This window comes from Osmia lignaria, chromosome 5 (genome assembly GCF_051020975.1).
Source record: "Osmia lignaria lignaria isolate PbOS001 chromosome 5, iyOsmLign1, whole genome shotgun sequence".
Taxonomy (NCBI): Eukaryota; Metazoa; Arthropoda; class Insecta; order Hymenoptera; family Megachilidae; genus Osmia; species Osmia lignaria.
Window position 1 is genome coordinate 2,855,141 of NC_135036.1, and position 143,532 is coordinate 2,998,672.

The window sequence follows — 143,532 nt, forward strand, 5'->3', positions numbered from 1 at the left end:
AAACTGTTTTGGAAAATGAAACTGGTTTAATTTTGAAAGAAAAAGTCGAATGAATAACAAAATACAAGAAATGCCAACATTTGAGATCTGAATAAATTTGGAAACTCGTTAATATTGAAAATACCAATTCATGGAAGATGATAACAAGGGTAAAGATGCTTAGTATTAGTTAAAAAAATATTATAATATGGAAACGACCTAAGATCACAATTGAAACGTTTACGAGTAAATTCCGGTCGTGCAAACGTGATTACTATTTCGCTTCCCTTTTATTCAAAATTAGATTTACCGATAAATTGACGGTTCTCGCCCGCGAGGGTGCACCCCAGCATGAGGTACTCTCGTAACCCCCGAAAGGGCTGGACTAAGGTGCCCCTTTTTAAAATAAGACAAGGAAATGGAAAAACGAAATCGTAACACCCAAAATTAAATATAATCGGTCGATACCTCGTTTGATGGAACGATCTGATCTGAGATACTCTCGTAACTTTCGAAAGGGCTGGACCAGATCGCCCGTTTTGCCAGTTGAGAACGTCGTGTTCGAAAATGTAACGGAATCGACTTACCGATACGCTGTTCTATACAATACAAGATTTATAAATTCGCTTGCTAATATTTGCTGTTTGTTCGCTTGTTGATCTGGAACACCAAAGAACGGTAAGATTTTTGATCAGGCACTTGTCGCGGCGACGAATTATTCCGACGAGGACGTTGACGAGAGACAGACACAACGAAATACAAGAATCAAATAATTTATAAATACGCGGAATGAATTTAACACGAGAAATACGCGAGCAACGAATTAAAAACGGAAAGAAAAGATAGAAAATTAGGTAGAAGGAAAATTTAACGTGCGTGTCTATGAGTCCTTGTTAAGAATCGGATTATTTCAACTCGCACGGCACTCTGCCTCGCTACGCGGAGGTCTTTACCGCAGAGGAAAACTATCACGAAATTCCGAACAACTCTGTCTCTCGGACACACGGGCTCCCGATCACGTACTTACGATTGATCGATCAAGAGTGAAGAATTTTGCGCGAGATCGACGGTCGAAAGGGCCCGTCGCGCGATCGTCGTCCTTGGAGGGGACGGTTTGACGAATCGTAGTACGTTTTCGGCAGTGCCGCGTGCCCGATGATTGGCTAAGACGCGCGAACTAAACGAAGATCTTTCATCCCCTTTCCTCGATGTTCCTTCTCTTTTCTATTTCGTCGCCATGATCGTTTCAACGGTTTTAGAAACTACGCAGTATTTCCCTTCGAATTTATAATTATTGAATTTTTGATAAAATCGCAACTATTGATTAGATTGAATTGTAAAATGAAATATAAGATGAAATATGTAAGCCTTTAAGGATGAGGCCGTCATCCGTATGATTTTACTTTAACAAAGATCAAAATTATTCGTTTCGGTTTGCAACGAAGATTAATAATTATAGTAGTTAATTCAGCGGACGATGCACTCATGGTAATTGCAATGCCGTGGCAAATTATACATTTGTTATACAATCTATTTGCATATTTGTTCGGATGGATTCGGCATTCGCTTTCTAATGAATTTAAACAATTTTGATTTGGCAAACATTCCTTCGAGAACGTTCCTTTGTTCAAATTTGCCGTTGTCGCCAGGCAGTTCTTAGAATTTTCAATATGTTACATTGCGCGGCGAGCGCGAGGCGAGCGCACAACGTAAAAGAAGAAAGAAAATGAACGATAGAGAGATATTGAATTTGATTCTTCTTATTTCTGGGCGATGAGAAAGGTATCGCTGCCACCAGTTCTGACCGCGTATGACGCGGAGACGTCCTCTACGGTCAGAACAAATTAAAAGACGGAAACTTAGATAGTATTTATTTCCGTTGGATTCGTCAGTGTTCTGGGTCCCATACGGGTCCCTCCTTGAAACTCTGTGTTGGGGTGCGTGGATTTGAAATATAGAATGATACAGATAATGATACAGAATGGAAATCAAAAGAAATGTTAATACCGTTTAGTGTGCAAAAGAAGGTAAATTTAATTCAAAGTAACTATTGAAGCTAACACAAAACTGAATTCCAGATAACTATTGTTTGAATACTGAATAGATTCTGTTAAATACTGATAATTACCATTAAACGAATTCAAATTAGAACAATACTGATTTACAAGGGTGCGACGACAGCCGCGGATCGGCGTCGCGCATCGCGGGCCCCCACCGCGGCGGCATCCCCACTCCCGAGTAATTAGACTATAAGTAGGACCGATCGATGCGCGGATCGATGAGTTGCCTCGGGGCTTCGGCCCCGAGGGGACCTCCTCGGAGGTCCGGACCGGAGCACCAGAGCTCTCGACGCCATGGCTGACCTGGCGAAGAGATCTCTGGCCAACGGGCCGTAGCATTGCACTACGCTACGACCTGGCAGCTCCCCTAGATCCAGCGGCCGTAGGCGCCTAGCCTCGTCAGTCCCGTGGTTGACCCGGGGTGACCAAGCTAGTGCGCGTTCATAATCTCTGCTGGTGCTTCCGCGGGGATTCCGAACGCTAGCTTACTCGGCACCGCAATTTGCCTTTGGCAGCCGATTCCGTCCAGCTTTGTGGCGTTACCCAGGCTGGCCAGGATTGGTCGTCGACTCGTTCGCTGTTCGGTTCTACCTCGGCGTACGAGAAGACGAGCCGCGTGAGGCAAGCGGGCCGCAACTCCACCGCAGCGCGAAACACCGCAGCGCGATTGAATAAACACCGTCGGCCCAACCGGGCCAATCCTATCCCGACTCGACCTCTCTTGCGTTTGCGTATGGTTGCGTTTGTTTGCGTTCGCGCTCCGTTCAGCGCTTTCACTCCGCACTCCGACATCGCGCCGTTAGCTTGTAAGACCGCGTAGCAATGGCTACGACCTGCGCTAGAATTAAGGCCGCGTACTTTCTGTGACGGACCGGGTTCCGACCGTAGTTCATAAGTCCTGTACATTAGGCTTAAGCTTGGCTCCGCGCGTCTAACCACCAGACGACATTTCTGATTGTAGCTCCCGAGGCAGGAGAGCACCGCACGACCAGCCGGCGAGGGCAGCCGCCGTTAGATGCCCCCTCTTTATTTAATAAATATTTATTTTTCCTACTAACACCGACTCATTATTTACCGACCTGTTCCCATGCGAACCCTGGCACGGGGAAAACCGCCGCGGTGCGCAACGCCGTGCGCACCGAACCGACCGACCCCGTTACAAGGGTAAAGATGCTTAACCTATTGTTTAATATAAATGTGATTGAAATCGGAAAAGATATTTGACCTTTGGTTTACAATGAGACTTTCTAATATAATTATAAACGGATTTGAAAATGAATTTTTCAATGTAAGACGACTGCCTCAACCTAATATTATAGGAAAATAAGATTTAGGCGGTTTCTATCCGCAAGGTAACGACCTGAATGAAGAGGCGCTTACAACCCCCGGAAGGGCTTTACAGGTCGTCCCTGATAAAGTATCGTAGTCGAAACAATCGTCACACGCAAATTCGCGATGGTTCAAAATTCGGAATATTAATATAGCGAATAAATTATAATCGGTACCTGAATGTGGGAAACGAGACGATCTAAAATGAAGAGACTCTTACAACCCGTAGGCTTAATAGATCGCCCGTTTTGCCTTGTCGGAATTCAATTATAATGCCGTGCTCGACAAATTAGTACAGAACAGGCTTACCGTGAGAATGTAGAATGTAATAATACGATAATGTTATCGTTGAAAAATCGCTGTTGAATCTGGAACACCAAGAAAGATGAGAGGCTGGTGTCGCACTAACAGTTGTCGCGCACCCGGTTGCCGTTTATTGCAAATGAAAAATTAAATAAGACGTAATACAAGACAATTACAATTTCTGGAAAATAAAATAATAAACGCGAGTGAATTTAATACGAAAAATACGTGATCAAACGGATTAAAAGAAAGAGAAAAGATAGAATTTTAATAGTGTGAAATGAGTTTAACGTGCGCGTCTCTGAGTCTTTGCCGCGTATCCGGAATTTCACCCTCGCGACACTCTGCCTAATACGTAGGACTTGCCGCGCAGCTAAATTACACGAAGTACAATCGACAACTCTATCTCTAGACGCACGGGCTCCCGTCACGACTTACTCGATTGTTCGACGAAGAGTGATCAAAATCGATCGCGATCCTAGCCGGAAGGGCCCGTCGCGAGGACGATGTCCTTGCGTGGGGACATTTTGGCAAATCATAGCGCGTGACGACAGCGCCGCGTGCATCGCTATTGGTTGAAGGCGCGTGCTAGCTAAATTCCTCTAGATCATGCTTTCTCTCTCTCTTGGTGTTCCATCCCTGTCTAACTTCGGTGTTTCTACGCTTTTCGATAATTTCGTATATTAGCTAACAACGATGCAAATATCTATTAACAGTTTAAATCAGTCCTACTGAGCAATAAATATGCAGTTAATTATGAATAATCGTTGGATTTTATGAATGAATAACGGTTGGCGATCACGAAGTTCTTTCTTTAACAATTGGCTTGACCATAATCATTCGTTCGTAGATGTTGGTTCGCAACACGAATTGCGCTGGTACGCACGTTGTAAAGCATTCGATGTTCAATTGCAATTTTCAATATCTTCTAGTCTTTACTTATTAAGTCGAATATTCGTTATTACATTTGTAACGTAGTTGGTTCGAGAACGTTCTCGCTATTCGAAAATTACCGTTAGGTTTTCGGTTTCAAGCAAATTCTCGGAATTCGATACAAAGACTTTTATTGCCACGTTCGACCCTTCGCCTCTAAACAGTCCTCGAACGCTTGCTAACGTTTGCTTGCGAGGGTTCTCATTCCTTGCTCTTTCGTTCACACAAATATTCAATACGCTAGTTCATCTCGCGTTTTCATTCCAGCATTCAGCTCATGCACACAATCGGATTAAGGACCGACTGGCGCCCACGCGTGAAAAAGAGGAGAGTATCGGTTATAATTTCAGAGATAAATTGATCTTTACGCTTTTGCGCAGTTAGCCTGAGGAGACCCCTATAATGCGAAGCACTGGCTAACCGCGCAGCGAACGCTGTTTACGATACCTCTCCTCGGTCGAACCGAGTTTTTCTATCTCGCATTTCTGTTACTATGCAGTTGAGCACGACGATAGTTTCAAGGAGGGGTATTAACTGAAGAAAAGAATTGAGAAATATGAAGAGAATGAAAGGATAGAAAAGACAAAAGTAGAATAATTAAAAACTCAAACTCTCCCCTGTGCATTTCCCACATGAAGAAATCTCTTACAACCCGAAGGCTTGATGGGAAAGGACAGAGTCAAGGAGGAAATTAAAGAAAGATGAAGTAGTAATTCGTCCTCCTCACGTCCCTTACATGAGGAGACTCCTACAACCCGAAGGCTTGACGTGACAAATACAATAGTGTTTATTGCTTCGAACGACCCTTGATTTTCGAACGGCGCACAGTGGGGCAGGAGTCTCAAAAACCTGGCATAAATTATGTAGCTCCTTTTTTCGGTGAATTAATGTGTGATTGGTCAATGAGAATATAAAACAACTCGAAAGAATCCAAAAACGATCGAAGCGTAACCTTTTTTTAATAACATAATTGTTTATTACAATATTATTACATATAGTTGTAGTTAGGATTATAGTTGTAATTGTAGTCGTAGTTGTATTTGTAATTATAGTTAAAATATATAATTATTGTTCGTCTGAAGAAATTTCAGATGAGCTAGTTTCAGAAGAACATATAGTACTTAGCTGATATGCTGGAGTCTGTGCAGATTCTAACATGTTTAGAGCATCTGCAGGAAATGATTTTAATTTTTTTGGTGGTAGCTGTCGCAGATTGGAAATTATAGGATCCGAAGATATTAATAAAAAGTGGAAAATGTCTTCGTTGGTATTATATCGAGACGATTTCCGCAAAAGTTTATTGCGAAATAATTTAAAATCTTTGTTTCTGGCCTCTTGGGCCTCTTCGCTGAGTTGCCCAATTGGCAGTAAAGCATGGGTTATAATTTCCGCACCGTGAATTAATATTTTGTGAACGGTCGGAGGTATAGAATACCAGGGATATAATTTTACGAAAGCTTCTGCTGTGGCTTTCGTATAATTTGTAAATTTATTAATGTTTATCTTATATCCGCTAGAAATAACTTTCATTATAATACTAATTCTACGTATAATGTCACTATCAACGCCAGTAATATTTGCAGACACTTCATGATTTTCAAAAAACCTTCTTGCGGTATTACCGTCATTCGTTGTACCGAATCCGGGTTTAGGTTTATCAACGATCAAACCCAATTTAGTTTTGAATTGTTGTTGTATATAATTCTTCGTCGCTGCTACAATATTTTTATGCTCCTCACCTCGGGCTTGCCATTTTTTTATAGGTAATTTATATGCAAGATGCAGCAGGCACTCAAAGCACCTAATCCATGCGTGCAGCACAGAGAGACCAAACTCAAGATTAGTTGTGTTCACTGTAGCACTATAAACTAGTTTAAGGTTACTAAAGTTTTTTGATGTAAGTCCACATAAATAACACTTTTGGGTTGATGTTGTTTCTGTTAACGCGTTGCATACCTTTCCGTCAATCATTGTTAGCAGAAGCTTATGTTTAACTACAACATTCATTCCATCCAAATTACATGTTGAAGGCTGCAACTCGTCTATCTGTTTCTGGATGTTGACCTTTTCAGCTACTATAGTAGAATTTGTTTCGGTTATAAACTGGAATCGAATGGGCCAACAAAAACGGGTCGATGATGTCCGGGGATTTTGCCAAATAATAATATTATCATCCGTTGCAACGGATTCACTGCAACACACTTAGATTGGCACTAATGATGTCATAAACACAATTGAATCGGAAGATTCTTCGTCGTCAAATTTTTGTTTATATTCGCTATTTCCAGATGAGCCATCAAAGCCCTATTTGCTTATCATAATAAGATTTTTAAGTTGTTCCAAGTTTAGATTTTTTAAAATATCGATTTGGAGAGACAACAATCTTGAAACGGTATGGTTGAGCAGAGCTTGCAGTTTTACTTCCGCAGACGAAGACGAAACACTAATGCAATTGCTGTCTGGGTAACACATTTTTTTTGCATTCTGTACAATTTTGTACGAGGGAAATCGTAATTTGTCTTTCGATCTTATAATGTTATATTGATGACGAGTGAGTTTACTGTAAAATATCATTGCTAACGCTTCTTCTGCTGACATCGTTTGTACTGTATTATTTTCAAACTTTTTCGTCGCTCTTTTGTATTCTTTTGCACGAGAAGGTGAGGAAGATGTTAATTCCTTCACTAATTTTGACGTCTCTGTTTGTCCCTGTAATCGCAAACTCATTTGTGTTGCCCATGCCAACTCGTCAACACTTCGCGTAGTCCTCAAATCCTCTGTTTTAAAACGCTTTGTTCGCTCCGAACAATCACGGAACAACAATTGGTGACGACCAACCCCTGCTTTTGATGTTGCGGAACTAAAGTTTTTGAATGTTACAACACCATTCAACCAACTTCTATTTGCTTTTAAAAATTTATTTTCAATTCGGTAAGAATCAGTCCATTTGTTCCTAAATGTGGATATGAAGCGAGACCACGATTTTTTTAAAGAAGCTTCCTTATTGTGTGGACACATTGTGCGATTTACAATTTCTCGATACACGTTTTCCAGTTTTCCATTAAATGAACTTTTTTCAGAAGACTTAAACATATTAAACAGATCCATCCTGGTTATTGTAATACAATTATTTGAACGCGAATCTGTAAAATAGAAAAGCTATACAAAAATAATATCTCACAAATGTGCGACAGCGTGCACCTTTTATTTTATATTATTAAAGTCAAATAGGTGTTTGAAGTTAAAAAAAGATAGTTCCTTCAGGAAACACTTAAAACACTTAAAGAAATTTTGCTGCATCTAAATATGTATTCTTGTACTTACCTTCTGATGTACTAGCCATATTAATTTGCTCTTAAAAAATACAACAGTAAAATAATAACTTATATTCTGATCAAAGTGTATGAAACCAGATTGTGTTTTCGTAACTGAATAATTAAACAAAACAGTTGAACTAAACTCACGTGTTTTATTTCTTCCTGTTGCTATAAATACGAGCACTCATTATTAAAAATAAATAAATAATACGAAGCATTTTTAGAATATACAAGCGTAGAGGAAGAAATAGTAACAAAAATATTTTACTCACAGCTAGAATTGTGTGTAAACCCATTACGCGGTGGCATGTACTACAAGAAAAATGTAATCGCTTAAAAAATGCAAAAAAGTTGCAATCTTTTTTTTCGGATTATATAAGCCAGATAAATTTCCAAAGTTTAAAAAAAAAAGTTTTGTTTGGACGCGCTGGGAACCTAACTAAAAGCTTAGGAATATATATACATTTTGCTGTTTTTTTCAAAACAACAGAAAATTCCACTGTATTTACATATTACAATATTTTCTAAATGTTATAATGTGTAATCTTTTATTTAAGATTAAGACGAACAACCCATATTAATTTGGATTTTAAATACTGTTACGTATTCAAAAGAATTACGCTTATAGGAAGACTTCTTTTTCTCTTTATTACTAATCTGACTAGCAATGCACAATTTTAAACTTAAATAATATCGACATCGACTTTCGAATGTCTTTATTTGCTTTCGATTCTATAAAAATAGGTTATCAACTATAATTTAATGTCTGAAAATCGCGAATTTTCAAATATTCATATTTTCAATTTTTGCCAGGTTTTCAGGGCTTCGGCCCCACTGTGCGGCCACAGTAGGACAAAACGGCTTTTGGCGATCAAAATTCTGTAACTTCGGTTCCATTGGAAATATTTTAATGAAATTTTGGGAAGCTTTTGCCTACATTATGTTACTTAAGTTGTATCAATATAAATCGTATTGAACTACAGGGTGTCAAGATATTCACGTATAAAGTGTAACGCGTTCAATATCCATCACTTGTTAGACATATTTTATGTCTTTTAACAAAAATTTGACTCAAAACTGTTAATAACTATAATAAAAACGGATTTAATAATTAAAAAATGACAAGACATGTGTTATTATAATATATTTATTTATATTTATTATGATTTATACCAAATCATTCGTGAAAATAGTTTCGACAATTATGAAAATTTATTATGGCATATTGCAAAGCGGAAATAAAGTTTTGGATGACGAATATACACGTCGAATGCAGTTAACTGGATAATAATCGTATCTGGTACTGCTTTTCCATCATCGTGCGCTGCGGCCAAGATGGGTGTAATTTATTTCAATCGCCATTTTTTTGAGCAGTGGCAGGGTGGGGTAGCCGTTTTTTTCTGATTCTGATAGAGGAAGGTTCACTCTTCACTACAGTAATAATCAAACCCCGCACAAGTGCACACATTTTTTTAAAATCAAACGCAAAGTTGAGATTTTAGTTAAATGTACTTCGTTTCAATCAGATCCTATTATTTAAAAAGTTGCTAACATTTTAACTTATTTTATGCGCTGAATAGAATCTATACTAATCTAGTAAACTTTGTAATTTATTTGAATTTTATCTTTCCGAGTAAAATTCATTAGTATCGTACATTGAAGTTACGGATAATATCATCAGCGTTTCGTTTTGACAAATTTCTACTGACTTTGAGTGCGAACCACGGCAAAACGGAAGCAAATATGAAGAAACAGATTACACTACGTTAAACTACAGTTCATTCTCTATCGATGTATGTAAATAGTTTTTCAATTTTCGAATTCCCGAAAATCGACTTTTGATGGCCGAAAGCCGTTTTGTCCCGCTGTGCGACGGTCAAACGTTTGCGACGTTCGCTTTCATAAGGGTTCTCATTCCTTACTTTCGTTGTTTAAATACATATTCATTCGTCCATTCTTTCACGCTATCATTCCGATCAGGTGATAATGATCCTTGTTGGACCAGCTGACGCTTTGTGCAAAAGAGAGAGAAAGAGTGTTCCAACAAAGAAGTTATTACAGTTTTCCCGTTTCTACGCAGTTAGCAGGGGAATTCCCGAAATGCGAAGCACTGGCTAACCGCGTAGCGCTGGTGTTATGCTACGGCTCTATCTCTCTCGAGATAAACCCAAGTTTTTGTGCGATGTTACAAACTGTATTGTGTTACTATGGTTGGCGACGATAGTTTCAAGGAGAGTCACGCAAACTATTGTAAAAAAGGAAATAGAAACAACCTTTCCTCGTGTACCTCGCATGAGATACTCTCGTAACCCCAAAGGGCTTGACAAGGTACACGAGTCCAGGGTAGAGCAGATAAAGAAGAGAAAGAGATAGAAGAATCCAAAAATAGAGAAGAATTACATATCGCATTATGTGAACTACCATTAATCGAGATACTGTATACTACCTGTATACTGGTTTTTGGTCGACGTGATATGTGTATAGAAACAGTAGAGACAGGCGATTGCATTCTGACCCATACCGCCAGAGTAGACGGTAGAATACACGTAGGCGTACGTAGAATTCAATGTAGTAGTAACAATACTTTTTCACGAATATCTCAGAAATTAAAGCTTTCAGTTGATTATGCATAATAAAAAAGTTCTTCAGCATCAAGCCCCCGACAACATATTAAAGGGTCATTGAAATCAACCTTTGTTGAGATTAGAAACTTCTCGTTTTTTTGCAATAAAAATCGTTCGGAATGAAAAAATGCAAAATGTTTTTTTAACCGGACCAATCGAAAGACATACTCTACAAGATGCAAAAGGTTTCGTTCCGATTGGTCCATCCATCTCGGAGTAATCGGCGAACAAAGCCAGGAAAAAAAAAAAATAAAAAAAAATATACTGATCGAATTGAATATCCTCCTCCTTTTCGAAGTCAGATAAAAAAGTGAAAACTACGATTTCGTTGATTTTTCACTTGCGAAAGACGTCAAAAAGGTAAAACAGACCACAAATTTAGTTCCTCGTTTTCTCTGTAGCGCGCAGTTCGTTCGTTTTCTGCGCTCGACCGCGCGCTCATTCGCAGCTCGTATATGTGAAGAGGCGATGAACTCCGGCGCTTGAATTTCTTTTCCACGCGACGTTCTATCGATAATGAAACTACGATAACGATTTTCAACCCATGTGTCACGAGACGTACTATCATTATTTTTTGTTGCTATTATTATTCTTTTTTTTGCTGAAACAAATACTCCTTCCCGATTTCGATGATTTTTGGATATATTATAAAAATCGATATTTTGAACAACTTTTTCTTATACATATAAGGAGCGGTCTCGCTTAGTTTCCGAGATATTCGCAAAAAGCTGCCTGTAGTTGTTAATCTGTGACAGCATACATATGCATCAGATTGGTTGCCACTTTTCTGTTTAGAAACGAGGGTCGAGCGACAGTAAAGGTTTCGTTCACATATACCAGACTCCAAGGTATGTCTATTCAAACTCAATTACAAGTGAATGTTATTGATGTAATCAGTTAGGTTAGGGTATATATTTAAATTCGGCTGCCGTAAAGCGGCTGGCAACATTTTTCTGAAATAATAATAAATTAATTATAAAAAGAAGTATAAAAAGAAATTGTAAGAAATGAAAAAAAGCCATTAAAAATGCGGATTATATATATTATTGAAATAATTTGTTATTATTTCGCGTAATAAATTATTTCAATAATATATATAATCCGCATTTTTAATGGCTTTTGTTCATTTCTTACAATTTCTTTTTATACTTCTTTTTATAATTAATTTATTATTATTTCAGAAAAACGTTGCCGGCCGCTTTACGGCAGCCGAATTCAAATATATAGTCTTACTTAACCGATCACATCAATAATATTCACTTCTAATTGAATTTGAATACACATTTCTCGAAGTCTCGTATATGCAGTTATGAACGGAGCCTTTACATCCCCGACCCTCGTTTCTAAACAGAAGACAAATGGCCAGCGGATGGCTACCAACACTTATGCATGTGCTGTCGCAGGCGCACATCTATAGGCAGAATTCAATGTGTTATATCGAAAGTTTTTCGTAAATATCTCGGAAACTAAGTGAGATCGTCGCTTATATGTACAGGAAAAAATTGTTCAAAATGTTGGTTGCTATAACATATCCAAAAATCATCAAAGTCAGCGAGGAGGTAGTTGTTCTGCAGTTTGACCGAAGTTACGAATAGCGAATGAAAATAAAAATATCTTGCATTCAAATCATTATATAATTTTTTATCTGAAAGCATGTATTTCATATACAGTAAAAGCTGATAGATGCAAGAGGGATTGGGACCTAAACAATGCTTATAATCAGCCGAGGTGTCGATTCGATGTTTACATGTGGCTCCACCCGAACGTGAATGTAGAAAGGGACAGACAGTGGAGGAGAGAGAGGTCCAAGAAATCAAAGCGAGGAGCCGAAACGTATCGGGGTGACTAATACTAATTCAGCGATAAAACTTTTTTATTTTTGACTTTTTTTCAATGAAACTTTTATTAACGCATTCATGAGATTTTTCTGATTAAAATGATACCAAACACGATATATTTTGAATGGGGCGAGGTTATGGGGCGCTGTGAAAAATCCAGGCGGGCCGCAGTCAAAACTTAGCGAAAAGAGACAATCCCAACATTCAGAAAGAAAGAAGGACAGCATGACTGTAGTGCGTCTCACTCAGCGTTCGGGCGATGTTGCCTTTTTCGCTTGCCTTCGCAGCACAGTTCGAGTGACGTAATCAAGCTAACGCTTGATTCTGACTACGATTCCAAATCGGCAGCCTTTCTACTTAGACGCCACCTTATAACTACTAGCTTATAAGTTATAACTTTGTCACGTGACTTGCTCTGTATTATCCAAATAATGGCGGAACTCGTCTGTGAGAATGCAATCGCGATTTTTCGCTTTTCGTCCTTATATGAAAATATTTGAGGCTGGGTGAGGGCTCATTCGAAAGAGAAAGGTTCAGTGCATCGCGCTCTGGTCATCGTTTGTGTCACAAAACTCTTTTAGTGACCTAAAAATACCTTGGATTCTGCGGATGTGTTTTCTCGATTTTTCCTCTACTTTGAACACTCATATTATTAGATATTAACAAAATCTCGTTCAATTATAACCAGAGCGCACTGCATTGAACCTTCCTCTTTCGAATAAGCCCTCACCCAGCCTCAAATATTCTCATATAAGGACGAAAAGCGAAAAATCCCGGACCCCTTTTTAGGCCCATTTTTGCCGGTAATGTCACCTCGCTGCATTACCCGAGTCTACCCCCTTAATGCTGTAACGAAAATTAGTTTCGGGCAGAAAATGCAGGCGGCGCTGGTGTCGATACAAACACGTATAAATGATATCGGTGAGGTACACACACACAAGCACATGGTCCTTATATACGTGTGCATGGTCTTACTTATTCAAAACTTTGAAAAGTAAAAATAAAGGGAAGGAAAAAATTACAACAATATATGTGCAGTAATGGAAATATATTACATTTTTACTAAAATATAATAAACTAGCTGTGTTACCCGGCGCTGCCCGGGTGGTATTTTGTCTGTGAGTGTATGAGAAAAAAAGATGAATGCTGAATGCGGGAAGCAGCACCAACAGCGTCACCATCCATCCCCACCGCAGAGGTACGAAGGTATTCCCACTACTATGTGAGCACAGTAGCGGTGGGGATTAGCAGTTATGCTGAACTGTTCTGCGCTACGATTTACACAAACGAAATAAACAATATTTTATACGTTTCCCGATGCAACAGCGTAATAAAACTGAGCCTATGTCCTTCGCAAGGTTATAAGGAACACATAAAAGAAAATCGGATCAAAATCGAAGCAGTAGATTTGGAGATTACCCCGAACAAAGAAAATGCTTACAGCTTTATATATTAGTATAGATATATGTGTAGGTTTATACATATAATAAATATATATATACGTAAAAGTACATTAAAATGAACAGTAAGTAGAAAACAAAAGAGCCAACGCTCAACGCAAAAACCGCTCGATGATCCTCAAGCCAACGTTCCCTTCAACTGCCGATTTTTCCATCCCTCTCTCTCCAACGTTCGCTTTTCTCCTTGACCTCTCCTCGTCTTCGCCCCGCCTTCCCGCCTAAACACTTCAGCGTTCTGCGACATAGCGGCACGTGGCCTACTTTATCTAAATCTAAATACTTTTAGACCTCCCACATTCGGCCATCCTGCAGGTCTTCGGACCCCGAAGACAATCCCAAATATGGCTTCATATAATCCGTTACCGTGGACGTAATTCTGGGCCCTTCTCCGTCACCAATTCGCACCACTTCATATCTATCATTTCTTTTCACTTTTACCATTTTATACGGTCCAAGGAACTTCGGCTTGATTTTTAAACCCGTACCAAACTGCGTTCTTTGAATTACTACTAGATCACCTTCCTTATACTTAATCGCTTCCTTACATTTTTTATCATAATTGCGACGATTTTCCGCTTGAATCTTAACAATATTTTCTTTGGCTACACGCCGCAAACTATCGCAATTCTCGTTGAATATTTCTATTGCCTCTTGCTCAACTAACGACAGAATTCGCACATCTTCTTTCTGTCTCATTTTCACACCAAAAAGTACTTCAAAAAGCGTCATCCCTACTGCACGCTGAAAACTACTATTTATACATTGTTGCAATCTGTCAACACGTTTATACCACTGATTTGGCTTTTCTAACGAAAGTTTTGTTAGCACTGGAATAATTATACGGTTAATGCTCTCAACTTGACCGTTCGCACGTGGTACGCCGGTAGTGATCGTAAAATGGTCAATGGACTCCGACGCACAATAGTCCTTAAATTCCTTCGACGTAAAGGCCGCACCCTTGTCCGAAATAATGCGCTTGGGATTTCCGAAGGTCTTTTGTTGGGTAACTAATTTAGCCAATACCTCCGCTGCATTCGTTGTTTTTGTCGGGTATATCCATACAAATTTCGCAAACGCATCTATAATTACCAAAATATACTTATACCCTTTACCCGTCGCTACCATCGGTCCTTGATGATCTATGTGATACGTACATAGCGGCGTATCACCCTTCGCTATAGGCGAGAGCATGCCTTCTTTTTCCCCTTTCTTTCTCTCCGCTAAAATACATGGAACACAACAACTTATCACTCTTTCCACTCGCTCGCTTAAATTAGGTATATAAAATTCCTCCTTAATATGTTCTACGACTTTTTTGACGCCGAAATGACCATTCTCGTGTACCTTTCGTATGATATCCACAGACATACTTGTTGGTAGTACGATAACATTTTTATGTCCGCAACGCTTGAATAACAAATTATTTTCTACCGAATAATCTTCATATGGTTCACTTTCTAATACCTGTTTAATTGCCCTAATGCGTTCGTCTTCGTCTTGTCTTTTTCGAATAACCTCGTGTAACTTGTCCTCAATTATAAAAACTGGATATCTACTGAGAGCATCAACATGTTTTAAACGTTCACCTGATTGGTGTTCCATTTTATAATTGAATTCTTCCAGAGTCAGTGCCCATCTGGCGACTCTAGGGCAAAGATCTTTTTTGTATAACGTCTTTTGAACCGCCTCGCAATCAGTAATTATTTTAAAATCTAATCCTAACAAATAAACACGAAATTTTTGCACCGCTCTTACTACCGCTAATAATTCTAATTCGTACGAGCTATACTTCTTTTCCGCATCGGTAGTTTTCCTACTCATATAGTGAATGGGGTGAAACATCTTATCCTCACTATTCTTTTGTAACTGTAAGCCACTTCCTTTTTGAAGGTACCTGTAGCCGTTATTGCGTCGAAGGCGAGTCCGGACCGGCCGTTGACAGTGTTTTGTTATTAACGCTTTTTCGAGAAAGCACGGGAACGCGTCGAGGCAGTTCGGCTATGCCTCTCGTTGCGAACGAACACGTAAAACCGCAGCATCATTCAATTTTCAAATAAAACTATTCTCAAGCTATTTCGACCATCCTTACATAACAAAACCGCCCCATAACCATTACAACTGGCATCTGTATATAATTCTGTAATAGCCTGTGGCTGAAAAATGCGCAATACTGGTTCACCGGTCAATGCAGCTTTTAATGTGCTAAAGGCCCGTCTCTAGTCTTCACCGAATTGAAATTTAACCCCGTCCTTCAACAGATCTAATGACGGATACGCTATCCTAGCATAGTCCCTTATAAACTTCCGGAAATATCCCGTAAGACCTAAAAAGCTCTGTACATCTTTCTTTTTCGTGGGCTCTGGGAACGCTTGTACCGCTTTAACTTTACTTGGCGACGGACCAACTTGACCGTCCCTAATCACATGTCCCAAAAATTCTACCTGAGGTTGAAGAAGTCTACATTTTTTCCAGTTTATACACAAACCGTTTTTTCCCGCGACCCCCAATGTGATCTTTAATTTTTCATACGCGTCTTCTTCGTCAGTACCCGGTACAATTACATCACCAACATAAATTCTGACTATCTTGCGTTTAACTAATTCTTCAAACACCTCATTAATAAATCGTATGAAGGTAGTAGGACTAATACAGAGACCAAACGGTGTTTTGAGGAATTCATACTGTCCGTCGGTTGTTACGAATGAGGTATACTTCCGACTGTCCTTGGCGACCGGTACATGAAAAAATCCGTTTTTCAAATCGAGTTGAGAAAAAATTCGCGCCCCCGTCAAAGCATCGATACAATCTTCTATTAGAGGCATGGGAGTACACTCTTTAACTATTCTCTTATTTAATTCGCGATAATCGATACATACCCGATACGACCCGTCTTTCTTCGGTACTATAATAACAGGACTCGCGTATTCGCTTCTACTTTTAGTTATTATACCGTCTTTAAGCCATTCTTGAATTTGCGCATCTAATATTTCTTTTTCTTTCCAGGCTAAACGTCTAGGTCGAAGTCGAACGGGGTTCTCATCGATAACCGTAATTCGTGTTTCAATCGCTGTTTTAAATTCTTTAGCCGGTTCATACCTTTGTATAAGATTTTGTACCTTAACTTTATACTGTCCGCTAGCAATGTCTACTTCATTCTGATCAATACAGTTAATACTTGCTAAATCATTCGTTTGTACTTCTTCCGGCCGATTCTTCTCTGCATCGATGGTGTGTTCGACGTTTCCGGCTCCACTGCTCGTGCTTTCGTTCTTCGATATCACTTTTTTTATTACCACTTCACCTTGATTTATATACACTTTTACATCTTTCAAAAAGTCTTGTCCCAATATTATTTCGGCGGACATTGCTTCGTTAGCCACCACAAACATTTCTACATCAAAACAATTATTATCAACGCGCATTTCCGTTGTGAACTTTCCGACGGGTACTGTACGCGCATTTCCGAAACCGGTAAAAACTCGGGAGATCGACTGTAGAAACTGTCGACTGCACTTTGCAATGCGTATCCTCTCGAACTAAACTTACATCACTTCCTGTATCTACTAGAGCATAGCAGGTTAAGCCATTTATATTAACAGCACTTAATTTGTCTTTTACGCTTTTTACACAACTGACACTGTCCTCTTTGGGCTTCGACTTTACCCGCGTTCGGCAGTCTTTTGCCAGATGTCCGAATTCGTCACACGCGAAACAATTGGGTCCCTTTGCTTTATTAACACAGTTTTTCACATCGTGTTCTACTGACCCACAGGAGAAACAATGCATTTTCTTTTCTGACTTAGGGTCCCGAACTGGTCGCTGTCGAGTCTTCTTGTCCTCCCCGTCATATTCTTTTTTCTCCCACAATCTTTTACCCTCAGCTTCTTTTTCTTTTCTCCTGTCGTACAATTCCAGCCTTCTTCTCAAATCATGGAGTGAACAAGCCTCGTATAACTTTTGTTTGCTTCCCTATCCTGGATCCCATTTATAATATGCTCTATTATCGCATCATTTTCTATGTCTCCTTGACTTGCGATTTCTTGCATGGCAGCTACATACTGTCGTGCACTTTCATTCGGACGCCTTTTCCGTTTCCGCAATTGTTCATGGACCAATGCACTGTTTGTTTCTGTCTTAAACTCACGCAACAACTTCTTTTTGAGAATCCTCCACGACACAATTCCCTTCTCATATGTGATGAATTGTTTCGCCGATCCTTGCAACATTCTTTTCCCATATAACAACTTTTGAAGATCGTTCCAGTCGAGCAAAGTGCTTAACTCTTCGAAATCAGTAATCCATTTTTAATTGGCAATTTGTCGTCTCCAGTAAAATACGGAATGCTATTATCAACGTCTTTGATTGTAAATCTGATGACTTCCTTGTTTGCGCGTCTCTTTGATCTACGGTGCCTATGGCCACTTTCTGATTCACATTCACTTTCGATATCTTCATCTGATTCGCTATTCTCTGATTCCTCTTCTTCTTCATCCTCCTCTTCTTCTTCGTCTTCTATGTTTTTAACTTCTTTCAATCTTTGTCTCAACTCAGCTTTATTCCCTATGCTATCCAACTGTAATTCATGCAGTTTTTCTTTCAGTTCTTTAACCTTCATCGCGTCAATCATCTTTTCGGTTAAATTATGTTTCTCACTCGTTGTTTTCCTCTGCTTTGTCTTTATCTTCACTTTCTTTGTCTTGCTGGTGGTTGCTCTCCCATTATCCACGATAGTTTGATCTAAACTACCACCATCACTCTGCTCGTCCACACCACTTTCTTCTGTGTTGGCTGCCTGCTTCATTTCACTGCGCTTCATTTCACTGCGCTTCATTTCACTGCGACTCATCTTAGCGCTTCAACTTTAAACAACTTAATTATTGTTCACGATTGATTATAACAACTGTATTGGCTAGCGGTCAACTTACACACTGCCCAACTTCAAATCACTCGCGCACTGACAACTTTATCTGTGCTTTGTCTTCCGTCGTACCATTACAAGTCCACTTTCACGTCACTGTCCAATCGAAGATTGTTCCTTTGACTAATCCTTGAGATCCCGGACGAGCCCCCAAATTGTAGGATTTATTAGTAACGTAAAAGTACATTAAAATGAACAGTAAGTAGAAAACAAAAGAGCCAACGCTCATCGCAAAAACCGCTCAATGATCCGCAGGCCAACGTTCCCTTCAACTGCCGATTTTTCCATCCCTCTCCCTCCAAACGTTCGCTTTTCTCCTCGACCTCTCCACGCCTTCGCCCCGCCTTCCCGCCTAAACACTTCAGCGTTCTGCGACGCAGCGGCACGTGGCCCGCTTTATCTAAATCTAAATACTTTTAGACCTGCTACATATATATATCGATAATAATATACAATCGAAAATCACGTTCTCCACTCGCCTGGCGTAGTGTTCCGTTAAATTTCGCCGCGGCGTATTTTCCGCGGTTGGGAATCTGTAGGAAAATGAGCGAGGTGCCGGATCGCGTTTACCGAGGCGCCGGAGTCTTGGAAAAGCGGAAGCAATGAACTCCACAGCAACGTGTTGCGTAGTTTTAGCAAAAACTCGTTGTATTTAATAAATTAACAAGTAGCCTTAGGAATAACAAGTTTATATTTCAATCCTCTATTCACTGAATTAATCCGCGTTATTGCGGTTCGCCGAAGCACTTGGTTCGTGCGAAGCGCCAGAAAAAGAACAAAGGAGAGATTTGCGGATCTAAATTCTCCGAAAAGCGTTCGCGAGATAAGAGTGAGACAAGAGTGAGCCCCGTCGCAGAGCGACGACAGGCTCGCACCTCTCCCTCTCTCTCCCGGCGTCCTCGCCCCACACCGCTGGCCAACGGCGTGAGAGAGATGGGCGCCGATGAGAGAGGGATGGCAATACGACAGAAGTCAGTCGCGTTAGACATTGAGGAAACAGTTCGCTCGAACACGTAGTCAGGTTTAACTATAAGAACAAAATTATACAATATTATACATACGCTTCATGCGAGAAGTATTATTATGTGTACTTAAGTTGGATCATCCCTGGCCCAATGGTGGAGGAGTCCATCCTTCTCCGGAGGCGGTCCCTCTCCCTGGCTTCGGTCCACCCTCAGGCGAGTGGAAGATGGTGGTGCTCCGCCAAGACTCGAGAACGATTCCATGCACACGTGCTAAGAGAAAGCGTGGGATCCAGAGAGAACGAAAGATAAAAAGGTCTCGCGCTAGCGAGCCAAGGCAACCCTTAAGAAAATTTACGACGCTCTGTAAATAAGCAGGATGTCGAAGAGACTTCGACAGTTTCAAGAACCAACATGATTTTCGTTAAGAGTAACGAATTAGATACGGCCCGCAATAAATTAGTTTCTTCGGCCGGTATTCACAGTCGCAACTTATTTCTAAGCTGGGCTTAAGCACATGCTTAAGACATCGGCTAGATTCACAGTCGCCGAATAAGTAACGTCTTAAGCATTAGCTTAAGCATTTGCTTAGAAAAGTAAATGTTTATCGGTGTAGATACTCAGTCGATGCTCTTATGAATTCATAGTCGAATAAGTCCGCCTTATTTGTAAAAAACGAGTTCTTATTTGGCTTCATTGAGGTTATGTTTTTAAGTCGATGATATTGGGGACTTCAGTACGCGTTTGAAGGTGTTATTGTGCAGTGATGGGACGGGAGGGAGTAGGTTAGAGTACACGAATACGGTAAAAGAGATTAAAATTACCGATCCCTCCTGCGATGCAGCTGTTAATTTGTTTGCGGTATTATGCTACTGCAAGTTTTCAAGTAAGTCGTATAAATATATCACTACTCCTAAAAGAAGTAGAAAAAAATAAAGATTATCTATATATGTACTGTAATTGTAGCTTATTCTGGGAAACACAATGAATGTTTCTCAGCCCACAGTCTCCCGCATAGTATTTAGGGTGAGTTCACTAATAGGCAGTCTGATGACGGACTATATCAAGTTTCCCAGGGATTCGGACAATTCCACTCAAAATCGCAGGTTATTCAATCATCTGGGACAGGGAAACGGAGCTATTGGTTTACCAGGTGTGGATTTTATATCATTATAACTTTTTCTATATGCACATATACATACATACATACATATACAATGTAATTGATTTACCAGGTGTGGATGGCGCTATTGATTGCGCCCACATTAGATTAACAGCATCCAGATTCAACAACATGGAAGAAATGTACAGAAATAGAAAAGGATATTTTTCATTGAATGTTCAGGTATGTCATTAAGTTATTTATTTTACCCAATATTCATTGAAATTAACCATATTAATATTTTACTCGACTGATTGATGCACAAATTAACATTAAATTATTCGATCGACACAGGTACGGGGTTTGACAACGAAATTCTTATGTTCCACAACAACGGTAGTTGTTCTTCTTGTAGAAGGAGATGAAATTGAAAACCAAAATGAAGATGGAGAAGAATTATTAGGAAACGTGGAAAATGTTAATGGCATTGATGGATTTGCTACACGTGAAGCACTCATTGCTTGTACGTTTCATTGAGTAATTGTATCAAATGAAATGTAATAAGGGGTTTTTTATGCCTATCGAGCCAATAAATAATCATTATTCTTTCGGCTCAAAGTGGTTTAATTTATTGATTAAAATACCCTCATCCTCAGTCATATCACAACCTATACCTTGAACCAGTAATTTCAGTCGTAAGTTCAATTTTGTGTTATTTTGTGTTCGTATTTCAGAATGGAACTTTAAATATAAGAGATTTTTATAACGTATGTGATAACATTAATTAGAAAATTGTTCTTAATAAATTTGGCTTTTTTTATTAATAAATTTGACTCTGTCTATCGCTCGCTGAATTATTTGAATTCAATTCAAAAACCGCGTCACTAAGTAAGAAATAATGCTACATTTTTAAGAATCATTTTCATTGGTTGTTACAGTAGAAAATCGACGGAAATAGCCGAACGTTAAATAAGCATTGCTTAAGCATGGACTTCACTAAGCAAAGCTTCAGCATCGTTTCCTTAACTAAGTCGGTCTTATTCTCCGACTCTGAATACATAGCGACTTAAGCATTGCTTATTCGAATAAGACGATCTTAGTCAAGAACGTCTTAAGTCCTTGCTTAAGTTGCAACTCTGAATACGGCCCTTCGTTGTCAAACCCCTTGTAAGACATGGAAAACGGCGCTTCCAAACACCGAACGTTCTTTCTACTATCTGTCGGGTTCTGATCTGGATTTCATTGTACCTGTGTCGATCGAATAATTTAATGTTAATTTGTACATCAATCAGTTGAGTAAAATATTAATATGGTTAATTTCAATGAATATTGGGTAAAATAAATAACTTAATGACATACCTTAACATTCAATGAAAAATATCCTTTTCTATTTCTGTACATTTCTTCCATGTTGTTGAATCTGGATGCTGTTAATCTAATGTGGGTGCAATCAATAGCGCCATCCACACCTGGTAAATCAATTACATTGTATATGTATGTATGTATGTATGTATATGTGCATATAGAAAAAGTTATAATGATATAAAATCCACACCTGGTAAACCAATAGCTCCGTTTCCCTGTCCCAGATTATTGAATAACCTGCGATTTTGAGTGGAATTGTCCGGATCCCTGGGAAACTTGATATAGTCCGTCATCAGACTGCCTATTAGTGAACTCACCCTAAATACTATGCGGGAGACTGTGGGCTGAGAAACATTCATTGTGTTTCCCAGAATAAGCTACAATTACAGTACATATATAGATAATCTTTATTTTTTTCTACTTCTTTTAGGCGTAGTGATATATTTATATGACTTACTTGAAAACTTGCAGTAGCATAATACCGCAAACAAATTAACAGCTGCATCGCAGGAGGGATCGGTAATTTTAATCTCTTTTACCGTATTCGTGTACTCTAACCTACTCCCACCCGTCCCATTACTGCACAATAACACCTTCAAACGCGTGCTTAAGTCCTCAATATCATCGACTTAAAAACATAACCTCAATGATGCCAAATAAGAACTCGTTTTTTACAAATAAGGCGAACTTATTCGACTATGAATTCATAAGTGCTTAAGACTCTCTTAAGCATCGATTGTGAATCTACACTAATAAGCATTTACTTTTCTAAGCAAATGCTTAAGCATCAGGCTTATGTCGTTGCTTATTCGGCGACTGTGAATACCGGCCATACTCTTATGGCATCGTCGCCATATTACATTTCATTCATCGTCAATGCTTGTGATTACAAGCTTGTAGCTAAATTCACACGATATTGCACACATACATACAGGCTAGGTTCGCAACAAATCACAAACGATTTACAAATGAAATACACTAATTGTAAGAAAAATTAAAAATAATCATATTTTATTATTCCTTCCGGCTAGCTTCATGTAGGTGCTGTGAAGTAGGCTCAAGTAGGTTGTGATTGCGTATGGAATAGATTATGTTTCTTCACTCAAACGTGTTTGATTTGATACAGATTTTTTTATATAAGTAAATAAAGAAATGCTTGTTTTAAATGACACAAATGAGGAAATAAAAATGGTTGAAGTTAATGAATCTGAAAAGAAACGACTAAAATCATTGCAAGATATGAAACAAGCTTTTAGAACCAAAGAATTGATAGTGCAAAATGCATTAAAAGATTTGGTAAATATTTTATTAAAAACATGTTTATAGTTGTGTATTTTTTGTAATTTAAAGTACATTTATTTCTGTAGGATAAGAATTCGAATAAGAATAAAATAATATTTGATGAAGACATTAATGAAGAGGAACAAACTGAGACTAAAGGAAAAGTTAAAAAAAGGAAACGTGATTTGTTTGACAATGACGATAATGACGACAATAATGAGTTTATTTGGGATAATGACAAATTTAAAGTTAAAGCAAATAAATCAAGAATGGTAGGATTTTTATAAATAAGTTTCATAAATAATCAATGTATTAAGTCAATGTATTATTAATTCTAGTTTCCTGGGTGCAATTTTTCTGCAGGAACTGATGAACGGTTTAAACTTGACATGCGTTTTATGGAAGATGATCATGTTTCAGATGAAAATGCTATAACACAAAAAGATGATGAAACTGATTTAAAAAAGGAAAAGGAATTGCAGTTAGATATTCTAGAAAATATTCTTGGGGTACCATATACTTCAAAAAATAAAAGTGCAACTACAGAATCAAAAGTTGCAAAGTATATAATTAAACAAATAAATAAACGATCAATGATTTACATTAATCCACTTACATATGTTACTTTTTAATTTTTCAGGAAAGGAATGGTTAGATATGATCCTACAAAAGAGAATCATAAAGAATATGAAATCAACACAGGGAAAGTAAATATACCTAAAAAAGAAGTTCAAAAGAAACAGAAAGTCAAAAAGAACACTGAAGATACTATTGAAAATCCACCAGTAGAAGTATCAAAAGATATTTACTTCTCAGTATCAGAATCGTTAACAAAAAGCTTAAGAGAAGGAGGAGGATTTAATTTGTTAAATAAATATGGAAATAAACAAAACAATGAAAAAGGTTAATTTCTTTAATATAAAAAAAAGTATTTCACAATACTTATTGTTTTCTTTCTACACTTGCAGAAGACAATGATTATAATGCAACACCCATAGAACCATCGCAACCTCCAAAATTTCAGCTCGATTTTAAGTCAAAAAATCCATTCAAATATGATTCTACTGATGATGAACATGATAACAAGGAACTATATGGGAATAATGAACAACATATAAATGAGGAGTTTCAGGACACAAATAAATTCTTTTTCGATGCTAACGATACACGTTTTAGTGGTAAATATAAACAATTTAATTACGCTGATGAGGGGAACTACACAAGTGTTACACTCATTTATTAATGAAACTCTGTACCACCTTGTAGAGCTCCTCGAGTTTAACACACGTATACCCATTTTATGGGAGATGGCTAATTGGTTAATAGATATTAACAATTTAAAGTTAGTTACTTCGTACTTTTTGAAGTATAACAAACTCGTATGTACGTAGAAACGATGAGCCCTGTGGTTAATCACATGACTTGAAATCGAAAGGCCTACGGTTCAAATCCTTGAATCCGTTCCTAACTTTTTTTTAAAAGGATAGTTTGTTTTTTATTGAATATCTATTACAGCTGCGTTATAGTCATTACATTTATTAATAATCCATTACTTGCACTGCAATTCTTATAGAATTTAAATTATGTTTTCTATCCAGTAGGTACATTAACATTGTTACGGCATCGTAAATTTACACACGCTAATATTTATTCCATCTTCACGATTTTCTTCGCTTATGCATTCTAATGTACCACTAATTTGTACAAAATATGAATATAATTTCTGTCCTATTGCTTTGGATTCTCCTTTGATATCTTCTGTGATTTCTTCTGACGGTAGTATTAAATCTTCATCTTTTAGTAAACTTAGAGAAAAGGAAATTGCACTTGTCACCACTTCTTTTTTTACATTTTTATAATTTTGTGCCATACAATGGTTTGCGTTGATACAGCCATTATCGTTAGTAAACAAATCAATATCTACTTACATATGGATGTAGGCGGCCAAGGATAGAATACAGGACAGAAGATTATTTTATGTTCAGCAAATTTGTATACAACATGATTAAATAAGATCAAAACTGAAATTGTAAAAAATAATTGTCTGTAATGACAAACAAGGGCGTCTAAATTTACGATGCTGTAACGATGTTAATATATGTACTGAATAGAAAACATAATTTAAATTCTATAAAAATTGCAGCGTAAGTAATGGATTATTAATAAATGCAATGACTATAGCACAGCTGTAATTGATATTCAAAAAGGAACAAACTATCATTTTAAAAAAAAAGATAGGAACGGATTCAAGGATTTGAACCGTAGGCTTTTCGATTTCAAGTCACGTGATTAATCACAGGGCTCATCGTTTCTATGTGTGAGTTTGTTATACTTCAACATGTACGAAGTAACTAACTTTAAATTGTTAATATCTTTTAAATAATTAGCCGTCTCCCATAAAAAAGGGTATAGGTGTGTTCAACTCGAGAAGCTCTACAAGGTAGCAGAGTTTCATTAATAAGTGAGCGTAACACTTGGATAGTTCTCCTCGTGAGATAAGTATTTATGTATAAATATTAATCTACAGCAATATTTCAGAAGCTGTAAATTTTTTCTCCAAAGAATACGTGCCTGATGATACATTTAAAAATCTCAGATATGAATTGAAACAAATTATGCGTTCAAAAATTCGAAATAATATAAAAAGAGCTCAACCATTTGGACGTAAAAAAAGTATAAAAAGATTATCTAAAAAAGTTCATTGAACAATTTATTAAAAATGTAAACAAGAACATTGAGTTTATAAAGATCCCTTTACAAAAAAGAAATAAAATTTCTGTAAGAAAATATACATATATGTACATACCATACAAATTTGTTTAATACGCAATGAACATTTTTTTATTACTTCATTATTTACTACTATAGGTATTCAATGTTTAATAACCGTTACAACAGATTGCTGTCTTTTCCTTTATAAGTTCAACATTATTGTAGAATTGCTTTTAATTATTAAAAATATAATACGGCTGTTACTTGTTCGTTAAATGGTTAATTCTTAGAATAAACTCACAGATAGAAGGAAGCACGTTATACATATGTTCTCTCTTAAACTGTAGTAGTGGTTTGATCTATTGTTTTCAAGAATATAATTAATCTTTTCTAGCCACCCTGCGGCATGCTCTTTCAAGTAATTTTAGGAAATAATCATGTGGAAGTCCACGTGATATTTGTTGTATGTGCGTCATTAGTAGATTGTACGTTTCTTCTTCGTAGATAGCATAAGTATTTGGTAAACCTAATTCATCGTAAAGCTGTTTCACGTGATTCGATTTTTCTATATCAGACTGACCATAACAGTGCTACATAATTAATAAAAGTTATTAGTATTCTTATTTAACAAAAGAATTAAAAGATACTATAAAATATTATTAACAGTATATAGGTTTACCTCTAAAATTTTTCTTTGTTCTGGTGTAACACGTTGTAGCGCTACCACAACAAGCCATGAACATTTTCCCGCCTCTATATCTGAACCAGTTTTCCCAGTAGCTTTTGTGCTTCCATAACAATTCATATAATCATCTTGCACTTGGAAAAAGTGACCCATTTCTAGCAAAATTGTTTTTGCTTGCCTATACATTTCTGGATCTTTTATGCCAGCCTATCATAAATATTTTATATACATAAATATAGGATTACAAAAATTAAGATTTGAAAGCTCCCCTTGTAAAGTAATGTATATAATACATATACAATTAAATGAAATTATGTGATTAATTAAACTTACAAAACACATTGCAATTGTAGTTGGTAACACAAACGTGTAATAAGCTGTTTTATATTTTGCGATAGAATTATACCGATCCATTGTAAAGAGATCCAAATTTGATTTTTTTCCAAAATTTGTTGATAATAAATCAAGACATTGACCCATTGACGTTTTTAAAGTAGTCTAAAAATTTATCTTCTGTACCATAATACTGATTTATTTTAGACATTTTTTAGCGTGTACTCTTTACTACTTACATCTAAAAATAATTCCATAAGGCTCACATAACAATCTTTTGACCTGAAGTGTTTTCTAAGTAATTGATATATGCACATTTCCAACATTATACCATCATTTATAGCTGCTAATCCAGTATCATTGTTTAAGTACCAGCATGGTGCATTGCGCCTCATCGTTGATTGATCTTGAATATCATCAATCACCAATAAAAATGCTTGCAACTATATTAAAACATTATTCTATTACTATGTGGAAAATATTCACATTTTTAAGTTAACTGAATAAAAAAGTTAATACCAATTCTATACACCAGCCTAGAATTCGGGATAGACGAATATTTTCTTCTGTCAATTGATCATCAGAAGCAAACGATTTGAAGGCATACACAACTGATAATGCTCTGTTCTTTCTTCCTACAGGAACATTATACTGTAATACCTGAAAATTAAAAAAGATGCATTTTTTATTATTATTATATTTATAGTATTTAATATGCAGAAAAAGTCAGTCAGTCAGTTTTCCCACACTTATTTTTAAATAACTAATATACAGGATATATCAAAAACATATTCTATACATTTCAGTAATGCCCGGAAGCAAAACTGGAACCATAGTGCATCTTACACCCGAGCATCACTGTATATCATTTCAATCATCTGTATACATATATTTTAATTCTTAAGTTACAAAAGAATACCTTCGCCAACCATTTGGTAACATCTGGTATATCAAGATGACGACCAGCATCGGTAAGATCTCGTACAACATCCGGCCATATAGCCATTAATTCACGACTTTCATCTTTATTCGATAAAAATGTGGGTTCAGTCACCGAATACATCGTTCGTACATTGGCGCTGTTTGATCTAAAGAATAAAAATTGTAATGTTTATTAAATAATTAATGTGTACATATTACATCAGAAATTTTCAAGGGAGCTTTGGGTTTCCCCTACTATAGCCCCTTATAAGATATTCCACTGTTCTCACTTAAATGTAACACCCTGTATATGGTAGCAAGCGTGTTAAACTAATAATGTGAAATAGTAAATTAATAAATTAAATGATTATGACGTTATTAATAACTGTGATTAAAATGGTAATTTTCACGGTAACAGTCAACGTGTTAAATTTCTCCATTACAATACTTTTCAGATAAATATAACGAGACCGACACTATACGTACTTTGAATTCATTTTGAAGAAAAAAGAGATTCTTTGAACCGGTATGAATCTAATGCAGAATATGTTGTACAAGCTACCTTACATCCTCTATATATATTCACATACAAAAATATACAGGGTGTCTCTATTTACTTCCAAATAATTCAAAATAGTACATATGTATTGTACAAGTAGGTGTAATAGGGATTAGTAATGAATTTTTTATTTCAACATAAATGAAAAAAATATTGAATTTATTTCATAGTCTGTAGTTTATATATATTCAATCTCTTACATTTATTTTTCATACGAGATATTTATTTTATCGTATGATGATGATACCCTTTCCTGATTAAATACTTTCAAAATATCAGCTTACGCGGAAAGTTCTGGCATTTTTTGTGTTGATGAAAAATATAATATACATTTTGTTGTGCCTTTTCTGGACACAAATTTTTTCTTTTAAATTAACGAGGAAAACGATGATTCACAACAATCATTAGTGACCGATATGTCGTTATTCTTCAAATGTGACATAACTATTAATTTATTTTACAATAACTTTACGTCGATAACGGGAGCGGAGGGGATTCAATAATAATATTGAAAACTTGAATTCTGCGGAAATAAAAATACCTTCCACACATATTATTCGTATTATAGAAATTTTCCTAATTTTTTATTTGACTCACTGTGTATATTTTAAATATTAACATAACAATATACCAGGTCATATAGAGGTTGTATATCAAATACAGTGTTATATGCACTAAGTTTCAAAACTATTCATCTACCTTTTAAAATAAAATAACTTTTTAAAAACTGGACCAACTTTTGATACCCACTATATATTTTAACGAATATCAATTGTCAATCTATGTTACCTAAATAGATTATCTGGATAAGAGTCAACACAGTGGGCCATGGCGGGATTTTTTAAATCAATTGAGCGCAATATAAATATCGAAATAAATTCAACATGAGTTAGTTCCGTTTATCTAAAAAAACAGGTTTAGTTTACAGCATGTCATCATTTGAAGAAGATATAAAAGAAGCAGTAGAAGATGTATCAGAAGCAGTAGAAGCTTCGCAGGTACGTCATAAGCACGTTTGAATTGTTTTTAGAAATATTATAAATTAATGTGTAGGTATCTATAGATATTAGAAATTACAAACAAAAACTGTAAAATCGTAAAATATAAAATCATAGAATGAAGGCGATGAAATCGGATCGGAGATAAGCAAATCGGTTACAGTAATTTTAAAAGCGGTAACGCATCGTGGAACGCAAACTACAATACAATGCTATCCTGACCAAAGTAAAGAAACTTTCATCGACATGATTATTAATACAAAAATATAAGTAAATAGTATTGAACATAAATATCACGACAAAGGAAGAAAGAGTTTGGTATAAATTAAATTAGATTGTCCTTGTTGCAAGCCGAACACCTTTACAGCAAGCAGAATAAACAAATATAAAAAGCGAAAGTGAAATGATAACATATTTGCAATTTAACTTAAAAGGAAAATTTACATATTAATTGAACTGAAATTAACTGCATACAGTTGTCTTTGTTTCCAATTACATCACTCATCTGATTTGGTAATGAAATATTATCATTGTATGCATGTAGATTATCCCACCAAACTCTGTTATTTTTAAATAAGAATACAAAAAAAATGTGTAATTAAAGAACACCCTGTATATATTAAGTGCTTATATACACATATGTATATATATATATATATTTGTATATACATATATAAAATACATGAAATGAATAATGTGTGTTAGTTTTTGGTATTTAGCAATTTATATATATACATTATACATACGTATTCGCAGTATGTATTTAACACAAATTTTTTCACATTTAATATAATTTAAATTTTTACTTACCTTAAGTATTCCAAGCATGGTATGTTTGTTTTATAACGTAAGTGATGTATTTTAGATGCGGGTAGTAAAGTGTTGTTTCTAATATATACAGTGTCAACAAAATATTTCGGAACATTCCATTTGAACAATGGAATATATCTTTGCAGAGTGACAGACATTATTACCTTTAGAAAAATATAACAGAATAGTTCGTTCGTAACCTCTTTTTGCAAAATAATAATTAAACATAAACAAGTATCTGCGATTTAACAAGAATGTTCACAAATAATATGTATAAAAGCAAAATAAAGATATATATTTAAGATTAAAAAATGTAAATTTACATAGCGTTGAAAAATGAACGTCAGAACCTAAAATCGTTAACACGCGACATGATACTTATATGTATGCATACTAACGTAGTTCGGTGAAAACAAGGCATATTTGTATACATATATGTATGTATAAACGATAACGGGACATTGAATAAAATGTGTATGTACACATAATTATATTCTTATACACACATTCAACGCTTTGTATAAACTAGTTTATAAATGAATTCAAATTTAACATATTTATATATGTATGAATAGACAAATATACGACTACCACTATATTTACAACAAATTGTTACCTATTTTAATTATTTTGAAGTTAATTTCAAATTTCAAGTTAACTTCAAAATGATAATAGAACTTCTATTTTATGTATAATTAATAATGCTGCAAATATACATGACAGATTTAATATAAAAATATCATTTAAATATATTGTAATGATTGAATTTTGAACAAAATTTTTCTAATATTTACTACTATTCTATTAAGAAATAATTAAGAAGTTTATCATATCTTGGTGGAAGAAGGTATTATTTATTTGTGTAAGGATATTATTTATTCTATTTATTACATTCTATTACCTATTACATAATTATTTACAGAGAAAAGTATCATAAAAACTGTTTATCGCTTGAAAGGTACTTTATTAGAAGGTGCAGGTAATCTGTACTTCGCTAACTCCACTTCTGCTTCTCCAAAACTATCTATATGGTAACAAAAATATTCTGGATTTTTATATTCTTTATCTTTGGCAGCACCTGGTCCTACAGCTAGAAGGCAAGAATTTAAGAAATGATATACAATATCTATGGTTAATATATGGAAACAAATATTTTTGTCATTCTTTGATTTATGTTTTTTCTGTTATTTTCATATAGAATGTTATTAGATAGTTTAAAAACAAATATTGTTATGAGATGCACCATGTTGTATGCTACTCTATGTAAAAATTATAAATAAGCAACACATATGTATTAATAAATTGCACAAATATTTCATATCTTACGTTCATTTGGAACTTCAAGACATTTGTTGCTAAGTCCTGCAACATTTCGATTAATTTTCGATGGATTACTCGATTTTGATGGCTTTTTTGTACTCAGAAATCGCAATAATGTAAGGTTTCCTCTCTAAAATAATTAAATCTTTTATAAACAATAATGGTAATTATGAAAGAGTACATATAATATTTTAATTATTTAATAGCTTAAGATATGAATAATTTTAAACCATACCTGTATTAAAATTTCATTTGAAATGGAACGTAACATTTTGTTAATAATCAAGTTTTTTAAACAAACAATTCTTAATATTTATATAACCATATACACTTAACTAAGTATGTATTTATGTATTATGAGATCTGATTTATTAGTTCAAATTCACAGCAGTAATTGTTCACAGTTGTTGCGAACCTCGCCTGTATGATGGGTGTGTAACGTGAAACGTTATCACGTGAATATGTTTAGAGTGGTGTGGCGACACTGCCATGGGAATATTTATCGATGGTCTATTGTATCGATATGTCTTGAATGTTTGTTCTTCAAGGACCTTTTGTGACCTTTTGTATCTATGGTCATAAATTAAGAGCGAAATTCAAACATCATCTGTACGTACACTTATATAAATAGACAAAGATTAAATTGTGAACCCCTCGACGTGGGTGTTCGAGCTGAGAGAAGGCCGGAAGTCCAGAGAATGGAATAGTTTCACTTCGAAAATTCCTAAAAGACTAATTTATGATAGACCATAGCCAATTCGTTGTTTTCAACCAAGTCACGAACGATCCTTAAAAGCTACGAAGTCTTTTTCGATATCCTGTCTTTTCATGCACTCTAAGAGGGTCATAAATTTCCTCGAGAGTTGCTTTGGCAAGTACAAGGTCTTGTCGTTTCCTAATTTCTCTGCGTCCCACGCTTTCTCGTAGCACATGTGCGCTGCAACGTTCTAGCGTCTTGGCGGAGCGCCTCCATTTCCACGCGCCTGAGGGTGGACCATGGCCAGGAGAAGGGGCCCACACGAGACGGGGTGGACTCCTCCACCATTGGACGAGGGATGATCCTGAGGGAGGATTCAGGATCCATCAAGGAAGGGGAATCGATCGACGACGCGCGAAGATCTCCGCCAAGCGCAGAACTGGCAGAATGATTTTGTCGCTCACTTTACGAAGTCGTTCTCACGCTGCAATTTAAACGTATTATAAATTCAAAGTCACCAAGTCAGCTTAAATAAAACTTTAAAATATTAAAGCTCAGTAAAGGATAATAAATGTTTGTTATTTTCATTTCCGCGCTCCACGGATTGTCACACCTGCGCCTTAATTCCCCAAATATCCCTATCTTCCGCGAACGGACTCGCAACAGGTGCAATATCGTGTGAATTTAGCTGCAAGCTTGTGATCGCAAGTGTTGAATGAAATGTAATATGGTGACGATGCCATAAGAGTATGACTGCAGCATGTCTGCGTTATGTTATATCAATGCTCATAAATTAGGAGCCAAAATTCAAAAGAATAAACAAGCGGGTGCTCGTGCTGGGAGAGAGTTGGAAATCCGGAGAAATAAGACTGTCACACTTGAAATTTCTAAGAAACTAATTTATTGCGGGCCATATCTAATTCGTTACTCTTAACGAAAATCATGTTGGTTCTTGAAACTGTCGAAGTCTCTTCGACATCCTGCTTATTTACAGAGGGTCGTAAATTCTCACAAATTCTCTGGATCCCACGCTTTCTCCTAGCACGTGTGCACAGAATCGTTCTCTAGTCTTGGCGGAGCACCACCATTTCCACTCACTCAAGGGTGGACCGAAGCCAGGGAGAGGGATGGACAGAGATGGGCTCCTCCACCATTGGACCAGGGATGATCCTGAGGGAGGATTCAGGATCCAGCGAGGAGGGGATGACAGCCAACATTGATCGAAGATCTTCACCGCCAAGCTCAGAACGATTCAAAGTTTCAACCCGTCTTGTTACATTTCTTGAAAGGATAAAGTCTAAAAATAAAGAAATACAAACTTCATTTTTTTAACGCAAAGTGTTTGTTTTATTAAAGGCCGCGCCGCGAGCAGAGTGCTTCAGCGCTCCACGGGCACTTCACTCACGTCCCCAAAATCCCTATAATCTGGAACGGCGCACGCAATACAGTAGTTGTGTGTGGATTTAATGTTCTAGGAATTTTTGGGATATGCCGAATGTGAGTAAGGTGCCCGTGGAGCGCTGAAGCGCTCTGCTCGCGGCGCGACTTTTAATAAAGCAAACACCTCTGTGTAGGAAATAAAAATTATACGACTTTATTTCGTGGCTATAACTTTTACAAACAATGTATGCAAGCGGTTTGAAGCTTTGAATCGTTCTGAGCTTGGCGGTGAAGATCTTCGATCGATGTTGGTTGCCATCCCCTCCTCACTGGATCCTGAATCCTCCCTCAGGATCATCCCTGGCCCAATGGTGGAGGAGCCCATCCTTGTCCGGAGGCGGTCCCTCTCCCTGGCTTCGGTCCACCCTTAGGCAAGTGGAAGATGGTGGTGCTCCGCCAAGACTCGAGAACGATTCCATGCACACGTGCTAAGAGAAAGCGTGGGATCCAGAGAGAACGAAAGATAAAAAGGTCTCGCGCTAGCGAGCCAAGGCAACCCTTAAGAAAATTTACGACGCTCTGTAAATAAGCAGGATGTCGAAGAGACTTCGACAGTTTCAAGAATCAACATGATTTTCGTTAAGAGTAACGAATTAGATATGGCCCGCAATAAATTAGTTTCTTAGAAACTTCAAGTGTGACAGTCATATTTCTCCGGATTTCCAACTCTCTCCCAGCACGATCACCCGCGCTGAAAGGTTTACAGTGTCCTATCTTTTGTTTGTTTATTCCTTTGAATTTTGGCTCCTAATTTATGAGCATTGATATAACATAATGCAGACATGCTGCAACCATACTCTTATGGCATCGTCGCCATATTACATTTCATTCAATGCTTGTGATTACAAGCTTGCAGCTAAATTCACACGATATTGCACACATACATACAGGCGAGGTTCGCAACACAGTATACAGCTTTTACTTCTATCCCGCTAGAGGTGTTTACCTCACTTCTCTTAACTTTTAAATAAGATTGTATAGTATTTTTCACGAGAGAGTACTACTAGTATCGGATGAACGAATTTTGGTTTCGTCTGCGCATGTTGGCTCTGATTGGTTCTGCCACGCTCCGATACCAAGGCAACGCGCTAGCGCCGTACGGCTGTATGTCGTAAGCCATGCTGGACAGGGGGTATATCGGGTGATTAGAAATTTGTGAATTATTCACTACCTCTGTCCTATAATAAGTCGTTCCTATATCAGTACATTTTGTCCACCATGTATATGGCGGATGCAATGGGAAGTAAATCATTGGGAACTTTCGGAGCTCAGTCGAGCTACGCGAAACGCTCGTACTATCTTGTGAAAAATACAATGTATCTATTAACAATAGATTTTACACAAAACACGTGTATCTATATATAAATAAACAAAACAAAGCAAAATTATTTTTACATAAAGGACAATTATATAAGTTCACATGTGTTTACAAAATATATATTTTTACCGGCGATTAATATATCGTCAATATATTAAGGTTAACAATGTAATTAGACCATATAGTCATATTCCAGATGACAACAAAAATAAGTCATCAGAAATAATCAAATCGTTAAAATTTCCTGATTACCAATTAGTCTATGCTTTTCCACATATCGCCTTTCCTTGCCTTTTAAATGTAATGAAACGTAATCAAACTATCGTAGCTGGACTAAGTGTACCAGTGCTTATAGGGTTACAAGTAACAGGTTTAATACCAGGAGATGAATGTATAAAACTTATATGTGTTTGTAAGATTGGAATTTAATTTCTTTATACTAAATGTATTTGAGATTATCACTTACATAATTTATTACGTATTTCAGGTTTTATAATTACTGCTTGGTTTCACGTTGTTTGCCATGCATGCAACAACCTTATTGGTTCTGTATACTTAAAAGATAATCAAGAAGTTATAATATCATATGTAGATTATTGGGGTAAAAGAAGAGATTTAAAAACCAATGTTAATGATATTATACCTCCTACAGAAAGAACTACCTCACTTATGAAATATAGTCTCTATAAAAAATTAGGTATCCAGTCGTGTAAACAAGAGCTAAAAATAAATGTACCATATGGACGAATTATTGATGAAACGAGGTTTAAAAATATTTTTGGTGACAATGTATAATTCGTTTAATTGATTGATGTAAATCTATAAATAATAACTTCATTCTTAATTTCTTTATTCCAACCATCTGTAATGAGCATAAGCTCGATTTTCTTCGCATTGTTTGTGTAAATCTTGTTTCTTTTTCACAGTTCGACCCTAAAATGTAAACAGTTGTAAAAATATTGTAAAATATAATTCCATAATTTCTTTTAAGTCAAGTTAATTGTACTTCTAATCAACATTAATTCACTAAATACGACAAAAGATGTTATAGATATAAGAGAAGTAAAAATGTACATGTACCTCGTTATTAGCAGCACTAATAAGTTCTTTTGCTAAGGCATCAACAAGATGGGTTTGATTTGGCTTGTCCTTTGCAGTTTCAATCAGCCAATTCATTGATTTAAAGTGACCTTTCCTCTCAGATATTGGTACAGGAACCTATACAAAATATTATCTTAAATTATTATATTTAAGATTTATTGAGACACTTATATGAACATAAATAAAATGTTATTATACCTTATATGTAATACCACCTCTTGATATATTATGTAAGTCCAAAATGGGTGTACAGTTCTCTATGGCACGATGTAAAATAGTTTTTGGATCTAATACAATATTATCTTTTTCTTCAGGTGGTGCGTCATAGTACTTTTTCAGTTGTATTATTTTAATATTTTCAAAGGCAGTTTCTAATACTCTCCTGGCTACTGCTCTTTGACCTTTTCTCATAATATAATTTATAAATTTTCTGATACAGATGAATTATAAAGAATCAATTATACAAAATTATATTTTTTCTTTTATATAACTAAGGTATTTTATTATTTACCTAATTATCTCATCGTGAAATTCAGAACATGTATCAGAAGTTAAAGCTGGTCTGATAGGTGTGTGAGATAATTGCTTTCCTTCTGGAGTTTCAAATATCTCTTTTTGTTGATCCTTTTTATAAACTGGTGGTACATATGATGTTGGAAATAAACTATAAAACTGGATACTTATTTGATTTTGCCTTAAACAAACATACATTGTTTATAATTGTTGAAGCACAGTATAAAATATATTTATTAATAGTAATAACATAAGAGAGTGAACAACTTACTGAAAATTATTTAGAATTACCTTAAAGTTAGTAAATTGCAAGTTCTTCTGAGAATCATTTTTGCGTTTTCGTAAGTAAATTTTGACTTTATTATTTATTAACAGTTTAGCAAAATTGCATGAGTGCAGACATGTATCAGATAAAACTGACGATGAATATACTTTTGTTTTCGAGGGATCTTGAATTTGTTCCACAAGAACGAGCGCCGTCTGCTCTATCCTAGCACAGTATAGGAAAGAACAGTAGGCTCACTCCGTGTCGGCACCTTTGATCTTATGCCCAATAGATCGCCATATTGCTGGTTGTGCGCGGGTTCTAATTTGAAAAGCACTCGTTACAATCAAAATAGAATACCATAAAAAGACTGTTAAATATCTACATTTAATTAAAATACACATTTTATTGAAATCTCTGTACAATACATGCTGTCACTGCTTGCACTTTGGCACCCTTTGAAGGAACAATGGTATCCACCTCTTTCACTCATATTTTATATCTCTGTATAAAATTTACTGAATTTTATCGCAACGAGAATGTTTTAGAAGTAACAGAGGTTAAAATGCAAGAAACTGTTCGGAAGTTGAGTCTCAAGCAGTGATGCCAGAACCGTGGGACGTGGGACAAATTTTGAGACTCTCAAGTACCCAAGCGGCAAACACGCGGCTCGCGAGAGAGTCTTGCGGTGTTATATACGTGGGTGCTGAATGTGCGTGGAAAAGGGTTGAAACACAAAAACGAAACAGAAATGATTATTATACGTGAACACAAAACTTTATTATGAAAAATGTATGAACTCAAAATAAACGGTGATGAAAAGAATATACGAAGAACTCGGCGTAACGATGGTAGGCAGATCGACTAGTCGCGAAGTAGCGTAGACAAAGAGTGAGGAAAAATCGGAAAAAGCGGAAAAGCGCGCGTTCGTAGGGGGTGTGAACCGGTGCATACGTAAAAGCGCTAGAAAGTCGCACGCGGTACGAGTGTCTGCTTTTGTAGGGACCTACTTGTAGCGCGCAAGCGCGCGATCATGATTACCAACCTAGAAAAAAAGAGACTTGTAAGAAAGGCGTATTAGACCAAGCCACAGCCGACTCTAGTACTAGCCGTGCTGAAGTAAAAATGGCAACACCGCGGGAGTCTGGTCTGAATATATCAACACCTAGCCTACTCTATCTGCCTCCCGGACGGCTGAACTTTGATTCCAGGGACATAAAATTATTGCCCTTTTTTCTTGCTCTTTAGTAGTTTTTGACACGTAGAATCCATAAATGTAGGTCGTAACTTTAGGAAATTAGCGGTTCAAAAGTTATGAGTATGTAAAGTTTCACGTTTTTAGGGTATTTTACACGCTACTTTGACGCCATGTTGCTTCCATCTATTATTTGATTGGCCCGCATAGATGAGCATTCGGCGGCCATTTTGGCGGGATAAATCAAATGTTTCATTTGAATTTGTTTTCCACGATAATGATTTCGCCGACCGCCTGTGCGAGTATTTATGGCATCGATTTTGCCGCAAAAACAAAGTCGATATGATGGAATCATTAATGGAGGCAATTAAGAAACAATATATTTTTAAATAAGGTAAGCGGAAGTATTAGATTAGGTTAGGCTATATACTTAAATCCGACCGCCGTCAGGCGGTCGGCAACGCTTTCGTGAAATAATAATACTGTTGAAATGTAATAATTTCTTTTAAAGGGCCCTGTTTAAAATTTTTAGGTTGGTAGTATGATACATAGGAACTTTGAAAGCTCATCTATGCGGGCCAATCAAATAATAGATGGAAGCAACATGGCGTCAAAGTAGCGTGTAAAATACCCTAAAAACGCGAACTTTACATACTCATAACTTTTGAACCGCTAATTTCCTAAAGTTACGACCTACATTTATGGATTTTACGTGTCAAAAACTATTAAAGAGCAAAAAAAAAGGGCAATAATTTTATGTCCCTGGAATCAAAGTTTAACCTCCCGGACTCCCGGACTCTCAGCCAATCAACGTCGTCAGACTCCCGACTACTCTCTGGACTTCACATAACCTCTTTGGTTTCGTTCCAATAATTTCGCTTGTTTCAAGGTTTTTATTAACTTATATACACGTTCATCAATTCTTAAATGTTTCAATTTGACCCAAAGATGGTTTCATTTTGCTTCATACCTAAATTTTCTTGAAACCACTGTAAATATTTCAAATATCATGCTTCACAACACCAAACTACTTTGAGAGTACACAAAATATATATCACATTTATAACAATTTTATACTACCACATCACTTCTATTTGCCATAGTTGCAACGTTTATATATTGTTTATACATAATTAACACCAAATAGTGTATATTACTACAGCTTTTAATTAAAAAAGACGTTAATTACAATTCCGAGTACAGGACTCTGTTTTTGAAAATAGGACTCCCGATTGTCACGTGAGCGGTGTTGCCACGTTGTTCAGCATGGCTAGTACTAGAGTCGGCTGTGACCAAGCTTTAGTGTCGCAATAAAGGTATCAGTGTCAACGGCCTTAGCCACTTAGGCCACACCGGTACCCGTAAGATCACCGAAGTCAAGCTAAGTGGGCACGGTTTCGCCAAAAGATGGGTTACCGTGTGCTGTTGGCAACTAAATAAGCGGATAGTGAATATGAATAAAAAATGGATAAAGAGAAAAAGGTAGATGAATGGAGAAAAAAAGAAATGTAAAGAGTATAAAAAAGAAGTAAAAAGGAAAAAGGAGAATAATGGAAAAAACTATGGATGATTTGATATAATCGTACTAAAACTATGTACGCTGCGGATTTAGAGAAAGAATTTAAAAAGGCCGCTGATGTTCGTTGGGCAAGAGAGGAGGAAAAAAACCTCCTATAGAACGCCATCTTGGGCTCCGCCCAAGAAAAGTCAAGAAAAAAAAAAAAAAAGGTATCAGTTTAGACAAAGAAATAAACAGTGTGTTATAAAAGAAAGTTTCGATATTTTACGAAGCAACGAAAACCTTTTCCCGTCCGTTCGACCAGGTGGTAAAAGAAACCACCAACGTAGGCGTATCCTACATAATAAATTGGTGCCGAAACGCGGTTAGAAAAAAAGAACAATGCCGGCGGACGGAGAACAAAGAGACGCAAAAGACTTTCCTATAGAAATTCAGGCCAACGATTTTAGAAGTTCCAGATTGCCACAGTTTTGGAAAGAGGAACCAAAATTGTGGTTCTCAATGTTAGAAAAAGAATTTGCAGCTTATCGTGTCACAGCAGATGCGGTAAAAGCGGCCGCGGTAGTCCGAAATCTCGACTCCGCGACAATGAAAGTTGTAGCAGATATGTTAGATGCTACGCCATCAGGCGACTCTTATAACGAGTTAAAAGAAGCGTTGATCACTCGGCTAGCGGCGTCTGAGGAAACTCAACTAAGACAGTTGCTGACGGGTCTTGAATTATAAGACAAAAGGCCATCCGAACTCCTAAGGGAAATGGTTTTTTTGGCTGGCAAAAAGGTAACCAATAATGTTCTAAAGACCCTCTGGTTACAAAGGTTACCAAAAAGGACCCAAGAGGTACTAGCTATAGTGGAAGACGTCGAATTAGAAAAATTGGCAAAATTAGCTGATAAAACTATGGAACGCATTGGACAACCAGAAATAGCTATTGTATCGGAACCGGAGAGAATATCTAGAAGAGATCAACACGAACAGAAAGGCGAAATGGCAGAGTTGACTCAACGTTTGGCCAACCTTGAGGCATTGGTACGTGGCAATTTCCAATCTAAGAGAAAAGGTAAGTCACCACATTGGAGACGATATCGTTCTGGATCAAGAAGTCGAAATACTAACGGGAAATGCTATTTCCATAATAAATTTGGTGAAAATTCATGGAGATGCCAGAAACCATGTAACTGGACAGGCCCAGACCAAAGGAAAAAGGAAAACTAACTTCACCGTCTCTCTTTGAGGCGAGACAGGGCGGTGCAATTAAACAAACACGCCTCATGGTTTTTGATCATATAACAGGTACCAAATTTTTAATAGACACTGGAGCAGACGTGTCGGTAATACCTAAAAGATGTGGAGACAAAAGAAGCATAGATTCCGAATTCTGCTTGTATGCAGCAAATGGTTCAACAATTAATACCTATGGCGAAAGGACACTGACGCTAGACTTAGGTTTGCGCAGAGCATTTCCATGGAAGTTTATCGTGGCGAAAACGACCAAAGCCATATTGGGTGCAGATTTCCTGGGGCACTTCCATCTTCTAGTGGATATCAAGCACAAACGGTTAGTAGACGGTCAAACCTTATTACATTCAAAAGGAAAAATTACTGGTTCACAGCACATAACCATAACTACGGTGAGCAAAGATGGTTGTTACGGGGAATTATTTAAGGAGTTTACAAAGCTAACAAAAACATCCTACGAGACCAATGTGAAACACCAAGTACAACATTATATTGCAACACGAGGACCCCCAATTGCGGAGAGACCAAGACGTCTCACACCGGAGAAGCTGAAAGTAGCTAAGGTAGAATTCGATTTTTTATTAAAACAAGGAATCTGTCAGCCATCAAGGAGTGAATGGGCAAGCCCACTCCACATGGTGCGGAAAAAAACAGGTGAGTGGAGGCTATGCGGAGATTACCGCAGATTGAAGAGTAAAACACAGCCCGACAGATACCCCTTACCCCATATTCATGACATTACACAACAGTTAGAAGGTACAAAAATTTATACGGTACTGGATCTAACGCGTGCATATTATCACTTACCAATAGCGGCTGAAGATCGACACAAGATGGCTGTAATCACGCCTTTCGGTCTAATCGCGTTCCTTAAAATGCCATTTGGACTCAGTAATGCCGCACAGTCATTCCAAAGATTCATGGATACGGTTCTGAGAGACTTACCTTTCGCTCGTTGTTACATAGATGATATCCTGGTCGCATCAAGTTCAGAAGAAGAACATAAGCAACATTTACGCACTCTTTTCAAGAGATTGCAAGAGTATGGTTTGACGGTAAATATAAAAAAATGTACTTTCGCAAGAAAAAGCGTTAGGTTCCTAGGCTATGAAGTGAGCCAACATGGTGTTGCGCCGTTGACAGAACGGGTCAAAGCAATCTAAGAGTACTCAAAACCTAATACAATAAATGATTTAAGAAGATTCCTGGGAATAATTAATTTCTATAGAAGGTACATACCAAACGCTGCAGAAGGGCAAGCACCTCTACATGCCCAACTAACCGGAGCTAAAAAAAGGGATAAAAGACTTGTCAAATGGACAAAGGAAGCTGAACAAGCCTTCGAGGAGTGTAAAAAACAAATAGCTAAAGCCTCATTATTACATTACCCCAAGGATAATGCTAAATTAGCATTGACAACGGATGCTTCGGACGTGGCGATTGGAGCGGTTTTGGAACAGCTGGAAGATGGTCAATGGAAGCCATTAGGGTTCTTTTCAAGGAAGCTCGATAAAATGCAAAGTAAATACAGTGCGTATGACCGAGAGCTACTGGCCATTTACAAAAGCATTAAATTTTTTAAACACCTATTGGAAGGAAGAGACATTGTAATACGCACAGACCATAAGCCATTAACTACGGCATTCGAACAGAGATCAGACAAAGCTACAGCACGTCAACTTAGACATTTGGATTTCATAGGACAATTTTCTACCAACATTGTACATATATCTGTTCAAGATAATATTATTGCAGATGCACTTTCTCGAATAGAGCAAGTAGATATGTCGGTGTTAGTTTCCACAGAAGAGCTCATTGAGGAACAAGCAAAAGACGAAGAGTTACCACAAATATTGCAGAAAAGTATACCTCATTTAAATTTACACAAATTACAGGTGGAAGGAAATAATACTCAGTTGTATTGTGATGTAAAAAGCGATAATATACGCCCTTACGTACCTAAGAGTTTACGTAGAAAAATATTTAATTCAGTTCACAATCTGGCACATCCTAATAACAGATCTACTAAAAAATTAATAGCAAAAAGTTTTGTTTGGCCAAAGATGAACGCGGATATTAGAAACTGGTGCAGAGTATGTATTGCTTGTCAAAAAAGTAAAATACAAAGGCATAATAAAATAGTCCCTGAAAATATAGAAATTCCTAAGGGACGATTTGAGCATATACATGTGGATATCGTAGGGCCGCTACCTCAATCCAAGGGTTTCGCATATTGCCTGACGATGATTGACCGTTTTACTAGATGGCCAGAAGCGGTTCCCATTAAAGACATCACAGCGGATACAGTAGCATCGGCCTTCTACACGGCTTGGATTGCAAGGTATGGAGCACCTTTAACTGTTACTACTGATAGAGGTGCACAATTCGAGTCGCAGTTATTTGAATCATTGATGAAGCTTTTGGGATGTACGAGAATTCGTACCACAGCGTACCACCCAGCTTCTAACGGCATTATCGAACGGTGGCACCGTTCGCTTAAATCTGCAATAATGTGCAACGGAACAAAAGACTGGGTAGAAATTTTACCAACAGTATTATTAGGACTAAGGACGAGTTTCAAACAGGATATAAAGGCCTCAGCTGCGGAGATGTTGTACGGCGTTACGCTAAGACTGCCAGGAGAGTTCTTCCTAAGCGAAGAAGTAATCAACGACCCGCAACCTTTCATTGAAAAATTTAGAGAACACATTAGGAAAATACGTTCAGCGCCAACCGCACATCATAAATTGGTTAAACCATTCGTTCACAAGACTGTACATACATGTTCACACGTCTTCGTCAGGGTAGACGCGAGCAGGAGGTCCTTGGAAGCACCATACGAAGGACCTTACACTGTAATGGATAGGATTTCGGAACATGTATTTAAAATTGATTACAAAGGCGTACCAACAAATATATCCACAGAACGACTCAAACCAGCGTTCATTGAGGTCTCACAGGAAGAACTTGATACAAATAGACAAGTACAACTAAGGACGTACAAAGGACCAAAGACTGTTAGATTTAAGTTGTAAAATTTTTTTATATATTATTAGGATAAGTTTTTCTTAGTTAGTTTTATTAGTTTATTTACAATTTTATTTACAATTGTCCACAAATTTATGTTAGTAGAGTTAAATACTTGAAGGGGGGTAATGTAGGGACCTACTTATAGCGCGCAAGCGCGCGATCATGATTACCAACCTAGAAAAAAAAGAGACTTGTAAGAAAGGCGTATTAGACCAAGCTTTAGCGTCGCAATAAAGGTATCAGTTTAGACAAAGAAATAAACAGTGTGTTATAAAAGAAAGTTTCGATATTTTACGAAGCAACGAAAACCTTTTCCTGTCCGTTCGACCAGGTGGTAAAAGAAACCACAAACGTAGGCGTATCCTACACTTTCGTTCATGGTGCTGCCGCTTGCCGGACGGCAGAGCAGGCTCCATGGACTATGGCATCTCCGACGAGAATGCCACACATGCATACCTTGTATCACTGATTTTAACATACACAACTAAAGATATAGTGACGTCATGTTCCCGCGAAATTTGTCGCCGCGTTTTTCAATTGTTTCAAAATTTAAAGGGATTGAAGAAATATGGCGCACAGTGGGTGACAGAATTTCCAGGTTCGTGAATTCCATTATTATAATTATTGTAACGTCCCAGAGCAGCGGAATTCGTCCTTTTGAATTTCCCGGAGTTGTAAATCCCAGTTACACGAATGTGCCGTTGCTTGTGACGTTGACTCGCGGCAGGGGAGTCATTCATTCATTCATTCATTCATTTTCACTTTACCTGGGCTTAGCCCAAGATGGCGTTCTGTAGGGGAACGCCCCCTATATTGCCCAACGAAAAATTGAGTCCATTAAAAACTAACCTAACCAAAATTCCTGTCTAAATATATTTTGTGTTACAAAATTCCACACCTATTCATCCTTCCATACTGCGTAACGTATTAAATTAGCTATCACCCTTTAGAAACTGTTTCAGATTCCAATCACATTTCATTTCCAGATCTCCGATTCACTACAATGGCTTACCCATGACTACGCGCCAATTTTTTAAAATTCCACATTTTTAAATAATTTTCCTTAACTTGTCCAGGAATTTGGAAATTTTTCTGCAAACTGAGGGTATTCCCTTCATCACGATGCTATGAACATCCGAATTTATCGGGATCCCCTTCTCCCCCAAAAACCTTACTACTTCTAATTTCTCTTGATAGAACCTATCGCACTCCCATAAAACATGATCCAAGAATTCCTCCACGTTTCCACACAGGTAAACCTTGCTGTCAACTAGGTTCTTCCTAAAAAGGGATTCCCCCAGATTGAAATGGTTAGCTCTCAGCCTATTTATCCTAGTCAGAAGAACCCTCTCTGCCCCTTTGATTTTATTAAATCATGGTTTTCTATTCCCTGTGTTATTCTTCTCGCTTCTAAAATATTTTATACCCTTATATTCACCTATTCTACATGCTCTTTCCGTAAACCTTGTCCACGCCCCTTCCATAATATAGTTTCTCAAATCCCTTTCCAATATTTCGTACTGTTCAGTACGCCTTCGCGGTAGAGAGGATACCGTTGTGTAACGCGGATTCCACCACCGGAAGGTGCGTACTTCCTTACAATCTTTTACCTTTGCAAGGAGAATAATTTTACACTGAGACTTAAGCTAAGTCGTTAAAGCAGATATGTTTAATTCGAAGATGTTGTACAAATGTTTGTGTGTGTTTTGAGAACTAATACCTCAGAGGTATGTTAAAACTGAACTATCAAGCTACGTCGGAGCGTATCGATAAGACCGTGTAAGTTGACTGTAAGAAAGCTGACGAAGTGATTTGATCTAAGGATCAACAGTAAGTGAACTCAAGTCTCGGTGTCTTGTTCCAAGTTTTGTATTCTCCCTCTCCTGGGTCTTACGAACGGTCAGCAAGGAGCCGCAGGGAGGTAGTCGCTGGATATTTCCCATGTAAGCTAGCCGAAAACCCATTGGCTGCGGTGCACGTGGGAGTCTCAAGGTGCGTGTTTGCACAGAACCGGCGATATCTCCCAGGCAAGAGCGACTGATGGCTCAGGTATAGGCTGTGTGCCAGATGCGAGCAACTGTGGGCTCTGAAGGTCTTTGTGACCGGTGGTACCTGGGACAGAGCGCAAGACGGTTCGAACCCTGTCGGGGTTGGTAGAACTCACAAGACACATGCACAGCAGGGGGACCGTTTAAGACCCGGATGAGGAGTTAGAATTTAAGTAAAGTGAATGGCAAGACCTCGCAAAAGATTGTAAACTGCTCGTCGTGAGCGTGTGTAGACAATGCAAATGCCAAATAAACGCTCTGACTTTACTGGCCTTGTACTGTAGAAGGTCTGTATACATAGAAGGCAAAACGGACGATGTCTTACGGTGAGTTTATTGCTCTCGTTAGTTAAACCCGTAAGATTGTTAAAAGTATAAGACTGCTATTATAGATCCGCGAGCAGCATCCTATGCCGCGTAACACGTACTCATATTCTTCCTTCCCTCTTGTCGCTTCTCCTGTCTGTAAATCCGCCCTCTCATTTCCCTCTATCCCACCATGGCCTGAGATCCAGGCGAAGCTCACCCTACTTCTTCTGTAAGCCTCCCTATTTCCCTCATCCTCATTATTATCCCTCTCCACTTCAGAAATTTCAATTTCTTTTAAAATTTCGAAAATCCACGGGCTATCACCCACCCTATTTGCAAAATTGCTCATTTTTTCCAAAACGCTGGCCGAATCCGTAGCTATTAGCACTTTACAGTCCATTAACCGATTATTAGCAAACTTCATTGCCTGAAGAATTGCGAAAGCTTCGGCTAAGAAGACCGACGTGGCCTTGTAGAGTGCCCAGTTTCTATCCTCCCAGGTTCCCTCCCCCATCCTTACCGTCATGCCCGCTTCTACTACCTCCGCTCCTTGCTTCTTAGCCCCATCCGTGTAAATTTCTATGACTTGTTCGTTATCTTGCCAACCCCAAAGTTTCCCCTTAATTTCCATCATGAGTCCTCTATCATTTATTTCCGTTTTTTTTCTAATTTTACCCAAGTCCCATTCTATCTTAAGTTTCCCCTTATCCACTAAGTTTTCCAAATTTATCCATTCCTTCCTTTTATTATTACCCTTTTTCACCGTGTGGATTATTCCTTCCAGTCTATACCACGCTCCTATACAGGGTTCCATGTTTTCTGGCCTTTCTTCGTCCCGAACAATCAGAGACGTGGATATGCTATCCCATACCACACCTCGACCCATAATTCTGTGTTTAAGGAAGAACCTCTCCACCAGGGCTTCTACTCTCGTTTCCAGATCCATGATACCCGACTCTACATTCATCACATTTATCGGTGTCGTAATCCTATAACCCATAGCCATTCTTATTCCAGCATTATGCAGCCTTATTAGCTTTTCCATTCCCTTTTTATTATCCCAAAAGTAGGCTATAATTCCATATTCCAACACCGAACGTATCAAACCCTTGAAAAAAACTATCATGGTGTTTGGTTCGATTCCTTTTTTGATTCCTGCCAGATATCTCAGCAAATCTAGTCTTTTTTAAACTTTAGTACAGACGTAATCTACCTGTCTCCCAAAGCATAGGCTTTCATCTAAAATAACACCCAAAAACTTTACTTCATTGCAATTTTCTGTTCTATCTTCCCCAATCCTTATGTTGCAAGCCCTTATCCCTCTTAATCTATTTCTCGAGAAGTTAACCAACTGTATCTTTTCCACCGCCAAATCCAAGTCTAAATTCCTTAGGTTTCTTAATAGGATGAGAGAATTTACTTCTTCCTGGTTTATCTCACTCGTGATTCCTGACGTGTATATATTGTACAGCAGGGGGCTGAGGACCGACATTTGTGGAAGACCCCTTCTAATTTTCCCCTTAACATCCGCACCGTATCTTCTTCTGCAGATCGCCCTCTCTCTCTTAATAATAGGATTATTAATCAGCCAGTTTTCGATGTATTTTAGTAGGTTTCCCGGGCATTTTTCCCTTTTTAAAATCTCGATCAGCTTCTTATGATTGACGTTATCATAAGCAGATTTTACATCCACGAAAACCGCAAGAACCTCCTCTTTTCTTCCAAAGGCTGCGTTCACATCGGTCGTGAGCGTAATAATATTATCCATTGTTGACCTACCTCTCATAAATCCGCTCTGACGGGGGTCTACTATTTCTAACTCTTCAGACCACTCCTGAAGCCTTCTTTTGACCAATCTTTCCAACGTTTTTCCTAAACAGTCAATCATAGATATGGTCTGCTGATCTGATTCTGCTTCCTCTTCCAACTCCCTGTCTATTTCCTTTCTCCACGAAAATGGTCCAGGGAGGGCACTCAACGCCTCCCGTTCTTCACATTGTTTGTTTTTCTCTGCCTCCCTGGCCGCTGTCAACTCCTTCCTTCTGCTAAGTTTGGCTTTCGTTTTTTCCGGGATTGGCACATCCCAGTCCGGCCTGTGTCTCACATTCCATTCATCCGCTTCCTCTTCTTCCATCCTTGCTCGATACTTCATCTTCCTAAGAGCCGTTTCTAGTTCATTTTCGTAGCCTCTATCTAAGACCAAATTCAGGAGGTCTGTAAGAAATTCATCCTCCCTTCTCTGTTTCAATTGTTCTGTTAGGGCTCTATTTGCCCGTTGCTCCATTTTTCTAACTTTTTTGATTGCGGCTTCCTCAATTTCTCTATGTCCAAAAGTATATAGAGCTTCCCCATCCTCTTCCGGGTCTGATTCCGGTTGCAGGAGCGCATAGCGGTGCTCCCATTTCTCCTTTTCCATTTCTATCATCTTTTGTCTAACCAGGTTTTCCCTCGTTTTGACCGGATCCTCATTGACTAATTGAATCCGGGCCCTACCTCTTCCTTTTGGAGGGTTGACGTGGGCCCGCATACTTTCTATCGTCTTATCCCACCTTCTATTCTCGATTACTTCCGGGATGATCCTCTCTTTTGCCACCTTTATCAGTTCCAATTCTTCTTCTAACGGGACCTCTTTTTTCTCCCAAAATTCCCTGCTCCTAGACACCAGAGCTGGGAAGTCCCTGGACCCTCTATCCTTGTCCTCCGTCACATCATCAAAAACTCCTCTCTCACCAAGCTGCTTAAAACAATATCTCTAACTGTGGCGTATGCGAGGTTCCGGTGAGCCATCACCTTCTTAATCGCCTTCTCACGCTGATATTTCCAGTAATCTTTTGAGAGGCTGACGTGGTCGCCTCCGCAGTTTATGCACTTCGCTTTCTTATCACAGATCCCATGCCCATTTTCCAGGCATTTAAGACAGCGCCTGTATTTATTCTTGCACTGAGCCTGGTTGTTTTACCGCCTGGATGTAGGGGTATAATCTAACCCCAGCATGACCATAACCTATTTTAAGTTCAGTGGGTAGCTGGTCCCCTTTAATGATTACCAGGATGACCGCACCATCCACCCACTCCACTTTACCGTCTTTCACGGTTCTCCTTCTTAATCTTTCAAAAGCGCAGTCGCCTTGTCCCGGCATTAACGCTTGTTCCAATTCGGAGATAGATTCCTCCCAATCCGTGATTACACCTTTGCGTACTCGCTTCCTTTCTGGTAAGTAGGCATCGAAAGATGATTCCTCTGCCTCTGCCTTCTTCAACATATCATTTGCTGCTGCCATGTCTGAAACAGTCAGTTCCACTCTATTGAAACCGATCATTTTAAATCCTCTGAGGAAGTGTTCCCTGTTTGCCACTAATCTGTATATTTTTATTACATTGCGCCTTTTGGTTTTGCTGGTGGCTTCTTTATTAAGAAGAACCGTGACCATGTACTCACGGCTTATTAGCTCTTCCTTATAGTAATTTTTTTTTTCTCACCTCTGACGGGTCGTGTGTTTGCAGTCGGGTTTTCCAAATTTTTATTTAAACCGGGGTCAATTTCCAAAATTCTCTGATCTTCTACAGGTACCTCTGAATTTCATACTAAATCACGTTCTACTTCCGGGGCTTGCACTTTGTCCTGTACTTTGATTTTGCAAATAACTATTATTATCGTTATTTCCTTCGATTTCTTTATAGTTCCTCTTTTTACCTTTTGTTGAAAACTATTCACTATCTTCCTCACTTTTATTTCTGCTTCGTTTCCGTTTAGATTCCACCGTTATCCATTCAATGGCGTCCGTACTTTTCAAATGCGCATTATTTGAGCTTCTTTCTACCAACGGTTTTTCCACTACCTCCCCCGTATTGCCAACTTTCGGCTCAGTTTCACTCATACTCCGATTCCCTAGGTCTTGTGGCGGCTGCTGATTGGGCGAGGGCTCTCTCTCCTACCTTTTCTGCGCCACATTAACATCCTCTATGTTCCTGTGCGCCATCTAGCGTTCTTCTCTGTTTCTTCTACTTTTTTCAAAAAACTCCCTAGCTTCTCTATCAGATTCCAAGTATTCTAGATCCCATTCTCTATCACTTCCATTATTTCCACTTCACCTCCACCTGTGGATTTCCACAGCACCTCGCTCTCACTTTTGCTTCTACTCTCCCATTTCTCCTTTCACTGCTTTCTAATCCCCCCAAGCGGCATTTTAATACCGCTTGGGCGGTTAGATTTCTCCCCTCCCCCTGTTTCCAGGACCGGCGAGATTCACCTGCCGTGAGAAAAAGGGACCGCAGCCTCCCTGAGCTTGTTAAAAAACTACACCTCCACCCACTAACGTAGGTTTTGTACCACACTTCAGGAGAAAAAAACCAACTAGCCAGTAATCTAAGAACTCCCTCAATCTTCAACACTCCAAAACACGTCCGATCGCTTCAACCGCTATGGCGGAACTCCCGGCAGGGGAGTCGTAATTTGATGGGATGTAATGTGTAGGTAATTCGTCCAATGCGTTTTTAAATACCTTTTCAATAAGTATTTATTTGTACAAAATAAGTGTGTGCATTTAAGATGACCGAGTGTCGTTAGCTTAACAGAACGAAGTGTTTCTGATCGTGTTTTTTCAAGAAGTGTCTGTGGGGTGAAAATCGACTGTATTTGTATACTATGGGTTGTACCGAGAGTAGGGGTGGAAAATGCATTGGAGCTTGGAAGTATGGCTAGTGACCGTGACCATTCCTTGCTGGCCCACGTGGTGTACATCGGATCGGGGTGGTTGGGTTATAAACTAGCATCGGTACTTGGGAGCGAATAATTATTACTATTATTATTATTACTGTTGCTATTATTATTATGATTATTATTATTATTTAAAAAGATATTTTTTCAAATTTTTTCTAGGTTTTTAGAATTTTCAATAACTTCTGCTGATAAGATGCAGCAACAGGAGAAGAAAATAGAAATTAAGTAAGTACAGAATTTTTTAAAATTGTTACCGAAAGCATTAACTGTTTTGTAACGGGGTCGGTCGGTTCGGTGCGCACGGCGTTGCGCACCGCGGCGGTTTTCCCCGTGCCAGGGTTCGCAAGGGAATAGGTCGGTAAATAACGAGGCAGATACATTAGAAAAATATATATATGTTTATTAACGAAAACCACTGTAGACTATAGGGCGACGGCTGTCCTCGCCGGGCTGCCTAGGCGGCGGTATTCTCCTGCCTTGCGAGCTACAATCAGAATCAAACGCCTGGTGGTTAGACGCGTGGAGCCAGAGCTTAAAGCTAATGTACATGACTTACTAGCCAGGGTCGGAGCCCGGTCCGTCACAGAAAGTTACGCGGCTTAAATCTAGCCCAGTTCGTAGCCGTTGCTACGCGGTCTTACAATCTAACGGCGCGATGTCGGAGCGCGGAGTGAAAGCGCTGAGCGGAACGCAAACGCAAACGCAAACGCAAACGCAAACGCAAACGCAAACGCAAAGTCGGGAGAGGATTGGCCCGATTAGGCCGACGCGCGACGGTGATTTATTGAATCGCGCTGCGGTGGAGTTGCTGCCCGCTTGCCTCACGCGGCTCGTCTTCTCATACGCCGCGGTAGAACCGAACAGCGAACGAGACGACGACCAATCCTGGCCACCCTGGGTAGCGCCACGAAGCTGGATGGAATCGGCTGCCAAAGGCAGAATGCGGTGCCGGGTAGGCTAGCGTTCGGAATCCCTGTGGAAGCACCGGCAGAGATTATGAACGTGCACTAGCTTGATCACCCCGGGTCAACCACGGGACTGACGAGACTAGGCGCCTATGACCGCTGGACCTATGGGAGCTGCCAGGTCGTAGCATAGTGCAATGCTACGGCCCGTCGGCCAGAGATCTGTTCGCCAGGTCAGCCATGGCGTCGAGAGCTCTGGTGCTCCGGTCCGGACCTCCTAGGAGGTCCCCTCGGGGCTGAAGCCCCGAGGCAACTCATCGATCCGCGCATCGATCGGTCCTACTTATAGTCTAATCGCACGGGAGTGGGGATGCCGCCGCGGTGGGGGCCCGCGATGCGCTACGCATCTGATGACTCTCCCTTGGTGGTCTAGGTTGACCGTCCATCGCCGCCCGTTCCTGGTGAATCGGTGGCGTTTCACCTTGGTGTATAGTTGGACGGTGGTCCCGCCCGCCAGTGTATAGGAGATGGTGTCCCTCTGGTCCTCCTGATCCACCGTGCAGGCGGTGATCAGCGATGGCGTTGGCTGTGGCTTGCCCAGGCGGCGTCTGCAACGGCCTCCGCCGTTATTGGGGCCGGTTGTCTTGCTGCTGGTGCCGGGTTCCCCAACTGAGGTGTGGCCGTCAGTGCTGCGGCCTTTGCTAACCTCTTGGCCGGCGACTTCGGTGGCCGCTCGCCGGGTGTTAGCGGTGCTGGCGTCCGTTTTGCCGGTGTTCATTCGGCGCTGGGTGGCCGCCTGGCCGGCGTTTGTACGCGGCGTGGCCTGGTCGCCTTGCGGGCCGGTGCCTCGGTGGCCTGGGTTCGCGTCTGCGGCTGGACGTTGCCGCTCCTCGGGGTAGCGTCATGCGGATGAATTTTTTCCACTCCCGCGGTGTAAGCGTGAGAGGGTTGTCCCTTGCTCGTTCCCGGATGTCGAGGTGGCGTAATGCCGCGGCTATCTCCTGTTCGAGCTGTTCTGCAGCCATCTCGAGTCTGAGCCGGCTCCTGCTGCTGCCGGTCTTTTATAGCCGCTGGACCGCGTCCGGCGGAGAGGGGGCCGGTGACGTCGCGCCCCTGCGCGTTGGCGTTGCGCGGTGGCGTGTCGCCGTCGCTTGGCTGCGCGTTGGCTTTGTGCGGCTCCGTATCTCTTGTACCGGTCACCGGTTTGAGATCTCTCACGTGGACGTGGTCCACGCGTTTCCCGTGGTGATCTCTTAAATCGAAGATCACCGGCGAAACTCTTTTATGGACCCTAAAGGGTCCGTTGTAACGTTTTGAGAGTTTTGCGTTTCTAGCGTCGGTTTTGCTAGAAAGAATATGCGAACGTTTCCACACGCGTTCGCCGATTTTTGGCTGCCAGTTACGCCTCCGTTGGTTGTATTGGCGTTGCTGGCGTTGGAACTCTTGAGCGAGTCGTGCCCGGGCGAGTTCCTGGGCGTCTTGCAAGTTTTTAAGACGTGCTGGCCATGGGGTAGTCATCCTCCGCTGGTTTTCCTGCTGGAGGCTTCCTGGTGGTGTTAGCTCTCTTCCGGTGTTGAGATATGCCGGTGAATATCCGGAGTCGTGTCGTGCTGTGTTGTACGCAAAAGCGATTTCTGGGAGATGTTCGTCCCAAGCTTTTTGCGTTTTTCCCAGGTCCTAGCTGATCATCATTTTTATTACCCTGTTGGCTCGTTCAACCGGGTTGCACTGCGGCGCGTATGGTGGTGTGCGCCGATGCTTGATGCCGCTCTCGGTAAGAGTTTTTTCGAACTCTTTTCCGACGAACTGCTTGCCGTTGTCGGTTGTTACGACGGCTGGTCCTGTCGCTCGTCGAAGCGGTCGGAGTTCTATCCACTTCGTAAATCAGTCCTGGATCACCAGCAGTGTTGTATTTCCGGTTTTTGATCTCGGGAGAGGGCCGACGAGATCTGCCGAGACCATTTCCCACGGCTGCTGTATGTTTGTTGCGTACATGTTCCCTCGAGTGGCCTGCTGGTTTACTTTGTATTCCTGGCATCTTGTACAGTCCCTGACGTATTTTGTGGCTTCGCGTAGCATCCCTGGCCAGTAATATGCATGAGCCAGTCGTAATAGCGTTTTGGCCACGCCAAGGTGTCCGGCGGTTGGGATGTCGTGTGCTTCTTTCAGAACCCTTATTTTTTGGTCTTCTAGTATGCAGATCTTCCATTGCTGGTCCGGTTCGATTTCATTGAAGTCCAGCGTATGTAGGATGTTCCTGTACAGGTTCCCGTTCTCGATCCTGTACTCAGGGTGGTCTTCTGGATGGTTTTCGACCTCCTGGTACTTTCTGTTGTACCAGTTGCCCTGTAGTGGTGGCTGGACGCCACAGACTGGTTGTGGTCGCCGTGAAAGTGCATCGGCGACCGTGTTCTCCGGACCCCGTCTGTAGCGGATTTCGAAATCCCATTGGCCGAGTTCTAGTGCCCATCGTGCTAGCCGTCCTGACGGGCTGTCGATTTTCTCCAGCCATTTGAGAGATTGGTGGTCAGTGACCACGATGAAATGGTATCCCTCCAGGTAATGAGGCATCTTCCAGATGCCCCATTTTACCGCCAGGCACTCGAGTTCGGGGGACGAGTAATTTTTCTCGGCGTTGTTCAGCGTCCGGCTGGCGTAGGTGATAACTCGTTCGCCCTGGTCGTCTTCTTGCGTGAGCACGGCTCCCAGGCCTTCCGTGATCGCGTCGGTTTGCAGGACGAACGTTTTGCTCCAGTCCGGCATCGCCAGGACTGGTGAATCGGCGAGGCGCTTTTTTAGCTCGTCGAACGCCTGCTGTTGTTTCTCGCCCCAAGTCCAACGTGTCTGCCAGCAGGCTGTCAGCGGGGCCGCCTCTTTTGAGACGTCCGGTACAAAACGTCTGTACCAGGATAGGAGGCCCAGAAATCTTCTCAGGTCCTTGATGTCGGCTGGTGGTGGCAGTTCTGCCACGGCGGATACTTTTTCCGGGTCGGTTCGCAGGCCTTCGTTGTCCACGATGTGTCCAAGATATTTTAGACTGTTCCGTGCCATGTGGCACTTTTCCCAATTCGGGCGTAGTTTCGCCGTCCGTAATCGCCGGCAAACCTCGGTCAGGACCCGTAGATGTTCCTCGAACGTGGAAGTGACTATGACGATTTCGTCTAGGTAAGCGAAGGCGTGCGGTGCCATTTCTGGAGGAATCACTCGATCCAGGAGTCTCTGGAACGTTGACGGTGCCGAGTGCAGTCCAAATGGCATGACGACGAATTCCATCAGTCCTCGTCCTGGTACTGTGAAAGCGGTTAGTGGCCTGCTTTCTGGTGACAGCGGAACTTGCCAGTAACAGTTCTTCAGGTCGATTGTGGAGAGGTATCTTGCTCCACGCAATTTGTCTAATGTCGCATTGACGTGCGGCAGAGGATACGCGTGTTTACGCGTGACCTGGTTTAGTTTCCGGAAGTCCACGCAGAAACGGTATTTCCCATCCTTCTTCTTCACCATAACGATGGGTTGGGCTGGCTGGTCTGGTCTTCTTCTTCAGCTCGGTCTTCTAGCTGGTTCGTCCTAGCTGGTCTCTTCGTTCTGGTTTTCCGTTCTAGTTTCTCGTTCTTGATTCTCGCTCTGGATTCTCTTCGCTTTGGTTTATTCGCTTCGATTGCTCGGTAGCTTCTGATCAGGAGTCCGTTTGTTCGTTCCTTATATACTAGGTCTTAACTCTAGTGGCTCCACCGTCGCTACTTTTCGTTAATAAACATATATATATTTTTCTAATATATCTGCCTCGTTATTTACCGACCTGTTCCCTTGCGAACCCTGGCACGGGGAAAACCGCCGCGGTGCGCAACGCCATGCGCACCGAACCGACCATGCGCTTGTGTGTGTGTACTTCGTCGATATCATTTATATGTGTTTATATCGACACCAGCGCCGCCTGGATGTTCTGCGCGAAACTAATTTTCGTTACAGCATGAAATACGGGAGTTTGGAGGCCCTGGGCTAAAAAGCCCCTTCAAAGCGCAATTCTGGGGGGAAATACCCCCGGAAAAACTGTTAAGGTGATGCTAGCGTGGAGCCCGAACTTCGAATTCCGCGTCGGTAAAACAGTCAACGTTTCATCGAAAATTAGGCCGAACAGAAACTGATTTCAGCGCCACCTCAGTTATTACATCCAATTAAGGGGGTAGACACGTGTAATGCAGCGAGGTGACCTTGCCGGCAAAAATGGGCCTAAAAAAGGGTCCGGGATTTTTCGTTTTTCGTCCTGTATGAGAATATTTGAGGCTGGGTGAGAGCTCATTCGAAAGAGAAAGCTTCAATGCAGCGTGCTCTGGTCATGATTCAACGAGATTTTGTTAATATCTAATAATATGAGTGTCCAAAGTAAAGCAAAAATACGATAAAACACACCTGCAGAATCCAAGTATTTTTAGGTCACTAAAAGAGTTTTGTGACTCAAATGATGACCAGAGTGCGCTGCACTGAACCTTCCTCTTTCGAATGAGCTCTCACCCAGACTCAAATATTCTCATATAAGGACGAAAAACGAAAAATCGCGATTGCATTCTCACAGACGAGTTCCGCCATTATCTGGATAATACAGAGCAAGTCACGTGACAAATTTAGTTCAGCTAGTAGTTATAAGGTGGCGTCTAAGTAGAAAGGCTGCCGATTTGGAATCGTAGTCAGAATCAAGCGTTAGCTTGATTACGTCACTCGAACTGTGCTGCGAAGGCAAGCGAAAAAGGCAACATCGCCCGAATGCTGAGTGAGACGCACTGCAGTCATGCTGTCCTTCTCTCATTCTGAATGTTGAGATTGTCCCTTTACGCTAAGTGTTGACTGCCGCCCGCGTGGATTTTTCGCAGCGCCCCATAACAAACCTCGCCCCATTCAAACTATATCGTGTTTGGTGTCAGTTTAATCAGAAAAATCTCACAAATGCGTTAGTAAAAGTTTCATTTAGGAAAAGTTAAAAATAAAAAAGTTTTATCGTTCAATTAGTATTAGTCACACCGATATTACGGTCGGATCATATTACACGGTTTCCTTGTCGAGCGGCTCGATTCGCCCAGGGAGATCCTTCCAAGTGGAGGGGATAGCGATGTTGCACTTATCCAAGCATTCTTTCGTTGCATTTATCCAGGTTTTACTGTATTCAGCTTTTACTGTATAGACGCGAGGTCCCTCCATTTATTAGTTCTAATAGTACCATAGTACTTTTTTATGCAGAATGTTTCAAGGAGTTGACACAAGTAAAAAAAAAATGCAATTCCATTTAAATAAAAAATGCATCTGCATTTTTTTAGTGCATCGCTGCATTCACGAAAAAATGAAGTCATAGAAAAATAAACATTATTATACCATCCAACTTTTACATAAACAGCTTTTTCCTATGTCTTACCAAATTCAAGATATAATCCGTCCCAATTGCATGACGTATCCTGTATACTTTTATTAATTAAAAAGCATTTAAAGAAGTTAATAACTTTTTCTAAAAAAATTCTCAGATTGCACGTTCCTTCGGTTCTTCAGAGTAGGCATATATTTTTCAGCAGCGAGGGGGGTTGGACTTTACCAAAAGGTGGGACGCAAATCCGGATAGGTCATATGTCATTGGAAAGACCTTGACGAGAGGAGCACAATGGTGTGGGTGGGAGGTCATAAATATCAGACCCTGACCCGCTAGAGGTCAAAAACTAAAATTACGTTAATTTTGTTGTGCGAGAGGTTTTCGTCCAGATAGACCCACTCCTGACGCTGGATTGTGATAAAAACGCGAATGTTGATGTGTAACGTGCACACCTCCGCAGATACAGCGCCGTCATCGCCATATTTAGGTTAGGTTAGGGTTAGGGTTAGGTTAGGTTAAGTTAGGGTGTCTTTTTCGAAGATTTCTCCTCGTTAAATAAGAAAAAAGAAAAGTTAATGAATTTATATGTTTTGGGGCATTTTAGTTTTTTACCTCTAACGGGTCAAGGTCTCATATTTAAGACCTCCCACTCACACCATTGTGTTCCTTTCGTCAAGGGCTTTCCAATGACATATGACACATCAGGATTTGCGTCCCACCTTTTGGTAAAGATCAACTGCGAGGGGTGCTATGGTGCGCTATATAAAATCCACGCGTTCAGTCAGTCAGAATTTATCGGAGCGGGATAATTCTATCATTTGGGTTGAAAGAAGGATAGCACGATCACCGTACATCTCACTCTAAACACGCGCCAATGTTTCGCTTTCGTTCTTCAGGCGTATCGTCGCGATGCCTTTGGCGAGATAAACGTTTGAATGTGTTTGTAAAAATACTTGAGGCGCTGTTGCCTTCTTAGATCGTGTTGCGCGCACACTAGCTGAGAATTAAACCTTTCAAGTTCGTACCAGACCACGCAAGTGGCTCCACCAGGCCCAACGAAAAAACTGCTGTAATACCGCCGTTCCGAATCGGAGAGGTCACGTGCTGTGTCTACCACCTTAAGCGGCGAAATGAGCAAGGAAGAGTTGCGAGCGGCTCTTGCGGAAATAGAAAGGCAGAAGCAGCGGAGACAAGAAGAGCGCGAACAACACGAAACGAATGTGCGGGCCATGGAAGCGGAATTGCGAAGACAACAAGAGTGACGTCAACCGCCATCGCCCTCCGTGAATTCAGTTGAGTCGCAAGCCGAAATGTTAGCGAACGCTATTCAGACGCTTAGTACGGTCACCGACGAGATACTGTTAAAGACTGCCAACCCCTGTGATAAAGTTCGGCACTCCAAGTGGGCCCACTGGGCCTGGGGTACGATCGGTAAATAGGAATGATGGATAATGTAGAATAGTGATATTACCCATTGTACCGCCGAAAAAAACTGTTATACCACCAACGAGATGATTTAGCTTTGCCACAGTACAATAATTATCTCGTCGGTGCTACTTGGAAAACAATTATATTTTACCTTATAATTGGATTACATTCTTATTGTAATAATCGATACTACATAAATATATGAAAAATAAGAATATTTGGTACGTAACATTCTGAAAAAAATAGAAGAATTGAATAAAAAATAATTCGAAAATTACTGTTATATTTATAAAATAATGATTCTTAAACCAAAAATCTCATGTAACTGTTAACAGAGACTCGTTTCTTAGCAGACTGTTAACAGGTGGGCATTTTCACCTTTTTCACAGGTAGCGGAAGTTGGCATTTTTAACAGAGAATGACATACTAGTATTCCCTTATTCTGCCATGTGGTGAACAGAGTCGAACGTCCCAAACATTTAAAAGCTTACGTCCTTGCATACCCGCGCTGGCACTGGCGCACTCAAGGGGAGTTAAGGGGCTCTAGCATCCCTCAAAGAAAAAGGAAGGAGAACAACAAAAAATTTTCCAAAATCTGTTCCTAATTAAAGTAGTGTTACTGTTTATGTAACATATTAATAACACTGTTTTTTGTATTAAAAATATTTTTATTCGTTCAACTTAGCTCCCTCCAAGAATAAATCCTGAGTGCGTCATTGTCCGCACATACCCCATCATGGCCCATCATTGACTGTCCTTTCTCTTTCAAAGTTTTATGGCAAGACTTTATAACAGAAAACAGATCCCGAATATTCTGAAAGGTCGCAGACTGTGTCAAGCAATGGACAAATTTGTATATACTGTTACGTTGCGCCCGAGCGACGGCGCGCAACGTAAAAAGGAAAGAATATTAGTGGATTTATAGGTAGTTAAATTTCAATTAATTGGTTGGAATTCAACCCCTAATTCCTGCTTCCCTATTTTAGCGCGATGGTTGGTATCGCTGCCACCAGTCTCGAGCGTGTTAACGCTCTCGACAAATTAAAAGACGAAAGACAAAATTGATAAGATATTAAAAGGTTATAATTATTAGCCTTTCGTTGGGTTCGTTCAACGCTTGGTCCCGTACGGGACCCTCCTTGAATCTGAGTATGTTGGTAGGCGTGTCTTAACTGAAACGTGTGAGGTGTGTTCGAAATAAAGGAAACTGTTTAACTAAATGAAACTGGTTTAATCGTGAATGAAAATCAGATAATTGCCAAAATTATGAGTTCAATAATTTAGAAATTTGGTTAAATTGAAAATTACCAGTTCTGCAAAAATGTGAACAAATGTAAAGATGCTTAAGATTAGTTAACAAGGTATATATATATATATATGAATATAAAACACTCTGATATCACATTTGAAACCGACGAGTATATTACCGGGCGCGTAAAAATGATTATAACAATTTCGCTCTCCGAAGTTAACTATACGATTGGCGGTTTCCGCCTGCGGTACACCCCAGCCTGAGAAATTCTCGGAACTCCCGAAGGAGCTGGACTAAGGTGCCCTTCGGATGATGGAAAGAAACTGGAATTGCGAAATTGTAATAACCGAAAATAGTATTTAATATTGGATGATATGAATACCTCGTACGGTGGAACGATCTGACCTGAGGAATTCTCGTAACCCTGAAGGGCTGGACCAGATCGCCCGTTTTGCCAATTGAATAACGTCGTGATCGAAAAATGTAACTGAAACGACTTACCGTTAAGGTGTACAATAAAATACAAGGTAATTCGCTTGCTAGTTTTGGTGTAATCGCTCGATGATCTGGAACACCAAAGAAACGGTAAGATCGTCGATCACTGCACTTGTCGCGGCGAGAACGAATTGAAGCGGACGAGTACGTCGACGAGAGACAAACGAATAACGACTTACGATTAATTACGATTACAACGAATATAATTACGCGGTGTGAAGTTAATACGAGAAACTACGCGAGCAAACGATTTAAAATCGGAAAGAAAAGATAAAAATTTAGGTAGAAGGAAGATTTTTCGTGCGCGTCTATGAGTCCTTATTCAGAATACCGATTATTTTAACTCGCACGGCACTCTGCCTCGCTACGCGGAGGACTTTACCGCAGAGAAAATATCGCGAATTTCCGAATAACTCTGTCTCTCGGACACACGGGCTCCCGATCACGTACTTACGATTGATCGATCAAGAGTGACAAATTTCGTGCGCGATCGACGGCCGAAGGGCCCGTCGCGCGAACATCGTCCTTGGAGGGGACGGTTTGGCGAATCGTAGCCCGTTTTCGGAAGTGTCGCGTGCCCGGTGATTGGCTAAGACGCGCGAGCTAGACGAAGATCTTTCATCCCCTTTCTTTGGTGTTCCTTCCTTTTCTCATTCGTCGCCATGATAGTTTCAACGGTTTTCAGAAACTACGCAGTATTTCTCGTTATACATATAATTAATTAACGGCATTTATTCGAGATGTAACTATTAGTTTAATTGGTGTGCAATTTGAGATTTGATATTGAAATATAGATTAAAATTGAAATATCGGGTTTGATAGGAAACCGTCGTTCGTATATCGTGATTGAAATTATTCATCCCGATTTGCAATAAAACAGTATGATTTTATATGTTTAACAGCGGATGATGCGCTTACGGTGGTTGTAACGCCGTGGCGTATTATGCAATCTATCGCGCATTAAAACTATCGCCTCGATATATTCGGTATTTCGCATTTTATAAATTTTAAACAATTCTAGATCTGGCGAACGTTCCTTCGAGAACGTTCCTTTGTTCAAAATTTGCCGTTATCGCTAGGCAGTTCTTAGAATTCCGATACAATAGCGTTTATTGCTTCGAACGACCCTTGATTTTCGAACGGCGGTCGAACGTTCGCGACGTTCGCTTTCGTAAGGGTTCTCAATTCTTACTTTCATTGTTTAAATTTGTTTCATCCATCCTCTCTCTCATACTATTATTACAATCAGGTAGCGATGATCCTTGTTGGACCGGCCGACGCTTTGTGCAACAGAGTGAGAAAGAGGTTCCTAACAAAAGAGTTATTACGATTTTCCCGTTTCTACGCAGTTACCAAGGGAAATTCCCGAAATGCGAAGCACTGGCTAACTGCGTAGCGCTGGTGTTATTGCTACGGCTCTCTCTCTCTCTCTCACTCGAGCTAACCCGAGTTTTTGTGCGTATTAGCTTCTTATTACAATGGCTGGCGACGATAGTTTCAAGGAGGGTCACGTAAACTATTGAAAAGTAGAAAATAGGAACGACCTTTCCGCGTGTACCTCGCATGAGGAATTCTCGTAACCCTCGAAAGAGCTTGACGAGATACACGATTCCAGGGTAGAGCAGGTAAAGAAGAGAAAGCGATAGAGGAAGTCAAAAATAGAAAGGAATTAAACTCAAACTCTTCCCTGTACATCCCTGCATGAGAAATTCTCGTAACCTCGAAAGGCTTGACAAGAATGTACAAGGTCGAGGAGGAATGAAAAGGTTGGCGGAAAACCGAAACACCCGCCCATACGCCCCTCACATGAGAAAATCTCGTAACCCAAAAGGGCTTGATAAGGGACGCAAGGCGGATAAATTCCAAATTTTCCGCCGGGACGTAACAATACTATTGTGGTAATTTTAGATATTTATTTTTTCGTGGAATATAAATCTAACACTGAAAATACCGCCACTTAGTTACTTTTACAACTTTTGCTATCAATCGCACCGTGTGTTGCTCGACTCACAATCAAACATGGAATAAAGTTAAAAATAAAAAAGTTTTATCGTTCAATTACTATTAGTCATACCGATATTACGGTTCGCCTAGGAGGGTCCCCCCAAGTGGAGAGGATAGCGATGCTGCACTTATACAGCCAATCTTTTGTTGCACTTTTCCAGCTTTTACTTACTATTAAATAAAAGATTTTATTGAAATACATTTTTCTTCTTTTCGACACCTGTTACTTATATTATTATTATTATTATTGATTATATCCTACAGAACCTATGTAATATTTTTTAGTCACTTTTATTTCTAAATGATTTCTAAATGAAATTAGAAGAAAATAATCTTTTTTCTAATTTTTTTTTCAATTCATTATTTTTTCTAAATGAATATTCTTTTACTTTAAACACACATACCCTAAACTTAGAACTAGTGTTCGTCATTTATTAAAAAAATAATTTCCAATGAACTAAAGAGGGTTATTAAGTTACCTCCTTTAAAATATTTTACGTCTTAAAAAGTATCTCCGAAAGGTTTGTAAAACGAACTTAACTCGAATCACCGAAGAAATAATAATAGCATCGACCAGATAAAATATCATCTCATGTCTCATGATACAGTTCAGCACCGAACCTCGTCGTTGGTAAACTCACTGATTCTGGTTCTACAGGGAGATTCTCTCGGCGCGCAACACAATAGCCGTCCCGCACAATGGAACCATGAGGTTGTTGCGGGTAAAGAGTCCCAGGGGCCATATCGCCGGACCCAAGACTGCTCTGTGTGTGTTTATGGCTGAGACGAAGACAAGAAACGGAACAGCAGGGGTTCCATTGTGCGGCACGGCTATTGTGTAGCGCGCCGAGAGAATCTCCACTGATGCCATGCTGCAGGACTTAGTCAAGGTTGAAAAGATTTGTGATGGATGTCGGGAAAGATGGACGGATCGTCAGATGCGGTATTCTTCTTCGAGGATGGAGACGCAGGCGGAAAGAGGGACAGCCACGAGGACTCGAACGGGCCACCAGGAAGGCGTGTATTATAAAGCATCTGGAAGAGTCACCACTGCGGACACGCGCGAAAGTACGGTGAAATGTTACAATTGCGGAGGCGCAGGACACTTATCTCGTGACTGCAAATAGAATAGGCGAGCGATCACTTGTTTTATTTGTAAGCGACCGGGGCATCTTGCCTCTCGGTGTGCGAACAGTAACGTTAATGCGCAGGCAAAAGGGTATCACGCAAACCGTTTCCGATAGAGGAGAGAAATTTATACGGAAAATATGAGTCGGGTCAAGTAATGTAGCAGCGCTGATCGACATGGGTGCATCGGTCAGTACGATTAAGGCGACTCTTGTGCTGCGCGAGGGGTTCAAGGTGATCAAAGCGCGTTCGATACTAGAGGGCTTTGGAGGAAACACTGTAGAGTCACCGGGGACTATTGAAGAGACGATTACGGTGGACAATCTGAAACCACGTAGTTTGGCTATGCGGATTGTGCCGGATACAGCGCAACGCTACGATGTTATATTGGGTAGGTCGTTCACGGAAGCGCCGGACTTAACGTATACACGCGCCGGGGATGAGTTGATGTTCGCGGAGTTGGATCCCAAAATAATAAGTCAACAGGTAGGGGTGAGAGCGCACTTGCTAGAAAAGAAATCGTTGGAGCCGGGAGTGGTTAATTTCATCAACGTTGCATTTAACGCTGAGGGGTTAAAAATGCCCATTATGAACTTAGGGGAAAAATAGGAAACGGTCAAGGTCGGAGAATGGGTCGGAGAATCGATTGTGACAATAGAGAAGACGGAGACAATAGAACCCCGATTCGATGCAATTGAACCCGACGAGATTGTCGCGGACGAGGATGTGACTGCTGAGCGCAAGAAAGAATTAGTAAACCTTTTAAATAGTTATAGGGAATGCATCGCGAAAAATATTTGTGAAATCGGCAGAACCGAGCGAGTGACGATGGAAATAGAAACCGTTAAAGATGCGGTCGTGCAGACAAACCCGTACCGCCTAAATACGCGTGACCGTTGCGACCTCGATAAGCTAATAGAGGAATATAAGCGTGCATGTATTATAACAGAAACGAGCTCACCATATGCAAGCCCTGCCTTTGTAGTATGCAAAGAAAACGGTTCGGCAAGAATGGTGGTCGCCTATCGAAAATTAAATAGAATAATGAGGCCGGTGCATTATCTGATTCCAAATTTCGACGATTTTTTGGAACAGCTGAACGGAGCAAAACTCTTTGCAACGTTGGATCTCGCGTGCGGGTATCTACAAATACCGCTGTCCGAGGAGTCAAAAGAGAAGACCGTATTCATAACAGAAACCCAGACCGGGCAATTCGAGAGAACGATGTTTGTGTTGGCGAATGCTCCCAGGTATTTTGCGAAATTGATGGACAAGGTGTTGGGAATAGCGCGGAGATAGGGGATAGCATTTATATTTTTCGATGACATATGTGTGTACGCGAGCGAATGGGACGTGTTAATGAGAAATTTAGAGTACGTTTTAAAATTACTAAAGGACGCTAAGCTAATGTTCAATTTGTCAAAATGTAAATTCGGGTTAAAGCAAATAGATTATCTCGGTTATAAACTAGGAGAGGGAATAATTCAGCCATTGGATCGAAAGATTTGTGCGATAGGACAATTTCCGCGTCCAAAGAAGACGGGATTCTTCAGAAGATTCGTGGTCGGGTTTGCGAGATCCCTATCAAACTTATTAAAGGGAACAAATGAATTTGTGTGGGACGAAACTCTTGAAAAAGCGTTCCAAGAGGTCAAAGCGAAACTTGTCTCAAAATCAGTGCTGAAATTGTATAACCCGAAAGCGTCCCTGGTAGGAATAGGTGCTATTTTGCTACAAGCGGACAAGGAGGATGATGCGTTGCGTATGGTGTATGACATGCTATAAGTCGATGTACGAACGAGTGCGAGGCGAAATATCATTCAAGCCGTCTGGAACTAATAGCAATCGCATGGGCGTTGCAGCGTCTAAGACCTTTCTTGATCGGTATTACGTTTGTGGTCGTAACAGATTGTCAATGCTTAATCCATATGAATACCTGGAAGACTAAAAATGCTCAAATAGCCAGATGGATGAACGAATTATCCAAGTACGATTTTCATATCAAACACAAAAGTGGCGACAGCATGAAACACGTCGATGCCTTGTCTTGAGCTCCTGTAAGCGAAACGGCGAACGAACTACGAACTACAAACAAATACGGTGTTAAGTATAGAAACGCGCAAAGACGAAATATTAGTGTTTCAACGCTCAGATCCAGATATTTCTGAACTAGTAACAATCTTGCAAAAAAGAGACACGGAACGCGATGGGATAGAAAAGAAGAAAGTTCGAGAATATGTACTACGTGAGGGCTTATTATTTAAGAAAATTATTAAAAATGATCAGGAACGCGAGCTGTACCAGGTTCCAAAAGCAATGCGTAAATCTTTAGTAATTAGGTACCATGACTTATCGAGTCATTTTGGAATAGACAAAACCGTCAAACAAATAAAAGATTATTATTACTTTCCGAGACTGCGACGTTATGTTCGAACGCATGTAAAAAACTGCCTAGAATGCATTTTGGCGAAAAAGAGTGTCAGACCAGGTCAGGAAGAATTACATCCGATACCTCCGGGACGGAAACCTTTCGAAATAGTACATGTAGACCACGTAGGACCGTTTATAACAACGCCCCGCAACAACAAATATGTGCTAGGTTTAATAGACAACCTAACGAGATTTGTAAGAATTGTGCTGGTTAAGAATGTTTCAGCGCGTGTAACCGTGAAAAAGCTCGAAGAGTTTGTGAATAGATTCGGAGAGCCAGGTCGAGTCATAACAGACAGAGGTACAAGCTTCACAGCGAGTGCTTTTCAAGAATTTTGTCTAAAACATGGAATTAAGGATACACTAACGTCAAGTAGGCATCCGCAGGCTAACGGTTTAATTGAAAGACTAAATCAGACACTTCTGCCTGCGATGAGATTTGTGGTCGAGCAGGAAAAGCAGGATGACTAGGATCGTACGTTAAAGAAAATCGAGCGTAATATAAATTCGGCAGTGAGCGTTGCAACGGGCAGAACACCATTTGAGGCGTTATTGGGATATTTACCTAAATTTGAGGCAGGAAGTTTGAAACAAGTCACCGAACAGTGCGAGGGATATACTCCCCCGGCGGAAATTTCGCGGAATATTCGAGAACATATTGAAACTGAGCAGGCTCATTACAAGAAACGTTACGATCACAATAGGAATAAAAATGTTAAATATAAGTTAGGCGATATTGTGTTTATGAAAAGAAATCCGATACCGTCAGGCAGTCTACTAAGCTCCAACCGACATACACGGGTGCAATGGTAATAATTGAAATTGGTCCAAACAATACATATAGAATTAAAATATTAAATGAAAGCTCAGATAGAGGGTTTGAAACAACCGCCCATGTAAGTCAGTTAAAGATTTGGACGGGTCACAAACAAGAGTTCGATAGTGATCCAGACTCAACGAGCGAAAACGAGACCCGAAGCGATAATGACGATGAAAGTAAAGGCTCGTTCAGACATGGCTAGTAATTTAGTCGAGTGGGGAGTAGCTACTTACTACTAAACCGTTTAGCGCATAGAAAAGTGTCCGGACTAGTACAGTTGAGCTTTGGAAATCGAAAGCACAAGATATATCGCTTGACTAAAGAAATGCGTCCGGACAGGTCTGTTCGGAAGCCTAGGTAGCGGTAGGGCAAGCCTAGTTAGTGGTGGGAGAAGCCTACTCGACTAAACTGTAGTGTCCATACACTAAACTACTCGCCACTCGACTAAATTACTAGCCGTGTCTGAACCAGCCTTAATAGCGAGACGATAGAACGAATTGTACCCTTAGCCGAGACTAGCGCGAAAAGAAATAAAAAGGAAAAAGTTATAGAAAGTAAGACTGTCAGCAGCGAACGGCCAAAACGAGTGTCGCAAAGGCCAAAATATCTCCATGATTTTATAGAATAATATAAGAAACTTTAGTTAGTTCGTTTAACAGTTATAAGAGCGAGTTCGTTAATTTTGTTTACTAGTGTTAGATACCTCATAGAATAAGTAAATATTTTTACTTAAATATTTTTACTCTTCTCTTAAGGGGGTAAACACGGCACGTGACCTCTCCGATTCGGGACGTCGGTATTACAGCAGTTTTTTCGTTGGGCCTGGTGAAGCCACTTGCGTGGTCTGGTACGAACTTGAAAGGTTTAATTCTTAGCTAGCGTGCGCGCAACACGATCTAAGAAGACAACAGCGCCTCAAGTATTTTTACAAACACGTTCAAACGTTCATCTCGCTAGAGGCATCGCGACGATACGCCTGAAGAACGGAAGCGAGACATTGGCGCGTGGTTAGAGTGAGATGTAGGGTGATCATGCTATCCTTCTTTCAACCTAAATGATAGAATTGTCCCGCTCCGGTAAATTCTGACTGACCAAACACGTAGATTTTATATAGTGCACCGTAGCACCCCTCGCTGCTGAAAAATATATGCCTACTCTGAAGAACCGAAGGAACGTGCTATCTGAGAATAATTTTTAGAGAAAGTTATTAACTTCTTTAAATAAATGTTTTGTAATTAATAAAAGTATACAGGATACGTCATGCAATTGGGACGGGTTATATCTTGAATTTGGTAAGAGATAGGAAAAACCTGTTTATGTAAAAGTTCAATGATATGATAATGTCTATTTTTCTGTGATTTTATTTTCTTCGTGAATGCAACAATGCACTCTAAAAATGCAAATCCACTTTTTATTTAAATGGAATTGCATTATTTGTTACTTATGTCAACTCCTTGAAACATTCTGCATAAAAAGGTACTATGGTACTATTAGAACTAATAAATGGAGAGACCTCGCGTCTATGCAGTAAAAGCTGAATACATATATGCAACAGAGATTGGGAACCAGACGTTGCATACAGGATGTTCCGTAACGTATTTTCACCCTCTGAGATGGTGGTAGGTGGGGTGATTCTGAACAACTTTTTCCTTTGCGAAAAAGTGGTTTGAAGCTTCCTTTTTGAATTATTAAGCAAAAACACTGACCAATCCGAGCGCGTATAGCGCGCGGACTCAGGGACAGCAGCGTCGGCTACGAAAGCGGGGCTTGAGGTAGGTCGCGAACGAACGGCTCGGCACCCCGTTGGCTTAGTACAATAAAAAAATTGAACTGGTTGAACATTTTTAGTTGTTGTTTAAAATGAATACGGAATCTAATCTCTTGTCGCCTGTCATAATGTAAAAAAGGAAATTCTAAACATTCTAAACAACAAATAAAAATGTTTGAAATGGAATAATTAATAAAAACTTAAAAACAATTTAAATGAAACTTATCCATTCGTTCCTGTGATACGCCGTGTGCTGTGGTTAGTCTGTGATACGCCGTGTGCGTAAGGTATTAATTATTTTTCTTTCTTTTGTGCGTTTTTGCGTTTTTCCCTTGCGCGCTGCCATCATGCCCGATCAAGAGGATAAGTCTGACAATGCGATAAGCGAGTTGGCAGCTCAGTTAAGAGCAACTCAAAATCAATTGGTGAATTTGCAGAATCCGAATGCTATGTTGCAACACGTGGATTCTTATAGAGTTCCGAAAGTTCCGAGTTTCTTTCGAGCTGATCTCGCCTTGTGGTTTGCACAGGTGGAGGTTTCCTTGCGCAACGCGCGAATAACCGCGGAGGCTACGAAAGCCGATATCGTGTTGGCCGCGTTAGACGGGGAGGTTGTCGGTTGTGTTAAAGACATTATTTTGCGTGTACCACCGCCGGCTGACATTTATGACCGCATTAAAGCTCGTATCATTTCTACTTTTACTGAATCCGCTGAGAGCAAATTGCGCAAGTTACTTAAAGGTCAAGTTCTCACAGATGGAAAACCGTTGCTTATTTTAAGTCGTCTCAGAAATTTAAATGCCGGGCATTGCGACGATGCAATAATTAAATCTGTATTTTTGGATCAGCTTCCTCCCAATTATCGTGCAATTTTGGTCGCTACAGGCGCTGATAGTTTGGATCGGTTGGCGAATATTGCGGATAAGGTTGCCGACAACTTGGATCCAACGGGGACATGCGTCGCGGCGCTTACGGAAGATCCCCAGGCTTCCCGCAGCGCTGACCGAACAATTCAATGCTCTTAAAGGTCCATCGGGACCAAATAGATCGCCATCGAAGGAACGCGTTGTTGTAGCGAATAGGAACCGTTCTCGTAGTAGGGACAAATCCGGTCTATGTTTTGCGCACCGTAAATTCCCTCATAACCCCACGTCGTGTCGTGAATGGTGTTCCAAATACGCCGCGTGGAAATCAAAAAACTAGTCGGTCCTTCCTGTGTGGGGACGGACAGGGAGGGTGCAATTAGCGAGAAACGTCTCCATGTGCGTGATCGCATAACCGGGCAAATGTTTTTTGTAGATACCGGGGCAGACATTTCGCTGCTCCCGGCAAATCCAGAGATAAAGGGTGCTTCCTTCTAGTCTGAAGTTGTTTGCGGCGAACAATTCGGGTATAGACACTTTTGGCGAATCGTTTCGCGAGTTGAATCTGGGCTTGAGACGTCCAATCCGCTGGAACTTTTGTATCGCGGCTGTTCCATACGCGATCATCGGCGCCGACCTGCTGGGAGCTTACGGGTTGCCGGTTGACCTGCAAAAACGCAGGCTCATTGACTCGACGACAAATGTTTATTCCCCTGCAATTTGCAAGTCGATTGCCATTTCGTCAATCAGGTCTTATGACCCGAATTCGGTCTGCGTCAAGCTTCTCACGGAATTCCCGGAGATTACTGGTTCTTCTCGAGTATCCCTGCCGGAAAAACGGAGAGTTTTTCACCACATAGTCACAACGGGCCCTCCTGTGGCTGAGCGCCTGCGTCGTTTAGCCCCGGATAAACTTAGGGCTACCAAAGCTGAATTTAAGGTGTTAGTCCAGGCTGGCATTTGCCGCCCATCCAGCAGTCCTTGGGCCAGTCCAATTCACTTGGTTCCTAAAAAAGACGGATCTTGGAGGATTTGTGGCGATTATCGCAAATTAAGTGCGATTACAGTTCCTGATAAATACCCAACCCCTCATCTTCATGATTGTTCTGTCAATCTATATGGCAAAAAAGTTTTTTCGTCTCTAGATCTGCATAAAGCGTTTAACCAAATTCCAATGGCCCCTGAATTGACATTGAGAAAACCGCGGTTATCACGCCCTTTGGTCTCTTTGAATATCTATATATGACTTTTGGACTGCGTAATGCCAGTCAGTCGTTTCAACGATACATCCATCGCGCTTTGGGCGATCTGGATTTTGTATTTCTATATATTCACGACATTTTAGTCGCTTCTACTTCTCTTGACGAACATTTGGTTCATCTTCGAGTGGTTTTTCAGAGGTTGAGTGAGTTTCGCCTTCGCCTGAATGTAGATAAATGTGTCTTCGGTGTTCCTGAACTCGAATTTTTGGGTTACTTATTGTTAGTCAACGGTGATGGAATTCGTCCCACCGATCAAAACGTCGCTGCAATTATGCTGCAGTTCCCTAAACCACAGGATATTTCGCAGTTACGTCGTTTCCTCGGCATGGTGAATTTCTATCATCGGAGTATTCCTCACTCCGCTAGCTCTCAAGCTCCTTTGAATGCGTATCTCTGCGATTCTCGCAAAAATGTTAAACGCGACATTGTATGGACCCGACAGGCTGAGGAGGCGTTTGACAAGGTCAAATCTGATCTTGCCAATGCCGCTCTATTAGTTCATCCTCGTACTGGCGCGGAGGTTCGTTTAGTCTCGGACGCGTCTGATTTGTTACGCCCCTAGTTATAACCCATTTTCGTCTTTCGCCATTCCAAGGAGGTCTTGCTCTGGAATCCGCGAAACATCAGCGTTTTCTCGCTTAGCGACGCCCGCGATACGAAACCGGGGAACTCGCGGAATGCGATGGCGAAAACCCTTTGCTTGCAGGTTTTCGGAAGCAAGGAGCGTGACCTACTCCCCTTTTGGGAGTATAAGTTATCGGCGCAACGCAAGTACGCCAGTTCCATGATAGCGTATAGCAAAGACCGAAGTTCTGTCCGTTCGTGACCCGCAGTAAATCCGCGTGTAAGGCTACTCGAAACCAGGAAGATCATCGACGACGTGCTCGGCCGACGGTTCAACACGAGTGTATCGCCGTGGTCTGAAATAATAGACCCATAATTGGACCAAGTCCAGGAGTGCACCCGTGTACTGTGCAGGACCACCACCAACCGCTTGTATCTCCAAGGTCGAGTCGTAGCCACGCGTTGCGAGTCTAGTGTACCGTCCGAAACGCGAAGCAAGTGTAAAACGAGACCACTAGTGTGAATGACCAGCGAGTGATACGAGAACGAACGAGTGATGCGCAACACCTGAAGTCAGCGAAGGGTATGTAACTACAGAGACAGAATATATATATATTGAAGACCCATATATGTGTATCTACAATTACTGTACGCCCCATCCTGTATCCTATACTACCCGCGAGGAAGGTCAAGGTATGCTTTAGCGTTTTAATCGGCAGAACCCAAAGAACGTAGTAACAGTAAAATAACCACCCTTAAGGTGGGACGTAACAGATTTTTCCATGGGCGCTGTTCTTGAGCAGCTCTCTTCGTCAGGGAATTGGGAACCTCTTGCCTTCTTTTCCAAGAAGTTTACTCCCGCACAAACCAATTACAGTGCGTATGATCGCGAACTCACGGCGATCTATGAGGCAATCAAGTACTTTCGTCACTTTGTTGAAGGTCGCGATTTTGAGATAGTTACCGACCATAAGCCTCTTATTTATGCCTTCATGCAGAAAGCTGATAAAGCTTCTCCTAGGCAATTGCGTCAATTGTCATTCATTGCGCAATTCTCTACACGGATTAAACATGTTGCTGGTAACGACAACGTCGTGGCAGATTCTCTGTCTCGTATTGATTCCCTTCGCCTTCCGGTTGAGGTCGATCTTAATGAGCTTGCGAAGCAGCAGCAAGCCGATTCACAGCTTCAGTTGATTCGTAACTTTCCTGATCACCCGTTAAAGATTAAAGCGATTCAGTGGAGTTCCAACCACACTACGATCTTTTGTGAGATCACTGGTGAGGCCATTCGCCCGTATATTCCGGCAGGTCTCCGTGGAACCGTTTTTGGTATGTTTCATCGTCCAGCACATCCGAGTGCCAAAGTCACTGGTTTAAAAAGTAACGGCCAAGTTTGAATAATTTAGCCCTCCATGTAACTCTTCAAAAATTAAATAGCGTTCTTTTAACCTAATTTTCACAAAAGCTTTTTTCAGTATTGCAAGCGTTACTTCTAAGCTAACGAACTTGGCCGTATTTAGTTCGATCTCACAACTTTTTACGGCCATAAGAACTTGGCTCCTATTTACAGGATGTTTTTGTTGGGATTTCATCAATTTTTGTTGAATAAATATGATAGGAGAAAGCGAGATAGACATACTACGTCTAGCAGCGACGGTCGAGGCACGGCATTTCAAAGGAATGTCGCGACTGGAAAAAGTAAACATGTAGAAAAGAAAATTTTAATTTCAGTCATTTTCGTTTTACCTTTATAATTGTAGCATCAAAGGATAGCTGACATCCTTCTAATTAAAATGAGTCCAAACACGGTATAATTTCAACCATATTTACTACATAATATACTACCATTTATCTACATAATTCATTATGATTTACATTATGATTTACTCTATGTGATTCATGATGTGTTTCTTAGGTAACGTAAATATGATCCGATTTACGTCGTGTAAATTACGTCGTGTTTTCAGATGTCATCAATTTGATTTGTTAGAAAATTTGTTGTACTGGAGCCGCTATTATCTCATGAAAACTTTGACCCTTGCGCAGTCCTAAATCGTAAGAGATAAACGTGCGCAGTAAATTTTTACAAAGAAAGTTAATGAAGAAAACGTTGACATACCATTCTAAATGATGACATAATTAGTTTTTTTTAAAACTATTTTTTCATCTCCACTCCTGCGCAACAAATTTTCTAACATATCAAATTGATGACATAATTAGTTTTTTTTTTTTTTTAAACTATTTTTTCATCCTATTTTGGACATAAAACCCAAAAATTGAATCTCCCATCTTCCCTTCAATTTTTTTTGTTATATATGTTATGCTGCTATGTTCCATCCTACGTACCTATTTCGTAATGCTTTTTTCAATACAATCACTTTAAGGTGTAAAATTTCAAACTTTGATAATTATTCCTTTGAACGTACGTTATGGTGAACCTATGTACCAAATTTCAAGCTTCTAGCTCAATGGGAAATACCCAGAAGGTTTTGATGATGTATAAGTCAGTCAGTGACAAATTTAGCGATTTTTGAGGTCCTATATGTCGGAACCTACTAATGTTAGAAAATTAATTTTTTGTCAATCTTGAGACATGGTAGCACTTAACAAGTGTACGAAATTACACCGATCTATCTGCCTCCAGTGCCGAGTTATAAGCCTGTAAAAAACGGCTAAGTTGTTTCGTGTAAAAGGAGGTAGTGCAAGAACTTGACTGGTGCACTACCGTGCACCTAGAAACGTTTATAGAATTACAGTAAAAGCTGGATATATGCAATAAAAGTTTGGCTGGATACAGTAAAAGCTGGATATATGCAACAAAAGTTTGGCTGGATATATGCAATATCGCTATCCCCTCCACTTGGGGGGATCCCCCTAACCCGAACCGAGCCGCTCGGCGAGGAAACCGTGTAATATGATCCGACCGTAATATCGGTGTGACTAATACTAATTGAACGATAAAACTTTTTTATGTTTAACTTTTTCTTAATGAAACTTTTACTAACGCATTTGTAAGATTTTTCTGATTAAAATGATACCAAACACGATATAGTTTGAATTATATTCATTTATTTATTTATTTATTCTGAATATACTGCTGAACTATTGACTGCAAATTAGGTGCTTTATGATGTTAGGAACAGCCCGTGATTTCCATGAAACCGGACAGTTTTTTCCTATTGAAAATTAAAGTAATTTACAAGCTAACAGTAATAACAGAATGATAATAGAATAAATAAACAATAATAATAAAATAAACAATATAGAATTGACACCTCAGCTACATATGTATAAGGCAGGCCGTACACCAAAGATACATCAAACACGCAACATGCAACATGCAACACGTCGCATGTTGTGTACGAACGTAGAATAGGTATCGCGGCACGGTACAAACGATTTGTACGGACGCAGAATCGACACCAAGACTGGATATATGCAACGTTTAAATGCCCAGAATCGACACCGCGGCTGGATATATGCAACGTTTGAAACCCGAGCCGACACCGCAACCGGTTTTCATTTCCAATCCTCCTTTGCTTTTCGCCAACTTTTAACATCAATTTTAGCAAGTAATTATAATTCAAACTATATCGTGTTTGGTATCATTTTAATCCGAAAAATCTCACCACTGCGTTAGTAAAAGTTTCAGTAAAAAAAAGTCAAAAATAAAAAAGTTTTATAGTTGAATTAGTATTAGTCATACCGATACGTTTCGGCTCTTTCCTTTGATCATCAGACCTCTCTCTTTCCATCACTGGCTGTCCTTTTCTACGTTCACACTTGGCTGCTCGTCGCGTGTAACCCGAGATTAGACACCTCGACTGGATATATGCAACGTCTGGGTTCCAATGTTTGTTGCATATATCCAGCTTTTACTGTAGATGGCGTGCCCGCTCGCGTTAAGAGTAGGGAGACCGCGATAAGACTAACGATGAGAACTATTGATTTAATGAGTACCACAGATAATTTAAAAAATGTAGAACAAGTAATGAAATCTGTTTTGAGAATTAGTCAAAATAAATTCGGTTGTGAAGATGATATAAAATGGATATTAACGAAAATAGAATCTTTCAAATTCGATGAAACTATTATTGGTTATAAAATTGTCAAAAGAAAGAGCTTTTGTATTAAAAACAATTTATGCGAGACTCATTTATCTTGTCATGATGAAGACATTGACGTAGATTCGGATGGAATAAATTCAAATATACAAATTAATAATGAACTTTCAACTCATATAGAACAACTTGAAATGCAAACACGTATGGATAACAATTCAGATAATTATTTTAATTATGATGATACAAATCCTTACTTCTTTGTTGCAGCCTTAGATGATTTAAAACGACTGTTTAAAAAGTTTCCTTTGTGGATAAACGTTATGTTAAAGTACTGCGATTCTAAACATGACGTCGCAACTTCAGGACGATCAGAAAATTATTTTAGACTGGTTAAGGACACTGTTCTACATGATCGTCAACCATGTCGACCTGATAAATTTATTGTAGAACATATAAGATCTATAAGACCTAAAATCAAAGAGGCTAGAGCTGCTTATGATCAGTTGCAGATGACCAAAAAACAATTTAATACAAAAAAAAATATGCTCCAAAAGACCGGGTAAATATTGATTGTGGCATTTAACTGAAAATTGGAAAAATAAAGTAAAACCTGAGATTCCTATTGAATTAAATTTAAACGAGAGTGAAGTTGAATTACGTGACTCAGAAATAAGTGCACATGTTAATTTTCATGAAGATATTATTTTGTTAAATTCTCCAATATCTCAATCTACTCCGAAACATTCGAAAAATCATTCAAATAAATCAAGAAACTTAAATAATATTTCATATAAAAAAAGTGTAGATAATAGTTATTCTATTTTATTCGATTCAGATATCAATAAATTCCAATTAAAATGAGAGAAATTAGATGATAAACGAAAAAATACTAATGTAAATCCCGATATTCTATGCCAAAAGATCAAGCAAGGGTGTTATGTTACGCCTTTTTCGGAAGTACAATTTCCTCATGAAGATATAACAAACAAACAATCAAAAAAGAAATTGAAAAAATAGGAAATAATTTAAAATGGTAATCTTTTTCTTGTCTCTGTGTAAAAACACTCATTGATTGTCCATTTAATTGGATAACAAAAACTCTATCCGATGGCCTTTCTAAAACTTCATAGGAACCCTCATACGGAAGAGCTAGAGGTGACTTAACACAATTTTTACGTGAAAAGATATGAGAACAAATTTGTAAAATTGGAAACAAAAATATCTTCTTTTTGATATGATGAACAGTTTTTGGAGGCTTCAAAAATGTCATATGTTCTCTTTTTTGTAAAAAGATCTTTCGATTAACTGGTAGTTCGTCATCCAAAAAGATTTCTCCAGGTAATCTTAACACAGATCCATAAACCAACTTTGAAAGAGAAACTCCGATGTCTTCCTTGAAAGCTATTCTTAAACCTAATAAGACTATTGGTAGAATTTCAGTCCAATCTTCAGCTCCATGACAAGAAATTGCCGCTTTCAATGATCTATGCCAGCATTCAATCATTTCATTTAAAGTTGGATGATACGATTGAATCCAACTATTTTGGCTAAAGCTTTAAAAATTTTCCGATTCAAATTGACTTCCTCCATCAGTTGTAATAGTAACCGGTTCGCCAAATCTTGAGACCCAAGTCGAAAAGAAAGCAGTGGCAACTGTAGTGGCTGAAGTTTCTTTAATTGGAACAGCCTCAGGCCAACGTGTAAATCTGTCAATCATGGTTAAACAATAACGACACTCTTTACAAACTAGTAATGGGCCAACAATGTCTGCATGAACATGATGAAACCTCCCCTCAGAAACGGGTATACGTTTCGGAATGTTCTTAGTATGACGATGAATTTTACTTTTTTGACATGGAATGCAAGTGCGTACCCATTCAGCCGCTTCTTTTAACATTTTTGGCCAAATAAATGTTTGAAATAAAGATTTTTTTGTCGTTCTACTTGCAGGATGTGCTAAATAATGACCAACTTGGAAAACTTTCTTCCTTAAAATTTTAGAAACGATTTAATATGATTTAATATTTTCTTCGACAATATTACAAAATAATTTAGTATTTGAATCACCAATCCTCAATTTCTGAAGTTTAAGAGAAGAATTTTCATTTGATAGAATTTCAACCTATTGAGCTTCTGCCAAGTTTTCGGTAGTGCACACAAGTCACTAATGATCACAAGTTACAGTAGTTTCTATTCTTGAAAATGAATCTGCAACAATGTTTTCGTTTCCATGAACAAAAATAATTTTTGTTGAAAATTGACCAATAAAATCTAGATGTCGAAGTTAACGAGGTGGTGCTTTCGATAATTTCTGTTGAAAAGCAAACGGTTTATGGTCAGTTTGAATAGTTAAATATCGTCCTTCAATCATGTATCTGAAAAATTTTATCCCTGAATAAATTGCCAATAATTCCCGATCATATGTACTATAATTCTTTTGTGAATTGTTAAATTTTATTGAGAAAAATCCTAAAGGTTGCCAAACTCCATCGACCAATTGCTGAAGCATCCATGACGGAATCAGAAACTTCGGTTTTTAAAGTTAATGGAGCATTATCTAAGTGATGTGATAGTAATGTGATAGTCGCAGAAACTAATTATTTCTTTGTTTTTTCAAAAGCTTCGATTTGCTCCTTGGACCAATTAATAATTTTTTAATCTTTTTTCTTCGCACCAACTTATACAGTATGAGGAATAAATCTTCTATAAAAATTGATAATTTTAAGAAATCTTCTTAATTCAGTCCTGTCCTTTTAATAAAATAAAATTCTATTTCTTTAACAGTTTCACACGAACGTCTTTCTTTGAACCAATTCTGTTTCCAAGTGATTATGATAGGTTTTATTAATTATATGTATATTATTATATGTAAACGGGTTCGTCACGGGTTCGTCGCGGGTTCGTCGCGGATTCGTCGCGGGTTCGTCGCAGATTTTCGTCGCAGGGCACATCTACTCCCTATGCGTTGCCGTCCTCAACTGCTCGTCGATTATTTTTTGATCGGTCGCGTCGCGGGCCCCCCGCGACCTCCCTGCCATCAGCAGTAGGTTCCAGAATATTCTGGAATGCGTATCTCTTCTATTTCCTACATTATTTATAAAATGAAATTCTAATAAAATGAAAGAGCTAACAAAAGAAATATTTGTGTAAAACATTGAAATTTAAAAGAAGTTAATTAACAACGTCGATGAAATAAGAAGTATAAATATTATTTGAATTTTATCGGTAAAACAGAAATCTAATACAACAAGAAATGTAAATCCACCACAATAAATATTTAATTTTGTAATTGATATGCATTAGAACCGTTACATAAAACTTAATGAATGAAATTTATTTTATCTTATTGTATATGCAGATGTATTATTTATTCAAATTTCATTGAAGCCTCTGCTTGTTAGTTACCTTAATTAAAATAAAACACTTGGTGTATGAATGTCTACACGAGCGGCTGAATGACAACAGAAAATTAGGAGATATATGATAAAGGATCCAAACACACACGCTAAAGTGAAATTTGTATTTTTTGTTTTTATATATTTTGAAATTACGAATCGCTTAACATTGCGACAGAAGGACAACCAGTTTTCAGAACGGTAACGCCTGGCAGGCAATTCACTTTCGGTTTCGGTTTCACTGATGCAAGAAAGAGGGGACGGTAGAGAAGAAAAGAACGAAGGAGGACTGTATTAAAGAAAGGATAATTAAGCGGCCAACCATGATAAAATGTTAGTGTTTAAGTACAACGTAACATTTGTCTCTCTGTCAAATATTTTGTAACTGATTAATTTATGTTGTAGATAATTAGTTATCTTCAATACCTTTATGATTGAAATGATTAATGTTTGAAATATACAATATTAACTGTTCAGAAAAAATTAATTGTTTTTTAAATAAAAATAAAATAAAAATACAATGGAAAATATTTGTTCAATCAGCTTTCAAATTGTTTAAAAACAAAAGAGTTGACATTGACTCACAGTTACTCTCACGAACCATTTAAATGTCATAAAACGATGTACGATTAATGTGATTCAGTTACGTTTTCACTACAATTCTTTCCGTAATTACATTTCTCCTTTTACAATTCGGCACTCACCATTTCGAGCAATCAATCTTATAAGTAACGTACATCTTGGTGATATAAAAAACACATCACACCTTCTTGCCTTGCTTTTTCTTATTATAACAGCTTCATTTATTTGGTGAAACTTTTACTGCTTTCCATTTCACCTTAAAATAAATAAACTAAAAATTACATATGTTAAACCTGTAATGTTAATGTTAATGTTAATGTTAATGTTAATACTTTACCTAAAGCAATTTTGGTAATATTTACCGTCCACCGTCACAAGAAGTCCCATGAGAATAATGCATGATTGGTCGTACAGTACTTCAGCTCACACGTACTTTCGGTCGTGACATATGATTGGTCGAAGTGATCACATCTACTAATTAGCCTTGTATAAAACTAGGGGGTCTGTCGATGTGTGCGTAGTATCCCCTCTTGTCTCTGTGCCATTCCGCGTGACTTCTTGTGATCGGTAGACATCTCGGCAACTTATACGGTAACAATATTTTTAAAGCACTATAAGTTATATTTACATCGCCAAAAACGTCTCGGTAATGTATACATTTTACACAAATTAGATTCAATTTCATCTTAGGGATCATGTTAAGTTAGGTCACGGTTAAATCCGGTTGAAGACTTGGTAACCTTATCAGAAAGAATCCTAGAATTGGGTCAGTATCAATGAAATATCAATTCTCATTAAACCGTATGATGTATAACAATTCCTGTGATCATAATGTAAATATCAATATAATTTCATTGAGAAACTAATTGGAAACCATTTATATCCAACTGAAACAACCCAAGTACATTACTTCATTCGTCCAAATGAAGAAAAAATTTATTGTCGTTCTTAAAATGTACAGTATAAAAAAAGAAAGCTGTATATACCGGATTACCGGTCTATGGTTTCTCGCCTGCCACTTGCGCAACATTTTCATCTTGATCGAGAGCATGCTTAAAATTCGATCGTCACTCCCTCGATCAAGCTGACCTTGTTACACATAGACATTGGGCAAGCCTTAAAAACAACTACTTTAAAATTAAAATAAAAACCAAAAGTCTTTAATACACTATCGAGAGAATCTACAAGCATCATTCAAAGGATTGTGTAAATACCTGATTCTCGCGAATTGAGAGAGCCACAAATTCCGAAAATAAATGCTTTTCAATCTATATTTATGATTCAATTATCCTTGACCACTCTCATGGATGTACAGGGTGATGAAGAAGTTACGACGTGCGATAATGATCACTCGGTACGGTTAATTTGTTGTTACCATATTGCCAGTTACGTTTTTTGTAGTTAATTGTGAAATCCTTAATTGCCTCGTCACGCCTGAATTAAACTGCATTACTTAATAATGAGATTACGTATTTTTGAAACACGTATTACAGTATTTTTAGGTTATTTGCGGTAATACTGCGTTTATTTTTAATGAACTATAATTTACAACAATAAAAGCAGTCCTTTATTTAACCACAGGTATGTTGTTAGCTACAGTTACTTTTAACTTCATGTCTTTTATAATAGATTAGTACAGGAGAGTGATCTTCAGATTCAAAACAGAAATATGAATACGGAATTGATTTTTATAGATTCAAATCAGTCGTTCAATGTGTTTCATTTCGAAATTCTTCTGTACAAAAAATACAACACATGATTATTTTAAGATTGTCGAAGAAAAAATAACCGTCGTGTACAAAAAGTAGATCACCTTGATGGTAACATCGAATGGACAAATATAGCAAAAAATGGTCGTGCCATGTTTCATGTTTCTGATTTTAAAGGATCCTGTATTACCTTATTTTGTCCTTTAATTTTTAACTGAAATAAATGATAATTAGTACTTGGTTCATCATCTTGAAAATTAATATTTCAATTAATAGTAGAACTATCGACGTTTGATGTACATACATTTATTTTTAAGTTGAAAATAATGTAGAAAATTAAATAGATGAAGGATGAAACAATTAAATATACATATGTGTCACCGGCAATGTATGAAAAGCAGGCATTGTATAGAATGCCTAGACCACTGGTTCCCAACTGGTGGTTCGTGAACTCCCAGGAGTTCGCGAGATGTATAAAGGGGATTCGCGAAAATAATATTGTAATGATGGAATTTTAAATCGCTAACGTAAAATAATAATAAATTTACATACATATATTTACCGCAGAACCTGATCTAAGAATGAAACTGTCAGACATTGAGCCAAACTTTGAATTTCTTTGTTTCATCAGACAGCCACAAATATCCCATTAAGAGTTTTTTCAAATTTAAGGTATGTTTAACTAAGAACCAGTTGGTTTGTTGAATTAATTTTGTATTCATTTTCTTGTAGCTATCATTTTAGTTTTTATTAATGTTTGTGCTTAGATGTTTTACGATTATGTTTTCTTTCCTTGTTATGAACTATTGTGCAACATGGAAAATAAATATTCTACTAAATTTTATTGTCTTTTTACCTGTTATTAATAACTACACAAGGGGTTCGCCAATTTCTTTCGGACTTTAGAAGGGGTTCGCAAGGAGAAAAAGGTTGGGAACCACTGGCCTAGACAATATCGATCTAAATCCTGATATAAACAATATTAATTTTCCCCTAAATTAAAATTTTAAATTAAAAACCTTTTAGGACTTTTTCTTATTTTACTAATTTTTAGGATAATTATCTTACAAAATCCTTACAATGTCTAGGAAAGGTTAATATAATATTAAAATAAAACGTCAAACATTCGATACAGGGTGTTCCAGAAAGAGTGAGATTCCCTTCGAGGGATGATTGCTGAGGTTATTCTGAACAACTTTTTCCTTCGCCAAAATGTTGGTTAAGGCTTCATTTTTGAATAATTAACGAAAAACACTGTCCAATTAGAGTGCGCGTAAAGCGCGGGCTGAACCGCGAGTGTTGGCTATTGGTTACGTTCGAACGATGATCATGAACGAGTGTGGCGACTCCACATTGATACAATCTGCAGTACTAGATAAATGTGCGTTTTTGTCTTTTCACGTCACTCTTTGTCCGGACACTGACCCTGAACCTGCACAGCTGTCAGCTATTCAAAAGCGAAACACACGCTTTGGAAATTGACATTCCAATTTTCAACTCCTTGTATCTCGAAAATGAAGCTACAGATTGTGCCGATATGGTGTCGCCGCGCTTGTTCATGATCATTGTTCGAACGTAACCAATAGCCAACACTCTCGCGGTTCAGTCCGTGCTTTACGCGCGCTCTAATTGAACAGTGCTTTTCGTTAATCATTCAAAAGTGAAGCTTTAACCAACATTTTGGCGGAGGAAGTAGTTGTTCAGAATCACTTTAGCAATCATCCCTCCAAGGGAATCTTACTCTTTCTGGGACACCCTGTATATTGCCTAGGCATTCTATACAATACCTGTTTTTCATACATTGCCGGTAACACATACGTCCATTCTTTATTTCGACAATGGCTAATATACATTTCAATACAAATACCTCGATCAAATTTATAAATTAAAAATAATTTTTAACAAAAAATACAACCGACTTCGAAATGCACTAAAAAGTATGAAATAATTTCTACTTCATTTATACAAATACCCAACAGCTATTAATAAAACCTATTTACTCGTTAAATCGTCTACTAAATACATTTCAACCTTTTCGGAGGCGGCGCAAAATAAAAAACTTTCTTCTACTAGGAAGATCCTAGTTCAGGCGTCAGCAACCTATCAAATCGTTATTGGCATCATCGGGTATTATTAATTTTGCGCCGCCTCCGAAAAGATTGAAATGTATTTAGTATACGATTTAACGAGTAAATAGGTTTTATTAATAGCTGTTGGGTATTTGTATAAATGAAGTAGAAATTATTTCATACTTTTTAGTGCATTTCGAAGTCGGTTGTATTTTTTGTTAAAAATTATTTTATTTCACACTTTTTAGTGGAACGAGCAGTATTTGTAGGATGCCGTAAGGTGGTTTACCGTTCTTATTGGTTAATTATAACGATAGTTTTCAACGCTAACAAGTTCCATACATTTTCGCAAGTGGGATCATCGCGGAAATATCTCTTATTAAATGCGAAAGGTTTCATCGCGATCGGTACATGCCTTGCAGAGTATACATATGTGTATAGAAACAGTAGAGAATCGGCGACTGCATGCTGACTCATACACCGGTAGAGACACGTAGGCATACGTAGAATTCAATGTAGTAGTAACAATAGTTTTTCACGAATATCTCGGAAACTAAAGCTTTCCGTTAATTAAGCATAAGGAAAAAGTTGTTCAGAATCATGCCCCCGACAACATATTAAAAGATCATTGAAATCGTCCAACCTTGTGATTAAAAACTTCATGTATTTTGCAATAATAATGAAAAAATGAAAAATTTTTTTCTAATGGGACCAATCGGAAGACATACCCTACAAGATGCAAAAGGTTTCGTTTCAATTGGTCCATCTATCTCGGAGTAATCGGTGAACAAAAAAAAAAAAAAAAAAAAAAAAAAAACATACTGATCGAATTGAGTAACCTCCTCCTTTTCGAAGTCGGTTAAATAAGAAGCTTGAAACCTGTTGTTTTGGCTGGTTTGGTAGTTGTAGCGTTAAAATGTTACCTTTTAGAAACAATGTAATGAAGAGCATATCGTTTCACTAATTGAATACGGAAATATAAACTAGTTTAAAAGCATTCTCTTCTCTTTTTTCCACGAGGGTATCAACATTTTGTGAGTGCTGAATTTTACACGGACCCAGAAGGTGCACGAGATGAATATCAATCGAATTCTAAAGGCACATCGACCCAGTTGAACTCTCTGTTTTCACTTTCGAACACTCGTAATCCTTTGGTATTCAAAATTCTTCTCCTTATTTCCCATTGTGGTTTGTGTTAGAAAAAGAAGGAACACAAATACCCACCTAAAAAGAAAGTAAAAGTTGTTGAGAGAAACATCATTTGTATTATTGCTAAGTGGTCATTTGCTTGGGCAAATTAAAACCAAAGGTTAAGACAAGAATTTATTAGAAATGATCTTACTATAATCAATGTTATTTTAAAAACATCCTGTTAATCTTTATAATTAAATTTAAAGAAATATTCAGCAGTGTTTAAGAAATATCATTTGTATTGCTGTTAAGTGGTCATTTGCTTGGGTAAATTAAAAGCAAAAGCTGACAAAAGATTTTTTAGAAATGATCATACTATAATCAAAATTATTTTACAAAAATCCTGTTAATCTTTATAATTAGATTTAAAGAAATATTTAGTAGTGTTCAAAACTCAAGGCTAAAAATGACCAAAAATGATAAGAAATGATCAAAAATGGCACAAAATATAGAACTACTATACTGAATACACTAATCATTAAATAATGTTCAAATTGAATACTATTTTAATATATAATTTTTGTTAATTTATAATAAAATGCAAACTACAGTAATCCAAGATTCAAGAACATCAATCTTTCCTGAAGGAATCTCGAAATGACTACCCAACTGAAAACCAGTAATCACCAATATGAAATTGCGAAAGTAATAAATTAATAATCGAGGCATAGAGACAGGAGATTCATTGCTGTTCGTTCCTATGAGGGAGCAAGTTTTTCGAAGATTAAACACGTGGAAAAGTAAAGTAGATCGACCCGGTTTTGATCAACTTTGAGTCTTTGTTCATATGGGAGGGGTACCGGAACGATGGTTTTGTGAGAAGGGGCCCCCTGTACGACCCCGTGGCCATATAAGCAACGACTCCTGCCATTGTCGGGACAGAGTGTTTCATCCCTTCGTTGATTCGCACATCGTTCCATCGACAATCAAGGTAACTTCGTTTCAGGATTATAAGTTTTTAAGAAGGCTCCTTAATTCGTATTTATCCTGTATTTATCAAACTACTAATTGATAATAAACCATAGTTTGCATAATGAGTATCTCCGTGAACGTTGACAGCTGCTATAAGATGCATTCTCTTTTTATTGAGGAACGTACAATGTGTTAATTGCTTATCTTCTTGCAGAAGTCGGTCTGAAAGATATAGAAACTTTTAGTATACTAATAGAGATACAGTAATATTGTTTTGATTCTAATCTTCAATCTAAATACTAATTACTCATTTTAAATAATTCATACCTTAGATCTATTTTCAAAAAAAATTGAAGCAAGCAAGGATATTATATAATTGCTCTCCAAATATTGAATTTTCTTGAATTATTCAACTTGTTCTTTGTATAATATCAATTTTAATTTGAATGTTACTATAGGATGCAGTTTGAAATCATCTTCATGACAGTGGCAGCCACGTTGCTGCAGGGTGGCCAGAGTGGTTTTGTATCCATCAGAATGCCTTACTTGAATCCGGCAGGTGTAACCTACATCAACAATGTCGAGCCTGAGGCACATCTTTACGGGCTTCCTGCTAGAGTCGAGGCTCAGCATGTTGGATACGCTGCCGCCCAAGTGCCAGCAGTAGCTGCTGTGCCCTATGTCAAACACGTGCCCACTGTATCTCATGTGCCAATAACGAAAATTGAAGCTCAACATGCTCTCTTGGAGAAGCAGTTGGATGTAGTGAAACCAGCCGTTTCGACCCGCAAATTTGAAGTAAGTCATTGAAGTCTTTAAGTATGTACATAGATCCTCTCCTTGAAATGGGAAGTTCTCCTCTTCTTGGTCTGGGAAGTCCTGCTCTTCTTGTTCTAGAAATTTCTCCTCTTCTTATTCTGAGAAGCTCTTCTCTTCTTCCTTTGAGAAGTTATCCTCTTCTTATTCTTAGAAGTTCTCTATTTTATTTATAATAATCTTCTTTTACTATGGTTTTGGTAGTCATAATTCCTCTTTAGGAGGGCTTTTTCAACTTCTCCTCAGTTCTCCATTCTTCTTTCCTTCTATGACACTTTCACCTGAAATTGAAAATTGTCCTTTGTTAAAATTAATTAACAAATACTTAACGAATACATCTTTGTTTACTAAATTTATCCTATTCTCAGCTTTCTTTATTAGAATGTACCCTAACATCACCCATTTTATTGAAATCTATCTTCATACTGTCATTTTTTATTAAATTTATTCTAACCTAAGCTGTCTTTATTAGAAACTGTTTTAATATCACCTATCTTACTTAAAATCTGTCCTACCGACATCTTGTTTTAATAAATTCATCCTACTCTCAGGTATCTAGTATCTCTACTATCATCTTTTGTTAGGTCCGTCGTCCAGCAATTCAGAAGCAGTTCTTCGACATCGAGGAACGTGTTGTGGTTCGTCCAGCTGGATCAGCCGTGCTCGAATTGGACCAACCAACCTCGAAGACACCTAAAGGACCAGCAGTGATCCAATCTCTGTATCCCCACTATGAATCCGGACAAGCAATTGGCCAGCAAGTTGTTTCTTCTACTCCAGCCCCTAGTGATGATGAAACCGTAGTCGTGGACAATCCTGAATTCCGTAATCGTGCTGTACAGGACCAGGTACGATTTTAATTCTACTCTTAATAATAATGAAAGGTACTTAATAATTGTTTCTAATACAGGCTAACGCATCTGGAGCGCAAACAAGAATCAACTTCAATGGTGCACAATCAGGAGACACCTTTGTTGCTCATGATCCATCACCAAACGTAGTTGTAAGTCCTAATTCCACTCCTGAAGAGGACAGGCAGAATCAAAACAGGCTGCTCGAGTTACTCACTGCTCGTGGAAACGTTGCTGAGGTAATTTAACAAATTCTTAATATTTTCTTACTTATTCAGCTCCACTGGTAAGGTGTAGTACCGTAAAAGTTGGATAATTAGTCAAAATTCAGGACCCAAATCGGACAGTTATGAAGCGGCGGATTTTGCATTACATTTAAGAAATTAATGAAATTGCGTTAAAATACCATTTTATTTTAGGAAACGGGTATTGAAGATCGACGAGCAATTTGCAACTATAGTAAATCCTCTCACATTGTCCGTAACCTGGGAAGCGTAGTTGGACAATACGGATAGAACCGATATTATTACTCGAACCTCGCGGCTGCTTTTGATCTCCGGCGACAAGTCACAAAAGAGAAGAATGGCATGAGAGTCGTAGCAACCAAGAAATTAACAACAGTTTAACTTTCTTATTTTTAAATTTTTCTGCATGCAAATTGTTTTAACATATTGGTACAATTTTTCTGATTAAAATGAGACCAAACATGACATAATTTGGACTGTGTGGACGAAAAAAGATTCGCATTGGGAATGTTTTCTTGTACGTAAAATAAGTAAATATGATCCAAATTTTATCGTGTTTGGTCTCATTTTAACCAAAGAAAACTTAACAACATGTTAAAAAAATTTGTGGATAAAAAGAAGTAAAATTAAGAAAGTTATATTATTTTACTATAAACTGAACTTTCATCATGGAAGTCGCGCCGCGTGTTGCGTGACTGATTCCAATGAAGAGAACATAGACGTAGGAAGAAATCGGTGGACAAAGTGGGTAGAACAACATAGGGACAATGTGAGGGGATTTAGACTAGATCTACATTATCGGTCCGTTCACGGTCTGCTCTGAAACCGGTGAAATCTTACCGTTTCCATACTACGGTAATTAGTGATATCGCATCAATTCCACCGATTTCGCTCGTTTTTTAATATATTATTGGGATGATAATACTGAGTAACTTTTTCCTATACATATAATCGCCGCTCAGCTTTAGTTTTAGAGATATTTGCAAAAAAAAATTGCTACTATTACAGTGAATTCTGCGTTACACTGACAATGGGCGAAGGGCACGCGAAGAAGGGACTGCAGCCAATCGACTGCCGGTGTGAATATGTGTTAGAGTCACACGCCGCGATAGAATTAACGCAACTCATAATCAGTGTATAGGTCCGTGGCAATGTGTGCGTTAGTATGGGATGGCTGGTTTCTGTAAACACAGCATGGTACCCATCAAGCAGTATACATAACGGGTGGAACTTAAAAATCTAATATTAATTTAACCTAACCTAATCGAACCTAATCTAATACTAAAATTAAATTAGTGAATTAGCTTAGGTTAGGGCCCCGACAAGCCCAATCACACTCCAGGAAAATGTTCTTCGTGATTGATCGCGGGATCGGAGCGTGATCGGATCGAAGCTGGATCGTTACGCATAGTATGAATATGCTTATACATTACATTGTATTATATTTTACTGGGCCGAGAGTGGATCATAAGCATACCGTGAACCGATCGATAGCGTGGATCCGGCGGTGAACTTATACAGTGTAATTCTCTTGCTACGCACAATCGAACCCTGCTGTTTTTGCGGGTAAAGAGACCCAGGGGCCATATCGCCGGACCCAAGACTGCTCTGTGTGTGTTTATGGCTGAGACGAAGACAAGAAACGGAACAGCAGGGATTCCATTGTGCGGCACGGCTTTTATCTTGCGTAGCGAGAGAATCACCCTGTAGAAAAGCTACTCCTCTGATTTCAATGATTTTTAAATATGTTTTAAAATTCGACAGCTTAAACAACTTTTTTCCTCTAAGCTATATGTCGGACGCGATTAGTTTGCTAAATATTCGCGAGAGAATATTGTTACTACTGCAGCGAATTGTGCCTATACGCATGCGCCCGTGATCGCGTGTGCGCCGGTTCGCTTGCCTATCGTTCCTGAAATGTGGTCTCGCTCCCACGGGTGAACTGAAAAATCAAATTATATTTTACAATTATATTTTTACATTTGACTGACGTGGCCGGCCACCTTAAAGCGGTCTGAATATCAATGTAATCTAACCTAACCTAACTCAAACGTATAAATAACAGAAGAAATAAAATACCGCCAACATTAGTACGAACGGCAGACAATCTTATAGTGTACAATGATTAATAGTAATGTTGATGGAATATAATGTTTTCCGTTATTTATATATCTAGATTAGGTTAGGTTAGGTTAGGTTGTATTAATATTCCGGCCGCTTTTAGGCGGCCCGTCACGCAAGTTCAATGTCAAAATTATTGAAATTAGTAATTAATTTTGATTTTAAGCTGACCCGTTATATGGACAGTAGCCAGGACAGGTGGTGCTGTTGACAGAAACAGTAGATAAGCGAGGGTCTCTTGCCGACGCACACCCAGCCGCGGACGTATACATACAGACGATATTCAATGTAGTAGTACTCATAGTTTTTCGCGAATATCTCGCAAACTATTCAAGTCCGACATATAGCTAATAGGAGAAAAGATGCTTAAAATGACGAATTTTACAACATATTTAAAAGTCATCGAAATCGGATGGGGGGGGGGGGGGGGCGTTTTTCTACAAGTTCATTCAGTGAATTAGGTTAGGCTAGGTCAAAGTACTATCCTGGTCACCTCCTGGCGAGCAGGTATACAATGCTGAGTTTCAAAATCATTGAAATTAGTTAAATTTGATTTTTAAGCCCACCTCTTATGTATATAGGGTGATCTTCTCGCAGCCGGACACAAAGGTACTGGCGACAATGAACCCCTTGACCGCACCATGAAAACAGAGTCGTCTCGGCCCAGGTAGGACCCCGCTGGCACGTGATAATGCGGACCACTTTATGGTGCGCTCTAGGGGTTCATTGGCGCCATTGTTCCTTTGTGTCCGGCTGCGAGAGGATCACCCTGTATGTATACTGGTTGTCGGTCGCTGTGCTGTTGCTTGCAGAAATAGTAGAGAAGCGGTGATCCCATCCTGGCGCGTAAGTATGTTGAGTACTTACGTGAGAACGCACGTGAGTAGGCAGAATTAAATGCAATACTTTTTCGACAATATCTCGAAAACTACGGCTAAGCCGCGGTTGTGTGTATAGGAAAAAGTTGTTCTAAATGTTGATTTCTACAATAGATTTCAAAATCATCGAAATTGGAGGTACTGTCCGCTTTCTAAATAATTATCAAAATTTCATTGAAAAAAAAAATCAAAAATCAAAAAGTTTTATTGTTGCATTAGTATTGTCTCATCGATATTCCAGTTCAGATTAGGGTGCACTATTTGCTGGTCCAGCTTCGCAGTTCTTCAAGGGGGACCCCGTAGTTATCCAATGGATCTGCCCTACTTATCCAACTTCTACTGTACCCAGTCTCTAAGTATCATCTACTGACAGAGAAATGCTCTTACAGGTGGGATTCGGTAATCTCGGACTCGCCAAGTCTGCAGTTGGAGACGCCGGTCAAATAAGAAGTCGGGTGATCTCCGCAACTCCTGCTCCAGAATACGCGGACTCGGCTGATGAACGCGTGTCTACACGACGAGTCGTGGTCAGCAGACCCATCGAAACTCTTCAAGAAGTGAACGTCGTGGAACCAGCGACGAAAATTGAAAGAGTATCCGTGCATCAACCCACCCTCATTAAAACAGCACGTCTCGACCACGTTCAGGTTCACGGTTCCGTACCAATCGTCGGGAAGGCTCTTACACCGACCATCGCTCATACTGCAGTTCCAGTTTACCAGAAGGCTTTCTCCCCAGCTTACGAATACTACCATTAAACCGGGAATGACTCTAACTTCTGTGCGTTCAGAAACAGGATAGTAGATCTGAAAAATAGAAACTTATCAAAAATTGTTTTCCATCTATTTTTGTTTATTTGTATGAGCTTACCTGAATGATTAAGATAAGTTGGGTAAGAGGATTAAAATTGTAACAGTTCGTTGATCCTTGTAATTGTATGCTTTTTACACTTGTTCAGGAAAGTGTTATAGACTAACTTGTGTACTGCTTACGTAAATTATCCTATGAACATGTAGAAACTTTTGCACTATATATTTGTATTTTGTATCGTGAAAAACTTTATATAAAATACGGAAACGAGAACTAGTGGTTGATTTATTTTCAATGTCGATTGTTACCTTAATAATCAACGAAAGTTAAAAAATAAAATATCATTATAGTTAATTTTTACAAATTTAATTGTAAGTTAAACTAAAAATAATTCAATTCTATTATGTAACAAATTTTTGCATTTACATTACTGTAAAATATTTTGCTTCTTTTTCTCATTAAAAATTTTTTATTTTTCTACGGCAATCGTTACCTTAATAATCAGATAAAGTTGAAAAATAAAATATCATTATACAATAGTTAATTTTTACAAATTTAATTGGGAACAATTCTAACCCAGACTAAAAAGAATTAAATTCTACTTTTTATCAAATTTTTACACTCGCACTGCTATAAAACATTCGCCTTCTGTTTCTCATTAAAATTTTTAATAGCAGTACTTGGAGTATATTAACGAAGTTATTAAATAAATGTCACTTGCAGTATACAACTAAAAAAAGTTGAAACTCGCCGAGCAATATCCTCGAACGATATAAAAACCAGTTTACAATTAATTTATGCATCCAGACGATCAAAAAACCAATTCAAGTGCAAGGTCTCGCATAATTTCTCAGCCACTGCCTTTCATTTTTTCCGTCAACGCTTTCCTTTCATTGGATCTCTCATTGAATTGTACGTATTATTTGCGATACTAAAAAGCAACTTCCTGTAACAGGCAAGTCAGTTCCGACAAGGGTAACCACTGCCTCTGGCTACTGCCTATAAGGACATAACATTGGCCTAAATACCACGGCGTATCCGTTCCTTTGTATCTTTTACCTATCTTTCACAGAACGTCTAAAATCATTAACAAATGAAAGTAAATAAATTTTAATTGTATCCTTCTAGAAAATTGTATAAACCTGAACGATTCAATTAATTTGTAAACGAGACCCTTCTTTTTGTTAGATGGAATTTTTACCACTTTTACTTTAACCCTTGAAGAGCGAGGTCTGGTCGAAACCCAAACTTACGTAATATATACATATAGGGACATTAACCTGAAGTTAAATGTATAATTTGTAAACGATAGAGTTTCATATATTTGGAAAATAATTGTTAAAGGAACAATGTAAAATTTAGAAAATGAAAATAATATGAAATACAAAATTAAATTGGAATGGGGTCTCTCTCCATGGTCCGCTTTTCAAGGGTTAAATTAATAATACTCTGTGCATACTTAAGAATTTAGCTTCTTTTTGTTAGTTAACACTTTGGGGATAGAGCATTCTTGAGCTTGCACAGAGTGTTATTAATTTAAAGTAAAAGAAGTAATAATTCCATCCATCAAAGCATACATTATCCATCTTTAGAAAGATTTTTTATAACTATCAGCGTTCGATGAGCTTGCAATCGAACTTATTTACAAATTAAAAATTAAGTAGAAAAATAAATAAACGTAAACTGCCATATAAAATTACTTTTTATCGCGACAGAAATCAACATACATTTCAATGAAATTAATAATTTCTGTAATTCAAAATAAAAAATCAAAGATCCGTTATTTTAAGGAGTGTGGTAGTTCTAGTGTTAAGGGGTTTCTCTAAAAAAAATTATTAATTAATTAATTTCAAATTACGAACTAAAAATGAGTATATAAAACTTTAAAGGCATTCTTTTCGTAATAATATTGCTGAAGCTGGTAACCATGATAACTCAGGAACGAATGGCCGGATTCATTTGAAATTTTGGAAATACATTCATCGTCAGTAGATGTATAGTTTTCGTTCGACCTAAAACTTTTTCGATGCGTTTAAAACAAAAAATTTGGTACTCAAAAGACTACGCAATATTATCTTAAAAATAGAACCAAAGAAATGAAAACGCTATAATTTTTTTAATTTTCAATATTTTTCCACGATTCTAGGTCTAGCTACACTCGTACAGATTAAGAATCGTTTCAGTTCTTTTGTTTTAGACAACTGCAATCGTAGTTAACGTTCACAAACGTTTTTTGGGGAAGCTACCACAGAATGGCTGAGATGCTATTATTTGTAAATAGATTGTGAAAGTTTATGCAAATGGATATTTTAGAGAAATAGACGAAACGAATGAGATTGTGTCGAAACATGTTTCATTATTAGGACATTTCAAAAATATAGCTTTTTATTTTGCATATTGCATATATCTTGCATATACAGAATTTGTTCACAGATTAGCTCGAGTAATTGTTAGAACTTGCTCAATTTTGTCATTGTAAGTTTACAATTTAGTTAATTAACTGTGGTTTTAATTATACGTAAAGTAATACATGTATGTATATGTATATACATATATGTATATTGTATGTATATAGTATAATAGTTTAATGGTAATATAGTTTAATAATTTAATAATTAAAATGTTTAATACAGTTTAATATAGTTTAATAAATGTTTAATACAGTTGCAAAGGCGTTTAAAGGTTTTGATATTCATGTTACATTGTTTTGTAGTATACCATTAATTTTTTTTATAACAGTTTCTGTAATCCACATATAACGTTAAATACATATATTGATTAAATACAATTGTGAAAATTTTCTAGTCCCTACGCAAATGCTTATTCATTAATTGTATCTTGAATATACTTTGCATACATCGTACATATACTATTTTGCATATTCACTGCATATCGTAACTGTATAAACTTCTGCAGTCTACTTATAAATTTTATGGTTGAAAAGATTTTGATATATTCCTTAAATGTAGTATAACATATCTGAAAAGTTTTACATGAATCTGTTTCATCGTTTTCATTTGAAAAATTCTCAAAGATTAGCCTACTTTGGGCACTGTTGCACTAGGGAAACCCCTTGATTCAAGGATTTCGAAAAAAGAAAGGATCCGAACGTGAGCGAAGAAAGTGAAATAGCATAGCGATGCAAGACGGCAGAGAGGTTTGGAATTGTGAATTGTGCAGTCTCGTTAACGTAGTCGAACCCGGATACTGTCGCCGAAGAAACATGATTACGCGTAATGTATAAACCGGAAAACTGTGAAAAAATTCACAAGAACCTGCGTGGGCGGTTGGAACTCACCAGGTAGTACTAAACGAACAGAGTACATAATAGTTCATTCAACTCTCAATGATTCGTTTACAATAATTCATAATATAAATACTGAATAATTAACACATTATCCACAGACTATAAATAAAATTAATACCACCTTATAATTAACAATAACTAAAGATTAAAAGGTGTAACCTTTCCTCTTAATTAAAGTACATCTAACTTTCATTATTTCAACTGATTGTGAGTTATATGTGAATTTGTAATAATAAAAAAATTATTAATTGGTTTTTCTTTAACAGCAGATACTGTCAAAAAAAGCCTGTTAATAGGCTTCCGGTAGATAAAGTGTTAAATTGCTTATTAAATAATGAAAGTGCATAATACTTGTTACAACATTACAATTCCAAACATATACATAATACAAATCAATGAAACGCAAGGAATTCGTAAACATTTTGGGACGGTTCTTTCCCTTTTCACTTCTTTTCAAAAAATAATTCAGCTGGCATGGTGTTCATCGAGTTACATGCTATGAATTTCTTAAAAGCCTCTGTTTTAAATCGTCGTGTAACATGAAATTTGGAAGGTGTAAAGTTCGAACGTGCTTGGAAAGAAGTTACTGTATTTGATCCTGACCAGAATTTCTTCCAAAATAGCCAGTCAACATTTTAAATCTTCCAATTCATAACACTAAATCCACACGCAACAGTATATCGGGTGTCCTAACATCTACTACCTCATTTCTGAGCCTGTAAACTGGATCAAGAAACAGTGAGAAGGTCGTGGATGAACAAGTAACCGGTGATCGCGAATGAAGGAATCTTCACCCTTGAAACGTTTTAAGGAGAAACAGAACGGCCTCGTCGGTCTGTGAGGTCCATGGAGGTACAGTCGGAAGACGGATAATGACCAAGAAAAGTCGTTCGTAACCTTAGCTTCAAGAGTACTGCCATCTACTATATAAGTAACACTGTAACGGATCTTGACTTCAGTTAGACACGCGACTGAGAAATAACTAGATCCTTCGGGTGGAGTGCAGTGCGCGAAAGGTGAGTGGATGAAGAAAGAAGATCAAAAAGAGGAGCACGGAAGTACAAGCGCGGTACCGGGAAGCGAACCAATTTTTTAGCTGAACCATTTGGCAAACCCTAACTTAACAGAAAAAATTTCTTGTTAGTGGTTTGAATTTTCTTTTGTTAAGTATAATGTGTAGAAAAATTGTTGAGAATAAGAAGAACTTACGTGTAATCCTTTTGAGAAATTTTCAATAGGTGTAGATAATTGGTCCATCTGAAATTTTTCAATCTAATTCGGTGGTTTGGATGTTCGTAGTTCTTTATTTATGAATTTATAGACTATATATTAATGACAATAGTGTCAAATTGATTTAAGTTAGAAATAATTGTAATATAATTTCACAGAATTCTACATTCAAACATGAACGCAATTATGATGTTTATGGTCGTCGTAGGATTGTGTGCAGCTATGCCACAATACTACATTCCTGAAGGTTTTGTGTATCCTCATCCGGCTAATCTATTGAATTCAGCGGTAGAAGATACCTTACCCAACGAGTTGCGAAACGACTTCTACAAAAATCCTATAATTGCAGCCAAACTTGCGAAAGAATCATGGATTTTCAACAAAGAGATGCAGGTAAAAAATATATTACCTCCCGTAGATAACATAACTAGTTCACAACTTTTTCCATTTTATTTTCTCTATACTTTTAATTTTCTTTTTAATTTTTCAAATAGTTGGGTTTAATATTCAAATTTAATTCTTTCTAATTCTTGTACCTATACTTAATAAAAACACTGTCCAACACAAATTTTGTTTTCCTATAGCCACTGGGTGATCGTTGTAGAACTTCTCGTCCTGAACACGAATCCGAAAACCGAATTGCTCCATCACCTTCAATTTTCGAAAAACACGAGTTTTTGAAAAAACATGTGTTTTGGGGAGAAAATGAACTATTACGCGGAAACTAAAAACGCTAGATCATTCGCAATGGTCTTAAAAGATAGAGGAAAGTTTTCCGAATATATTGATATATTATTGAGTTATTATATTACGTGATTCTGAATAGATGTAAATGTCGATGAAAGTTTAAAAAACAGTCGACGCACGCATTTCTCTATACAGTACCGAATTTTGTAGACATTTCCGAAGAAGAAACTATATGGGCATGGGGTAAGTGTTGGAGCAGTATGCAATTCGAGTAAATCGAAAAAAAATATATGTATCTGCCGGTGACGCGTGCACGGCGTTTTGCCGCCAGACGGCTTAGCTCGCTCTCCTCGACTAGTCAGTGCCGTAGCTACGCGTAATCAACAACAATGGTGGGTTCAATGTGTACATATCCATTTTTCTACCTATTGATTTTTTCTTCCTATTATTATTTCTCTTTCATTATTATTCATTATTATTTTTAGATACCAACAATAAAATAATAAAATACTTTAATTTCAAATGTAAAAATCGATTGACGAGCATTACGACTTTATCAATCGACACTCAATTGAAGACAGTTTTGAAATTTGTTTATGATATAGAAAAAATAAAATGCATAAGATAAAGAATTACCTGCAGTAAATGAATTTAAAAGTATGGAAGTTTATTTATCATGGAAATATAATTTCCTACTCTATGATTTTCAAGAAGATTATAACAATGCGAATGTTCTAACGTTTTTAGTTTCCGCGTAATAGGTCATCCCCCCCACCCACCCAACACTTGTTTTTACAAAAACTAGTATTTTTCGAAAACTGAAGGTGATAGAGCAATTCGGTTTTCAGATTCGTGTTCAGGACGAGAAGCTCTACAACAATCACCCAGTGGCTATTGGAAAACAGAGAAAAAGTTTAAATTTTTTGCATAGTGAAATCAAAGAATTAGTATTTTTAAATTTCGCACTTTTTATCGTTATTTGAAAGATTAAAAAATTATAATTTAAATTATTATAATAATAATATAATGACGAACTACGTACAGCAAGCAATATATACTTTATTCTTGCTTGATTTGGAAATGAGGTTGGTGGATTTAATTCTGAAATCTGAGAATACTTCTTTTACTGCCGTATCACATTTCTTCTGTGGATTTATATCGTAATGCTTTCAACATTTGCGCGGGCTGTTTAATTTCAATAATACGATTAAATGCAAAGTCTCAAACGTCTCATTTTATTGATGCAACCTTCTATTAATTACCTTTTGGATTTTTTTTAATATACAGGATTAATTTCATAACTTACATCATATACGTATAAACTGTAGCGTTCATGTAATTTTCATTTCTTGTTACAGGTAATTGATCGTGAAACGGATAAAATTCCACGAGAAAAAGTATACAACGTTCTTCATAATGCCGGATTTGTACGAAAATAAGATTAAGATAATAAATCATTTTTTAATAAAATGATGAATTTGTTTAATTTACCTATCCCTATCACGAGAGAACGTATTTACCGGAAGACGACGAGTTTTCGTTCATTTTGCGTAGGGTGGCGCTCTGATAATGGTTTAATGATGACGGCGTTCTAATATTTATGCCCCCATGAAGAGTGTTTATACAAAATTCATTTAATTTGAAGTAAAAGATTATTTTATTAATAGATGAAATAGAAAAGATATTAAAAGTACAAAATGCCTCTTCCAGCTGCATTAGCTGCGCGACTTGCAAAAAGAGGACTTATTTCTGGATCTGAAAAACAAGGTACACATAAATCTATTAATTCAATATATACCAAATATAAGATAAATTGGTAATGGTTTTTTATCCCATATTGTTCTATTATGTTTTGCAATTTTTTAATTACTTTTTATGTATACTTCTTAAGTAGAAACATTAAAATTATTGGTCAAAGTTGCGGAGTAACCTAAACAGTATTGTACCATTAGTACAATAATTTTTAATAACAGATATAAATCAATCTGATTAATTATAAAATTATCTGTTTTTAGAATCTTCAAAAAAGGAATCAAAGAAAAAGATACATGAAGAAGTAATAGCCGAGGATTATGATAGCACCAAAGAAGAAATTAATCAAATTGATATTTCACAAAAATTTATGGTAAATATTGCCTTAGGATTTACTGTAAAATGGAACGGTAACTATAATGATTTAATTACCAATAAATAATTTTAGGGATATAGTGGTTGTCCTAACAAATATAATATTTATCATGAATGTACTAAACAATGTAAAGAATTATGGGGGCTTGGACATGTACAACCTTCTGACAAATATTTAAAAAAACAAATGCGACTGATACAAAGGTATCCCTTACCAGAAACTTGGAAAGCTGTTTATGACCCAGGATCGTAAGTATTTCAAATATTGCTGCAATCTTTTTAAAATTATTACTAACTCATTATTTTATTATGCTTTAATGAATTCTTTAATAGTGGACAACATTATTATTGGGATTGGTCATCTGATTTGGTATCTTGGTTACCACCTAGTCACCCAAAATGTCAAATATCTCAACCAGCATCTCAATTGAGAGAGGAATTACATCTTAAAGCAGCAGATCAAGATGATAATATGTCCAGTGATGATAGTGGTAGCGATCAAGAACCGATGGAAGTTAGTCATAGATGTTTCTTTTATGGATATCTATTTTTAATATAAAATGATTTATAATTCTGATTTCGAATAATAGGTAGATGAAACAGAAGCAAAATCAGATAGGAAAGATAGGAAACCAGAAAGCAGAGTAAGGCATAAACCAGGAGATAACAAAAGAAATCAAAGAGTGGAAAGATTGGAAAATAAAGAGAAAAAAGATCGGACACTAGATCCTATGGATCCAGCATCTTATAGTGATATTCCACGGTAGTACTTTTTCTTTCTTATATTTGTACAGTTGTGTACGCTATTGTAAACTATTCCTTTTTTTTACATTTTGTAGAGGAAAATGGTCTGATGGTTTAGCAAGACACAATGAAGCTAAAACAGGTGCAGACACAACTGCTTCAGGTCCACTTTATCAAATGAGACCATACCCGAGTCCAGGCGCGGTTCTTCGGTCAAATAGAGCTAATAAAGCAGAATCAGAATCATCTAACAAACCTAAAGTATCGGGTCCTGAAAAACCAGAATAACAGCTTAATTTGTACAGTATTATATACTTTGTTAATTAAGTTTAATGTAAATATAAAATACTTCATAAAGTTCATTTTGGTAGTCTTATTTTTAGACAATTAGTATCCAATAGAAATTTAATTTTAATTATTATTTACTGTTATTATTTAATACAACTATACAGATACTTTACAATTTCAAATTAATTTTTCTTCATAATTTTAAAAATATACAGTAAGATATTTTTGGTATCGCACGGGATTTGCAGATTTAAGTAAAGAAATAAAAATTTACGAAGATAATTAATGAATATCACATGTCTTAAAATTGACGCGGTATTAAGTAAGTACGTATTTTTAGAGTAAAAAAGAAGATAATCAATGAGATTGCTTTAATTAAAACATCTTTCTATTTATGAGTCTATGCCTTATTACTAAAGGAACAGGAATACCATACATCAATGAGTGGTTAAACAATTACAATAACAATACATGTGCTTGATACTTTATTACAATCAATTTAAATCGAAAATTTGAACTTTCAAATTTACGATTTGAACATTGCAGTTGATACTACTGCTGATATCTTCGAGTCAATGTTAGAGTTAACCTTGTTCTTGGCCTACTTTGTCAGTAATGATGTAGGGGAGCAAGCTCAATATTTTCAAGGGATGATACGCATTTAATAGAACGAATTTCTTGTATAAAGCATTTCTGTATGTAATTTTGGCAAATTCAGTGGACTCTTCTCTAATTCTACGACATTATTGCAATTAAATAACGAAACGTTTTGTAACGTAAAAAATGCAAACATTATACATACATAAATACCGTGTAGCATTAATTGAGTGACGTAAAAGGCTTTTATGAATTATAAAAGCTAGTGCAAAATATTACGAATACACGCGAGCGCGATTTCTCTGCATATGTAACGTTTCATGCACTATGAGTACATACAACAGAGTACAATACAGTACAATAATTTGATCATTTTCGCTCGTTTGTTTTTAAGGTTTGTATCTACGAGCATTGTTATCCTGTATTTGATATTCAATATTTAAATGTTTGCTAAATGTACATTAAAATGTAATCTCGTATTCAAATGAGATGTTTCAATTATGCTATGAAGAGATTCTATAGTTATTGTTTTCCAGGTTAACTTCTAAGCACATGACAGATCATAACATTTTCCCGCCGCTTTTAAAATGTCATTACTGCAATATGCATTTAAATACAATTTTCCTTTAATTCTTTTATTATAGAGACGTATAATATTATATACTAAATTAGAATTAATGCTTTGAATGAGTGCTTTGAATTTGTAACAAAATATACGTTAATTAATATGGCTTTAAAACTTAAATTGTTTCAATCTTTCTTTTAGATAAACTTGTATTTGTACCAATTAAATATTTACTGGTGGTACAGTTGTAATTAATTTTCAACTGCAAATATATTATTTTATTATATTTGAAACACGCATTGATATTGTTCATGCAGTTCTATGTAGATATGATAGACAAAACCAAAAGTTGCAGACTGGTAAGTATATTAAAGTATTTTGATATAAAACATATTGTAGTTCAGTTATATTAATTAATGTTGTTAGTTTGATTTCATTTAAAATTATATCATTTTTAGGTAATGTACTTGATGCCTTTTTCTCAGCTATCTTAATTAATAATCAACAAATTTGTTATTATAATTTTATATGATACAAACTAAATGTACCTGCTTATTATATTATTACATTATGTGATAAAAATATTATAAAGGCATGAAATTTACACATGTATAATAAATTTAAAAATGAATTTTAGTTACCAAAAAGTAATATTAGCAGTGTATCTTATTAGATATGTAATTATTAAGTATTAATAAGAATTACTTATAAAATATGTATTACAAGAGAGAATGTTAGTGTATTTTCCTTATCTGTTTCATTTATCTTATCTCTTGCAATCAAGTATCGTCTGATTTTTATGTTTAACTTAGTTGTTTTGACAATGTATTGTTATAGTTGTACAGTTTCATTGTTTAATTGCTTTATTATTTATTACTAGTCATGTTACTTTATACATATATATTTTGATTTCTATTTACAGCTAAAAATATTAATAAAATTTTGTAGTTTGACTAGTCTTATTGTATGATATTTAACTTTTAATGTTTTTAATGTTTTCCTTTAAGTTTTTGTAAAACAAATATTTTGTGTATAAGCATATTTATATTACATGATACTTAAATATTATTTTTGGTTCATTTTTATTTAGTTATGTTTGTTTTTTTTGTTTAGTTAAACTATTGGTTAATCTTAAGTTAAATACATGTTACAATTAAAATGGCAATTGGAAGTATTATTTGCGGATCTACCACTCCTAGAGTGAAGAGAAAAAAGGCAAAGGTATTTTTTTTATTTATTATTTTAATATTATTTTGTAATCAATGTACTAAATTGTAGTATATGCTTGGGCCATCTTTTAAGGTGTATCTAAAATGATTAATTATGTGTCATTGCATGTAAATAATTTAACAAATTTTGTAGGCAACTGAACGAAGTTGGATAGAAGCAACTTTTCAAAAGAGGGAATGTTCAAAATTTATTCCAAGTGCTGAAGACGAGCATAAGTATGTACTATTACTTTCTCAGATTTATTCACTTCTTAGAAGGCACATTTTTATATCATACATTGCAGTAAAGTGAACTTATAACTCAAAATAATGGATGTATTTCATTCTAAATAATTAAAACACATGAAATTTTATAAAAAAAGTTAGAAGGTTTTATACATTATCTTAAAAATAAATATTATTTAAAATGTAAATCATCTTTTTAACATCATTTTTGTTTCCAGTATATGTCATTGTCATACACATTTTTTACTGTTGCTTTTGTTAAGTTTAATTGATATAAGATAATGAATATCTACATATATTTTGTTTTTCTAAATGGGCAATATTTTTGCAGAGGCAATATAAGAAATTGAATTAATAAATGACGACTGTGAACTTCAAATGCTTGTAATATTTAGTCCTATATTTAGGTTTCATAGTTTTAAATACAGTTTCTATTGAAAATATTTATTATTAGCAATCTACTTCTAGATCTTCTTAGATCACTACTAACATATTTTTTTATGTTCATTTTGTTTTACTTTACTTTTCTTTCTTTCATTCCATTTGTAGGTTTAAACAAGTACAGGGAGATAAGAATGCAGAGTATGATGTGATCACTACTTCCAGGTGAGAATTCATTGTAGGTTTTGTCGCGATTAAAAATCTTATACTTTTCATAAAATTATTATCAAAAATCATATAATATTGCTTCTGCAAATATATCGAATTTATTGCTAAAAAAAGTATTGTATGCATTTTTGTTTATCTTAAGTTAAATCATGTTTCTAAAAGAAAACAATTTATATATATTTATATATATTTTAAAGTAGTTATTAATATAAAGTACTATTACGTTACATGCATTCTGTACAGTTCTCAGCAATAATGGTTTGTACAAGAGCTGCTAAACTCTAGATATTTATGGTATATTTTACTTATAATATGCACATAATCGTTTCATTTTAAATTACTCGCTAAAATTTTATTTTAGATTTACATTCTACTTACTGCTTTTCAACAAATGCTTCATGTTCATCATTTTTTTTTTCTTTATCATACCATGCAGCTATAAAATTTTACTATTTTTATATAACAGACATTACGCCTCTATAACACACTGTAAAGATACTTTAAGTAATTAAGAAAAGTAATTGCAGTAGTTAGTGTTTTTCTGATTTGGGTGCCTTTTAAAATTTCCTTACTTAATAAGAAAAAGTAAAACACATGTTGTTCAGTTGTAAGTGATCTTTAAACTAAAAAAAGTTTAATTGCAAAGGGGTACAATTATATACAATAATCGTTAGTTGTAAAATTCGATGGAAACTTGAGTATTTGCTTGTACCCAAATGTAATTAACGTCTTCTTTTAAGTAAAAACACTGATAAATGATTGATTATTATAGATGTTGTTGTGGATATTCGTATACTCATCACTGCAGAGCTGGTATAGATGTTCAGAGTCATACTGCTAGCAATACCAAAGAAAAAGACCGCGAACAGTGGTCACCTGCTAAAAATACGCGTCCATTTCCAACTGATGCGTATGGCACAATTGAATTTCAAGGTGGACCACATCCAACGAAAGCACAGGTAAATAAAGAAGAAGAAATCATACAATAACATCTAATATTACATATACATATCAATCTTTCATCTTACATTTCTTTTAGTATGTAAGGCTAGCTTATGATACAAGACCAGAGCCAATAGTACAGTTATTATGCAGAGAATGGAACTTGGGATTACCTAAGTTATTAATAACTGTACACGGTGGACGCTCTAACTTTGAACTCCAGCCAAGTTTGAAAAAAGTGTTAAGGAAGGGTTTATTGAAAGCTGCAAAGACAACTGGAGCATGGATATTTACAGGGGGAACCAATACAGGTGGATTGAAATAAACAATTGATAAAATGAAGAAATTATCTGTTAATTTAAGTTTATATATATATATGTGTGTATTAATATAAACCTTTCAGGTATCACAAGACAAGTGGGAGATGCATTGTTATTAGAAAAATCTCAAAGACAAGGTCGCGTTGTAAGCATAGGTATCGCACCATGGGGAATTTTGGATAAAAGCCACGAGCTTGTAACTCGAGGCGGTGAAGTACCTTACGATTGTCTTTCGTCTCCATGGTAGAAATTCATAACTTTTTATTAACATATAATCTATTATAAAAAATTACTCCTATTTATTACAATTGTACAGGTCTAAATACGCAGTTTTAAACAATCGACATGCATATTTTTTATTGGTGGATAATGGTACTGGTGGCCGATACGGTGCTGAAATTGTGTTACGTAGAAGATTGGAAAAATACATTTCCAATTTAAAATTACAACCATGTAAATATAAATGCTTCAATAATTATAGTTTATAAATTTTTATATAATTAATTGATTTCTTATTACAGATACACACAGCAGTATTCCTGTTGTAGCATTAGTGATTGAAGGAGGAACAAATACAATTCGTTCAGTTTTGGAGTATGTCACAGATGTTCCTCCTGTTCCTGTAGTAGTTTGTGATGGTTCAGGTCGAGCTGCTGATCTCATCGCCTTTATGCATAAGTAATTACTTAACAATTACTTCATAATTTTTATTTTTAAATGTGTATCATTGGGTATTAATTTAAAATACATTTAGATATGCATCTGAAGGAGAAGGAGAAAATGGAGAAAACGAGGGACCATTAGAGAGTATGAGAGAACATCTTTTAGATACGATCAAGCGCACCTTTAAAGTAACTACTGAACAAGCATCTCAATTGTACTCTGAACTTTTACAGTGTACACGTAAGAAGCACTTGGTAAATATAATTTTTTATAATTTTCTCCAACACCATTCATGTGTTTGTGCTATATATAAATTGCAATTACAGATAACAGTATTTAGAATAACTCAAGATCGTCCTCAAGAACTGGATCAAACAATATTGACAGCTTTGTTTAAATCTAAGCAGTTGTCTCCTGCTGAACAGCTGTCTTTGTCTTTGATCTGGAATAGAGTGGATATAGCACGTAGCGAAATATTTGTTTATGGACAAAATTGGCCACCAGGTGCTTTAGATCAAGCCATGATGCAAGCATTGCAACATGATAGAATTGATTTTGTAAAACTCCTCTTGGAGAATGGGGTTTCTATGCGTAAATTCTTATCGATTCCACGGCTTGAAGAATTATATAATACCGTAAGTATTGAAATTTTACTTGTGATATTATAGATATGTAATTAACTTTCCTATTTATATCGATTACATAGAAAGAAGGCCCTTCAAACACACTGGGCTACATTCTTCGCGATGTACGACCAAATATTCCACGTGGGTACATGTACACGTTACATGACATTGGTCTTGTCATAAATAAATTAATGGGTGGGGCGTATCGTTCCCAGTACACTCGGAGAAGGTTTCGCGTGATCTATACTAAAGTAATGAAGAGATCCGGAGGGCATCCTCAGCATATGCATCGAAATAGTTGCGTTTTAAGCAGCGGTAATCGCTATTATTCAGGATCTGGTAGCAAACAAGATAGTTTAACAATGAGTTTGCTTGCTGAGACTTTACCAGCTAATCGTGATACTCCACTTTTTGATTATCCTTTCAATGAATTACTTATTTGGGCTGTGTTGACGAAACGTCAGCAAATGGCTTTACTGATGTGGCAACATGGTGAGGAAGCTCTAGCGAAAGCACTTGTCGCCCTTAAGTTATACAAAGCGATGGCACATGAAGCTGCTGAAGACGATCTTGAAACGGAAGTCTACGACGAACTACGAAGCTATGGAAAAGAATTCGAAAACATTGGTATAAAGATATCCATCATACAATTTTATGTAATTTATGTCTTTATATAATTTACTACTCTTATTTCTTCTTTTGGCAGCCTTGGAATTGCTAGATTATTGTTACCGCCAGGATGACGATCAGACTCAACAATTATTAACTTCTGAACTTCAAAACTGGTCCGGTCAGACGTGTCTTTCGTTAGCAGTCACTGCTAATCATCGTCCACTTTTGGCACATCCTTGTAGTCAGATCATTTTAGCGGATCTGTGGATGGGTGGTCTTCGTACAAGAAAAAATACAAATTTAAAGGTGATCATGTTGTAGATGTAAAGAAAAAGGATTTCTGTTCCTTTTATAATTGTATTGTTTTCTAAATTTAGGTTGTACTTGGATTAGTTTGTCCTTTTTACATCACGCGTTTGGAATTCAAAAGTCGTGAGGAATTACAATTGATGCCTCAAACTCAAGAAGAACATTTGATCGCTCTTGAAGATGAGAAGGAAGATAGCGATTCAGAGCACGGCGTTCCAACTGGCCCAGACGTCGAGGTAATGACTTCTTTTTTTTGGTTTTAATAAAACTACGATAACAGATAAGAAGTAATTATTTGAGAGTAATGTTTTACTTAAAACAACTAAACATTGATTAAATGTCTAGTGCAGACTAATGTTTGTGATTAGTATTGGTACGACTTACGAGTAAATAAAATTGCTATGAAGATGATAGAGTGCGGTGATTCGTATTAATCAATATGGGCTGTCACTGCATTGCACAAAAGTTCATCATTACACATTCCATGCTGCAATTATCAATTTATTTTTGAACATAGCGGTAATCACGGCTTTGTTATGTTGAAATAATGTACTCGAATTTTGTCCATTCATGATACAAATCAATGAAGATGTGTAAATAAACAAAATAGTTATGAAAATCAAATTGGACCCAAATATTTAAGTATACATCAGTATAATTGCAATAACGTTTACTTAGAATACATTTCATTCATAAAAATAGTTTTCAGTAGCACAGTTGGTTGTACACGTGGTTGCTGGTTTTGAACTGTAGTTTGAAAGATTCTATGAAAACGTATACGCATGTAGGTTCTATTCATATAATTCTAAATATGTTTATGTGCCTGCATTACATTTTTCTAAGTACCCTAAATGAAACTTGAAGCATTATAGGTTCACCTGTGATTATATGTTCAAAGAGTATACATATTAGTTAAAATTACAATGTTACATTATTGTATGTGATTTCTTGCACATGTAATAGTAAATATGTATATTTAAATATCTTGTTTAGGAGGGTAATTGCGTATTGAATAAAATATAACATATCGATCACTTTTAGAGGTACTGAAATGTTCTTGCGACTGATAGACTATCTGGGTATGCGTATGAATTGTTTTTTAGAAACGTCATCGCAGGAGCCTGAGTGTACGCAACAAATCCAGCAGCCAACAAGGCACTAAGGTATATCTATAATGGCCTGAAATGCAATGAACTCTATGACCAATCAATTCACACTTTCCGGTGCACTTTTCAACTATCTTTCTTATGTTATTAGTTATCATCAAGGAAAACTTCTATTTATTCAGTATCGGAATCCGTACCGGTGAGGATGATAACTAAAGTTTCTAATGTAAAAAGAATCGTGTTGTATTATAAATACTAATATTCAAATTGTTTGTTTGATGTCAGATAGTGTACCGCCAAAATATCGGTATCGTTCCTATGGTATAAACCTGAATAGTGCAAGCCAATCGATGTTCAATATGTATATTATTAAATCACCTTTTCATTTCAATCTTCCTTACGACGTACCGATGTTTTTTATCGCGGTTGAAATCTCTAACCATTGTCAGTCGTTTGCTTTTGATTATTTGTTTTTAGTAATTTTTTATTTAATACATTAAAATGTATACAATTTTGTAAATTCAGAAAAGTTACATTTAAGGAATCATATCAATCTGAAACCAAACATAAAAGAAGCTGAAAATCTGTTCCGTAATACAATTATTTTAAATTTCCACTCTTCCTGTACTGTATTATTGAATTGCACTAACTATTTTATACTCTACACAGCCATTACTCTTAACACAAACTGCACTCTATTCATCGCTTTCCATTTTTATTATTATCTTATTTTACTCTTATCCTTTATAGTCTTGCAGCAGTTGAATTTGTTACTTATTTTTTATGTTCTTTTAATCTATTAAAAATATAATCATTAATAGCTATTATTATTGAATATCATTAGATTATTTAGCCCTTTTATAAAGTATTTCACAATATTCTACGTAACACATCCCTCTACATAATATATGTAATATTCATTAAAAAATTCATTTCACTTATACAGTTTTATGTGATCATACAGAATAACAATGATGTATTTGTATAGAAATGATGTATGTTATCTATCTTTCCCTATCTTTTACAGTGTTATTAGAATGCTATAAAAATATTTTTGTTTCAGTGTTTGCTTCCTATATACTGTGTACCATTCTATTCACTTAGTTTCTTCAATTAATTTGTTAGTAATATTCGTACTGTAAATTGTTTCTGAGAATGATTAATAATTTGGTAAAGATGACTATTGATACACGTCTGATTATACTTGAGAGATTCCTGTCATTTGTCTGTTAATGTCCTGTACTCTTTGTGAGATGTGAGTGAGTGTGAGTGTGAGTGTGAGTGTGAGTGTGTATGTGCGTGTGTGTGTGTACATTATATTGAAATTTTTTTTTTCTTTTCTTTATATAGGCTTTGATCAGCAATGAGCATACTACAACTGTAGCAAAGGATACAATTGTACAAGAGAATGGTAAAGTGTTGACAGACAATGATGATGTTATTCATCGCGCATATGGTATTTCATCTGACTACTACAATGACATAAAAAATAGCAGGCCGCTGAGGCTGAAGAGAAAATTATATGAATTTTATACAGCTCCTATCACAAAATTTTGGGCAAATGCTGTAAGTTTTATACGTTAACTGATATTCGCTTGTACATATTCAAACAAACATCATTAAACATTAAATGTATTTCTTTGGGTTGCAGATAGCATATATGATTTTTTTGGTTCTCTTTTCATATTGCATTCTCATACACATGGATGATCATCCATCATTGGCAGAGATTTATGCGATCGCATACATTTGCACATTAGGATGTGAAAAAGTACGAGAAATTGCCACCTCCGAACCAGCCACTCTTTCTCATAAATTTAGTGTATGGGCATGGAATATGTGGAATCCATGTGATGCAGCAGCTATTATTTTTTTTCAAATTGGTCTGGCCTTACGTTTGCGGCATTCTACTCTTGACGTTGGTCGTGTTATTTACTGTGTTGATTGTATTTATTGGTACTTAAGGATATTAAATATCCTTGGTGTAAATAAGTACTTTGGTACGTTATGTCACCACATTAAGAAAAAGGACAAATATAAATACGTGCACAATAAATGAATGAATTTGTTTCTTTGTTGCTTCAGGTCCGTTAGTTACCATGATGGGAAAAATGGTGAAAAATATGATATACTTTGTGGTACTTTTAACAGTTGTATTAATGAGTTTTGGAGTCACTCGACAAGCAATATTGAATCCAAATGCTGAACCCAAATTAAGAATCATAAGAGATGTATGTATTTTCTATACATCTTTATTTCAAAAGAATTTGTATGGTTATTAATTATATGTTTTTTTGTTTAGATATTTATGGAGCCTTACTTTATGTTGTACGGGGAGGTATATGCAGACAACATAGACCCTGATTGTGGAGACGAGCCAGGAATGATTCCCTGCCTACCAGGGCGCTGGATCACACCTGCTGTAATGTCTATTTATCTTTTAGTTGCAAACATCTTACTAATAAACCTTTTGATTGCGGTTTTCAATAATATATTCAATGAGGTAAACGCGGTAGCACACCAAGTTTGGATGTTCCAACGTTTTACCGTTGTTATGGAATACGAACAAAAACCAGTTTTACCTCCTCCGCTCATTGTAGTTTGTCACATATATCTGCTGGTGAAATATTTGCTGCGGTATGTGACTCAAGGAAAAACAAGTACCGGTGAAACGTACGACAACGGGCTCAAATTATTCCTAGAAGCAGACGACATGGAACGCTTGTACGATTTTGAAGAGGACTGTGTCGAAGGATATTTTCGTGAACAAGAGTTAAAGCTTCAGATGTCGACAGAGGAACGTATCAAGGTTACTACGGAAAGGGTAGAAAATATGCATCAAAAAATAGAAGACATTGATAAGAAGGAAAACACTCAAAATGCTTCGCTTCAGGTAATCATATATTATCTATTCTCTCATTATTTAAACATCTAATATATAAATATTTTATTCTATTGCAGGCTGTGGAATTTCGTATCCGTAAATTGGAAGAGTTAAATGAACAGACATTGGCACATCTAGGAGTTATCCATAGGTTTATGGCAACCCATATGCCCAATATAGAAGGCTTGTCCGGTCTCGACGTAGAAGGTCGTCAGCGCAGAATATCAGAACGGTCAGAAGTTCTCTCAGAAACAGACTCTCATACACAGCTACCAAGTATCGCAGCTAAGCGCAAAAGGCTCGTGCGATCACTGACTGATGGTACGTTTCTCAGTTTAGGTCAACAATTAGACGATGACATGTTGAAACATTCGGAAACGGTTACGTCACGTGAGAACCTTAGCAGAAACGACTCTTCGGTAAGCGGAGACGGGCATACCGTCCAAGATGATCTAAAGACAACAACGAGCCAAGAGACTGAAGTGAGCAGAGGAGATGTCGAGGGAGACACATTAAAGAAAGAGTCACAATCAGACAGCAAAGAAGCCAGCAGAGAACTGAGCGGAGAAGCAAGTAGCAGAGAGTTAAGCACAGATCCAAGTAGACAAACGAGTAGGGAATTGAGCAGGGATACAAGTAAAGATGCGACAAGCAAAGAGCCAAGCAGAGAAGCGAGCAGCGAAGCACCAACATCAGAACCTTTCAGACAAGATTCTTCAGAACGTCCTACCAGACAGAGCAGTAGGACGCGTTCAGAATCTGATGATGTAATGATACTACCCTCTGGAGTTGCTAGAGGTGTAACCTGGGCAGAGCCACGCGTTGCAGTAATTCCCTCAGTATCTTCAACGAGTAGCACGCAGAGATCCATTCTACTAGCAATGCGTGCTGAATACACCAGTATAACAGACGAATTAGAGAGTTACTGTGGCCTTCTTAGTCCACCTAGAACGCCACCGATTTCTCCTCCTCCTTCGAGGGCTAGGAATCTTTCAGAAATGTCCAATCCAGAAATGGCATGGCAGATTGAAAACGAACACTTAAGAGATGCTGAGGAATGCGATTACCAACAGATGGAGGACTTAATACAGAGGAGGTACATTGGAGACGACGAGGAATCCTTACAGGGACAGGACGATGCTAGTGCAAGTCCATTCTTCATATCAAATGAACATAGGCACCAGCTTCGTAGAGCTTCAGCTATTGATGAAGAGTCGCGAAGACCTCCACCTACTATCAGTGTAACTAGAGAAATTGAACAAACTCTTTCGAGGCCACCGATTCGAGAGTCTGAGGGCTCTGATCCCAACGATAAGAATCTGAGCACCGTACCTGCTCCAGCTTCGGAGACCATGTGTTAAATATCAGAGCTCTCCTCGAGGTAATTTCAGTATAGACTTGATAATGGATCTGACTCAACGAAACTGAAAATTCTATTTTATCGCAGTATAATCAAACTGAATACATTTTTCTTATAGCACAAAGTACTGTTGAGCTCAAATCTAACGATTGTTTTTTAAAAACCAATTTAGTTGCAGTTTTTATTACAACATTTCGGAAGCTTTTATTATAATAATTTATTTACCTTAAAGTACTTAGTACACATTGTACATATGCATATAAATATGTACATACAAATAGTGAAATTATCAAGCTTGCTGTTATCACGATTGATCTAGAAAATCAGATGTACATTACCAGCAATTTATAATTGCATTTTCAATTTTTAAATATGTTGCATACAATTTTTGAAATATTTATCAATGTAGACTATAATTATGAAAAGTATTCAATTATTACAACTTCACATTTGAATACTCTAATAATATCACTTAAAATATATTTTATTGTACTGTAATTTATTTCTTAACTATCAGCTTTACAAAGCTTCCAGTATATTTTAGATTTTGCTAGATTCCTATTAGAATATTTGTGCAACTGTCTTGGTATATCAATTGTAGTTACAATTTTTGTCTATATAAATTACCTTTTATTTTGTATGTATAACATATTTGTTGCAAACATACGTGTAGTAAAATTTAATCAATTACTTAAATCAATTAATTCTTATGAACGTTTTTAATTTTTAATATTTTCAATCGTTTTATTGTTTGAATTTGTTAGAAGTATTTTTTTATCATTGTATTGTACATTATAGCATGTCTGGGTGCGATTATTGCTATTAATGTATTAACAGTTATAATATATCAAAGATAATGTTTATGTGCATATCGAGTAACATGCCTGATGTTACAATGTATTGAGTTCTATCGAAGTGTCGCAGTGAAGTTGGCTACACATTCACTAACTATTCACGCCGCGTCGGTGAGCCAATGGGCGAGATCGGCTCACCGACGACGCGGCGTGAATGTGTTAGTGAATTTGTAGCCAATTTCACTGCGACAAGTTCAATGCGACTTTGAGCATAGTAAGCTTCACTAAAAAAAATGGCGTCACAGAAATTCCTACCATGCACGGTACTAAACATATAATTAAATCAATTATTATAACTGAAGCCAATTACTTCAGATTTTCGAGTAACTATTTTTTTAGAATAATCACAATAACGTTTATTATTTTAAATAATGATTAATTCATGGAATAAAACTTCAAATATTTGATATTTGATTCAAATATTCAAACTTCTATTGTGATAATTACAACAATTAGTCAATTACATTTTTTTAGCATTAATTTTTAAATTTATCTGCGAATCGTATTGTGTTCTATTATCCATTCGTTTGAATATTTGAATTAAAATCATTAGTTCAATTTCGACTCAAAATACATAATATATGTGCCTATTGAAAAATCACAATTATTAAACTTTGATGAAATATTGAAGACTTTTAATCGGAATACGTTTCTAGGAAACTTGTGTTGCCGCTGTGAATAGTATTTAATGCACTATACAAGTTCCTTCCATTTTTTAAATCGTGAATTTTAAAAAATGGCAGTCTGTTGTCCCATTCAATGAGATTATTTGGTTTCATTTGGGTCTACCGTTCGTTTGAAAAAATGTACATATGCGTGTATTTCGGGCACATGGTGAAATCGAACATTTTTTCACCAACGACGTAATATATAAGTTGATGATGTAGTTTCACCTAATTTTAACGGTTAGGTGTTTTTCTTCTTCCCAAGATACTTCATTTTGTAATACGTTCGCTGGCACCTCCGCGGCAACGCAATTCTTTTTTAGAAAGATGTTGATATTTAAACTTTTGGAAAAAGAAGTGCTTTTATTTAAGTATATTGGGAAACGGAGACGAAATAATATACCAATTTGTGTTCAAAACTTCAATCGAAAAAATTAGGTGAAACTTAATCTAATCGACACACGCCGATTTTTATGTGCTTTGAGTATGATATAGAACTCAATAAAATATATGACGTGTATTTTTTTTATCGGCAATCGTCCATGCTGAAAGGGTAAAAATAGCCCCCAAAGTTGGGGTTGTAAAACATATTATCTTGAAGATTTGTGTGTTTTTGGATAGCAAATTTGTCTGTGTGACTATCTTTTTGATAAATTTATTTGTTTAAAAAATATGTTGAAAAATAATCTATTTTTGTTATTTTTTGGGGTAAAATGTTGATCTATTTTTATGAAAATTTGTACAAGTAAACTATACATCTTGACAAAGAATGCGGATAAATTGGAATTTTTAAGTTCACCATCATAGTAGATATTATTACGTTGCAAATTGTGCGCGGAACTTGTGTTGAAATGTTCGTGGTGTCGGCGGCATTTGTGATTCATACATTTCTTTGAGAGTTTTCATTATTGTAACAATTATATAAATTAGTATAGAATTGCATAGATGTATAAAAAATTTATTTTTGTTTACTTTCACATTTCTTCTACTTCAAAAATATTTGGAATGCACTATTAGTATCAGCTATCGCTTCCTTATAATTAGAACTTTTCAAGCACTTTTTTCAGCACTTTTTAAAATTAGAAGACCAATCCTTCTTGAGGGTACCAAAATCAGCTCTTTTTAGAACTAATAACATCAGCTTTTCTCAGGGCTACCATACTCTTCTAAATGTGGAACAATTTTGAAGAAACAACCACTCCTATTTCAACAAACCACTGGCATTCCTCACGCCTGTCGTATTGACCTCTTTTACGATGGGGATTGTCAGTACTTTTACTTGCCATGCCGTTTTCCACTACTCATGAAACGATTAACAAAGCATAGTGTAAATTAATTAAATAATATTACACAAATTTATATCAAAGTGGAACGTAGACATTGCTATAGAGGGCCAGCAGAGTCGAGATGTAAATACAATTTGCAACGTAATAATAGCTACTGACGGTGAACTTAAAAATTCCAATTTATTTGCATTCTTTGTCAAGATGTATAGTTTACTTGTACAAATTTTCATAAAAATAGATCAACATTTTACCAAAAAAAATGACAAAAATGGATTATTTTTCAATATATTTTTGAAACAAATAAATTTATCAAAAAGATGGCTACATAGAAAAATTTGCTATCCAAAAACATACAAATCAAATTTTGAATTTTTCGCTTACACCTAATAGTTCCTGAGATATTCAAGAAAATATGTTTTGTAACCCCAACTTTGGGGACTATTTTCACCCCTTCAGCATGGACGATTGCCGATAAAAAAAATACGTGTCAAATATTTTATTGAGTTCTATATCATACTCAAAGCGCATCAAAATCGGCGTGTGTCGATTGGGTAATGTCCCTTGTTAGTGGAATTCTTAAAGTTCTCAACACGTATTCGTTGGCGCTGATAGCTTTTTTTTCAAAGAGCGCTAATTATAAGTGAGGTATCGGAGGTGTTTCGTTCGTATAAAATGTGGAAAATTAAGTGTAAACCGGAAGCGATTAAACTAGCGTGAGCTAAATCAAATGTGAGGTACTTATAGCGTGAAAATCTGTAACTGCGGATCTGCAGAATTGTATTGGCTTTAGATGCGATTTTATTTTGATAAATTTAGACACACTACACAGTCCAACAACAAGATCGACTTTCAGTGTAAATAATTTTCCGACGAGTATATTGTAAATGTGATGTAATTACACCGCTTTATTATCTTTTAGACACGTATGAATGACGTTTCGATTGAAAAACCGCATCATTAAGCTCCGTTGACAGAAAACTGAACATTTATAATTAATCCTTGAACAGCGGAGCCTGGGTTATCATGACTCAAATTTATAAAAAGATTTATATAGAGGTATATTAATCTACAGTTAAATGTATAATCTTTAAACGAAAGAGTTTCATATATTGGAAGAATAATTTTTGAAAGAGCAGTGTAACATTTAGAAAATGAAAATAATATGGAATACAAGATTAGATTAAAATTGGGACTCTTGCCATGGTCCGCCGTCCGAGGGTTACTAGTTTACCGCCACAAGCGTTTCATTTGATATTGCAAACGAAATAAAAAGCCGTCCTTTAATAGGTTTATCACTGCAACGATTATACACGTGTTCGCCGTAGTATTTTAGGTAATGTCATATCAAGATTTCATTTTTATAAATGTATACACACTTTTAACAAACAATTTGTGGATTTACATTGTCGTTTATGTTAGTACTGGCAACGAGCGAAAGACTTCAGCCGGCTCCCCCCTGGCGAAAGTGATGCGAGATATTATTAAACGATTCGTACTTGCGTGTCTATCATTGTTACTGCCGAACATTTTTATGAATTTTTTGACATACATTTAGGGCCTTATCACGCACTATCTGCTGCGTTGAACACAGAATATACGGACCACTTAAACAAAACAAAAAAAAGGAGAAGAAAATAAAGCGAACCATATCACGCGGATATTACGTTGTTAGAAACGAAGGTCAATCCGTGTTAATATCTATGATATGCAATTACGAGCAAAATGTTCAATATTTGCGTAACCGAAAAGAAACGAATGCCTAATTGTATGTAACTGTGTATAGTTAGTAAAATTTTAAGAAGAAAAAAAAGAGCGAAAGAGGCAAAGCAAATCTAAGACTGTATCATAAGAAACAACGCCTGTTTACTTATTTTAGTCTAACAATCAATAAATAGACGAGCGTACGATGAATTGTACATACAGTGTAAATCTAATATGTACAGCGATTAGGTTTATTGAATAATATCGATTTGCTGGATCTGTTAATGAATTATCGAAGAAAGTTGGTCTTTTATAGGAGGAACAATTTCGTTGATCTCTACATATTTAGAATCGCTCTGAATTCAATTTGTTAATTTGATTTAAAAGTAACAGCTTTCCGATTGTCCACTTACAATTAAACTGGTAGTGCGACGGAGCTTAACCTCAAATTTGAAGTTTAATCTCCACTATCGTCGTTTTTAGTATTATTAATAAGTATCGAATTAATTATTACATAGACAACATCATTGCGTTGCGCGTAGGTAGGGGAATGGATTTTTCAACATTAATCAACGAATCGAAAATGAAGTAAATCGAAAGGTGCTATCGTGTAAATCAAGCCTTACGTAAGACGATCAACAATCGGAATGATCGATTAACGAACGATTGCGATTTATCTTCGATATCGATATCTCATGCTTCGTATAAACTTAATCGTTTGATAGAAAGCATCTGTTTTAAAGAAATAAGCTTTTCAAACACAGTTTACCTCATATCCTTTCTTCCGTGTAATCTATTTCAGAATTTTAACATAAGCTCTGCTATCGGATTGTTATGATCGATGAATCGAATATGTATCTAATGGAAGAAATATAGCGAGGTTAGAGAATAACACACTCGTGTATGTACCGGAAGTTAAGAATTTATTAGGTATTCAAATTAATTATGTGCCTTTCATTTTTTTTAAATTAAAGCTTTATTTTTAAAAAGTTATGATAACCACAATTATTGAAGTAATTGTTATTGTTTTCATATTCTGGCGCCGCTTTTCGAATACACAGAAGCGCGGAAAAGTATTTAAATTTAAAAGAATAACTAATAAGGTGTAATTCTAAAGGCTCCGAATTAATTTATACACCTGATAAAAACAGATTAATATTAAAGACTTCAAAATTTTTATAATTCAAATTTCAGATAACCAATACAAATCTTCATTGGCGTTAGATTGATATGTATACAGAATAATATTTTTAAATGAATTATATATATGTCTGTATGTTTCTTCCAGAAAACGTATCTCGAACGAATGTTTATTAAGCGTTGAAATCACTATCGTTTAAATTGTAATAATCCCTTTTATAAATCCTACCTGCATTTGCGAACGGTGCAAATCAATCTTGCTCAACATTTCTCATGCATCGTATACTGGACATGAGTTAGTTTTACACTAATTAACAGCATCACTTATCTTCGTTTACTATTAAAATTATAGCATGTATGGTGCCACATGTATGCACATCGAAGAAATTTAATATAAAAACGAAGGACGTTTCAAGGTCATCTAAACATATACTTATTTTTTATCATTAAATAATAGCTCACACAATTGTTCCAATACACAATGACGCTGTGCTATTTAATAAATAATAATATTATAGATGATCTTTAAATGACCTTGACACCTTCATTTAACTACCCTATTCCTTTTTATTCTTCTTTGACTTCTAATAATATATTCAATATTTTCAACTCAATGTAACTTTTTTAACTAGAATTATTTATTGTTAAATGCAAATGGATTTTGGCTTTATATATAGTGATTAACATTTAGAATAATTTTACACTAAAGTGTGCATTAATTATAAAGTAACTAATATCCTATCATTAAAATATATTGAATTATGTGATTGAATCTTTTAATTAATTTTAATTAATACTATAAAACAAAAGAAGGTATTTTAGCTCGATAGTGTATAGATAATAATTGCTCGCACACGTCTACGGATATCATGTAATTAATACAAAATACGTCTCGTATCGTATTTGTAACTAAAATATTCACTGTCACTGTAATAAAAACTAGTTTTAGATCAAATCAAATGGAATTTACGTAAGAGATATTAAAGAGAGATGAAGAATTAAGAAGGGTTAATGATCGTATTTTTTAAGATAGTCGATGTTATTTAACAATGTTCCTCCGTTTCGTTACCTTTGTATTACACTGTTCAGAATAATAATTATTTTTTAATACTTCAAACATTCTTACAAAACAGTACTCTATTGCTACGTTTATTAAATATTTCAAAACCTGATTTTTTAATTATTTTGAGCAGTGTATAATGATAACGATTTTACACAAATATGTAAAGAAAAATCAATGAAATATCATGATATAATTTTTTTAAAAACCTTATACTATGTTGGGATAAAGTTCCGAATGACCCCAGTCGCCGATCATGGTGGGAGGGGGGAGGGGACCCCAAATATAAAGTGGTATCTTCGGCTTCCTATTAGTTTCCGAGATATTAATTAAAAACTTTCGGTACAATACATACAGGGTGATCCTCTCGCTACGCTACCCGAAAGGAAGTTCCGCCACAATAGAATCAAGAAGTCGACGTCCCATTTCTGTCATCGCTTACTTGACGGAGGTGGCCCCTGCAGCGAAGATGGCTGTGTGCGTGAAAATGTGTTAAGAAAATATTCTGTTTTCCGCAGCGTTTAAATGGGACTCTTCTGCTTATTACGCACATTTTTACGCACACAGCCGTCTTCGCTGCAGGGATCAAATAAGCGATGACAGAAATGGGATGTCGACTTCTACATTCTATTGTGGCGGAACTTCATTTCGGGTAGCGTAGCGAGAGTATTACCCCTGTAGAATTTTTCCTATACCTACGTAATTAATACAACCGTCTTCGCTGTAGCAACCGTCATCGTCAAGTGTCGAACTGACACCATAGCGATATCGGCTTCCGTTTCTATAGGGTGTCCCATGTAAAATCCATTTTTTTAAAAACTTTTTATAACTTTTTCCTTTCTTTGTCGTATGATGACCAAGCTAACTGACCAACCAACACAACAAAAGTCGTTAGGTTAGATTAGGCTAAATAAATTTCCGGCCGGCAACGCTACAACAGTCGTTGTATCTCCAAAGTTTTGAATAGGACACCCTATAGATAGTCAGGTTGGAACCCCTGCTGCGTCAACGGCTGTTCGGTACTTGACTATGACGGTTGCTACAGCGAAGATGGTAGTGTTAGTTATGTCTGCATAAGAAAAATTCTATATATTGTACCGAAAGTTTTTAATTAATTAATATCTTGGAAACTAATAGGAAGCCGAAGATACCACTTTATATTTGGGGTCGTCCACCTGCTTCCAATCAACCCTCCAAATAACATGTCGATCCGCGACCCGGGACATTCGGAACTACAGCCCTATGTTGCACCAAAGATTTGTTTTTTTACGTTTCTTTGATTGAGAAAGCAATATGTACAAATTAATCAATTTGGAACATTGCGTCGAACGGAATACTGTAATCAGACAATAAGGAATTGTAAACAGCAATCGCTTGCAAAGAAAAAAAATATTTTTTCGAATGATACCTAATTCAATGGAACCATTCGAAAGCTGAGGAAAATGTTGATCGACAATTAACACATATTAATTTTATGATTATTTTGCCAATTCATGGATCATTTCTTTGCATGTGATATTTTGTAATTTTTAATTATGCCTTTTTTACGATACTTAACGAAGAGATGTTACCAAAACTATATCATTGTATTGTCAATTACATCTTATAGAGTACTTTCTGGGAGTTTTATCTAAATGAATTCAATTTAATTCCGTCTTTTTTATACAGGGTGTTAGGACAACAGGTGGGGGATTTTTTAAGGGGTGATTCTAAGGATCAAAATAAGACCAAAATCAAGAATGACGAAATAGCGTTTGCGGCTTTGTTTTCCAGTAATTAACGTTTAAAAATTCGAGTAAAAAGCGCCTAAAACCTGCAGTCTGCCCAGCAACGACGACTGAACGTCAGGTCAGCAGGGGTAGATACAGTCAACCAAGAAGAGAAAGCTGAATGCTGCAGTACCGATGAACAGAATAGCACGAGGTAAGTTTCTACTATTCAATGATTCTTGGTTATGACTGTACCCACCCCTGCTGACCTGACGTTCAGTCGTCGTTGCTGGGCAGACTGCAGGTTTTAGGCGCTTTTTACTCGAATTTTTAAACGTTAATTACTGGAAAACAAAGCCGCAAACGCTATTTCGTCATTCTTGATTTTCGTCTTATTTTGATCCCTAGAATCACCCCTTAAAAAATTTTCCACCATCTTTTTTGGAACACCCTGTATAATCAGCACCATTATCAAATTGTACACAAAATGTATAAAATTTGAAAACTATTCTCAAGTCTGTTTAAAAAAACCCTCTATTATCGATTAAGCTAATTTGCTTACATCATTATCGTATCTTTCGAATATCCTAGTCTCTATCGACTGGAATGAGGAGAAATAAGTAATCGATTATAATAAATGGTAAAACTCCTGTTTAAGGGGCCGCGCTCCAATGACCTTTACCTTGACCTTGACATATTATTTTATATGTAATAATAATTTTTTCTGATAATATAATCGTCGGTTATTGTTTACCTATTGAAAAGTTATTAACAATGAAAGATTGAAAATCGTACCATTATTTTGGTTTACGGACTGTTTATCGTATACCGATTCATGAAATACCACTTCAGCGAAAGCACATTTCACCGAATGAGACAATTCATCGAATGTTTTTGATCTTATTTTATGTTTTTGAGCCTACTTGCCATTTTCGTTTTGATTTTATTTTGTTTAATATCGTCATTTTTACATCTACAATTTGTTTCTATCAAGGTTAATTTTCCGTTATATGTTTCGCTTTGCCTATAACAAGCTCGGGCATTCTGCGGATCCTTCGGATCCGCGGGATGCAAGTTATGATATGAAATATCCCTCAGGCGACCGAAATCGCAATGACCAAAGTTAATTTGTCATTACATTTATACACCTGTATCTCTTAGGAGTACACACCGGAAGAGCAAAGTTCGGTTATCTCAATTTCGGTGAGATTATATTTAGGTCATGACCAGATACAATTTATGTAATGTGATAAGGAGTACCATAAATGTATTATCAATTTTCGATGAACTGTCAATTCGGGGAATTGTTTTCGGTGAATTGTCTCTTCGATGAATCATATTTTTAGGTGAATTAGCATTCGGTGATTTGTGTTCGATGAATTGTCTTTCGACGAATGGCATTTGGTGAATTGACTGGATACCGTTATTTTTCTCAATATCTGACAAATAAGCTTCACCTCTCCTTCGCATCTCCGCCTCTAAAAAAACTATCCTAACCCTACCTAATTTAACTTGATATCCATTTTGTAATCATAATCATAAAAAATAAAAAAAGGGACTGATATTAGGTTTCAATAGATCAGGATGTATTTAAGGGTGGGAGTGCAGGGGTCGGGGCTCTGTTTCTCTTCCCCTAACACCTACACCCCACCCCCAGCCCCGCCTTCTAGCCCCTTTTTTATTTTCCACGATTATGATCACAAAATGGATATCAAGTTATATTAGGTTAGGTTAGTTTTTTAGAGGCAAGGGAGAGACGAAGCCTATTTGTCAATTTCAATACTAGAATATTTCACTAATGTGGCTGCACTTCATGGGGAGAAAATTCACATTTAAAAAAAAATAACAGTACATTTTTCAGTTTTAATAAGCAGTGACCGATGGTTAAGTTATAAGGAAAAATTACTCAGGAAGATGTCCCATATAATACATGTCAAAGTCAAGGTCATTGGAGCGGGGTCTCCTAAACAGGAGGTTTTACCTAATAAAAATATACATATTGTTTACGTATATACCATTGTAGTTCGGTATCGAGTGAAACCGATGAAAATAAAAAAAATTATTGTACATTGTATTTTCTTATTTCGTAGAAGATATTTCATCCTTTACTTCTTAATTATAATTTATATGTACTTATATACGTGTTGTAATCATATAACAAGGTCGCCGAAACGATAACATAGCGTAAGAAGCAAACGGCACGTTGTCCCACCAAATTGATCATGGTTGTTTTGCAAGCGCGAAATGCAATAAAATTGTCACTGTGTCGGTCCCAACCATTCGACGAGAGAACACGTTCGGTAGAACAGCTGTTTTCATGGTCGGGCCAGTGAACTCCCCTCATTTATTGCACTTAGGTATGCATAATAGGCGAGGTATTTCCTCGTCAAATGTTTAAACTTACCACTAAATTAAACTAACCACTGAAATTATTTAAAAAAAAAATTTAAATGTAATTTTTTGTATTGATTATGAATCCTAAACTAATCTACAGCGAATTGAGCGATCGCGGTGTTTTGGCGACAAACGCGTTGCCATTCTTTTTATATGTTTCATTCTATATGTTAGCGGCGGCATATTTTGGAGCCTTGTCCAAAGCAATTAGCCAGGCGCTATTGTGCTATCGTACCATTTATGATAGGGACTTGAATTGCTGGTGACCAGTTCCGGTGACCAGGTATCAGCTATCAGGTATTGAAAGACTGTTCATATGAATGTAGAATGTGTAGAAAAGGCAAGCGGCCCGACGCTGTATTGCTAAAAATGTGGACTTTTTCCTGAAGAATTTAACTACGGAGTGGGAAAGGCATTGCCTTTTGGTAAGAAGACTGTGATGAACCCCACGGCACTTACCGTACAACCGTACATAGGAAAGGACAGTGCGATTTTCTACACAAAATGGCCAGTAAGAAACATTTTACCGAAATCGACAAAAATACATTCGTGGCAATATTAAAAAAGTTTTCGCATATAGTAGAAAATAAGAAAAGTGATAGTTCCACTCTAAAGTACAAAGAAGATGCGTGGCAGGAAATCACAGAACAGTTTAATATGTCTGCTGTGATTTCATGTAAGGTTTGTAGAATAAACAATATTATTTGGAACGCTACCATCCCGGAGCCTGCGCACTGTGTGCGCTCGTATTGGTCAGCGTTTTTCCTTAATAATTTCAAAACGAAGCGACTTGCACTCGTTCTGGGACACCCTGTAATATAAATTGTATTTTTCAGAGGAATGTTGCACAATTAAAAAAGATGTGGAGTAATATGAAGTCTGCTCAACGAAATGCAATTATGAGAGAAAGACAATCGCGATTGGCAATAGGGGGAGGACCTGCAGAACCTGGAGCAGAAATAAACCCAGAAATAGCAGAGATCGTGCCATTGTTAATGAAGAATGCGCCAACTATTTTATCGTCTAATTTCGCAGAAGAAGAGTTGGCGAACAGACGCGATGCTATATTCCATGAGGAATACATTTTGGACGATATGATCGAAGTGGATGATAAGAATCCTATTAGTATAAACACCACTGAAGAAATTAGTTACATTGCAACGGAAGTTAATGATGATGGTCGTGAAGAAGATCATTGTATTCTTGGTAATCGGTCCCTACAATTCAGAAATACGGAAATTGATGAAATCGTGGATAGTATGCTGCAGCGAAGAAAACCGCACAAAACAGCCACTTCCGCCAATTTGATTTTGAAGAAAAAACATCAAATCAAATTTCTCTAAAACTGTACGAATAAGAGTAAAACGGTATGCAGATTCGTAATCAGCGTACAAAACACTATAAGAATCACCCAGTGAGAATTGGAAAACAAATTCACTGTCGGACAGTGTAATCGAAACAAACGTAATATCCATAGAAATGTTCAGATTTCCGGGAAGATTGCGGCGAACATATCGATCTTTTTTTGTTAATAACTTTTGAATAAACAATAATTGGCGGTTTAAACCTATTGAATGTTACTCAGGAGGGCGTCCTTGATAATATATATCAATGTCAAGAAAATCGGGTGTGGGAGCTATTTGGAAGTTTATCCGATGAAAGTAACCCTTATTCTGATTATGTCCAATCAAACTTCAATACTGATGAATTAAGACCAATTATAAATGTTTTAAATGAATTAAAAAATGAAAAACAAACCTTGTATATACTATTCGCTAAAAACTTACATCATAATAGGATCGAACATAAAAACATTTTTGAATGTCTAATAACACTAAAGAATTTAATTGGAAAAAAATCATTTGTTCTTGTTCCGCCAGAAAAAGGAAATATCACCAAGCCTCACATGTTAAACGAAATGATAACTTTTATTTTTCCTCATAATGAAACAAAAATGTTTAATACCACAAAGCTGGTTCCAAAAAATCAAGATGAAATACAGTAATGCTTCGAAATAAGCAAGTGGTCTCTGCTTCGAAATAAGCAAGTCGCTATCCCCTCTTTTTTGTTTGAAGTCGCCCGCAAAGTGAGAGGTACGAGAAATGAGTGAGAGGTCCATGAAAGCGCGAAGCCGATGTTTAGGGTAATAAATTTCACGCTTGACTGAGCAGTGACATCGGTTAGTAGAAGAAGGATGGAATATATATAATGCTTTCTCAGTCTGGTATATTTGCTTCGAAATAAAGCATAGTGCGAGAATGAGAGGGCATGTTATATTCTATCCTTGTCCAGAAAATAACATCGCTGCTCGGCCGATCACTTTATGATTTGCCGCTACCTCGGATCTCTCACTCGTTTCTCGCGTTCTCTATCGTCCCGTTTCGAGAACAAAGTCAAGCCGAATAGCTACCTGCTTCGAAATAAGCAACTGTTCGGTCCCGAGCCACTTGCTTATTTCGAAGCATTACTGTATATCGTCCCGTTCATCATAGCGTTCAAGGTATCCAAAAATCAATTTTTGTAAAATTTCCAATCACATACAAGAGAGACGGCCCACGAGACTGCGGTCTTGGAAGTTTCCCCCTGGGACCGTCTCCTCTCGCCGTTCAGTAATTATTTGTCGAAAACCACACCGTCGTTCGAATCACAATCGCTGTTTTGAGCGGAACGCTATTTTAAATTTCGCCGGAACTATCCTGACAAGGATATGCAGGAAGATTGTGGAAAAGGTAGTTTAATAAAGAATCGAAATTCGTCACTCAATGATAACACAAATCACTTTTATTAACTCCGCTTCCGCGATTGAAGTTTTAATAAACGTGTAACTTCCCGGCGATACGTTGAAGGCGAAGCGAATATTGTCGTTTGAGTATTCGAGCAAGCGACAAGCGCGTTGTTAGAATTAAGCGAGACATCTGTATTGCGTTCGATGTTTTGAACAAAAGTGATCTATCGATCACCTACAGGCACCGCGATCACGCGTGGCGCCAGGATCGAAGGTTTGTGACGTCATTAACGGACGAGTTAATTTGTCGAGCGGGATTCTTAAACTAAGCGAAATTAATGAATAAAATTAAATCTTAACCTAATTGTAGTATTAATTTACAACCTTAACAATCGCGGACATAATAAATTAAATAGTCTTTCCTGATATTTTCCGATACAAATTTATGTTACATTTTCTCTTTAATATATTTCATTTTCATATTCTTTTTATTATATATTTCAGTTTCTCTTTTATGTATTTCTCACAGCTCGCACCTTTTGTTAACTAAACCGTTTTCATTGTTATAACTATTTTTCTGAAATTATACCTTTGTTACTCATATTCAGTTTCTAATTAAGTTACGTTCAAACACATTTCCTTCCTATACTTTCACGCCTACCATCTGCGCACAAATTCACGCGAGGGACCCGTATGGGACTAGAGCATTGACGGACTCAGCAGTAAATCTAACATCAAATTCTGCTGACTCCTTTTAATCGTTCTAATCGTAGAGGACGATCGCGAAAGTGATCGTCACAAGTGATTAGGACTGGTGGCAGCGCTTATACCTTTCTCAACCGCGTATTAACATTCCAAATAATTTCTTTTATTTTGTGCGGCGCGCGCCGTCTCTCGCTCGCGACGTAACATGGTGTATACTAATTTTATTATGCTACACCGGCATAAGCAGATATACGACGAAACGTACATCGTGCGCGCGATTGTACGCTGACAACACATAGTAAGTTACATATTCAGATTTCTTCTTTTCGTTGTAGGCCATAATATATGACGATAACAAATACAATAACAATTCAAAGATATTAAAATGGGGTGTGTTTCCGAATGGCCCTGTTAGAATTGAGAACTCGGGTTCGGCATATAACCTAAATTGACTACCAGAAACCGATTAAAATTGGTTTCAGAGCTGGATGTCTTACCGTTTTTGAGATATCGTGGTAAGAAGTTTTGTAAAATTCTGGGACTAAGTATGCGCGATTCACTACTGCGCATTCGGGGAACGTTAGGCGCATGCGTATTGAGGCTAATAAAACCATATAGACGATTCTCGCGCATTTTCTGATCATTACACTTCAAACTTTGAAGTGAATTTCAAAGCTTCAATTATCTTTCCGTAATTTCTTAAATTTTTTTTATAATTCCATTGTAGGTTTATTAATATAGCTTTTACGTTTATTAATATAGGTAGGTTAAAAATTAATACAGGTTTATCTATATAGATTGTAGATTGATTGTAGATTTATTAACACAGGTTACAAAATGAACGACAATCCATTGAATGGTCAGTGGAATATGTCTCGTATTTTTCGCGAGATAATTCCAGATCGAGAAATTTTGATACATCGGTGCCAACGTGTGGGGCTTCTCCTAATTCGGCGGTTTTGTCCGAAAAAGCGGAACAAGTTCCGAAGCCGTACCTACATTATAAGAATAGAAGTGAATAGGTTAGGTTATGCTACTTTTTATGGGGTGGGGGCGCAGGGGGAAGGGCGGTGCCCCACCCCCGCCCATTTATTTCACAATATGATGGAATAGTGACGTGTTGGCATGTTAACGTTATACTATAATCTGGGTACGGCTTCGGAACTTTTACCGTTGGATCTTCCGTACCTGAATACAATGATTGGTATGCATGAGTTGATAGTTTTTCCATTTCCGATGACACTTGAAGGGTGGTGGCTGCTGGGGAGTGGATTTAATAGTGCAATGCGCCCTTTAATAGCGCTAGTATATGTAAGTGTAAACTTGGGAACGGTAGAGCGGGTTATGAACCCCACGAGGCTCACAAAACAATGAGGTTAGGTTAGGTTCCGTGTATGCGCAGTATCGAATAGCATATGTTCAGTATTGAATAGTACATGCGCACTAATGAATTGCACATGGTCAGTATCGAATAACGCATACGTAGTCCCGGAATTTTACAAAACTTGTTACTACGATATTTCAAAAACGGTAAGACATGCAGCTCTAAAAACAATTTTAATCGGTTTCTGGTAGTCAATTTAGGTTATATGCCAAACCCGAGTTCTCAATTCTAACGGGGCCATTCGGAAACTTATCCTTAAAATGTATTAAATATCTTAACTGTACTTGTTTTGTATGAGATACATTTAATCATTTAATTGTGAGTTTCAGGAACGCTATCGTGTACCCCCGATGTTTTACCGTGAACTTTAAAACCTGCTATGGTGCTCCTGTATTTCATCTGTATATTCAATCATTGGTAATTTTGCACGGCTGTTTGTAAAGTTATTATTCTCATATTTAATGCTCTGTAAATTGTATAACGTTATTTGATAATTCCCACAATAAAATTGATAAAAATATGACTTATTTCGTGCGATATATAATTTCGCCTAAATTCCTGATCAATTTTTCATGTACGCGCGCATGAAATTCTTCGCAATCACAAAATTTTGTTTTGCACAAATTGCTTCTATCTTTTGATAATTATGTTCCTCTGTAAATATACAAGGATAGTTAATCAAGCTATTTTTAATGAAAAAATGTACCTTGTCATTAATTGTAAGATATTTTTCTTTTCTTATCTTCCTATCTCCTTATAAATACCCGGTCTTCGCAACTAATTCATTGTCAGTGTCATTGGTACTTTTTCAACTGCACGTAGCATTAGTTATCGATAAAATGGTGAACATATATCCGGCAAACGTAATTAATTTACTGGTAACAGCTCTACATACAGTGTGTTTCAGAACTCGCATTGGTCCCGTGAAGGGGTGGTAGCTAGGGTGATTCTGAACAATATTTTCCTTTGCAAAAATGTCATTTGAAGCTTCGTTTTTGAATTATTAAGGAAAAATACTGACGAATCAGAGCGCGTATGACGCGCGGGCTCCGGAGCGGCAGCGTCAGCTACGAAAGCGGGGCTCGTCGTAGGTCGCGAACGAACGGCTCGGCACCCCGTTGGTATAACAGGCTAAAAAAATTGTACTGGTTGAACATTTTTAGTCGTTGTTTAGAATGAATACGGAACCTAATCTCTTGTCGCCTGTCATTATGTAAAAAAGGAAATTCTAAGCATTCTAAACAACAAATAAAAATGTTTGAAATGGAATAATTAATAAAGGTTTGAATTGGAGGTTACGTTAATGATGAAAAATTTGAAAACAATTTAAATGAAACTTACCCATTAATTCCTAAATTAACCTGCTACGCTGAAAGCAAATAATTCTTACTGGGTCACTGTGTCGATCCTGAACATTCGAGGAGGGAACACATTACAAAGAACTGCTGATCTCCAAACGAGATCATTGAACTCACTTAACCACACGGTCACTATCACCTTTCACAGAATTTTCTTTCACGTAAATAAACATTTTTATTCACTGTCGCGTTGCTGTTGCACTGGACACAAATGAAAAACGTAATATTCCGCACTACTTCGTAACGTTTTCACGACTTTATTGGTCTTCCTTTCCAACTTCAAATGGGACTGTTAGCTTGAGCGTCTGCGAGATCTGTTTTGCTTTTTGTCTTTTTCTACATTCAAAAATGGGTCATGGTTCGTGCTCATAATCCTGTTATTCTCGGTAACCAAGAGTGACTGAGGGAGACTCGTGTTGACCCTTTGAAGTCACCGAACGTAGAAAAAGATGAAGAGCGAAAAAGACCTCGCAACATTCCAGCTGGCAGTCCCATTTGAAGTTGGAAAGGAAGACTAATAACGTCGTGAACATGTTTTTCATTTGTGTCCAGTGCAATAGCAACGTGGCAGTGAATAAAAATGTTTATTTACTTGAAAGAATCGGATCCTTTCGGACCATGTAGTGAAATTCTGTGAAAGGATAGTGAGCGTGTGGTTGAGTGAGTTCTCGTCTGGAGATCAGCTGTTCTTCGTAATGTGTTCCCTCCTCGAATGTTAAGGATCAACACAGTGGAAATTATCTGCTTTTAGCGTAGCAGGTTAATTTAGGAACGAATGGGTATGCTTTAAATGTGAGTACGCGTTCGCGACTAGACTATCGGATGCGTGAGGCCTGAGTCAACGAGGGTCGTAATTCCTCGTTACTGTTTTGATCACGTACGACCTTACGACCGTTTGAGGAGATTGGGTTGGTAAGGTTGTAAGTCCATTATAGACTGATCGTGGTGTTGAAAACTGTTTAATACTTGCAAAGATTATATTCTGGCGGTTTCTCTTCGAATTCAGTTTCTAATGAGCTCGGGGACCGAACACTCGCTTATTTAAAATGTTGGTTGTGGTAGGCTCCGAAGGGCATCTTCGACCGAGAAACCAATCAGTGGGATTTTCAATTGTCATCAGCACCGACTGGCTACTCGGCTCGAAGGGGTATGTCCAGCGTGGTGGGCTAATTCTACGAGTGACAAAATGACCTGGGCCATGTTGACCCATGCTTCTTCGAGGCCTTGTCGAAATTGTCCTGATGTCCGAGTATTCCTGTGTTTGCGTTGCACATGTTGCAAGCAATTAAGTTGTTGTGGAGACATCCCGTTGCTTGAACTGTTGATCCCTGTATCGGTCCGGCTTTGGGGCTGGTTGGTTGCAGTGTCTGTCCTATTTCAAAGTTCTGGTCGTGGTACAATGGGATCGGTGGCCCGAAAACCTTTTCGTTTATGGTGATTGAAGACGGTTAAGGGATCGGAAGTGTTTTGTTTGGATTTGAAATATTGATTCGTAAATGCATACTTGAAACAGTTCGTTGATAATAAAAAATGTGTCGATGCTTGTATTCACGCCCGAAGGTTTTCGCGGCCGTGTACGAGCAGATGTTTTATTGAATGTGTAACATCCCCCCCGCCTTGAGAGGGCACCGATCAAGAGATGAATGTGAGGGGTGTGATGGATACTGTGTTCTTGTGTTTAAGTGTTTATGCTAACGATACAAAATAAATCTTGAATTTAGAATAAAAAGGTGTTAAAATACAAGATCAAAATGGTTAGATAATAAATATTCTTAGGGCTTTGTGGCTGAACGTAGGTCAGCTCCGTCCATGGATGCTGGGTCCACTGTGTTATGGTCATCTTCTTCAGGTTGATAGGGTAAGAGTATAAGCTTTTTCGTGCTCCGATCAAGTACGCTTGTGGCCGTCTTAATGGTTGCTGCACGAACAATACCGTTGGAGCCGGGGTGAACCTTGGTTACTTTGCCTAAGGCCCATTGCGTGAAAGGAATGTTGTCCTCTCTCAGATGGACGAGTGTGCCCTCCTTGATTGGATGACTGCCCTTGATCCATTTACTGCGCCGGGTCAGCTCATTCAAATATTCTCGATGCCAACGGTTCATGCTGCCAGCTCGACAGACGATTTGTGGGAGTATCTGTGAAATCGCCTTCGCGTAGGCTCGCGAGGGAGTCGTTAATAAGGAAATGTCCAGGTGTCAATACGAGGAGATCATTTGCATCGGCGGAAATGGGCGTTAAAGGTCGCGAATTAAGGATTAACTCAATTTCGATAATTAATGTGTTTAAATCTTCAAAGGTAATAAACTCAGTACCTACAACGCAGACCTACGGGTTAGATGGTGTTTGAAGGCCTTTACCGGCGCTTCCCACAGGCCACCGAAGTGTGGTGCGTGGGGTGGGATAAAGCTCCACTCAATAGATCGATCCGCGAGAAAAGTCTTTACTTTCTGGTTGTGGTCATCCGACTTCGAGAGTTCGTGTACTTCTCGTAATTCGTTGAATGCCTCCACGAAATCCGAGCCGTTGTCTGAATATAGACGTTTACAGAACCCCCGTCGAGCAATGAATCGTCGAACTGCGGTTAAGAAGGCTTCGGTTGTAAGGTTGCTAATGAGCTCTAAATGAATGGAGACATTATTGCAGAAAACATCACATTAGGCAGACATAAGTACAGAATATGAATGTACATAAATGAGAGACAATGAGAAGTACACGACGAGGTACGTATGTGATATGCTATGCATCGCCTTGTAAGCGAGATAGAGCAAGCTTCATGTCACATCTTAGAGTGGAGGTAGATTTAGTGAATATATCGATTTTAGTATGATAGTTGTTGCCGGTTTCACACACCCTGTTCATGGTGTCGGTGTGGCCAAATCTAGATTTGTAGCTTGTAATATAGAACGAGATAAAACTTCTAATGACACGAGGTGGAACATAAAATCGGACCAGGCTAAGAAGTTCAGAACAGTCAGTTTTAGAGGTTCAGATACCGTTTAAAAATAGAACTTCAGCAATGGTACGCCTGTTTTTAAGAGGAAGTAGGTGATATTGTTCCATAATTCTGGTATAGTTATGTTCATCCCACGTCATGGGATTACCCGTTTTATATGCTAAGAACCTAAGGAACTTGTGTTGTACCTTTTCGAGTATGATACAATGCTTCTTTGAGCGCGGCGACCAGATTATGGATGCATACTCCAGATTTGGTACAACAAGAGCAAAATATATCATTATGAGGGTGTGCGGGTTCCGGTAATGTGCACATGTACGCTTTAGAAAGCCAAGGGTTTTGGATGAAGAAGCAGCTACATGAGCTATATGCGTGTCAAAGGTTAAGGAAGAGTCGAAGAAAACTCCAAGATCTTTAACATTATTGCAGACACTGAGTTTCTGACCATGAAGCATGTAGTCGTAGCGAAGTGGAACTTTAGCACGATGAAACCGAACTATGTGACATTTATTCAAATTAAGCGGTAATTGATTGCAGTCACACCAGTCCTCGAGTCTGCAAATATCAAATTGCAATACGGCGGCGTCAGCAAGATATATGATAACTTTAAAAATTTTTAGGTCGTTGGCAAACATGAGAAATTTAATGCCTATAATTATAAATCGGATGTCATCAATAAAGACCGAAAAAAGAAGAGGCCCTAAGAGCGAGCCTTGTGATACCCCAGAAGAGACGGAAATTGATTTGGAAAGAAAGTCCCGGAATTTAACGCGTTGCTTGCATCCAGTGAGATATAAAAAGAGCCAATTTAAGAGAGGACCGAAGATGTCAAAACATGCCAATTTGTCAATTAGGATATGGTGATTAACTTTGTCAAAGGCCTTAGTGAAATCAGTGTAAATAGAATCAACCTGCTGGTGTGATTCCAGAGCAGATGCCAAGAAATTAGTGTAGCAGGCGAGATTAGTGACCGTAGACCGACCCCTGAAAAAGCCATGTTGATTGGGCGATAGTTGAAGGCTTAAGATGTCAGTGAGCTTCCTAGTCACGATAGCCTCGAATATTTTAGAGGCAACACTTAGAAGAGAAATAGGCCTGTAATTGGTAATGGAGGCCTTGTCACCATTCTTGAAAACTGGGGTTATAAGACCAGTTTTCCATTTAGTTGGAAAAACTCCGGAAGAAAGTGAGGCATTAAAAATCAGCCAAAGTGGTCTGGCAAGGATAAAGTTGCAACTCTTAAACAAGGCAACCGGTAAATCATCCTCATTCTCTTATGAAGGTTAAGTCCCCAGGACTCTTATGAAGGTTAAGACTATTAATTTCATTTCAAGAAGACATCCGATATATTTATGCATAAGTTATTAAAGTCATGTGTTACCGTTGGATAATGCTGACTAGACAATTGATACTGCAGACTAGGACCATCTCTGTAGTTAGATTCAAAAAAATTCGCAAACACATCAGCTATGGGTTGCGCATCAGAGGACTCAGATCCGTTAAATGACATACAGTGAGGAAGAGCATGAGAGAGTTTGTTAGAATTTACATATTTCTAGAAAGATTTGATGTTGCTATGAATCTTGGTCTCTGTTCTCTGCATGTATTCCACAAAGCATTTCCTAATCAAGGAAACACATCTGGATCTGAGTTCGCTGAAAAACAGGTAATCGCAGTGATTAAGTTGCTTTTATAGACAAGATGCACAGCCTTCTTGGCCCTAATAAGCGAGAGAAGTTCTCCAGTGAACTAAGGCGGGTACGATCGAGGTGTTAATAGCCTATAAGGAACATACAGTTCGATGGCCTGTGAGACTGCAGTATAAAAGAAGTTAATGGCCTCATTAACGTTTAGGTTAGAAAGGGAGACATCCCAATTGATGGAGTTAAGGAAGGACTTAATGCCAATGAAGTCAGCACGGTTGAAGTCGCGTTTAGACGAGTAAGTGAGAAGAGGTGGAGGAGATTCAGAGTGCAAGTCAAGATTAACAGAAAAGGGAGGATGGTAGGGGTCAACAAGTAAAAAAGGATCGACAGGAGTTAATTTGGGTACCATTTGGAGATTGGTAAGGAACAGGTTGAGAATGGAGCCAGTGCAGTTGCTGTTGAGATTAAGTTGAAGAAGGTCACAGGATTCAATTAATTCGATTAGGTTATTGAATATGGATAAAATAATTTTTAACAAAAAACAAATCCGACTTCGACATGCACTAAAAAGTGTCAAATAATTTCTATTTCATTTATAGCAATATTCCATAGCTATTAATAATATCTACTTAATCGTTAAATAGGATACCAAATACATTTCAAAGTTTTCGGAGGCGGCGCAAAATTAAAAACTTTTCCTCTACTAAGAAGATCCTAACTCGGGCGTCGGCAACCTATGATAAATCACCCATTTGATAATTTCAAGTAAATAATATTCAACGGGAATCAACAAACCCATTGCGAATTAACTATACTGCAGTTCACGAGTGACCGCACTTAACTCGCGTAGCTAGTGACCTACTGTGGTCTAGGGAGATTTTTAATAGTGCGTGTGATTCCCCTTTACAGCTTGCTTCTTACTTTGCGTTCACATCATTTTTTTCTTGCGACAAATAATAGGAATTTCATTGTATCGTGAAACTTTACAATATCATCACCGGTTATCAATTATCGTATGTCATATATTTCTGCCCGCCATTACATTTTTTTTGCAAGATCAATCGAGAAATACACTTTACAAGATGCAAAATGTTTGATTCGATTGGTCCATCCGTCTCGCGGTAATCGGTGAAAAATATAAGTCAAGCATTACGTTTATTGCAAAAAAATCGTTAACAATGAAAAAATGCAAAATGTTTTTTTAACAGGACCAATCGGGAGACATACTCTACAAGATGCAAAATGGTTCGTTCCGATTGGTCCATCCATCTTGGAGTAATCGGCGAAAATATATTTAGAAGAAATAGCCGTTAGGAATGAAAAAATGCGAAATATTTTTTTTACTGGACCAATGGGGAGTTACACTCTACAGGACGCAAAAAGTTTCGTTCCGATTGGTCCATCCGTCTCTGACTAATCGGCGAACGTACGTCGAACGTACATGACACAGTACGTTTTTTTGCAATAAAAAGCGTTCGGGATGAAAAAATGCAAAATGTTTTTTTAACGGGACCAATCGGGAGACATACTCTACCAGATGTAAAAGGTTTCGTTCCGATTGATCCATCCGTCTCGACGTAATCGGTGAACATACATAAAAAAAAAAAAAAAAAAAAAGATTCTAAGATGTAGCGGTAGCTAGATGCAGATCAATTAATTTAGTCCTTAGACCCCGGACATTCTGATAATAAATGCCTAGGGGAGTTCTCAGTTTTTTGGAGGAACACGACGCTCTTTGGTTTTGAAATCGACGATACGCGAAACGCCCTTGATGTAACGGATGGTCTTGGATGTATCCCCTTGAGCCTGGATGGTAGCGAGCTCAGACCTAAGTTCCCTCAAGTATTCCTGCTCCATCAACGTTTTGTCCTCGGTGATCCTGTACGGGTTGGGAGTTTTGCTCCTGTTGACCAGTAACTGGCGGACCATAGTCGAGTCCTGCAGAGTGACCCTCAATAGCCTAGGACGGGGACCTGGATGCCCCAGTCGGGAAACCCTGATGTCGGTGTGGGCAGACGGAGAGATGGCTGAGAGAATTTGCTTGGCAGTATCAACATCTGTTACGGATAAAGTAGGGATCCTCCTAGGGATCTACGCGAACCGTCGATAACGCTCATCTATAACACGCTCATGCGCACTCGCGTCACGTGCGCTAGAAAATCGATCGCGCACATCAAACATTCATTCGTTCGTTAACGAGCACCTCAATCACACCAAACCAAACCGTTTAAAGCAAAGTTCGCCAAATCAATCGTTCGCTCATCAAATCAATCGTTCGCTCATCACATCAATCGTTCGTTCATCAAATTGTATTTTTTCATCGTTTTATTCGTTGTTCGTGTGGGTTGTGTCATACATATTGTGAATAAATATAGTTTGTGTTTGTTATAATACGTGCAAAGTTTATCAATCCTCCTCGATCTTCAGTCTCTTGATAAGGGCAGCCAGCCCACCCACGCAAGACCCGCGTGATACAAACAACATCATTACACGCTGAAACGGGTTGAGCGGATGTACCCGCTTGGATGGAGGAGGAGCCGGTGGTTTCAGCAATCCCGTGAATAATAATACTTCTGGCTCTTGATTTCCTGTCAGCAAGCTCGGTAAGAACGGATTGTGTAATCGAGATAGGTGTGGCAAGAAGTGGTCGAGACGAATTGTTATTTTCAAGAGCCTGAACCCTTTCATTGAGATTGGATACAACGCCGCGTAGAGAACGAAAGTCCTCTCTGATAACGGCTATATCGGTTCTAATCACATCAAGGCACTCATGACGAAAAATTTGAAGTTCAGCGCGGATTAATTCGCGAATGTCATTCAAAGAAGGTAATGAAGGAGTGCCGCCTATTACCGATAATAAAAAGTCACTAACAGGTGATCCAATAGATGTCCAAGGATGTCCGGTTCGAGCGAGGCAACTAGCTCCAGGATTGGGGCTAATGCCACAGTCCAGGCAAATGACCGGATTAGTCACATTAGATCTACACCCTTTGCACTTGTCGGACATTGCATAGGAGAGAGTTAAGCATAAAATGCGGTAGAGCAAAGTAGAAAATGTCAAACAGAAAATACAAGATACAAGAAATCGTCTCTACACAATGGTCACTAGGTCCAGTCACCCACAGCACAACGTCCAGCAACGAGGGATTAACCGGTACATTGCAAGAAAACTAGAGAGATGAATGTGGACAATTGCAAGAAATTATAATCGGTTTAGTTTAAGCCAATAACCGTTGACAGCAGAGAAGATACGTGTTTACAGTTCGAAGGTTGTTCACTGAATGAAACAAGTTACCATTTTTTGTTCTGGAACGATACCGCATGAGGCTATCTCGTTGGTTGGCCAAAGAGATTTTTCCTTCGCGAGCCACTCTGGATCGTGGTGCCAGATAGATGGTCGGAGGAACTCTTTTGGCGTTTGGCCGCGTGATATGAAATCCGCAGAGTTTTCGTCTGTCGGGACGTGTCGCCATTTTGTGATGTCCGTTTTTGTTTGAATTTCAGACACCCTGTTCGCGACAAATGTTTTGAGTAGGTGTGGCGACGTTCGTAACCAGCTAAGTAAGTACGATAGTGGAATCGGTCTACAAGGCATGATGGATTTCCATATACAATGCCTTCTTAGATGTGGTAATCAAGGATGTCAGGAGTAGGGCTCCACATAGCTTGAGCCGTGGTATAGACTGCATCTTTAACGCCGCTACTTTGGACTTTGCGAAGAAAAGTTCTGTATGTGTATGCCTGTTCGCGTCTGTTGAACGGATGTAGAGACAGGCTCCGTAGGCCTTTTCACTAGTATCGCAGAACTCATGCAATTCTATTCTGGTCGGTGAATCTATGATGGTTTTCCTTTGAGAAATGATGTTCTTTAATAATGGTAATTGTTTGTAGTAATGGATCCATTCGGTGTGGATATCCATGGGTAGGGGCTCGTTCCAGTCCACTTTAATGGACCAAATCTTTTGTAGCAGGATTTTTGTGCCGATGATGATTGGCCCTGAGAGACCTAACGGGTTACAACTTTTGGCGATTTCTGAGGAAATTAAACGCTTAGCAATGTGCGTGGTAGCCATTTGTGTTTTAACCTTGTAAGTAATGGAATCCTCTGAGGATTTCCACACAATACCCAAAGTTTTTAATATTGACGATTCATCGAGATGAAACTGTTGTAAATAGCTTTGTTCATTATCTAGTATTAATTTAGTTTGTGGTTAGTGGTATTAGTGTGCCAGGCGGCGCCAGTTGAGTTCTATTTTATTTTTTTCACAGTCACATCTTTGTTTTTCCGTTCAATGTTCTTCTTCGTTTTCAGTTAGTTAATAAGTAATGGCGTCTAATGTGAAATCAGGCTTAATCCTGTACATAATAATATAAGTATAAGTAAGGTTGTTATCCTGTTCTTAATAAATATAATCTACACAACAGGTTATGGGCCCAGTAGCGCGGGTCAGTGCGTAAGTTGACGGAAAAAGAATAGTGAAACGCTCGGGGGGTCGGTACGAAATAAAAGGGTCCGTTGCACGGAAGACGCCATTTTTAGAGACTTGATCATTTTGTTTGTGAGAGCTCGAATTCTTCGGCCAGTAAGAAGGGCATAAAGGATACTCGCAAGGAGGATGGAAAAAGCAAAGAATTTCCACATACAGAAGTTCGATGGAAATAACTTGAAGCTACGGAAATTCCAAATGGAAATTATATTACGTGTAGAGAAAATTCTGGACGTTGTCGATGGTAGCATGATCCAACCGGCAGTGACTGAAATAGAAAAAAGGAAGGCGTGGGATGAAAGTAATTCGAAAGGTATGTTGTTCATCACTACGGGCTTGGAATACATTCAATTTCAAACTGTCGTCGCATGCGATACAGCAGCACAAATATGGAATCGTCTTAAATGTGTGCATGAACAGCGCAGTTCGGTAAATAAGGTAACGCTCAAGCAGCAGTTTTTTAGTTATAAAATGCATCCAAACAACAGTATCGCTCAGTATATTAGTAAAATTGAGTTGATGGCCTTGGCACTAGCAGATGTAGGTGAGCGCGTTACCGATGTGGATAAAGTTGCAAAGACGGATGCATTTATGGTGCGTTCATAAATGCATGGGATTCGTACGACGAGACGAAACAGACATTCGAAAACCTAACCTCTCGCCTTCTCAAGGAAGAGAAGCGGCTTACGCAGGGAGAAGATGTCGAGGCGGCATTTGCAACGTTAAACGTGAAGAAGAAAAATACAAGCCCTCGAACTCTTAAAAGTGAAAAAAGCGCTGATCAAGGAAAATCGACTAGCAAGGCGAGTGTTGTGTGTTTTTATTGTAAAAAGACTGGTCACATGAAGCGGAACTGTTACAAGTAGAAAGCGAACAAGACGAAAAAAGATGACCAAGACGACGGCTCGAAGGATAATTTAAAGAATGTTGCGTTGAGCGCCGAATTTAAGAACATTTCAGTCTTCGGATGTGAAAATCCATGGGTATCCTTGGGATTATCCTTGCGGATAGTGCAGAGTCAAAACATATGACTTTTCGTAAGGAGTTGTTTACACAACTTCGGTCAATAGACGGTTCGTCTAATGTTGTTCAGATAAGAGACAACTCATTTCTAAAAGCGGAAGGCATTGGCACAGTAAAAGTTCTGGGACTCGTTAACGGACAGTGGGAGCCACGCACACTGGAAAATACCTTATATGTACCAAAATTAAAGAAAAATCTTTTTCAGTGGGAACTGTTATGAGTAGACAATTTAAAGTTACCTTCGACGATAGTAAGATTGAGGTGCGGAATCAGAAGGTCGTTGCTACTGGCATGAAAATGGCTAACCAGTGTTATAAGATGCTGTTTAAGGAGAAAGACGTCGAGCAGGCGAATACAGTGACGGAAGCAACGATGAAGCTATGACATGATAGATTAAGCCATCCAGGTATCAACAGTTTTAAGGAAATGGCCAATCAAGGTTTAATTCCAGGAATAAAATCGAGCAATATCGATAATCTATTTTGCGAATCTTGTCAATCTGGTAAGATACATCGATTGCCATTCCATACCACTTTGAATGCTTGTGTTTGTAAATCTGGAGAGATTATACATTCTGATGTCTGTGGAAAGATGCCGGATACTTCGCTCGGTGGCGCAGACTATTTCCTGTTGTTCAAAGATGAATGTACATCATATCGGTTTGTGTATTTCATGAAGACTAAAAGCGATACATTCGAAACATTTCTACAGTTTCAGAGGATGGTTGAAAGACAGACAGGCAACAAGATAGAAGCGTTCAGAAGCGATAATGGATGTGAATACATTAATGAGCAGTTTGCTGAACATTTTAAAACGACTGGAATAATTGCTGAAAGAACGGCGACATATTGTGCAGAGCAGAATGGTCGGATCGAGCGTGAAAATCGATCAATCGTGGAATGTGCACGTACTATGCTCATCGATGCGAATCTTCCGGAAATTTTATGGGCAGAAGCAGTAAACACAAGTGTCTACATACTGAACAGATGACCAAGCAAGAAAAACGATAACGTTACTCCATTTGAAAAGTTTATTGGCAAGTGTTCGAATTTGAGTTCGATAAAGTCCGCGTTTGAAATTCGAGATGCTGGTTCGGTTGCAAGGAATGACGGTGAGACGGGAATAAAAAGTTTGTACAGTCTGTATTGAACAGTCACAAAACGTATATTTACAAGCACAAACTATATACACTATGTACAGGTCTGTTCGTTGAACAATACAATAAAGCGTGGAGCTTGAAATCGTCGTACAATTCACATGTATCGCGTAGAATCGAGTTTGAAACGGGATGTGTAAAAACCACGTATTGGCGCAACACGTGGTCACCACGAAATTGTATTAATCTCGTGGATTTGGCGAGATTGTAACTCACGCAATCGCGTAGGCCGCCGACATTGAATCGCGGTTTGTCTAGCGAGATTTACGACTGGAGATTGAGAGATTTACTACAGAAAAATAATTTTTAACAAAAAACAAATCCGACTTCGAAATGCACTAAAAAGTGTCAAATAATTTCTATTTCATTTATACCAATATTCCATAATGTGACGGTACATTCTCAATTGTACTAATTTCGAATTGGTACCGGAGCACTTACGAAAAGGAAAGGTCCGACACGTGCTGTGGGATGGGCTGGTCGAAAGAAATCACACTGCTTGGATGTGAGGAAAGAAAGAGTGGTCTTGTCTTTTTTATTGTATAAAGTAAGAGAGAGAAAAAGCATTGCAAAGTGCAGTGATAACAATTGGCAACCATAAATGAACCGTATCAAATGAAATTGAATATACATAAAAATAAATGTGATAGAAAACGTGATCATAACAAAACAGAATATAACTTGTAGTATGGCGCGTAACTGCAAATTATAATATATATATACAAACCAAGTACAATTAGAATATAATAGAATTAAAAACCCGGATATATGAATCCACGAAAAGGTAGAGATAATGCGTATAATCGCGAACAAACGCGTATGACGCCACCGACGTTTGTAACGGTCGCTGGTCGACCGGCGAGAAATGGCGACGCGACAAACGAACGCGAATCGCAATGTGCTTCGAGAAGGAAGTTCCTGACTTCCGATTATGGAACGTATTAACGCAAACAGGCGTTAAAGCGCGCGAGAAGCCCCGTGGGCGAATTGGGCAAGGTGGGAGCGCGGAATTTGACTTCGTATAAATACATACGCGAACACATAGCTATTAATAATATCTACTTAATCACGTGAACATGTTTAGAGTGGTATGGCGACATTGTCGTGGGAATATTTATCGATAGTCTGTAGTATCGATTTGTCTCGAATATCTGTCGAGAACCTTTTCTATTGATGGTAGTAAATTAAGAGCGAAATTTAAACACCATCTGCGCGTACACTTATATAAATAGATAAAGCCTGAATTTGTAGACCCCTCGACGTGGGTGATCGAGCTAAGAGAAGGCTGGAAATCCAGAGAATGGAATAGTTTCACTTTGAAAATTCCTGAAAGACTAATTTATGATGGACCATATCAAATTCGTTATTTTCGACCAAGTCACGAACGGTCATTTTGGCGATCCTGCCAGGATCCACACGTGCTTCACAGAGGAAAACTTCACGCGAAGAATTCTGCGGAACTCTCCAATGAAGGAACTACGAGTGCCATCCTACTGTGAGGAACAAAGGACCCTAAGAACCAAAAAAGATAACGCTGGCTTTTTTGACATACCGTGAAAGAAAACCCAGTTATTCCTCTCAAGGCTCAGATTCCTTGAGTAATTCCCTAACTCCCATCGAAATGCCATCCACCGGACAAGAGGATCTGTTACGACAGCTCTTGGATAAGGTTCAACGAATGGAAAATGGAATTAACCAACAACTATCCATCCTAAGCGAAGAAAATAAAAACCGTGCTAAAAAAATTCAAAACCTTCGCGAATAACTCAAAATGGTAGCTTTAACTGAAGTGGACAGTGGACACTTTCCCGATGATCTAGGAGAAGAAATACACGCCGCTCGAGCTCCAGCCCAACCAGACAACCCATCAAGTAAAATGTTCGAGCGTCGAACGATTTCAATTTCTAACATCTAGAAATTTCTAATTTCTAATTTCTAATGGTCTTTGTTGGAAAACTATGTGCCGTCTAAGGTGCTGGCGAAGGACCACCCAAGTTGAACGGCTTGGGACCGTAATGAGGTGACACGTGGTGTTAATCGAATTATTTATTGTGTGTGCTTGTACCTCGTAGAAGATGTGTGTGTGTGTGTGTGTGTGTGTTTGAAATTGTAGATTGAGATGTTTGATGCTATGTCTGAATTCTATCACTGTGTTTCTCAAATGCTCATGCGCTTATGAACGCCGTGCGACCCTGTTCATCCTGTTGTAACTCCTCTGTTCCTCCCTTCCATTGCGCCCTTAGCGCGTTACCTTTGGAAGGGAGAATAGAGTTTTTCTGCATTTTTTTGGGGGGGTGGAGGACGACTCGGTCACTGGGTTTTTCCAGAGTGACGTTGTGACTCCTTGCCGCCAAAACCGTTAGGTTTGGCGGCCGAGTCATCTTTTGGTAAGGCGAGGTACATGACAGGGTCGAGCTATAGACTACCGTCCCTGTCATAAACCTCGCTTGGCTGAAACTCTAACAGGGCAACTTGCAGAGTTGGGTGATTGGTCGAATGAGCGTGGTCGACTCCGTCTTGAGGCGCACGGCGCGGACCAGCCCTTCAGCGTCGGGATAGCACTCGATCACGCGACCAAGATGCCATTTGGTGGGAGGAAGTGACGGTTCCTTTATAAGGACAAAGTCGGACATTTTGAGATTCGGACGACGCTCACGCCATTTGGACCGTTGTTGCAAGGTGTGGAGATAATCTTGCGACCACAGTCGCCAAAATTGTTCATATTTTTGCTGCATAATCTGCCAGCGAGTGAGTCGATTCTCCGGTGCGTCCCACACTGAAGGCGTGGGAATACTTTTCAGTGCGGTACTTTCCGGGCGTTAACGCGTCAAATGAATCGACGTCGTCCTTCAGAGGAGCCAGGGGTCGAGAGTTTAAGCATGCTTCTATTTTGTACAGGAGGGTGGTAAATTCCTCCACTGTCGGGGTGGAGGCGCCGAGTACCCTTTTAAGGTGATGCTTTACACTCTTGACCCTTGCCTCCCACAGGCCCCCAAAGTGCGGAGCCGCTGGAGGGAGGAACTTCCAACCGATGGAGTCGTGCAAAACGCGACCTCGGACCGCCTTATTGGCATTGGCGGCTTCGAACGCCTCACGAAGCTCGCGCTCCGCTCCGTGAAACGTAGTCCCGTTGTCGGAGTACAGGGATTCCGGAATCCCACGGCGGGCACAGAACTGTTCGAGCGCGGCGACAAAGGCTTGCGCAGAGTAGTTGTGGACGAGTTCCAGATGGATGGCGCGAGTCGCGAAACATACGAACACCGCGATGTACGTTTTTATGGTCGTGCGTCCGCGACCGGACGAGGGTCGTATTGGAATTGGGCCCGCGTAGTCGACCCCGCAGTGGGTGAATGGACGCGATATTCGAATGCGGGGCTTAGGAAGGCTCGCCATGAATTGGGTCTCCGCTGCGGCACGTTCCCGTACACATCGGACGCAACGATGGACGTGACTCCGAACTAGATTTCTCGCGCCTAACACCCAATACCTCTCCCGAAGAACGCGAAGCATGAGCTGCACCCCTCCGTGGAGGGTGTCAAGGTGAATATGGGAGATGATAAAATCTCGGAGATTCTTGATTTCGGGAGAGCAATCGAATGGGAGAATGGGAGGTCGGACAGCTGGAGTCCCCCGCCTACGCGGATTATACCGGAAGGGTCAAGGAAGAAAGGGTCGAGTGCACGTAACGGAGAGCTTACGGGAAGCGCATGGCTCGATTGAAGTGGTCGCCACTCCTCTGG

The 143,532-nt window shown here is 37.9% G+C and overlaps 11 protein-coding genes, 3 long non-coding RNA genes and 1 pseudogene across 28 annotated transcripts; 9 read left to right on the top strand and 6 right to left on the bottom strand.

The window, feature by feature from the left end:
• Positions 1-23,342: 23,342 nt before the first annotated feature.
• Positions 23,343-27,075, top strand: LOC117609826 (putative RNA-binding protein CG14230). Its single transcript, XM_034336540.2, has 6 exons — positions 23,343-23,486; positions 23,558-23,743; positions 23,810-24,033; positions 24,112-24,374; positions 24,440-24,649; positions 26,010-27,075. The coding sequence occupies exons 1-6, from the start codon at positions 23,343-23,345 to the stop codon at positions 26,174-26,176; spliced, it is 1,194 nt and encodes a 397-aa protein (XP_034192431.2). The 3' UTR covers positions 26,177-27,075.
• LOC117609825 (farnesyl pyrophosphate synthase-like) lies at positions 24,371-30,946 on the bottom strand. Of its 3 annotated transcripts, none has more exons than XM_034336537.2 (7): positions 30,490-30,940; positions 28,121-28,289; positions 27,721-27,861; positions 27,441-27,644; positions 27,202-27,366; positions 26,863-27,075; positions 24,371-26,773 (listed from the first exon to the last, which is right to left on the bottom strand). In XM_034336537.2, exons 1-7 carry the CDS (start codon positions 30,645-30,647, stop codon positions 26,564-26,566), a joined length of 1,260 nt encoding a protein of 419 aa, XP_034192428.2. In that variant the 5' UTR covers positions 30,648-30,940; the 3' UTR covers positions 24,371-26,563. The 3 variants fall into 3 exon arrangements, with proteins under 3 accessions (XP_034192428.2, XP_034192429.2, XP_034192430.2); XM_034336538.2 differs by lacking the exon at positions 30,490-30,940 and adding an exon at positions 28,609-28,634; XM_034336539.2 differs by lacking the exon at positions 27,202-27,366 and having other exon boundaries at positions 30,490-30,946.
• LOC117609829 (uncharacterized) lies at positions 29,468-30,326 on the top strand. The gene is made up of 2 exons (XR_013062227.1): positions 29,468-29,679; positions 29,797-30,326. It is a non-coding gene; the product is annotated as an uncharacterized LOC117609829 (long non-coding RNA).
• A 395-nt stretch (positions 30,947-31,341) lies between the features above and the next one.
• NdufV3 (NADH:ubiquinone oxidoreductase subunit V3) lies at positions 31,342-32,302 on the bottom strand. Its single transcript, XM_034336536.2, has 3 exons — positions 32,045-32,302; positions 31,816-31,939; positions 31,342-31,579 (listed from the first exon to the last, which is right to left on the bottom strand). Exons 1-3 carry the CDS (start codon positions 32,078-32,080, stop codon positions 31,434-31,436), a joined length of 306 nt encoding a protein of 101 aa, XP_034192427.2. The 5' UTR covers positions 32,081-32,302; the 3' UTR covers positions 31,342-31,433.
• A 2,772-nt stretch (positions 32,303-35,074) lies between these two features.
• Positions 35,075-36,059, top strand: LOC117609789 (transmembrane protein 186). The gene is made up of 2 exons (XM_034336466.2): positions 35,075-35,676; positions 35,752-36,059. Exons 1-2 carry the CDS (start codon positions 35,367-35,369, stop codon positions 36,057-36,059), a joined length of 618 nt encoding a protein of 205 aa, XP_034192357.2. The 5' UTR covers positions 35,075-35,366.
• mRpS7 (mitochondrial ribosomal protein S7) lies at positions 36,058-38,030 on the bottom strand. Its single transcript, XM_034336465.2, has 5 exons — positions 37,170-38,030; positions 36,877-37,059; positions 36,564-36,795; positions 36,345-36,482; positions 36,058-36,197 (listed from the first exon to the last, which is right to left on the bottom strand). The coding sequence occupies exons 1-5, from the start codon at positions 37,205-37,207 to the stop codon at positions 36,114-36,116; spliced, it is 675 nt and encodes a 224-aa protein (XP_034192356.1). The 5' UTR covers positions 37,208-38,030; the 3' UTR covers positions 36,058-36,113.
• Positions 38,031-40,238: 2,208 nt separating this feature from the next.
• On the top strand, positions 40,239-41,264 carry LOC143305336 (uncharacterized; annotated as a pseudogene).
• Positions 41,265-85,272: 44,008 nt separating this feature from the next.
• On the top strand, positions 85,273-91,389 carry LOC117609817 (uncharacterized). The gene is made up of 5 exons (XM_034336533.2): positions 85,273-85,414; positions 85,854-86,193; positions 86,796-87,059; positions 87,122-87,301; positions 90,696-91,389. The coding sequence occupies exons 2-5, from the start codon at positions 85,855-85,857 to the stop codon at positions 91,062-91,064; spliced, it is 1,152 nt and encodes a 383-aa protein (XP_034192424.2). The 5' UTR covers positions 85,273-85,414; position 85,854; the 3' UTR covers positions 91,065-91,389.
• Positions 85,409-86,850, bottom strand: LOC117609819 (uncharacterized). Its single transcript, XR_004582687.2, has 3 exons — positions 86,711-86,850; positions 85,723-86,492; positions 85,409-85,617 (listed from the first exon to the last, which is right to left on the bottom strand). It is a non-coding gene; the product is annotated as an uncharacterized LOC117609819 (long non-coding RNA).
• A 3,841-nt stretch (positions 91,390-95,230) lies between the features above and the next one.
• On the top strand, positions 95,231-97,786 carry LOC117609785 (uncharacterized). Of its 3 annotated transcripts, none has more exons than XR_013062150.1 (4): positions 95,231-95,439; positions 95,812-96,046; positions 97,189-97,425; positions 97,699-97,763. XR_013062150.1 is itself a non-coding variant. In XM_034336463.2 (3 exons), exons 2-3 carry the CDS (start codon positions 95,828-95,830, stop codon positions 97,777-97,779), a joined length of 300 nt encoding a protein of 99 aa, XP_034192354.1. In that variant the 5' UTR covers positions 95,251-95,562; positions 95,812-95,827; the 3' UTR covers positions 97,780-97,786. The 3 variants fall into 3 exon arrangements, 1 of the variants encoding a protein (XP_034192354.1); XR_013062149.1 differs by having other exon boundaries at positions 95,236-95,562; XM_034336463.2 differs by lacking the exon at positions 97,189-97,425 and having other exon boundaries at positions 95,251-95,562; positions 97,699-97,786.
• A 115-nt stretch (positions 97,787-97,901) lies between these two features.
• Positions 97,902-99,573, top strand: PQBP1 (poly-glutamine tract binding protein 1). The gene is made up of 6 exons (XM_034336461.1): positions 97,902-98,107; positions 98,356-98,465; positions 98,541-98,716; positions 98,801-98,981; positions 99,058-99,230; positions 99,307-99,573. Exons 1-6 carry the CDS (start codon positions 98,038-98,040, stop codon positions 99,497-99,499), a joined length of 903 nt encoding a protein of 300 aa, XP_034192352.1. The 5' UTR covers positions 97,902-98,037; the 3' UTR covers positions 99,500-99,573.
• A 777-nt stretch (positions 99,574-100,350) lies between these two features.
• Trpm (transient receptor potential cation channel, subfamily M) lies at positions 100,351-113,664 on the top strand. Of its 10 annotated transcripts, XM_034336460.2 has the most exons (23): positions 100,351-100,490; positions 100,863-101,020; positions 101,775-101,882; positions 102,024-102,106; positions 102,665-102,721; positions 103,497-103,683; positions 103,764-103,977; positions 104,070-104,229; positions 104,303-104,439; positions 104,508-104,664; positions 104,741-104,903; positions 104,976-105,284; positions 105,356-105,902; positions 105,982-106,193; positions 106,265-106,432; positions 107,300-107,359; positions 107,454-107,501; positions 108,653-108,868; positions 108,954-109,302; positions 109,388-109,533; positions 109,605-110,195; positions 110,264-110,418; positions 110,526-110,688. In XM_034336460.2, exons 3-23 carry the CDS (start codon positions 101,820-101,822, stop codon positions 110,542-110,544), a joined length of 4,041 nt encoding a protein of 1,346 aa, XP_034192351.2. In that variant the 5' UTR covers positions 100,351-100,490; positions 100,863-101,020; positions 101,775-101,819; the 3' UTR covers positions 110,545-110,688. The 10 variants fall into 10 exon arrangements, with proteins under 10 accessions (XP_034192351.2, XP_034192341.2, XP_076544339.1 ...); XM_034336450.2 differs by having other exon boundaries at positions 110,264-113,664; XM_076688224.1 differs by lacking the exons at positions 110,264-110,418; positions 110,526-110,688 and having other exon boundaries at positions 109,605-109,724; positions 109,903-110,078.
• LOC117609786 (uncharacterized) lies at positions 105,750-108,172 on the bottom strand. 2 transcript variants are annotated; one of them, XR_004582681.2, is made up of 4 exons: positions 106,581-108,172; positions 106,272-106,464; positions 105,961-106,163; positions 105,750-105,876 (listed from the first exon to the last, which is right to left on the bottom strand). It is a non-coding gene; the product is annotated as an uncharacterized LOC117609786 (long non-coding RNA). The 2 variants fall into 2 exon arrangements; XR_013062151.1 differs by having other exon boundaries at positions 105,758-105,876; positions 105,958-106,163.
• Positions 113,665-122,859: 9,195 nt separating the features above from the next.
• LOC117609888 (uncharacterized) lies at positions 122,860-123,698 on the top strand. Its single transcript, XM_034336639.1, has 2 exons — positions 122,860-123,036; positions 123,192-123,698. Exons 1-2 carry the CDS (start codon positions 122,860-122,862, stop codon positions 123,696-123,698), a joined length of 684 nt encoding a protein of 227 aa, XP_034192530.1.
• Positions 123,699-136,710: 13,012 nt separating this feature from the next.
• On the bottom strand, positions 136,711-137,199 carry LOC143305337 (uncharacterized). Its single transcript, XM_076688408.1, has one exon. It carries the CDS (start codon positions 137,197-137,199, stop codon positions 136,711-136,713), a length of 489 nt encoding a protein of 162 aa, XP_076544523.1.
• Between the last annotated feature and the right edge of the window lie 6,333 nt (positions 137,200-143,532).

Excerpts from the sequence above, each read along its gene's own strand:
- LOC117609826 (XM_034336540.2), top strand. The coding sequence starts at position 23,343 with ATGCTTGTTTTAAATGACACAAATGAGGAAATAAAAATGGTTGAAGTT. Across the intron at positions 23,744-23,809 it reads AAGCAAATAAATCAAGAATG|TTTCCTGGGTGCAATTTTTC; the intron begins GTAGGATTTTTA and ends TATTAATTCTAG. Across the intron at positions 24,034-24,111 it reads ACAGAATCAAAAGTTGCAAA|GAAAGGAATGGTTAGATATG; the intron begins GTATATAATTAA and ends TTAATTTTTCAG.
- LOC117609825 (XM_034336537.2), bottom strand. The coding sequence starts at position 30,647 with ATGTCTGTCACTCTGCAAAGATATATTCCATTGTTCAAATGGAATGTT. Across the intron at positions 28,290-30,489 it reads CCATGCTTGGAATACTTAAG|ATCAAACAGCGCCAATGTAC; the intron begins GTAAGTAAAAAT and ends TTTATTCTTTAG. Across the intron at positions 27,076-27,201 it reads CTACAATTGCAATGTGTTTT|GCTGGCATAAAAGATCCAGA; the intron begins GTAAGTTTAATT and ends TATTTATGATAG.
- NdufV3 (XM_034336536.2), bottom strand. The coding sequence starts at position 32,080 with ATGTTACGTTCCATTTCAAATGAAATTTTAATACAG. Across the intron at positions 31,940-32,044 it reads CAAATGAAATTTTAATACAG|AGAGGAAACCTTACATTATT; the intron begins GTATGGTTTAAA and ends TAATTATTTTAG. Across the intron at positions 31,580-31,815 it reads TCTTGAAGTTCCAAATGAAC|CTGTAGGACCAGGTGCTGCC; the intron begins GTAAGATATGAA and ends CTTGCCTTCTAG.
- LOC117609789 (XM_034336466.2), top strand. The coding sequence starts at position 35,367 with ATGTGTTTACAAAATATATATTTTTACCGGCGATTAATATATCGTCAA. Across the intron at positions 35,677-35,751 it reads TATAAAACTTATATGTGTTT|GTTTTATAATTACTGCTTGG; the intron begins GTAAGATTGGAA and ends TACGTATTTCAG.
- mRpS7 (XM_034336465.2), bottom strand. The coding sequence starts at position 37,207 with ATGATTCTCAGAAGAACTTGCAATTTACTAACTTTAAG. Across the intron at positions 37,060-37,169 it reads TGCAATTTACTAACTTTAAG|GCAAAATCAAATAAGTATCC; the intron begins GTAATTCTAAAT and ends TGTTTGTTTAAG. Across the intron at positions 36,198-36,344 it reads TTAGTGCTGCTAATAACGAG|GGTCGAACTGTGAAAAAGAA; the intron begins GTACATGTACAT and ends TTTACATTTTAG.
- LOC117609817 (XM_034336533.2), top strand. The coding sequence starts at position 85,855 with ATGCAGTTTGAAATCATCTTCATGACAGTGGCAGCCACGTTGCTGCAG. Across the intron at positions 87,060-87,121 it reads ATCGTGCTGTACAGGACCAG|GCTAACGCATCTGGAGCGCA; the intron begins GTACGATTTTAA and ends TTTCTAATACAG. Across the intron at positions 87,302-90,695 it reads CTCGTGGAAACGTTGCTGAG|GTGGGATTCGGTAATCTCGG; the intron begins GTAATTTAACAA and ends ATGCTCTTACAG.
- LOC117609785 (XM_034336463.2), top strand. The coding sequence starts at position 95,828 with ATGAACGCAATTATGATGTTTATGGTCGTCGTAGGATTGTGTGCAGCT. Across the intron at positions 96,047-97,698 it reads TTTTCAACAAAGAGATGCAG|GTAATTGATCGTGAAACGGA; the intron begins GTAAAAAATATA and ends TTCTTGTTACAG.
- PQBP1 (XM_034336461.1), top strand. The coding sequence starts at position 98,038 with ATGCCTCTTCCAGCTGCATTAGCTGCGCGACTTGCAAAAAGAGGACTT. Across the intron at positions 98,108-98,355 it reads TTCTGGATCTGAAAAACAAG|AATCTTCAAAAAAGGAATCA; the intron begins GTACACATAAAT and ends ATCTGTTTTTAG. Across the intron at positions 98,717-98,800 it reads GCTGTTTATGACCCAGGATC|TGGACAACATTATTATTGGG; the intron begins GTAAGTATTTCA and ends ATTCTTTAATAG.
- Trpm (XM_034336450.2), top strand. The coding sequence starts at position 101,820 with ATGGCAATTGGAAGTATTATTTGCGGATCTACCACTCCTAGAGTGAAG. Across the intron at positions 104,230-104,302 it reads GATTGTCTTTCGTCTCCATG|GTCTAAATACGCAGTTTTAA; the intron begins GTAGAAATTCAT and ends ACAATTGTACAG. Across the intron at positions 105,285-105,355 it reads TTGAAGAATTATATAATACC|AAAGAAGGCCCTTCAAACAC; the intron begins GTAAGTATTGAA and ends TCGATTACATAG.
- LOC117609888 (XM_034336639.1), top strand. The coding sequence starts at position 122,860 with ATGGCCAGTAAGAAACATTTTACCGAAATCGACAAAAATACATTCGTG. Across the intron at positions 123,037-123,191 it reads CTGCTGTGATTTCATGTAAG|AGGAATGTTGCACAATTAAA; the intron begins GTTTGTAGAATA and ends TGTATTTTTCAG.
- LOC143305337 (XM_076688408.1), bottom strand. The coding sequence starts at position 137,199 with ATGGCTACCACGCACATTGCTAAGCGTTTAATTTCCTCAGAAATCGCC.